The 144,179-nt window shown below is 48.1% G+C and overlaps 1 protein-coding gene across 1 annotated transcript; it reads right to left on the bottom strand.

Moving 5' to 3' along the window:
• Positions 1–33,607: 33,607 nt before the first annotated feature.
• IL1RAP (interleukin 1 receptor accessory protein) lies at positions 33,608–119,910 on the bottom strand. The gene is given in 13 exon segments (XM_033150930.1): positions 33,608–34,389; positions 59,776–59,919; positions 65,080–65,229; positions 65,870–66,018; positions 69,612–69,741; positions 71,159–71,230; positions 74,154–74,319; positions 79,702–79,894; positions 81,417–81,475; positions 81,477–81,703; positions 90,300–90,367; positions 117,318–117,453; positions 119,867–119,910. Coding segments are annotated over 11 exon segments (2,124 nt in total). The 5' UTR covers position 90,367; positions 117,318–117,453; positions 119,867–119,910; the 3' UTR covers positions 33,608–33,622.
• Positions 119,911–144,179: the final 24,269 nt, after the last annotated feature.

The raw sequence follows: 144,179 nt of genomic DNA, 5'->3' as shown, positions 1-144,179 counted from the left end.
GTTTTGGGATGATTGTTTTGTACCCACCATTCATCACATGCCCCAGGATGGATTAAACAGACTAAAACACAATTACAAAACAATCCATAATCAACAGACTGTAAAATAACTCCTGCAAAAGTATAAAGCATCTAACAACTAACAGGACAATTTTCAGGAGGGTGGGGGACAAAATTCATGCTGTACTTCCAAAGGCCAGAGGAAATATAATAGGTGCATCTTAAGTAGCCAAAATGCCACCAAGTTCAGATTAAAAGATTAATAATACTAAAAGTATTTTGCAGATTGTAGGAAGTTGTCTTATGCTGAGTCCATCTAAGGGTGCTTATCAAGTAGCTGAAATTTTTTATTGGCCTTGTGTTCGAATCCTGCTTCCTGGTTTCTCACAGGCATCTGTTAGCCACCATGAGAAGAGGATTCTGGAGTAGATCCTTTAGCCCGATCCACCAAGAACAAACTTAGTTGGTCTCTAAGGTGCTACTGGAAGGATTTTATTTATTTTTTATTTTATGTTGGATGGTCATCTGTGGTGGAAGCTTTAGTTACGATTCCTGCCTTGGAGGGGGTTGGACTGGGTGACCTTTGGTGAACCTTCCAACTGTGCAATTCCACGATTCTGTGTCCTTAAGCCAATTTGTTCCTGTCATATGTGACTTCATGATAATTGGGTTTGAGGCTGTGACTGAAGGAGAATTGCCAAATGACAACGAACTAATGGCACTTGGCTCCGGTGTGGGATGTAAACACAGAGCAGTCAAAACACAACATTGCTAGAGTGGACATGAAGGTAACTCAGTCCTCCAGGCATAACTTCCTGCTACCTGGACTGAGTTAACTTCCTCTGACCAGAAGTAGGTGTGGTCTCACCTGGGAACAAGATCCCAAGACCAGTCACCATTTTCTCCTCGTCTCTTCAAGGAGCAACAAGCATGTTCTCCTGGCTCTCAGCCAAGAGAACAAAGGAAACTACTTTTCCCTATGGAAGTAGCAACCACATGTAAATACTTTTACTAAGCATGCCTGCCTTCTGAGAAACGCTGTGTAACTCAGGAAGTAATGTGAGTAAACTCTTTTTATTCATTTAAGATACATTGTGTCGTGTGCAGTCTTTTAAGAGGGATATAGGGGAATTATACCGGGAATATATATATTATTTTAGGCTTTAGCAAGCCTGTGCAACCGTTTTCTGCTGTGTTTTAAAAGGGAATGAAACTCTGCTAAGTTTGGAGCTTGCTAACACAAGCTGGGATGAGATATATAAGTTAATATATCCTCATCCACACTCCTAAGCATTCCCACATCTGGGATCCAACAACTTTGCGGGTCTTGGCGAAGCTTCTTTCAGCAGATGTTGGGGGGGGGGAAAGGCTTTTTCTACCCAACTGCTCAGGTTTGGAAATATCGGTGGAGCGGGGAGAGATTTAGGCTTCTCCTCCATACTTTTGAGAGCTGCGTTGCAAAGTGCTGTCCTCATAAACTCAATTCTTGCACTGACTATTTCTTGTTCAGGAAGGTACGGCTGAGCCAGAGGGAGGAACAAGCCATGGATATCCAGTTATAAAACAGAGGGGGGGGCAGGAAAAGGTATCAGCCCTAAATTGAGATGCACACACTAGCAAAGTTGCAGCAAAGAACTGCCAAGGGAGTATTCGACTCCAGAAGGTTATTAGTAGCGGATGTCTCCTGAGAAATGTGTCACAACCATCTACCCAAGTCAGTAAAGTAGTGAAACATCTGGGAAGGGAAGGTTTTTTTTGGCGGGGGGGGGGGGGGCTGGGGACCACTCACATCCCTACTGTTTGAGCGAGAAGTTGGATCTGGCATTCATTTGGACCATGGCCAGCTCCAGGGACTGAGTTTTTGAGCAGGAGAGAGTTTGCCATCTGGATTTGACAACATTTGCATACCAATGAAAATGCTTCAAGAGGCGAACAGGAATATCAAGGCAGGTGCTGCTCATCCCAAAATAACTTGTGCAGTTGAAACCTTGCGCAGCTCTCAGAGAGCCAGGGTGGCCTGTTGGTTAGATAAAGAAGACCTGGGAGACCAGGGTTCAAATGCCCCACTTGGCCATAAACCTTATTGGGTGACCTTGGACCAGACGCTGCCTCCCAGCCTAGGGTTGTTGTTGCTGGAATTAAATTGAGGTCTGGAAACAATGCCTTATGAGGAACGGCTTAGGGAGCTGGGTATGTTTAGCCTGGAGAAGAGAAGGTTAAGGGGTGATATGATAGCCATGTTCAAATATATAAAAGGATGTCATCTAGAGGAGGGAGAAAGGTTGTTTCCTGCTGCTCCAGAGAAGCGGACCCGGGGCAATGGATTCAAACTACAAGAAAGAAGATTCCACCTAAACATTAGGAAGAACTTCCTGACAGTAAGAGCTGTTGGACAGTGGAATTTGCCACCAAGGAGCGTGGTGGAGTCTCCTTCTTTGGAGGTCTTTAAGCTGAGGCTTGAGAGCCATCTGTCAGGAATGCTTTGATGGTGTTTCCTGCTTGGCAGGGGGTTGGACTGGATGGCCCTTGTGGTCTCTTCCAACTCTAGGATTCTATGATTCTATGATTCTATGAGAGCGGGAGAAACAGGGGTGTAGCAACGTGGGTGCGGAGCACTCCCGGTGCCACGTCTCTGGGGGTGACAAGGCATGCGGTTTGCTGCCGCCGGTGCTCCAGCTCTGTATGGACAGTACTGGGATCCTCTGCTCACAGCTTCAGCCGCATGTAGAGGATCCTCCGTTCGCGCTACATAGCAACATCCCGCCCCCAGGCGCATGTCATGTTTGCCGCTCCGGGTGCCCGAGCGGCTTCCTACACCTCTGGGGAGAAGAACCACGGAGGCCCCATTGAGCCCCTTGGAGAAAAAGGTGGAACATAAAACAATAAATAAAATAATGACATATTCAAAAGTTTTCCAGAATACCTCTCACCTCCTCTTTGAAAGAGCAAAACCTTGGCAAGTACCGTATATACCCGAGCATAAGCCGACCCGAATATAAACCAAGGCACCTAATTTTCCAACAAAAAACCTGGGAAAGCTTATTGACTCAAGTATAAGCCGGTTCACCTTTGCTGCTGTGGAGGAGGAGGAGGAACGAGCAGCCCGAAAGCAGCCCTTTGGGCTGCTCCTTCCTCTTCCTCCTTTGCCAAGTTTGCATTTATGCGAGCAGTTCAGGAATGGAACAAGCGTACACCGTTCTTGTGCGCTTCTTAAGGAATGGTTGACAGGGGAGAGCGGGTGGCAGCACGAGCGGAGAGAAAGGGCTTCTTTCTCGCCTCCCCCACCGCCCGCCTCACTCGAGTATAAGCCGAGGGCAGCTTTTTCAGCACAAAAAATGTGCTGAAAAACTAGGCTTATACTCAAGTATATACGGTATGTATGACTCAAAGTTAGTGCTGTGCGATTATTATGGTGTGGTACTGGGGGCTTTCATGGGCCTTGAATGTCCACCAAAGTATAGCTGCCCCCTTCATGTTTTGTCCTGTTTTAGCAGCAGATTTAAAGCCATTTAAAAAAATAAAAATGCTTCCCCATTCTAGCCCATCAGGGAACACCGAACCAATGTGAGGACGTCATGAATTGTTTTTTTTTCTTGGTTTTAAAGCCTCATTCCCACCCCAGGGCTGATCATCCAGCTGCACATCCCATTGAAAGCAATACAGTGTGAATAGGCAGCATCTACACAACGTGTATATTGTCTCCCTGCTTATTTAACTTATATGCAAATTCATCATGCGAAAGGCTGGACTGGATGAATCCCAAGCCAGAATTAAGATTACCAGAAGAAATATCAACAGCCTCAGATATGCTGATGACACAACCTTGATGGCAGAAAGTGAGGAGGAATTAAAGAACCTTTTAATGAGGGTGAAAGAGGAGAGCACAAAATATGGTCTGAAGCTCAACATCAAAAAAACTAAGATCATGGCCACTGGTCCCATCACCTCCTGGCAAATAGAAGGGGAAGAAATGGAGGCAGGGAGAGATTTTACTTTCCTGGGCTCCATGATCGCTGCAGATGGTGACAGCAGTCACGAAATTAGAAGACGCCTGCTTCTTGGGAGAAAAGCAATGACAAACCTAGACAGCATCTTAAAAAGCAGAGACATCACCTTGCCGACAAAGGTCCGTATAGTTAAAGCGATGGTTTTCCCAGTAGTAATGTACGGAAGTGAGAGCTGGACCATCAAGAAGGCTGATCGCCGAAGAATTGATGCTTTTGAATTATGGTGCTGGAGGAGACTCTTGAGAGTCCCATGGACTGCAAGAAGATCAAACTTATCAATCCTTAAAGAAATCAGCCCTGAGTGCTCACTGGAGGGACTGATCCTGAAGCTGAGGCTCCAAGACTTTGGCCACCTCATGAGAAGAGAAGACTCCCTGGAAAAGACTCCACAAGGAGAAGGGGACGGCAAAGGACGAGATGGTTGGACAGTGTCATAGAAGCTACCAACATGAGTCTGACCAAACTGCGGGAGGCAGTGGAAGATAGGCGTGCCTGGCGTGCTCTGGTCCACGGGGTCACGAAGAGTCAGACACAACTGAACAACAACAACAACAACACAACCTGGGACCAGTTTCAGTATGAGATTGCCTATATGCCCACTTGACTGCTTCAGACTGTGGAACTGCCACTTTCCCAAGTGGCACGTAGCACATGTTTCACATTTGTAAGAACTTAAAACTTTTAATGGGGAAGCAGCTACACTTTGGAACTCCCTGACCATTGACATCAGGCCTTCACTGCACCTGCTAAAAACATTTTTGCTTTGAAAAGCCTTAGAAAACTTTTCATTTTAAAAGCTGATAAGAGTTTTGCTGAACTCGTTGGGCCATGGGCCCGATCTCTTTCTGCTTTGTTGCTGCTTGTTTAGACTTCATCAGAGTATGTTCATCACTGAAGCAGTCAAATACAACATTTCCTGTTTGCCCAGAGTGGACACCCAGGGGAATGTTGCTCCAGCCAGGAGGACTTCCTGTCACACCTGGTCTGGAGCATCCTCCCCCACCGTGTGACTAGGTAGATGGGCGTGACCCTAGCAGACCATATAAAAGGGCCATTCACTCAGCCATCTTCCTCTTGCAGTGGCGTCGCAAGGGGGGGAGGTGCGCCCCATGTGCCATGTCTGGAGGGGTGACAAGAAGGCACCCCGTGGGGTGCTCGCCCCACCACCTCTGGCTGCTGTGGCGTGAGCAGCCGCATGTGGAGGAGCCCACCACAATCTGTACAGCGCTTGGGCGGCACCGGTGGCAAACCGCTACATACAACGCATGCATGGTGTTACACGCATGTGCTGTATGTAGCAACGCCGCACATGTGCCCTACGTAGCTATGCCACGTATGTGCTGTATGTAGCAGCGCAACACATGTGCAGCTGGCGGTTTGCCCCGCCCTGGGTGTCGGTTAGCCTTCATTCGCCCCTGTCCTCTTGATGCTCTCTTGATTCCCTTCTCTCAATTTTGCCTTTTGCTGTCTGCTGGCTCTCAGCCAGCAGCACATGGCTCATCCCTACGCTTCATATCTCTGTAGATGTAACTGCAACTATAAGCTAAAGCCTGCCTTCAGGAAACTACTGTGAACTGAATGTGTGTAAACTTTACTGTTAGCTTTAATGAAGACTGTTGTATTATTATTATTATTATTAAGAGGGAAACATAAGGGGAAACTTACCAGGAACAATCCAGAGTGGACAAGCCAGACAGGATTGCTTAACTCAAAGGATTCGCACGAATCCATCAACTTACTTCCAACAATGAGCAAGGGAATGTGCTCTGGTACTAGCTCACCAGCGTGAGTGAAGAAGGATAATATTTAATCAATATATCCTCTCCTACTATCCACAACATTCCCACAGTTCAAAACAGCAAATTGTGGGTTTCCCCCCCCCCATCCCTAATATGCATAATTGTAGTTACAGGTAGGTAGCTGTGTTGGTCTGCCACAGTCAAAACAAAACAAAATAAAAAATTCCTTCCAGTAGCACCTTAGAGACCAACTAAGTTTGTTCTTGGTATGAGCTTTCGTGTGCATGCATCTGAAGAAGTGTGCATGCACACGAAAGCTCATACCAAGAACAAACTTAGTTGGTCTCTAAGGTGCTACTGGAAGGAATTATGCATAACTTTACTTTGAGGGGCATTTTGGACCCTTTTGGAGCTCTTTGGAATCATGTGTGGTTTTCCACCATCCCAAGTGGTTCAGTGTTTTTTTGGGGGGCCACTTCACTGCCCACCTTTGTCTCCAGATCATTTATGAATAAATTACCCAGCTTTATTCCTCCAACTCCAAGTACTTGGGGGAACTCGGCCTTTTCTCCTTATCACTGTTAGATCTGCAATGGGCTCATACTCTCTGCTTCCATTGTTCGCCTACTTACCAGTCTGTAAAGGTACCCATCCCTTTCACCAATGACTGCTATGTTTACGAAGCCTTTGTTAAGCACTTTTTGGAAGCCTAAGAATAGAAATGTCTCGGACAATATAATCCACATGCTTGATAAATATACAGGTGAAGCTCAAAAAATTAGAATATTGTGGAAAAGTCCATTTATGTAAGCAATTGTTTTCATTAGCTACTGGAATATAATATATTAGATAGACTCATGACATGCAAAGTGAGATATGTCAAGCCTTTGCTTATTATAATAGTGATGATTATGGCGTACAGCTGATGAAAACCCCAAAGTTGAAATTGTTAATTTGGGGTTCTCATCAGCTGTATGCCATAATCATCACAATTATAACAAATAAAGGCTTGACATATCTCGCTTTGCATGTCACGAGTCTATTTCATATATTAGTTTCACCTTTTAAGTTGAATTACTGAAAGAAATGAACCTTTCCACAATATTCTAATTTTTCGAATTTCACCTGTATATTCAAAGGTTCACGGAGCAAGACTCCATTTTGCAGGAACCATCATTAGAGCTATGCTGAGCCCCCAGGAATTGGTGCTTATAAGTGCAAATCCATGAGCGGATCTTAATCTCTATTTAGCCAAACGTAAAGAAGGGCGTCTTAGATCTCCCGTGCCGGTGACAGGCAGCTTGCAAATCTCTGCTTCCCTTCGTGAGCTGTTCTCTTCTCGCAGGATGACTCATTAGGTCTCATTCTCGGAGGGGAGCTGACATTCAATTAACTAGCTGACTTCTGCCGGTGACCCCCACAAATCTAACAAGGGTCTGTTTACAAACACAGGCTGTTGGGCCCATAAGGGAGGGCAGGTTAGGTCAGCCTCCCACTGGGGCAGTTTGTTCGGATGCATCAGAAGATGTTAAACAAGGCCTTTGTGAATGAAAGATCAAGCATATTGCTTCCAGTGGGGAGGCCAGCCGGTCTAATGGCAGGCCTCACATTTGGCGGGAAAGAACAGGCAAGCGAGTCAGTGGCTCTGCAGAATGAAGGGAAGGGGCGTCCCTGGTTGATATACCTGCTCCTTCCCCGCCTCCCCTTCTTTGAATCTGTGATTTTTTCAAACGAGTGGAATGATATCCGTTGAAGCTTGCACATGAGCCAAATCCAGACAAGTGGGTCCCAACTAATGTCATTTCAAATCGGAGAGTTCTTTTCTTGTTCCAGAAAAGAACACCAGACACTGTTCATTTGCAAAGATAAGTTGCATGGAGTCTGGTATGCGTGTGGGTCAGTGATCGTAAATGAGGGTAAATGGCACATTGCATGTTGCATGTGAAAGAGTACATTTGATGTCCATGCCAGTTTTATTTGTAAATCATGATGAAGTGGCAAATCTTTTGAAATGAAAACACACACCACACAAATAAAACAGTCAAAGGCAATGACCACAGCAAGAACAGATGTCTCTTACTTAGACCAAGGTCTGATGGGTTAGAGCAGTGGTTTTCAGCCGGTATGCCGTGGTATACCCAGGGAAATAAACAACTACCTGACATTCAGAAAAAACCTGAAGGCAGCCCTTTTTAGGGAAGTTTTTAATGTTTGATATTGTTGTATTTGGTTTCTGTTGGAAGCCGCCCAGAGTGGCTGGGGAAATCCAGCCAGATGGGCGGGGTACAAATAATAAATATTATTATTATTATTATTGAATGATAGTCAGGGGTGCCGTGGGCAACACTGGCCTCTGTCCCTCTTTCCTTGCCTCTGATGCCCCCTCGTGTCTCTGCCTCTCAAAGGCTTGCACAGCTGTTTGTTGCAGCAGCCCTGGCTACAAGCTCTGCAGGCGAATGGTACCTCTGGGGCTGGCTAGGGGGTGCTTCCCAGGCCCCCGTGGGGCAGTGTGAGGAGGCACCTTTCTTTGGTGCATGGGGGGGCAGCTCAGAGACCAGGGGTGGCAGCAGCGGCTGCCCAGAGGACTCCAAAGGAGAGGAGAGGAGAGGAGGCTGCAGGAACACTCCGCAAGGGAGAGTGTTTGAAAAAGCGTGAGAGGCTGCCCACTCTGCAGGCAAGGGGTGAGCCCCACGGGGTGCCACAGAGAGAGAGTAGATGGTCAAGGGAGCCGTGGACTCAAAAATGTCGAAGACCTCTGGGTTCGAGTATAACAAATAAGAGCCCTGTAGCTGGATCAGGCCAAAGGCCTTCACAATGACCAACCAGATGCCTTTGGGAAGCCCACAAGTTGGACATGAGCACAGCAGCACTTCCTCCACTTCTTATTTCTCAGAAGCCGTTGTTCAGAGGTATACTGTCTTCAAAACTGCAGGTAGAACATAGCCATTGTGGCCAGCAGCCATTTATAGTCCTCTTCTCCATGGTCTGTTACACTGCCTCCTTCAGCAGAACCTGGGAGTTCACCAAAGTCCAGTTCCTGACATCTGTCCAGGGTCATATTACACCAAAACCTGGTGATGCCATTTACATGATGTGCTCAATAGATGTGGATTGGCCTTTCATCTTTCAAAAACTTGCTCGGCTCCCAACACCTTCTTAGTCTTCTGCTCCTTGTGAAGCCTTTAGAGGAGGTGTTGCCTGGTCAACCAGGTGGAGAATGTCCCCACTCCAAGAAGCTGTGAAATGCAAAGGAAGGGGAGCCAGGAGATGACAGCAAAGCATCAGGACCATGGACAGATCACAGGGAGCTCTCAGCAAAAGTTGTTTCAGATGTTGCTCCAGTGCTTGTTCCTGAGTTGGGGAAGATGAAAAAATGATGTAGAAGGAAAGTTTTGGGGGCTAGACTCTCCTCCCTGGAGAAGACCAGATTTCCACTTTGGATGGGGATCACTTGATCTGATGACATGGTAGCATGTCCCCACCACTGCCTCTGCGAATGGTAAGATGCAAGAACTCAAGGGAGCTCCAATGTCTAGCCCCCTTGAGGGCTATTGCTCAAGGAAGATTAGATCCTGAAGACAAAACAAAATAAAATAAAAAATTCCTTCCAGTAGCACCTTAGAAACCAACTGAGTTTGTTCTTGGTATGAGCTTTCATGTGCATGCACACTTCTTCAGAAAGCTCATACCAAGAACAAACTTAGTTGGTCTCTAAGGTGCTACTGGAAGGAATTTTTTATTTTATTTTGTTTTGACTATGGCAGACCAACACGGCTACCTACCTGTAACTGGATCCTGAAGAGTTGGGCTTCTTCCTCATTGTCTGTAGAAATCTCCATAGAGGAGGGAGGCCCAGTGACTGCTTCCTGGAATACTCCAGTGGGAAAGTTTCCACCAATTCTGGGGCTCTGAGCATTTCTTAAGGTCCAGTTAGCCATGACACCAGGTAGGTGGTTTTCTTACCTTAGAGACTGAAAATGCTTTTCAATGAAAAGGGGACAAGTTGCATGTCACCCAGTGATGAGATCCTGGGTCTTTATGCCCGAACTGGCCTTTTGGTAGTTCTTTCGGACTTCTCACCTGCCTTTCATAAGAGTTCAGGGAAAAATTCAATAGAATTCCTCATCTATGAAAAGTCAGAGAGGAGATTTGGACTTCTGGAGAGCCTGATGGCTGGATCTGAGGATACGAGGCCCATCTAGTCCAGCATTCTGTCCTCAAAGTGGCCAATCAGATGCCCCAAAGTGAAGCTGGGAAATGGGGCAAAAGGGCAACATCACTGTCCCACTCATGATCCCCTGCCACTGAAATTCAGAAGCATGCTATCTCCAGCACACGAGAGATGCTGTTAGGAGTAGTAGCCATTGAAAGCTGCATCTCCCATGAACAAAATAGAGCCTTCTTCTACTCTGAAGGTGATAGAAGGGTCCTTTGAGATTTTCAGAATTGCTGTGCTTCTAATCTCAGGGAAATGCTCCTGCATGGATTCTGTTCACTTCAGTTTGACTCCTTCAGGAAAATGTCCTGGTGTAGCTGGCCCTGTTTCTCAGGAGACCTGCCTGCTTCCCACCTGGTCAAGAACCTAAGAACATAAGAAGCGTCGGTTGGATCAGGCCATTGGCCCATGCAGTCCAGCATCATGTTATCACAGTGGCCAACCAGATGTTTGTGGGATGCCTACAAGCAGGATTTGGGCAACTCTCCACTCCCGCAGTTACCAGCCTGTAGTATTCATTGCTGCCTCCAACTGTGGAAGCAGAGCAGAGCCATCCTGGCCAGTTGTCATTCATAGCCCTCCATCATGGACTGACTGGATGCCAAGAAGTGGTGAGAGGCACCAGCTGGGGAACCCCCAAGGGAATCCCCAGGGGAAGAAGGGTCAGAGCTGGGGGGCTGGTGGTGGAACGACAATGTGTGGTCAGAGGGAGAAGAGGGAGCAGACTTGGAGAAGGACATGTTGAAAGCTGAAGGGGCAACAGGGTTTAGTGAGCAGGAAGAGGTCCTGGCAGAGATCAGTCGAGAATCAGAGGCAAAAGCAGAGGCTGGAGAGGAGGGGGACAAAGAGTCAGAGTGAAGGCATGCTGCTGAAGAAGCCAGGGGGTCTTCCACTCCTGCTGTGACCAGCTTCCCTCCCCTATGGTTGCCAAAAACATAAAGAGGGGTGAAAAGGGTGGAGCAAAGAGAGACAAGACGAAGGAGTCTCAGGTTGCTGGGGAAGGACCTGGAGTCTTAGAGCGTGGTGAGAAGGCAGGGACCGTCAGCCCTCACAACTGCCTCATTGGGGCAAGACCTACTGGAAAGAGTTACTGAGACCACTAGGCCTGAGCTGTTGGGGTTTCTTTGAATAAAGTCTTAACTTCACTAACACCAGCTCCTAACAGCCTCTCCTTCATGATGGGTTTATCTTCCAAGGCATAAGAAGATCCTGCAAGATCAGGCCAATGGCTTATCCAGTCGAGCATCCTTTCTCACAAGGACCAGCAAGATGCATGTGAGAAATCTGCAAGCAGGATTCCAGCACAATACTTCTCTCCCTCTTCTGGTTTCCAGCGCTGAGTAGTCGGTTGCCTCACTTTACCCCATGATCAGGGCCACCTCATCTGTGGTCCAAGGCCAGCTGGCTTTGTGTAAGGATATTGTGTCATAGGAGGGTGACCAAGATGTTCAGGGGTCTGGAAACCAAGCCTGATGAGGAATGGTTGAAGGATCTGGGTATATTTATCTTCCAGAAGAGGGGACTGACGGGGGATATGATAGCCATCTTCAAAAAATTTAAGGGCTGTGACACAGAAGATGGAGCAAGCTTGTTGTCTCTTATTCCAGGCGGAACCCGAACCAGTGGATTAAATCAACCAGAAAGGAGATTCTAACTAAACATTAGCAAGAACTTTCTGGTGGTAAGAGCTGTTCGACAGTGGAATGAACTCACTCCGAACGTGGTGGATTCTCCATCACTGAGGGTCAATAGGCAGATGTTGGCTGGCCATCTGTCAGGGATGCTTTAGTTGTGATTCCTGACTTGCAGGAGAGTGGATGGATGATCCTTGGGGTTCCTTCCAACCCTACAAATCTATGATTTCAAACCTCACCCCTTCTCATTAACTGCTCCCCGAACCCTCAGACCCCCCCCGCTCAGTCTACCACGTTCCTCTTGCCCCCACCCCACGGCGAGCCCGGAGACATCTGTGCCGCAGCTTGCGGGGTGCAATTTCAGGTGGGCCATGTGTTCTCCTCGGAGCCCCCCGTCTCATTTCGGTCCCCGCTGTTGGCGAGGCCAATTAGAGGAGGGGAAGCGGGCTGTGGGCTCGCGTGCCGCCTGTAACCGCAAGGACTTAGCGGCCTCAAATCTCTGTTATTACCAAGCTGTTCCTGCCAGCGGCACGCCGCCGCCAAACAAAAAGGAGTAGATTAGCATCACTCGGTCCTCCCCGAAAGCCTGCCGCTGGGGCTTTCAGGCACACCCTCCCGACCAAAACTTTCCCCCTCCACGTCCGCCTGAACACCTAGAGCCCACTCCTAGCTAACAAGGTGGCTGCTGAGTCAGCTTCAGCCCAGAACCATATGCTCTCAATTAAGTTAACTTCCCACTTTTGTCGCCAGAGGCTGCCCCTGCCAGAGCAGCGACAGCCCCCGAGGGTATTTGGGGTGGGGGTGGGCTGATCCAATTGACGCCACCAGCCAGCCAGCCAGCCCTGAGCCCTTCCCTCCACCCAGACAGGGCATATTCCATTCCAGCTGCGGCATTGTCGGGCGAATTACCTTGATCCTCAATTTAAAAAGCCAGCGTGAAATCGAAAGGGGCTGAAGGAGGGGAGAATAAAGGACGTGAACAGGAGGAGGAGGAGGAGGAGGAGGAGAGGCAGCGTGTGGGGAAAGCACTGGCGGGCCAATGCAGAGGGAGAGTCTGGCGTGTGAAACTCAGCTGGGCCTACGTGGCTCCGGCGAGGCTTCAGAGATTGACAGCCAAGCCTCGCTCAGCCTTTCATTACTCACTTCTCCTGTTACTCAGCAAGGTGGGGATGGGTGGCATGATTGTTTGGCGCGCGGGGGGGGGGCTTGTCGAGCCTGTATTCAGGGAGCCTTTTGGTTGCCAGGCACTGAGATGTCCTCAGTACCAGGGGCAACAGAGGGCAGAGGTGGGCTGCCCTGCTCTGTTCTGCCTTGGTATGTCCCCATTTGGAATATTGCGTCCAGTTCTGGGCACCACAGTCTAAGACGGATGTTGACAAGCTGGAAATTGTGCGGCTGAGGTTATCAAGGGTCTGGAAACCAAGCCTGATGAGGAACAGTTGAAGGAGCTGGTTATGTGTAGCCTGAAGAAGAGGAGCCTGGGAAGGGATATGAGAACCGTCTTCAAATATCTGCAGGGCTGTCCCCGGGAAGAGAGAGCAAGCGGGTTGCCTGCTGCTTCGGAGGGCAGGCCCCGAACCAATGGATTCAAATTTCATCAAGTATTGCTGAGCGGTGATTCCTGGAGGTTAGGCTAGATGGCCCTTGGGAACCCTTCCAACCCTCCCATTCTGTGAGACATTCTAAACACACAAATCCAGAGGGTTCTATATACACACATCTGTCCATCTAGGCAGGCAAGTGTGGGAATGTTCAGGGATGCAGGAGAGGATATATTGTGTTATTTTATCCTATTCCAACTTGTGTTAACAAGTTCAATAATATCAGCAGAGTTTACATTCCCCTTTTAAAAACACAGCGGATAGCTTGCTCAGGTACGCTAGAACCTCTATAACAATACTGTCCTGGTATTTTCCCCTTCTAATTCCCTCCTTAAATAAGACACGACACAGTCTTCTATAAAAGTATAAAGACTTTACTTACAAGTATCATCTGTTCACAGGTGGATCCCAGAAGGCAGACTTTTAGCTAGAAAATATAATATACATTAGGAGACTATTCCATAAGGGCGATAGCTCCTTCTCCTCTCTTGGCTGGAGGTCAAGAGAGCATCTTGCCTAAGCACATGTTGCTCCATTGAAAGCGAGTTGAAAAGAGAGAGAGATGGCGGCTAGCCTGTGCTTTTGTTTTACCTGCACAGGTGATGCCACAGCCACCTCCTGTCACATGCAGAGGAAGTCTGTCCCAGCTCAGGAGAAACAGACACCCCCTTTCTATCTCCACTCTAGGGATGTTGTATTTGACTGTTCCTGTGTTTCACATCCCACAGCAAGAGGCTTTATCGTCTGCTGAGGACACATTTTGCTTGGGTCAATGCACTCATGGAACAGGGTCGCCAGGTGGCAGCAGGTAGCCTGAAGAAAGTCCTGAGGCCCAGATACAGAGGTCCGGGGACCACATTCAGGCCCCTGGCCTGAGGTTCCCCACCTCTGATAAAGTACAGGTGAAAGATTTGACTTGTTTACTCAGCACAGAGTTAAACTGTGAAACTCCCTTCCACAGGAGGCCCTCAGATGGCTCTAAAAGATGAGACAAATTCATGGAGGAGGAGAAAACTATCAGTGGCTACAAACCAGGATGGCCCTGCTCTGCCTCCACAGTTGGAGACAGCGATGCTTCTGAATCCCAGTTGCTGGAAGTCACAGGAGGGAAGAGTGTTGCTCTTGTGTTCGAATTCTGCTTGTGAGCTTCCCAGAAGAGACATCTGGTTGACCACTATGACAAGAGGTTCCTGCATTAGTTGGGCTGCTGGCCTGATCTATCAAGCTCTTCTGGTGCTCTTTCATTCTGCCTAAGAGAAGCAGTTCTGTTTAATGTGTCCCTATGAACACCACGTCAGGGGAAATATTAAGCCATCAGCAGATTATAGCAATATATTGTATGCTGGGTGAGGAGAAGCAAAAAAAAAAAAAAAAAAGTTTCCTTGTGATGATTAAATCTTCATGGCAGGATTAGGAAGTTTTAAGGCAGATTTAATTAAATGGTGCAGGGTGCTGAGGTTCATTTCAAACCCCACTGGTGGGGAAGGGCTCTTTGGGTAACAGGTTTCTAGTGTTAAAAGGGGAATAGATTCTCTTCCGTAAGAATATAGGCAGGCCCTGCACACTGATGGGGAGGCAGCAAAGCTCCCCCACCCCTCAGCCGCTCAGCCTGACAGCCCCCATCTGCAAACAAATGATTGGTAACCTGATCAAGGGGCTCCGAGAGCCAGCTCATTCTTTCGGCCCCATTCAGGGGTCCGGAGGCCCGTCCGAGAGATGCCTGCTCAACGAGGCATCAGTCGAGGCAGCCACTGAAGCAGGAGGCAGCCTGAGCCCTGAGCAGGTCGGGCTCTTCCTGCTCAACTTTGGCAGAGGATGTCCTCTTCTGCCTCCTGCTTCTGGCAAACCCCATTCCTGCCACTGACGTCTGACAGAGAGAAAGGCCTGGTGCCTGGAGTTAGCACAAGCAGACTGTGCCACCTTCCGGCCTCTTGAATTGCTGCAAAGTCTTGTCAATTTTTACAATAAGCTTCAGGGCTGACACAGGGGTGTGGGGAGGAACATCTGTTAGGAAGCAGGGCTGATGCTCCCTTTGGGGGGCAGCATGGGCCGCAAGCTTCAGCTGACTGGGGTTTCTGTTTTCCACCAAATTCATAAATGCATAAAGGTGAGACTTCAGGAAATGGCTATGTTGTGCTGTGGGTTGTTCTTTTCATTACAGCAGAGATCAATCCATGTATGGTGTGAAGAAGAAGAAGAAGAAGAGGAAGAAGAAGAAGAGGAGGAGGAGTTTGGATTTGATATCCCGCTTTTCACTACCCGAAGGAGTCTCAAAGCGGCTAACATTCTCCTTTCCCTTCCTCCCCCACAACAAACACTCTGTGAGGTGAGTGGGGCTGAGAGACTTCAGAGAAGTGTGACTAGCCCAAGGTCACCCAGCAGCTGCATGTGGAGGAGCGGAGACACGAACCCGGTTCACCAGATTATGAGTCTACCGCTCTTAACCACTACACCACAGTGGCTCTGGATATACTGGTGTATCTCTCTCTCTCTCTCTCTCTCTCTCTCTCTCTCTCTCTCTCTCTCTCTCTCTCTCTCTCTCTCTCTCTCTCTCTCTCATAATCCTGGTACCCAGTGAGGGTCAACCAATGGAACTAAACCGTGTGTAATTCGGGACAGACAAAGTATGATAACCATCTTCAAATATCTCAAGGGCTGTGACATGGAAGAGGGGACAAGTTCGTTTTCTCCTGCTCTGGAGGGGAGGACCTGGACCAATGGCATCAAGTTACAAGAAAGGAGATTCCAACTAAACACATGGAATAACTTTCTGACAATATGAGCTGTTCAACCATGGAGCGGTCTCCCTCTAGACGTGGTGGACTCTCCTTCCTTGGAAGCTATTAGCAGACATTGAATGGCCATCTGCCATGGATGCTTTAGCTGAGGTTCCTGCACTGCAGGGGGGTTGGACTAGATGAATCTTGGGCTCCCTCCTCCAATTCTATGATTCTATGATTCTACTTGTCCACACGGCACATAAACCATGGAATTGGCTCCCACCAGGAGTGTTGGCCACCAATTCGAAGAAGAAGTTTGGATTTGATAACCCGCTTTATCACTACCTGAAGAAGTCTCAAAGTGACTCACATTCTCCTTTCCCTTCCTCCCCCCCAACAAACACTCTGTGAGGTGAGTGGGGCTGAGAGACTTCAGAGAAGTGTGACTAGCCCAAGGTCACCCAGCAGCTGCATGTGGAGGAGTGGGGATGCGAACCCGGTTCACCAGATTACAAGTCTACCGCTCTTAAAGGAGATTCAATCATTTCATGGAAGATTGTTGTTGTTGTTCAGTCGTTCAGTCGTGTCCGACTCTTCGTGACCCCATGGACCAGAGCACGCCAGGCACGCCTACCCTCCACTGCCTCTCGCAGTTTGGCCAAACTCATACCAGTCGCTTCAAGAACACTGTCCAACCATCTCGTCCTCTGTCGTCCCCTTCTCCTTGTGCCCTCCATCTTTCCCAACATCAGGGTCTTTTCTAGGGAGCCTTCTCTTCTCATGAGGTGGCCAAAGTACTGGAGCCTCAGCTTCAGGATCTGTCCTTCCAGTGAGCACTCAGGGCTGATTTCCTTAAGGATGGATAAGTTGGATCTTTTTGCAGTCCATGGGTCTCTCAAGAGTCTCCTCCAGCACCATAATTCAAAAGCATCAATTCTTCGGCGATCAGCCTTCTTGATGGTCCAGCTCTCACTTCCGTACATTACTACTGGGAAAACCATAGCTTTAACTATACGGACCTTTGTCGGCAAGGTGATGTCTTTGCCTTTTAAGATGCTGTCTAGGTTTGTCATTGCTTTCCTCCCAAGAAGCAGGCGTCTTCTAATTTCGTGACTGCTGTCACCATCTGCAGTGATCATGGAACCCAAGAAAGTGAAATCTCTCACTGCCATGGAAGATAAGGCGATCAATAGTTTCCAGCCCAGGCAGGGATGTTTTACCTCCACTGTGACAGGTAACATGCCCCTGAATGCCAGTTGCTAGGAATCACCATTAAGGAAAGCCCACTTAGGCTCAGATTCTGTTTGCAGGAATCCCACTCTGGTTTCTATTTGGCCACTGTGAGAACAGGAGAACCTTGTGATATCCACGTTGGGGGGCAATAAGGCTGCCCTGCTGCTGAACACAATTTGCCAGAAACCACAGGAAGGGAGAAGGCTCTGGTGTGCAGGTCCTGCTTGCAGGATTCCCAAATTGGGGCATCTGGTCAGCCACCTTTCGAAGAGGATGCTGGGACCAGATGGGTCCCTGTCGTGATCCAGCGGGTTCTTCTCATGTTCTTATGTACTCTAGGTCCCTGTCCTTGGTGCAAGTTTTCCCCATCATGGATTCACTTGCATCACCCACAATTCTCCCTCTAAAATCCTTGGCCCTTCTCTAGAGAACTATAGTTCCCAGGACCCGCTGGGGGAGAGAGGAGAATAGCAGCACCTCTGGCATGGACCGACGCCTCGAGAGGCATTGGCCAAGGAGACCCCCTTCAGAATTAATTGCATCGCAGCATGTGCAATCTGCAACGGCCCGTTCCTTTACAAGTCTCGCCCAGCTCAATTTGAGCCAGAATTTTGATCCACGTCCAGTTCCCCAATCTGGGGCTTTCACTTCACCCTAAGCAGAGACCCCGCAACAGAGGGTGGTGGTTTTGTTTCAGCAGTTTCTGGATGAAGACGAATCAGGATGGAAGGAATGTGCCGCTTTTGAAACGACTCTCCTGGCTTCTGGCACTAACACTGCTTTGCCCCTCTTTCTCTCCATTTTAAACACAACACCGGGACCCCTATTTGAGGGGTGGCTCCCAGCCGTGGACCAGATGCACCCTGCTTACTTCCCGGAGTCCTTATCTCCGGCAGCTGAATGGGACAGCTAAGGTGTTGGCAAACACCAGCTATCCTCCCAATTATCATTAGCAAATTGTCGAAAACAGAGCAGCCCTACCAGGCGGTTAGGGGGCCATGAGCCATGAAAACATATTAGAAAGGGCTGTTTTTGTGTGCGCCGGGCAAATTTGTTTGGTTTCAAGAATGCAAACGGCCCCAGCCAGCTTGGCAATCGCTGCAATGCAGCCTTGGATAAATATGACGGATAAAAGGTTGCTCAGGACCTCTCCCCCCGCCCCACAGGGAGCTACGGACTGGAATCTGCCAACCTGGAGGGAGCCCATCCCATCACCCAAGACAAAGCTCAGAGCCTCAGCCTCTCGTCTCTCTCCAAAACCTGCCCAGGGGTAACCTGGTGCCCTTGGACTCAAGGCCTGGCTTCTGCAGGGGGGTGTGTGTGAGAGAATCAGGTCAATTCACACAACCCCCGAGCATTTTTGTCTGCGGTTGCTGAGGTGTATAGAAAGAAAACATATTCGTCGGAGGTTTTCAAGGAGAGGTCGGATGCCCATCTGCCAGGGATTATTTAGTTGTGGTTCTGGGTTTCAGGGGGTTGAGCTAGATGACCCGAGGACCCCCCTTCCATTTCCATGATTCTATGAAAGGAGATGATAATAATGATAACAATGATAATGATTTATAATAATAATTTATTATTTGTACCCCACCCATCTGGCTGGGTTTCCCCAGACACTCTGGGCGGCTTCCAACAAAAGATTAAAATTACATTAAAACATCAGTCAGTAAAAACTTCCCTAAACAGGGCTGCCTTCAGATGTCTTCTAAAAGTCTGGTAGTTGTTGTTCTCTTCGACATCTGGTGGGAGGGCGTTCCACAGGGCGGGTGCCACCACTGAGAAAGCCCTCTGCCTGGTTCCCTTTAACTTCACTTCTCACAGGGAGGGAACCACCAGAAGGCCCTCGGAGCTGGACCTCAGTGTCCGGGCTGAACAATGGGGGTGGAGACGCTACTTCAGGTATACTGGGCTGAGACCACTTAGGGCTTTCAAGGTCAGCACCAACACTCTGAATTGTGCTCGGAAACGTACTGGGAGCCAATGTAGGTCTTTCAGGACCGGTGTTATGTGGTCCCGGCGGCCACTCCCAGTCACCAGTCTAGCTGCCGCTTTCTGGATTAATTGCAGTTTCCGGGTCACCTTCAAAGGTAGCCCCACTTAGAGCGCATTGCAGTAGTCCAAGCGGGAGATAACCAGAGCATGCACCACTCTGGCGAGACAGTCTGCGGGCAGGGAGGGTCTCAGCCTGTGTACCAGATGGAGCTGGTAGACAGCTGTCCTGGACACAGAACTGACCTGCGCCTCCATGGACAGCTGTGAGTCAAACTAAGATACCAACTAAACATTAGGAAGAACTTTCTGACCATCACAGAAGTTCGACAGTGGACTGCACTCCCTTGGAAGATGGTGGATTCTCCTTCCTTGGGGGTTTCTAAGCACAGGTTGGGTGGCCATCTGTCATTGATGCTTTAGCTGAGATTCCCGCATTGCAGGGGGTTGGACTAGATGCCCCCAGGGTCCCTTTAACTACAATTCTATGTTTCTAAGAATCACAAGAACCCACCTACCCTTTGGCCCAGTTATGCCAATCTAGGGAAACTGAGTTCCTGGAAGTAGGCTCTCAATTTTATTTTCATTACATAAAATGTATACACTTTGTGATTGGTTTTTTGAGGGGGTTTTTACCCTGACCTCAAAGCTGTTTATAATGCAATATAATTTTCATTAAAACAGCTCTTTGAAACATTCAAAAGATGAAATCAGCAACCAGCAGATTAAAACCTACATCCACATTCGACACACCTGAGAAGGCTTGCCTAAAGCAAAATGTTTCGGGCAGGTGCTGAAAAGAGAACAACGAAGACTGCTGCCTGGTGTGAAAAGGCAGGGAGTTCCAAAGCGTAGGTGCTGTCTCACTAAAAGACTGAATTCTTACAAACGTAGAAAAAGTATTACATGACATCTGTAACAGAGCCAGTTATGCAGACTGAAGCGGCTAAGTGGCAATTTATAAGTCAAGAGTGTTGCAAAACCTGTGGCAGTTTTTGTGCATTGTGCTAAGAGATGGGTGCATATGTCAATTTCAGTTTCTCTCAATTTCTCCTTTTTTTCTATTTTAAGGCCAGTTCTGCAGATTTTTGGATCATTGTGTGATTTTTTTTTTTCCTTGCAAAAATTCAGCAGCAGTTTGGCAAAGAGTTCCCATCATATATATAAATATATATTTGTATGCCCAATAGACACTTTTTCTTTTTGCAAAAGAGTTCCCCCAATCGAGTGCATTTTTGTGTGCCATTTCCACTAACCTATGCAGTACACTTCTGAGCACAATTCAAAGTTTTGGTGCTGACCTTTAAAGGCCTAAACAGCCTCAGCCCAGTAGACCTGAAGGAGCGTCTCCACCCCCATCATTCAGCCCGGACACTGAGGTCCAGCTCCGAGGGCCTTCTCAGTGGTTCCCTCCCTGCGAGAAGTGAGGTTAGAGGGAAACAGGCAGAGGGCCTTCTTGGTAGTGGCACCCGCCCTGTGGAACGCCCTCCCACCAGATGTCAAAGGAAATAAACAACTATCTGACTTTTAGAAGACATCTGAAGGCAGCCCTGTTTAGGGAAGTTTTTAATGCTTAATGCTGTATTGTGTTTTTAATATTCGATTGGGAGCTGCCCAGAGTGGCTGGGTATAAATATTTATTATTATTATTATTATTATTATTATTATTATTCACATTTCTTGGCTGGAAAAGTACATTGCAAAATTCAGAGAAGTACAAATTTCGAAGGTTTTCTGTGTTTCAGGAAGAACCTCCTGATGGCAAGAACCATTTGGTGGTGGAACAGGCTCCCTTGGAAGACGGTGGATTCCTCTTCCATGGAAGATTTTGAGCAGAGGTTGCATAGACACCTGTCAGGGATTATTTAGCTATAATTCCTGCATTGCAGAGGGTTGGACTAGATGGCCCCTGGGAGACCCTTTCCATTCTACAGTTCTATGATTCTATGATTCCCTGGCCTCATCAGTCTCCCACCTCTGTTCCTGGACCCCCAGTGTGGGTTCTGGGTCTCCCTTCCCCAACTTTCCCATGCCCAATATGTCCTCCAAACGCATCATATCACATTTCCCACAGCTAGGAAGGGAAAATCCTGCCCCACAACCCCAAGGAAGTCTCCACCTGACACACGTGAATGCACCAATCCTGCCCGCTTATTTTTTCAAACAACGGTGAGGTATTTCAGCCAACGATCTCCGCCGGGCCGGCAGCGGGCTGTTTATTTGCCCAGGTCTGGCAAGGCTTGGCGAATTCTCCCACGAAGGCCTCTCTTTAAAGGCACCACAAGACGCGTTTTGTCCTGCTTCCCTTTCAGGCTGGCTCTTAATTGCTCCGCTAATAAACAGTTTGGTATGAATGTGGAAATGCAAGTGATAGTCTGGGCCTGGGATCTGCATGAGCCGGGTCTCCTTCCCTCCGCTGCGGCTTCACACACACACACACACACACACCCTTTTCCCTCAGGCTTTGCTGCAAGCCCAGCTGGGCCTCTTTTGGAGGGATTCGTCTCCGAGGCTTCGGGGCTTCAGATGCTACACGTGAGGTGGCTACGGAGAGCCAGGATTTGGCAACGACAGCTTAACCGAATTGCAAAGGTCTGGGAAACAGGCTGCTCTTTCACCACGGGGTTTTGGCTCCTGCCAGTCAAGGAGGGCACGAAAGGAGGACCCCTGAAGACCCTTTCGCTGCCCCTCAGAAGCTCTAAATGGCACCTGAGATCTAATGCCAGGCAAGCAGACGGGACAGGCTCTGGTGTGCATCCATCATGAACTCTCTCTCCAGGGTTCAAGGGAAGATGAAATTCTCTCTCTCTCTCTCTATATATATATATATGTTGTTGTTGTTTAGTCATGTCCAACTCTTTGTGACCCCATGGACCAGAGCATGCCAGGAACTCCAGTCTTCCACTGCCTCCCGCAGTTTGGTCAGACTCACGTTGGTAGCTTTGAGAACACTGTCCAACCATCTTGTCCTCTGTCATCCCCTTCTCCTTGCGCTCTCAATCTTTCCCAGCATCAGGGTCTTTTCCAGGGAGTCTTTTCTTCTCATGAGGTGGCCAAAGTCTTGGAGCCTCAGCTTCAGGATCTGTCCTTCCAGTGAGCACTCAGAGCTGATTTCCTTCAGAATGGAGAGGTTTGATCTTCTTGCAGTCCATGGGACTCTCAAGAGCAGAGTCGTCTCATCCATTGGGGCTGGTGGCGCGGCGCACCAGGGCGCAATGGCCTGGAGGGCGCCTCCGCCCTCCAGCCCCGCTGGCAGCGCCTTCCGGCAGCGCCCTCTGACTCCCGGCAAGGGAGCTGGCCGGCCACGCCACGCCCTCTGGCTGCCCAGCAGAGCACAGGAGCTCTGCGCGCCCTTCCAGCGCTTCCGGGACGGGAGGCGAGGGCAGCCGGCTCGCGCTCCCGCACGCAGCCGGCCGCCCGCCCGATGCAGCGCGAGCTGCCCAGCCACGCCGCGCCGTCCGGCTGCGCGCGGGAGCGGGAGCCGGCCGCCCTCGCCTCCCATCCCGGAAGCGCTGGAAGGGCGCACAGAGCCCCGCGCCGCTCCAGCGCCACGCCCCTCATCCCCCGCTCGCCCACCCCCCTCCCAAGGGGCGGCAAGCGCGGGAGGGAGGCGGCGGAGAGGCGGCATGGCGGGGGCGCCGGAGGGATAGCCGCGCCAGGGCGGCAGATCCCCTTAAGACGGCTCTGCTCAAGAGTCTCCCCCAGCACCAGAATTCAAAAGCATCCATTCTACTTCTATATATATAGTTTTCATTAAGTCTCCAAAGATATTTCAAATACCTGAAATATTTTGAAAGCTGAAATCCTCAGCACACCGAGGTGGTCACTGCATGCCTCGCCAAGGTTTGACCCAATGAAGGAGAAAAGAGATTCCTTGCCATCATTAGGACGAACTAGTAGCCACTGACAGCCCTCTCCCTCCTTCTTTCTGAGTTTGCCTCATCTTCTTTTAAAGCATACCCTCTGACATTTTTCCTGTAGAAAATAGGGACGTCCTATTCGGGTGGCACTGTGGTCTAAACCACTGAGCCTCTTGGGCTTGCCAATCAGAAGGTTGGCGGTTTGAATCCCCGCGACAGGGTGAGCTCCCGTTGCTCGGTCCCAGCTCCTGCCAACGTAGCAGTTCGAAAGCATGTCAAGTGCAAGTAGATAAATAGGTACCACTCCGGGGGGAAAGTAAACGGCATTTCCGTGCGCTGCTCTGGTTCGCCAGAAGCGGCTTAGTCATGCTGGCCACATGACCCGGAAGCTGTACGCCGGCTCCCTCGGCCAGTAAAGCGAGATGAGCGCTGCAACCCCAGAGTCGTCTGCGACTGGACCTAACGGTCAGGGGTCCCTTTACCTTTACATGAAAAAGTAACACCATTGGGGCAAAGGTATGTGGGTTCATACACATGCTTCCCCCCCCCCCCGGTGCAAGAGGTATATTTTCAACCCTCAAGGGCAGGAAACAGCATTGTAGCATCTCTTTTCTCTCACCCGCATCCACGCAGACATGCATGCCCACACATTTTGGCGCCTCCCTGGCAGTGCTCCAGGCGGGGCCCGAAGTGAGTCCTTGTACTCGATTAGTTTAATCCCCCCTCGGAGGCTCCGATGGGGCGGGAGGAGGCGATGCTGCGCCAAGGTTTATTTTGTCCACAAGTTCGCTCTGAATAGTCAAGAGAGCAGAAGAAAATGGGGAATGGAGAGTGGGGGGGGGTGCTGGAAGCGAATCTCGGCCGGGATATTTCCTTCCCTGAGTTCATCGTGCTGGAGGTGGTCCAAGCCCCGGGGGCGTCTCTCGCCTGAGAAGGGAAGGCGAGAGAGAGGAATGATGATGAGGAATCTCCAGTGAAAGGGGCTCGGAAGGAGGGGGGGGAACCACCGGGATATGGATGGATATGGCAAGGGAGAAAAGGACATGGCCGGCTCCATTGTGGAACAGGCATTCATCCCTGGACAGGCCTCGGACAGGCTGCCAAGACGAAGGGGCAGTCAGGACAGGCCTCCCGTCACCTCTGGAGCCTTGCCTCGGTGCAGGGGGCAAAACCGTCTCCTTGAAAGGCGCGTCCCCCCTCTGGGGGCCTCCTCTCGGGTGACCCTTTTCTCCCCAGCTGCTACCGGGGTCCCTCGTGCCATTCACTGCGCCTGGTTCACAGATGCTCTTCTGTTAACCGTGCCATCCCTCACCCTCTCTCTGGTTCTCCTCCGCCTCCCCAAGCACCCTCCTTGCGAGGGCTTGAGCAGCTGAGCATGCCTCTCTCTTGAGCCCCCGGGCTGCGGTTTACGCAGCTTCTCCTTGCTCTCCAACAACTCGGGGCGAAGGGGCACAAGGCCCTTCTCCGGCAATGGTCACGGGGCACCGCAGAGGAGCAGCCACAGTCGCCTTCCGGCCAAGGCGGGTTTCCATCTCCCTTATTAGACTTATTAGCTGCTTGTCACCCAAAGGTCCCCAAGTGACTTGCAGCAAAAAAGAACTATATAAAATACATTGATATTTCATATAAAATAACATCTATGGTGGGGGGAAACATGTGTGCACAACATTAACAATACCCAAGTAACAAACAAAGCAATACTCTAACCCACTAATGAACAAATACAGTAGTTCCTTGGTTCTCAAACTTAAACCATTTATCCTTTGGTGTAGGGTTTGGCCTGTTTCTCCAATATAGAGAGCTGAAGGGCACTGTTGGCATTTGGTGGCATACACAATGTTAGAAGATGAGCAATTAAATAGTCCTGAGATGAAACAAAATAAAATAAAAAATTCTTTCCAGTAGCACCTTAGAGACCAACTCAGTTTGTTCTTGGTATGAGCTTTCGTGTGCATGCACACTTCTTCTTCCTGAGATGGTATGTTTGATGCTGTTGGGTCCAGTGATGGTGTTGTCTGGTGAAACTCGAAAAATTAGAATATGGTGGAAAGGTTCATTTCTTTCAGTAATTCAACTTAAAAGTTACAGGTAGGTAGCTGTGTGGTCTGCCATAGTCAAAACTCATACCAAGCTCATACCAAGAACAAACTTAGTTGGTCTCTAAGATGCTACTGGAATGAATTTTTTATTTTATTTTGTTTCATCTCAGGACTATTTAATTGCTCATCTTCTAACATTGTGTATGCCACCAAATGCCAACAGTGCCCTTCAGCTCTCTATATTGGAGAAACATATATTTGAGTTTCAACTTAAAAGGTAAACTAATATATGAGATAGACTCATGACATGCAAAGCGATATACGTCAAGCCTATATTTGTTATAATTGTGATGATTATGGCGTACAGCTGATGAGAACCCCAAATTAACAATTTCAAGTTTGGGGTTTTCATCAGTTGTACGCCATAATCATCTGAATTACAGTGGTACCTCGACTTACGAATTTAATCCGTTCCGAATGCACATGCGTAGGTCAAAAAATTCGTAAGTCGAAAAAAGCGATTTCCCCATAGGAATGCATTGGAAACGTAAAATTCGTAAGTTGAGTAAACCGCATCTAAAATTCGTAAGTCGAGTAAACCCCATCTAAAACCGCCACAGATGTCCGTTCGTAAGTCAAAAAATTTGTATGTCGAGTAGTCGTAAGTCGAGGTACTACTGTATAACAAATAAAGGCTTGACATATCTCGCTTTGCATGTCACGAGTCTATCTCATATATTACACTCCAGTAGCTAATGAAAACAATTGCTTACATAAATGGACTTTCCCACGATATTCTAATTTTTTGAGTTTCACCTGTATGTGGCAGCAAAGTTGGCATCTGGGTTTATTGCAGGCTCTGGTACCAGTGTCCATGTTAAGTCTGCTTGCTGTATATTGTGGGTGAGGAGTTTAGGATTGGTTGGCTGTCTGTAGGCGATGGAAGGTCTTCCTCTCTTGTTTAAGATCCATTTTTAACCTGCACCCTCTTGAATTGGTGCTGCAGGAGCACCATCTTGTGGAAAAGAAGAAGAAAACCCTTCTTGTTTGAAACATAAATAAGTTTTGGGTTGACTCAGCAGCTGAGGCGCTCGGGAGACTAACACATGCTCCATCCTGGCTTTGAATGTTCTTGGGGTGTCTGTGTTCTAGAAAACCCCAGTCTGTTACATTTGGAGTCCATCAAATGAGAGAAACCTTTCCCTCTGTGGAAAGCTATTGTCCGTCCTGGTGTCAAATAAAAGTTCTGATCTAACTTGCAGCAAAGCTGGATCTAGGGGACTGTGCAGCAATTCTGGGGTGCTGCAGGAGATGCTGCAAACCATGACTTTCAATGGAAGGTGAGAGCTGGGGGGGCACTGAAATTTTGGGGAGCCAAGTTCCGCCTCCTGCTTGCAGGGTTGGTGTTATAGGTTTGATCTTTTTGCAGTCCATGGGACTCTCAAGCATCTCCTCCAGCACCAGAATTCAAAAGCATCAATTCTTTGGCGATCAGCCTTCTGTATGGTCCAGCTCTCACTTCCATACATCACTACTGGGAAAACCATAGCTTTAACTATACGGACCTTTGTCGGCAAGGTGGCGTCTCTGCTTTTGAAGATGCTGTCAAGGTTTGTCATTGCTTTCCTCCCAAGAAGCAAGCGTCCTTTAATTTTGTGACTGCTGTCTCCATCTGCAGTGATCATGGAGCCCAAGAAAGTGAAATCTCTCACTGCCTCCATTTCTTCCCCTTCTATTTTTTTTTGTTATGCTGAGCTTCAGACCATATTTTCATCCTCTATGGATCACTGCCTTGTCGTGGCGAAGGGGCTTGAATAACTCAGGGAAGCTATGAGCTATGCCATGCAGGGCCACCCAAGAAGGACAGGTCATAGCGGAGAGTTTAGACTAAATGTGATCCACTGGAGAAGCAACTGGCAAGCCACTCCCAGTATCGCTGCCAAGAAAACTCCATGGACAAAGACAACAGGCAAATAAGATCAATACATTCTTATTTGGTAGGGAGGGAGCTGAGCTCAATAGCGATCCATGAGTCCCTCCCATCCTCAGTGTGGAGGTGGTTATGCAGGGCCCACAATCAAACGCTTCTGCCCCATAGTCCAGTCCCGATATCTCTATAGTACCCTGCTACATCTTTTACTTACCTCCCAAACTTTTTTTTGGGGGGGGGGAATTGTGAGGTATTTAAAGATGATTTCTGCCTTGAAGTATGTTTTGTTTCCTTGCAAAAATAATGACTCTAGCAAGCAGTTTTTTGGGCAAAGCAGAATCATGCTCTGATTTGAGTTCTGTTGTTGTTGTTGTTGTTGTTCAGTCGTTCAGTCGTGTCCGACTCTTTGTGACCCCATGGACCAGAGCACGCCAGGCACTCCTGTCTTCCACTGTCTTCCGCAGTTTGGCCAAACTCATGCTAGTCGCTTCGAGAACACTGTCCAACCATCTCATCCTCTGTCGTCCCCTTCTCCTTGTGCCCTCCATCTTTCCCAACATCAGGGTCTTTTCTAGGGAGTCTTCTCTTCTCATGAGGTGGCCAAAGTACTGGAGCCTCAACTTCAGGATCTGTCCTTCTAGTGAGCACTCAGGGCCGATTTCCTTGAGAATGGATAGGTTTGATCTTCTTGCAGTCCATGGGACTCTCAAGAGTCTCCTCCAGCACCACTGTCTTCCGCAGTTTGGCCAAACTCATGCTAGTCACTTCGAGAATACTGTCCAACCATCTCATCCTCTGTCGTCCCCTTCTCCTGTGCCCTCCATCTTTCCCAACATCAGGGTCTTTTCTAGGGAGTCTTCTCTTCTCAGGAGGTGGCCAAAGTACTGGAGCCTCAGCTTCAGGATCTGTCCTTCTAGTGAGCACTCAGGGCCGATTTCCTTGAGAATGGATAGGTTTGATCTTCTTGCAGTCCATGGGACTCTCAAGAGTCTCCTCCAGCACCACTGTCTTCCGCAGTTTGGCCAAACTCATGCTAGTCGCTTCGAGAACACTGTCCAACCATCTCATCCTCTGTCGTCCCCTTCTCCTTGTGCCCTCCATCTTTCCCAACATCAGGGTCTTTTCTAGGGAGTCTTCTCTTCTCAGGAGGTGGCCAAAGTACTGGAGCCTCAGCTTCAGGATCTGCCCATAAATCTCTCCCTGCCTCCATTTCTTCCCCTTCTATTTGCCAGGAGGTGATGGGACCAGTGGCCATGATCTTAGTTTTTTGGGATTCATCCAGCCCAGCCTTTCGCATGATGAATTCTGCATATAAGTTAAATAAGCAGGGAGATTTGATTTCTAGCCACCCCCAAATATTTCTTTCTTTCTTTTTAAAGTCGTTCTGATTTCTGTTGCTACAGAAGGAAGTGCCTTTTCTTGGGCCTCCCTTGGTTGCCCTCTAGTGGCCATTAAAAGAAAACACACCCACACAAAGCAGCCTTGAACATGAGAAGAGCTATACTAGATCAGTGTAGAATTATAGAGTCCTAGAATTGTATAATTGGAAGGGACCCCAAGGGTCATCTAGTCCAACCCCCTGCAATGCAGGAATCTCAGCTAAAGCATCAATTACAGATGGTCATCCAACCTCTGTTTAAAAACCTCCAAGGAAGGAGAGTCCGCAACCTCCCGAGGGAGACTGCTCCACTGTTGAACGGCTCTTATAATCAAAAAGTTATTCCTGATGTTTAGCTGGAATTTCCTTTCCTGTAACTTGATGTCACGGGTTCGAGTCCTTCCCTCCAGAGCAGGAGAAAACAAGCTGGCTCCCTCTTCCATGTGACAGCTCTTGAGATATTTGAAGAGGGCTCTCATATCTCATCTCAGCCTCTTTTTCCAGGCTAAACATACCCAGCTCCTTCAACCACTCTTCATCAGACTTGGTTTCCAGAACCTTGGTAATCTTGGTTGCTGAATTAGTTCTTCCCAGTGCTTTTTTTTCCCTTAAAAAAAAAAGTGTAGGGGTACTCTCATTTTGAGTCAAGAAAATCACCATTGTATAGCTCAAATCGGGAAAAATAAATACAGTAAATGGACAAAAGTATAAAGATTAACAAAATGTTTAGGGGTATTCGTTCTCCTGCATCCCTCCCCCTGAAAAAAGCACTGGTTTTTCCTAATGTTTAGTTGGAATCTCCTTTCTTAATTACGGTTTCTTTCATTTCTAGTGCAGGGAGCTCAGAAGATGGTCATTGCAAGAGGAGTCTAGTGCATTGGGGTAAATGGGGCGTGGCCCCACCAACCTCATCCAGCCCTCACCTGCCTACCTTATTTATTCCCAGGCCAGTGAGTGGCCCTGCCTTCCGGCTTTCTCCTCCTCAGCCTCAGCGCTGCTCTTGCAGAACTCAGCCGGGAAGAGGAGCATGGGAACAAAATGAGTTGGCTCAACTTCTCATTGGCTCTGGCGCCACCTACTGGTCACCTCCCCGCCTCCCGCCCAACCAGTCCCAATGGAGACCGAAATGTTGGCTCGCAGCTCAGTTCTGCCAGCTTCTCTGCAAAAGCAACAATCCCAAAAGGACAAGCACTGAAACCGGAGCTGAGGGAGAGAAGTCAGGACTAAGCTGGTGCTGCATAGAGCATTTGTCTCATGTCTACAAAGAAATCATACCCTGAAACTCACAACTCCTGGCTTTACCTAAACAAGTTGTGACCTGGCTATAGTGACCCGGTTGGGGACTCCTGGAGAGGGCACTCTGCATGCGCTCAGAGGCATCTTTAAGATGGCCAAGCCAAAGGGCATCACATGCTTTAGTGGTTTCTAATTCAAAAGAGACGCGGGTGGCGCTGTGGTCTAAACCACTGAGCCCAGGGCTTGCCGATCAGAAGGTCGGCGGTTCGAATCCCCACGACGGGGTGAGCTCCCATTGCTCACTCAGTCCCTGCTCCTGCCAACCTAGCAGTTCGAAAGCACGTCAAAGTGCAAGTAGATAAATAGGTACCACTCTGACGGGAAGGTAAACGGCGTTTCCGTGCGCTGCTCTGGTTCGCCAGAAGCGGCTTAGTAATGCTGGCCACATGACCCGGAAGCTGTACACTGGCTCCCTCAGCCAATAAAGCAAAATGAGAGCCGCAATCCCAGAGTCGTCCACGACTGGAGCTAACTGTCAGGGGTCCCTTTACCTTTACCTAATTCGAAAGAGAAGCTTCAGCAACAAATCTCTGCAAAGGCATGCCATTCCTTTCTTCCATCCGACTTGAATCCGCCAACATTCATCTCCACGGGATGCCCACAAGTTCTGGTTTGTTCTGCCCTGGCTGCACCAACAAGCTGGCATGATTCACGTCTGAGATATTTGGGGCCACATTCCATAGGCCTGAGACCCAGAGGTTTGCTGACCTTTTGCAGAGAAAATCTTGGAGGGGGCACGATCTGGGGAGGGGAGCAGCCAGCGGAGGAATAGCAGCTGCAACTCTGAAAAGGGCTTTAAAAAAAAAAAAAAGATGGAGAAGGATGCACTTAATGGATGCAATGTCTAAATCTTCCCCGGGGGCCAGAAGCAGGAGCTATTTCAAGCTCATACATATGTCAGGACTGTGAAAATACTGTTTGTGGGGAGAGTAAGGGATGAAGAATGGTGTGTGTGTGGGGGGGGGGGGGTAAATATAGCCCTGCCACATTCCTGTCCAAAAATACAGCACTGGGGGAACTTTCAGAATCCATTGTCGATTCACTGGGAGACTAGCTCAGTCGGGAGGAAATCGTCCATCATGCTCTGAGCACGGAAAAAGAGATGGACTGAGCTCTCTAATAAACAGGCTTTCCTCCCCCCCCCCCCACAAATGGGAATTGAGAGAGAGGAGTGGAGCCACAGATGTGAAGGTCACCCCAGAGGCATCCCAGCAGGCGGGAAAGTGCGGCTGTTTCGCACACAGCTCTTTCCGAAGGGACACTTCCCTCACCGCCCCCCACTGTCCCATTTTTAAACACATTCAGATCTTAATCATTTTCTCCACCCCGCCTCGCCCCCTTTCCAGTTTTAAGCTGTCTCTTCCTGGTCCTCCCAGATAGCCTTAATTTTACGCTTTGGCGATGCTCATTTTCTAAGACTTTTAAAATTATTTTTTTGTCTAGTCCAAAGTTATTAGGAAGAGAGAGGGGGAAAAAACTCCCGAAATCATAGCCTGTGGGGAAGGGGGGGGGGGTCTGTTCCTACAAACCATTTAACAAAATCCTATGTGTTTATGGTTTCCTGCAATTTCTTTATTCTTTAATAATTAAAAAAAAACAAACAAACATCCCTCTGGAAAAATAGTCCTGAGTAACTTCATTGAGGGTTGATTTGGAACGGGGCAGTGTCAGTTTAATTCAGTATTAGATTTATATCCTCCCTTCCCCCCCCCCCAAAGAGCTCAATGTTGCATACACACCTCTCCCTTATCCTCACAACAACCCTGTGAGGCTGGGCAAGACCGAGAGACATACACTGGTGAAAGTCACCCAGTGGGCTCCAGGACTGAGCAGGGATTCGAACCCAGGTCTCCCAGGTCCTAGTCCAGCGCTCTAAACACTGCACCACACTGACTCACAATTGATATCTGGAAAGGAGAAAAAAACAGTCCTCCTATGACACCTGTAAGGCAAACAGCAGTTTGGGGGGTGCAATTCAGATCAGGAAACATGCATGGTGTGAGCGCCTGTCCTGGAAAGTGAAGAAGAAGAAGAAGAAGAAGAAGAAGAAGAAGAAGAAGAAGAAGAAGAAGAAGAATTTTTAAGAATAAAATAAAAGAAGAAGAGAGAAACAAGGGGGGGGGATCACCCAGGAAATAATAGCAGCTCTTCAGCTTCTATTTTTCAATCGTTTGCAGAAATGAACTCCTAATTTCCAACAACGGCCTTTTCAGCATCCTGCCTTCAGAAACCCATCCAAGTCTTCTTCTTCTTCTTCTTCTTCTTCTTCTTCTTCTTCTTCTTCTTCTTCTTCTTCTTTTCTCTTCTTCTTCTTCTCCTTTTTAAGGATGTTTTAAAAAATATTATCTATAAAGTGTTTATAGAGCAACAGTGCCGGAGCAAAGAATCTGAAAGTTCTCACCAAACAAACAGCACAACTCTCCCCAAAAGCCATACAGCATGCCTTAAAAAAAAAAAATTAAGATCCTGAAAAGGTAGGTTAAAAAAAACACACCCCAAACATTTGTCACCAAAATAATCCTCTTTTTTTTTTGCATTTCTGACCAAGCTCTTGCCTAATTTGAGATGACTCACTCCAGATCTAAATTATAAGCAGCGTGCACCCACAAGAAATGAAGAATGGGTGTGTGGGTTTGCCGTGGTTGGGCTCCACAGGGAAAACCACACATCAGCGGCTCTCCACTACCCTTTGGGATGCCAGCATTGCAGCTAGAGTTAAAGAATGGTAGAGCTGGAAGGGGTCCTGAGGGTCATCTAGTCCAACCCCCACCTGCAATGCAGGAATTTCAGCTAAAGCACCCAACCACTGCTTCAAATCTTCCAAAAAGGGAGAGCTCACCACCTTCTTGGGGTGCCCGTTCCAACTGCTCTTACCACCAGAAAGTTCTTCCTAATGTTCAGTTGGAATTGCCTTCCTCCTCACTGAATCTGTGGGTTCTGGTTCTACCTTCTGAAGCAGCAGAAAACAAGCTTGCTCCATCTCCCATGTGATATCTGAAGTTGGCTCTGGTATCATAGAATTGTAGTCTCGGAAGGGACCCCGAGGGCCATCTAGTCCAACCCCCTGCAATGCAGGAATCTCAGCTGAAGCATCCATGGCAGATGGCCATCTTTTGCATCTCAGTCTCCTCTTGCTCAGGCTAAACGCACACAACTCCCTCAACCATTCCTTCCAGACCCTTGATCATCTTGGTCGCCCTCCTGTGCACACCTTCCATCTTGTCAATGTCCTTCTTAAACTGGGCTGCCCAGAACGGGGCGCATGACTCCATTGGTTTGGGTCGTCCCCTCTGGAGCAGCAGCCTCTGCCCATTTACAATGCTCCTGGCCATCCAAGACATGCTCCTTGTGGACCTAAGGTAAAGGGACCCCTGACCGTTAGGTCCAGTCGCGGACGACTCTGGGGTTGCGGTGCTCATCTCGCTTTACTGGCCGAGGGAGCTGGCGTACAGCTTCCGGGTCATGTGGACAGCATGACTAAGCCGCTTCTGGCGAACCAGAGCAGTGCATGGAAACGTTGTTTACCTTCCCGCCAGACTGGTACCTATTTAGCTACTTGCACTTTGACGTGCTTTCGAACTGCTAGGTTGGCAGGAGCAGGGACTGAGCAACGGAAGCTCACCCCGTTGCGGGGATTTGAACTGCCAACCTTCTGATCAGCAAGCCCTAGGCTCTGTAGTTTAACCCACAGCGCCACCCGCGTCCCCCTTGTAGACCTAGACACCTCCTCAAAGGAATACTCAAGAACCTTCGACCACCTCTGGCCAGATGACCTTCTCCAGTGTCAGGGAATGTACCTAATTTCAAGACACCTGAGCTGCCTGCTCTGTGTGTGCATTTTGGGGGACTCTTGCCCTGTGGAACGGGCACCCTTGCCTCCTAACACGGCCCCAAACTCATCCTGCAGGGCATTGCACCCTTGTGCTGGCTCCCTCACCCCAACGGCATGGACCTTCAACCCACAGGAGACCTCCTCTCCCCTCATCCCAATGCCCAGGGGGCGAGAGGGACACCTAGAGCACATAAAAAGTCATTGTTGTTTGACAAGTCCGCGTAGTGGCGAAGGCTCAGTGCCACCGCTGGCGGCTGCTGCGGCGGCAGCTTCTCGTTCTTCTGCAGCCTCCGCCCCTTAGGCTCTCCCGCGGGCGTCCGGTGGCACTGCGGCCCCAGTTTGGGCTTGGCCACGCCTTGCCCGTGGCCCCCGAGTTTGTGGTTCTCGTTGCAGTACGCCACGCAGCAGCGGCAGGCCAGGAAGGGCTTGGCGTGGTCTTTGGCCTTCGACCTGGGCAGCGGGGCCAGGCCCCTTTGGACGGGGAGGCCTTTTGGCCGGGAGCCGGGCGCTTCGGCCGGACCTTTCAAGCGGCCCTTCTTCTTCTGGACGTGGTCCAGGCTGATGTCCGAGTGGGAAGAGCAGCTCTCGTTCCAGGAGCAGCTGCCGGCGGCGCTGAGGCTCCTCAGGGGCAGCGCCAGGCGCAGGGCTTTCCAGAACTTGGACCCGGGGCGCTTGGACCTCTCGCCCTTCCAGGCCACGAAGGCCACCGATTCCCTCAGCTGCTGGATGTTGGGGTGGGCGCGGAGCAGGCGGCGATATTCCACCACCACCAGCTTGGTGGCGATGTTGTTCTGGCACAGGAGACCCAGCTTGAACTCCAGCATGCTGATGCTCTTCTCCAGGAGGTAGTCGGGACTCAGCACCACAAGCATCTTCCGGCTCCTCTGGATGAAGTCGAAAATGGCTTCCGTGATATCTGAGGGGGAGAGGAAAGGATGGCAGTCAGGTCTCAGCCTGGATCTCTCACCTGGTTAGGTCTCAGCCTGGATAGCTCACCTGGTGCTGATAATGCCAGGTTCTTCCTCTCCCCACCCCCCAATTTTATAAATAACTTTCATTTTCATTTTAAACAGAATGAAATTCATACATTACAGTGGCACCTTGGTTCTCAGACTTAATCCGTTCCGGAAGTCCGTTTCCAAAACCAAAGCGTTCCAAAACCAAGGCACACTGCTTTCCCAAAGAAAAGTAATGCAAAACAGATTAATCCGTTCCAGACTTTTTTTAAAAAAACAACCCTAAATTTAACATGAGTTTTACTATCTGACGAGACCACTGATCCATAAAACGAAAGCAATAAACAATGTACTGCAGTCTCACAATCAATCAATCAATCAGTGGCGTAGGAAGGGTGGGGCATAGGGGGAGCTCCGCCCTGGGTTCCAGAGGAGAGGGGTGACACTCCCCGGCCCCTCCTCCGCTGCCCGGCACACTGTCCATTCTTCTTTACGGATGGGGCAGCCCCACAACCTGCCTCTCGCTCACTGCCTCGCAGAAGCACCGGCCGGATGCATCTGACGGGTGCTGCTGCTCACGTGGCAAGCTGGTGAGTGGGTGGCAGGCCGTGGGGCTCCCAACCTGCCGCTCAATTGCGGCCTCAAAGCAGTGCCGGCCGGATCCACTATGCATGCCCGGAAATTCCGGGCATGCGCAGTGCATCCGATGCGTCGTGGCATCGTGACAACGCATGCAACGGAACGCCCCGCCCCCAGGGGGGTGCCTCCACGCTGCCGCCCCGGGCAGCGCGGAGGCTCCCTCCGCCACTGCACACAGTCACCAAAACAAAACAAAAAAAGCTGCAATAACAAAAATGCAAAATAAATATAAAAACCAGGCAGACCTCAAATCAGAAGTGTAACACTCAAAACGGAACACGTTCGGCTTCCGAAAAAGGTTTGCAAACTGGAACACTTATTTCTGGGATGGCAGGGTTTGGGTTCCAAGTTGTTTGAGTACCAAGGCGTTTGAGAACCAAGGGACCAGTGTAGTGGGATTCCCAGAATCCAACGACTCCCCCCTGCCCCCCCTTTGGCTTCTAACATCGATCTTTTTATTTTCAGCCTTAAAGCATCTAATTATACTTATCCACACTTATTTAAACCCACATTTAACCTTATCAAATTATATTACAAGTGTTAAATCAATCCTGCTAGCGTCTTTAGATATTTACAGTGATCTTACTCAATAATTCCCCCCCCCCATTCCTTATTGAATTTCTTGTCATCTTGGTTTCTGGTCCTCCCCGTCATTTTTGCCATTTTGGCATAGTCCATCCTCTTGACTCTCCGTTCTTCTTTGGTTGGAGTTTTCTCTTCTTTCCGCCCTGGGCAAAAAGCATTCTTGAAGCTGTCAGCAAGTTTGCAGGTTCGATCCCCGTATGGGACAGCTGCGGATTCCTGCACTGCAGGGGGTTGGACTGGATGATCCTTGGGGTCCCTTCCGGCTCTACAATTATATATATATAGGCAATTTCTCCAGCATTTGGAGTAGTGGGTTCTAGCCAGAGAATCATAGCATGCTCTCCAAGTTCCCTGATTTTCCAGGGAATTACACAAGCCATCCCGGTTTCTGATTTGATCCCAGAATGTTCCGATTTTCCTTTTTCTTCCCCTCCACCTCTCAGAAAACAATTAAAAGCTGTGTATGTGTGTATGTGTCTGTAGGTGGAAAAAACGGAGCCCTTTTTATACTGTCAATAAAATCCCTGCACCAAATGAAGGAAATTGTGATGCTGGCATACGAATATAATATTGATGGAAAATGTCACCAATCCACTTTAAATTCTTACATTGCAATGCTTCTGCAACCAGCTATTTCTTAGGGAACATGGGGAGTATTGCTTGACACCGTCTACTTAGAAGTTAAGTCCCACTGTATTAAATGCAGCTTACTCCCAGGTAACTGGGTCAAGACTGGGCAGTCTGACACTGCAAACTTCAGCATATTTACTCAGAAGTAAGGATTCACCCTTTGGTATGTTCCTGATCATTCTCATTCTATTATTATTATTATTATTATTATTATTATTATTATTATTATTATTATTATTATTAATTTCCAACCCTTTTCCCTGACAAGGACTCACGGCAGGTTACAGCCCTTCCCTCACAATTTCCCCCCTCCCTTTACAACAATCCTGCAAGGTGGGTGGGGTGGAGAGGTTGTGATTGGATGAAGGTGACAGGTGAAGATGTTTATAGGACATCTATGTGTGCGGGAGATTAAACACGGAAGAAGCTTCTTGGTGTCCCTATTTTCAACAGAGAAATGTTTGTCCCAAAGCTGAATCTCCGCAAGCAACCCCAAGCGCGATCTCTAAAGTGAAAAGTCTCAAAACGTTCCTCCAAGGGGAGTCCCTCCATCTGCCTGATAATTTTGGTTCCCCTTTGCTGAACAGCATCCTTTTTGAGGCAACCGGCTCTCCGGGATCCCGACAACAGGTGAAGGGTCAGAACCCCTTCTTGTGGGATGTAATCCATTGGTGCAATCAAATGCAACATTCCTTATATCCCTAGCATGGGCACAAGCAGGGGGGGGGGAACACATCCAGTCAGGTTAACTAAAACTGTCTATCAAAAACTTCACTCTTGTCGTTTATCACCACAACAGCTACTCAAGTTGGGTTTTAGTAAAGCAAACAGTCTAATTTGTCAGCGCCTAAATGATATCGAGCGTCAAAACGGGGGGAGGAGGCAGTTGGAGGATGGATGGCGCGTAACAGATTGAGGTTGAATCCTGACAAGACAGAAGTACCGTTTTGGGGGGACAGGAGGCGGGCAGGTGTGGAGGACTCCCTGGTCCTGAATGGGGTAACTGTGCCCCTGAAGGACCAGGTGCGCAGCCTGGGAGTCATTTTGGACTCACAGCTGTCCATGGAGGCGCAGGTCCATTCTGTGTCCAGGGCAGCTCCATCTGGTACACAGGTGAGACCTTCCTTGCCCACAGACTGTCTCGCCAGAGTGGTGCATGCTCTGGTTATCTCTCGCTTGGATTACTGCAATGCGCTCTGAGTGGGGCTACCTTTGTAGGTGACCCAGAAACTACAACTAATCCAGAATGCGGCAGCTAGACTGGTGACTGGGAGCGGCCACCAAGACCATATAACACCGGTCTTGAAAGACCTACATTGGCTCCCAGGACGTTTCCGAGCACAATTCAAAGTGTTGGTGCTGACCTTTAAAGCCCTAAACGGCCTCGGTCCTGTATACCTGAAGGAGCGTCTCCACCCCCATCGTTCTGCCCGGACACTGAGGTCCAGCGCCGAGGGCCTTCTGGCTGTTCCCTCCCTGCGAGAAGCAAAGCTACAGGGAACCAGGCAGAGGGCCTTCTCGGTGGTGGCACCCGCCCTGTGGAACGCCCTCCCAACAGATGTCAAAGAGAAAACCAACTACCAGACTTTTAGGAGACATCTGAAAGCAGCCCTGCTTAGGGAAGCTTTTAATGTTTAATAGATTATTGTATTTTAACATTCTGTTGGAAGCTGCCCAGAGTGGCTGGGGAAACCCAGCCAGATGGGCGGGGTATAAATAATAAATTATTATTATATTATTATTATAAAACAACTTGGCCACAATAAGGAAATTTTGCCCGTGGTATGACTATTTTCCACCTTCCCATTTTGACTCTCTGGCACTCTATCTGCATAACCTAGCAATTCTAAAATATAGACACGCTTTTACTCTCGCAAGATTGAACGTATTGCCCTCGGCTGTACTTGAGGGACGATGCCAATAGATTCCACACAAAAACTGCCCTGTGGAGATGGCAGCCCCAAATCGGTGGCACCTGCCCTTCTGGCTTGCACTCTTTATAAGGACTTGAGGAATGAGATTACCAAACCTCTTTTATAGTCCGTTCCGGGTCGCCCAGCCACTGCCCCAGTCTCCTTTCTCTTGGCAGATCAAGATAAGCAGGTGACAGCAAAGGTTGCAAGGTTTTTAGCTGGGGCAATCAGAATAAGGTTCACTATTTGGCTGCTGATTCAAAACCCTAAAATGTATTTTATATACCGTATTTTTCGCTCCATAGGGCGCACCGGACCATAGGGTGCACCTCGTTTTTAGAGGAGGAAATCCAGGATTTTTTTTTTTGAGGATCAGCTAAAAGTTTTGCAGCTTTTTTTTGCAAAGGGAAAAACCCTGTTTTTTTGAGGATCAGCTAAAAGTTTTGCAGCTTTTTTTGCAAAGGGGGAAAAGCAAAGAGGAAAAGCCCCATTTTTATGGGGTTCAACTCACATTTCTGCAGCTTCTGAAGGAAAGGGAGCCTTTTCTACAATTTCCAGACAGATAATGTAATCAGCCAATCACATGTCGCTGGGGAAACAAACAACCTCCCTCTGCAGCACATTCAACAAAGGAGGGCGGGGCTGAAAGGGATACGGGACTCTTATCTCTCTCCTGATCTCTTGCTGATCAGCTGCTGAGGTGTCCTTTCAACACCTCCCTTTTCTCTTTGTAAAGTAAAAAGCATGATCCTCTTTTGGCCCCTGGGCAATTCAGCTCCAGGGACCACCATTCGCTCCATAAGACGCACAGATATTTCCCCTTACTTTTTAGGAGGAAAAAAGTGTTTCTTATGGAGTGAAAAATATGGTAATTGACTTTTTATTTCTATTCTTTGGATATCGTACTGTTGTTTTATTGCTATGGCCGATGGCTGACGCAAATAAAAATAAATTCATTCATTCATTCATTCATTCATTCAGTGTAACTTCCTATTCCACTGGCTGGGAATATCTCCCCCTGCATGTGACCTGGGAGATGAGCATGGCTCTGGCTGACTCCATCAAAGAGCCGAGTCACGCAGCCGTTTTCTCGGTCTCTTTTGTCCTTCTATTGTCTTGCTCCTTTATGGCTGCCATGCTGCTTTCCTGTAGCCATTTTGTTGTATTAATGCAATTTTTCTGTCTGCTGGCTCTCAGCCAGCAGCACACGAATTCAGTCTCCATATGAGATCAACTCACAGTTTCTTTGTGTAACTATTAAGTCAAGTCTGCCTTTCAGGGATCAAATCGTGAGCTGGAAGGTGAGTAAACTTTTTGTTACTTTACTCAGAAAGACTCTCGTGTCTTTATTCTTTTAAGAGGGATCAAAGGGGACACCAGGAAATAATCTTAACCAGGAGATTCAAACTAGTCTGCAAGCTGGCTTCCAGCTATATTGAGGGGAATTGGTTCTGCTACATCACTCTCTAGCATGAGAGAAGGAAGGATAATACAAATACTTATTCATTGTGACCGGACTCCTGCAAAGGAACTAATGGCAGACCCCTCTCTTGAAGGCCAAATGGGGAAAAGAAACTGGGGTTGTGGAGGAGGAAAGAGCAGACATACACACAGGAGACATGGAGAATGAACTGAAGCACAATAAGGAAAACTATCAAAATAAGCGTTTTATTTCAATGCAAACTGAACACAACAAAATTAAAACAAGGTCACTTTTCGAAGCAGATGATATAAGGAAAGGGAGGTGGGGAACTGGCACCGTGTTAACAAAAATGGCAACAAAAGAAGATGAATGGATGAATTCTTGACTGAAACCTCTGTATTGGCCTTTGCCAACCTTATTTCGCCCTCCAGCTGCTTTCCGCTAGGTATGCATTGCAGCGGGTTGGACTAAATGACCATTGGGGGTCCCTTCCAACTCCATGAGTACTATCAAAGTTCTTTATTGGGCAGAGCGGAGGGCAGGGCTTCTCTGCTCCGACAGCCGAAAGGAAGAGGGCTTGGGAGGACTCTGCCCCATCTCTGCCAGCCCACTTGCTCGCCTGTGTGGAAGCCCTAGTCGCCCGTGGTGAGCAGGCAAGTGCTTAACTGCAAGGGTGCTTGGAAGGGCAGATTCGTTCATTATAACAGCCACATCAGAAGATGCGTGGTCCAGGACAGGTGCATGTAATGGGTTCAGACTCTGTGCACCAAGTTTAAATCTTTGCTCCATCGTGAAGTTTAAGAACACGTATCCCAAAAACAACAGCCCAGAGGTCAAATGCCATTTGGGTGTTTCAGGCACAATCTGATCAAGCTATATTTTATCATGCACATGCTATAAATGGTTTTGCTCTAGGACAGGCATAGGCAAACTCGGCCCTCCAGATGTTTTTGGGACTACAACTCCCATCATCCCTAGCTAGCAGGACCAGTGGTCAGGGATGATGGGAGTTGTAGTCCCAGAACATCTGGAGGGCTGAGTTTGGAGATGCCTGCTCTAGGATGTTCTGCGTCCACCACAGAAGCTTGCAAGCACCTGCTGTTGGTCACAGATCCTGAGATGCGAGAAAGGAATCAGGAACCCTGAGATGTTCCTCTGTGTCTCTGCGGTTAAGGATCACACATGGTCGTTCTTTGGCTTGCTGATGTCAGCTGCCAAACATGAAATCTGTGGTCGGAGCGAGATCAGGGATGGAGATCTGGGAGCTGTGCAAACGGGCTTTGGAATCCTACAGCCAGTTGCAGCGTGGTTTCTCTCTCTCTCTCTCTCTCTCTGTGTGTGTGTGTGTGTGTGTGTGTTTGTGTGTGAATTACCAGTAAGTCGAGAGATGGGAAACTGCTTCCATCAAATCTGAGAACAAAAAGAAAACCCCACCCTGTGTTTGCTGTTCTCCCAGGCTCACCAGCAAGAACTATATGTAAACTTGCCCGTTTGACTCTCCCGGCAGATTAGAGGCAGGTGGCATGAGAAATAATACTGAACATGGGAGTTAAAACTAAAAAAAATAAAGGTAAAATTCCAAACATGGCTTTCCATTCCAGAGGAGATGGGAACAAAAGGAGACTGATGGGAAATGGGGGAAGGAAAAGGAAACACACAGACTCTCCTAGGATGCAGGAAAGAGAATGGGGCTTTGGACCTGAAGCTCCCCCCCCACATCCTTGCATTGCAGGGGGTTGGACTAGATGACCCTTGGGTCCCAGTTCCATAGTTCTCTGTTTCTACGTTGCCTGCTTCAACATGAGGGCGGGTAGGTGAGGAAATGCACCCTCCTGCCTTCACAGGGCAAGAAACCTCCTACCTGCTCTGCATTCTGGGTTAAGGGGGGGGGGCCTTTCAACCAACCCTAGCAGAGTTTAAAAATATCACAGTGGTCTCTAGGCCAGGGGATCAGTTGCAAGGTAGGGAGAATGGCCTTCAGAGGCCCTTGAGATCTCTTGCACCGAACTGACGGTGGTGGTGGGCAGTAAGACCTCATTGCTTTCACACCTCCCTCTTTCCTGGAAGGACACTGACTCGCTCCTGGATAAAAGCAATTTGGCTTTTGTGGGTGGGCTCACCAACGAGCAGGAGAAAACGGCTGGCGTCCAAAGGGAAACAGAGGCGGGCTCGGCGGGCTCAAGTCAGGCGCTGGAGCGGAGAGGCAGCCGGGCCCTTGGAATTTGGGAGAGGGCACCCTCCATCCCCAGAAACCCTCGCTCTCCCACTATGCCTCTCCTCCACCCCAGCGATGGCTGCTCCAGCTCCCCTCGTCCTCAGACATTTCCCAGAGGAGGCTGCGCAAAGTCCTGCTCCTGCCTGGAGCTCTTGGTCCGGCCGCTCTTGACGGGCATCTCCACCAGCAGCTGCTTCCAGAACCTTCCCCGAGGGTAGCTGGACTTCTCCCCCTTCCACTTGATGACTGTGAGGGCGGCCTTCGCCCGCCTCAGCTCCTTCACCTTGCTCTTCTTGATGGCCTGATATTGGACAAGGATCACCTTGATGGACCCCCTGGCCGCCATGTTCTCCAGGCCCGCTTTCAGCTCCAGCAGAGCTTGCGTCCCCTGGAGGACATAGTTGGGGCTGAGCACCACCAGCAGCCGGCGGCTCCTCTGGATGAAGCTCAGGGTCTCATCCGTGACAACTGGCAGAGGGCAAGGAGGGAAGAAAACACACCGAGTGGGTTAGGGAAGGTTGGGGGATGCAGCTCCCTCCGGCAGCTGAGCCCAGGAACCTGTGCACTCTCAACTTTCTCCTTTCTCCAGATGTTGGGGACTGTCATCTCTGTGGCTGATGGGAGCTGTACTTCAAAACATCTGGGTCTTTTACCGTAATTACTAAACCATCTGCAAATGCTTTCAATTTAAATTCCTTGTTGCCTACCTTTACTCCTCTGATATTTTCATCTGCTCTTGTATTACGCATCAGGACTTCTAACACTAATATAAATAATAGTGGAGAAGGAGGACAGCCCTGCCTTGTTCCTTTCATAATGTTGCATTCTTTAGTAATGGTATTATTAATAATCAACCTCGTTTTTTGCCTAGAGTAAATAGTTTCTATTTCTCTTATAAATGTCGTTCCAAAGTTCATCTCCTCTAGGACCTTCAGTATGAAGGCCCATGAGACATTATCAAAGGCTTTTTCAGCATCAACAGCACAACACCCCGCCCCGAGGGATGCCGGGCGGCAGCTTCGGGAGTCTCTGCAGGCTGCAGAGACTCCCGAAGCCGCCACCTGGCATCCCTGGGGGCGGGGTGTTGTGCTGTGCGCGTGTGTCATGACGCCATGACGCACGCACACGCCGCGATTCCCCGTCCCCAGGGGTGCCTCTTGGCTTCCCACCCTGGGCAGCCAAGGCGCTAGAAACGCCCCTGCACTGGGCCAGTCCTACTATTCCCTGTCACTTCTGGGATTGCTCAACTGGTAGAGCACAAAGCTCTTCTAGGGTCGTGGGTTTGAGTCCCACCTTGGGCCACAAGATTCCTGCCTCACAGGGGGTTGGACTAAATGGCCTTCGTGGTCCCTTCCAGCTCTACAATTCCATGATCATATTCTTTGATTGTACCCCCTATTCTCTTCCCAAAGAGACAGGTACCAGAACTCCTTAACCACCTTGCAAGAGACAAGGACCCTCTAGTCGCTGGGGCATCCCACTGTCTCATTTTGGTGCTTTTAAACCTAGTCATTTCAACTTTGTCATTTCTTATCCTGCTGTCTGTGCACTCTGCGGAGGCTTTGAAACATTTATGGCCCTTAATTTTCTGCATTCATTTCTATTTTAAACTGTCAACAGTTCCTTGCCATCCACCCGACACACCTCTAGCTGAAGCTTCAGGGAACTAGCAGCAAAGATCAACTGTTGGCCTCAGATGCAAACCCTCCTTTGGATCAAAAGATGCACCCCCCCCCAAAAAAAATCAGTAGGGCTCAGGTGGGCATGCAGGTATCTCTATGATGCATAGGGCTCTCTATGATGCAGTGGGGACTATACAGTACTTCAGGGGTATGTGGGCCCATAGGTCCCCACACAAATCATTTTTCTGTTCTGTGTCCAGTTCTGGGTGCCACCATCTAAGGAGGAGCTGGAAAACGTGCAGGTATGTCCAGGGGTCTGGAAAACAAGCCTTGTGAGGAGCAAGTGAGGGAGCTGGGTATGTTTAGCCTGGGGAAGAGAAGACTGAAAGGTTGATATAACAGCCACCTTCAAATACCTAAAGGGTTGCCCCATGGAAGAGGGAGCAAGGATCCAAACCAGGGGTCAGCAAACATTTTCAGCAGGGGGCCGGTCCACTGTCCCTCAGACCATGTGGTGGGGTGCACTATATTTTGGAAAAAAAATATGAACAAATTCCTATGCCCCATAAATAACCCAGAGATGCATTTTAAATAAAAGGACACATTCTACTCATGTAAAAACCCGCTGATTCCTGGACCGTCCGTGGGGCAGATTGAGAAGGTGAGTGGGTCGCATCCGGCCCACGGGCCTTAGGTTGCCTACCCCTGATCCAAACCAATGGATTCAAGTTACAAGAAAGGAGATTCCGACTCAACATCAGGAATAACCTTCTGACAGTAAGAGCTGATTGTGATTGGAATGGGCTTCCTCAAAAGGTGGTGGACTCTCCTTCCTTGGAGGTCAGATGGCCCTCTGTCAGGGGCTATTTCGCTATGATTCCTGCATTGCAGGGGGTTGGGCTAGATGACCCTATGGGGTCCCTTCTAACTCTACAATTCTCTGATTCTTAAGCTATCATCTACGATCTTTCTTTTCCCTACACAGTAGCTATACCAGAGGTGGAGATCTGGGTCCCATCTGAGGGTCCTCCCACCCCCAGCATTGGCCAAGTTTAAGAGGTGGGTGGAGCTCCGCACCTGTCAATCATCTGGCACCACAAAGGAGGCGGGCGACCTGTTTTTGCCTGTGCAGTTTGAAATGAAACTGTGGAGACAAAAGTACAGTGCTCTGGCAGCTCCGAAGGCCAGCAAAGCTTTGCGCTTTGAAAGCCCCGCATCTGATGTCACCTACTGCGTCACCCATATACGTAATTCCAGCTTCTTCCTATTTTTCTTTTCCTCTGGCGGAAAAGTGCCGTGACGACTGTCGAGTCAATTAATATTACGCACAAAGGCGCATCCATAATTCACATGCGTTCTCCAAAGATATTCATTTCACTTTTAATTAAATCCCTTCTCCTCGTAAAAAAAAAAAAATGTTTCCTCTCCAATTAGATGGTGTGCAATTGATTATGCACCAGGATCCGAAATGACATGAGATGAGGGAGGCAATGCATTGCAAAACGGAGGCAAAGCAAGGTATGAATGCTACAGTTATGCTCTAAGACATGGGTTGGCAACCTAAGGCCCGGGGGCCAGATCCAGCCCAATCGCCTTCTAAATCCGGCCTGCGGACAGTCTGGGAATCAGTGTGTTTTTTACATGAGTAGAATGTGTCCTTTTATTTAAAATGCATCTCTGGGTTATTTGTGGGGCATAGGAATTGGTTCATTATTTTCCCCAAAAATAGAGTCCGGCCCCCCACAAGGTTAGAGGGACAGTGGACCGGCCCTCTGCTGAAAAAGTTTGCTGACCCCTGCTTTAAGATCATTCTGAGGAACAGATGAAGCTGATCTGTCCGGCTCAAGATTGCCTGCACTGAGTGGCAGCATCTCTCCAGAATTACAGGCAGGGTGGGGGGGGGTGACCCTTCCCTGGAGATTTTCAAGCAGAGGTTGGGTGCTCGCCTCTCAGAGATTCTTTAGCACTGACTGGACTTTAGCTCTGCGTGGGGTTGAACTAAATGACCTCCAGGGATCCCTTCCCACTCTATGATTCTACAAATCTTTCCCAGCCCTACCTGGAGATGCTCCCAGGGGTTAAACTTGGGACTTTCTGAGTGCAAAGGTGGCCCTCTGCCCCACTGAGCTATGGGACTTCCTCATTCTTGCGGCTTTCAGGACTCGGAAAAGATGACTAATAACTGCTAAAAACGAACGAGTGGATGAATGAATTCTTTCAATGTTCATAAGCTTCCTTCCTTCCTTCCCCCTTTCCCCCCAGTAGCTGGGCTAAGAAATCCAGTTGAAGAAACATCTGGACTGGGGAGCAAATTATGCAATGCCAAAAAACTTTCCCCTTATTTGCACAAATCCCTAATGTGAAATTTAAGTCGCCTGGAGGAGATCTGGGGGTGTCTAGCTCTGAGACCTGCCCCCCCCCCCGCCCAGTCACTTTCGAAGTGGGAAAAGGGTGCATAGGAACCTGATTGAAGCTTTCCTGCCCCCAGTCGCTGATCCCTAAGGAGCTTAGTTGCAAACTCCAGCCTGCAAGGGAGAAGATAGAGGAACACTGAGCTCTGTTACGTGTTGACGTACGGGTGTCTCCCGGGTAACGCACAGTGGAGAACATAAAAAATAAAAGAACAGGGAGAGGGCTGCAGGATCAGACCCAAGGCTGATCTAACAGAGGACATGAAGGGAACAGCCCTCTACTGCTCTTGATCTCCAGCAACAGGTACTAAGAGACAGGGCCGGCGCGTCCATTAAGGCGAACTAGGCAATTGCCTAGGGCGCCAAAATGGAGGGGGCGCTGGCCAGGCTTGGGCGGGATGGGCTAGCAGCAGCTTCTCCTCTGTAGCGGAGAGGTGCTGCTTGCCCCCTACACCACCACCCGGCTCCCGCTAAAGCAGGCTTTGGCAGGGGCGGGGCGGGGCGGGGCGGGTGAGCAGCAGCTTCTCCACTACAGCAGAGAAACTGCTGCTTGCCTCTCCACCCCCCGGCTCCCGCTAAAGCAGGCTTTGGCGGGGGATGTGGGGGGTGCCAGAAGGTGGTTCACCTAGGGCGCAAGAAGCCCTAGCACTGGTCCTGCTAAGAGACAAACTGCCCCCAAATTGGAGCTACTATTAATGTCACACAGCAAACACCTTCTGTTTTAACTTTCAGGCACCTGCAGATTTCCTCCCTATTCCACATTCAGGCAATTGCTTCCACAATGGTTCATTGACTTCTGCTTTCAAGTGTTTAAATATATGTTTTGACTGTATTGCTCTATGTATTTTTGATTTCTTTCTTTTTCTTATGAAATAGCGGAGAAGAAGAAAAGGGGGGCATCATTGGCTCAGCATTTCCCTGCCTTCCACTCCCGTGTTATTGGCCCAGCAGCCGGCCCTCAGAGTGGCTGACCAGATGCCTACTGGAAACTAGCAAACAGGATCCGAGCACATGAGCAACTCTCCCCTCCTGTGGTTTCCAGCAACTGGCATTCAGGAGCATCGCTGCCTCCGGCTGTGGAGCCAAGGAGATTCCACCCTGCACAGAACTGAGAACACAGTTGTCATTTCCCTGTGGAGAGGGGCTGTCAGACCAGCTGTCTTTGGCTTGCTGCAAATGCAGTTTCTTATTTTCTGCTGCTAATTTTAAAGTTTCCAGGATTCATTGCAGACGCAGTGCTTAAACATGAAGCTAGTGTGGCAGCACCTGCACTTTGGAACTCCCCGCCTCATGATACCAAGCAGGCACCTTCGCTAAATTCTTTTCGGAGCCCGCCCAGACGCATAGAAACGCTGGTGCGAATTTCAATCTATTTTTGTATTTTAAGTTGGTGTACGTTTCAATGCTCTGCAATCTGTCTCCTGGTGTTATGGTTTTATCTTTCCGTAAGCTGCTTTGAGGGTGCCCCCCCGGCCCCCCGCAATCAAGCAGAGAATAAATTTTATGAAATAAAAAAATAAAAATAAATGAACACGAGAAAGGAAGCGCCTTCTGGATCAGGCCAAAGTGGAGGGGGGATCTAGCCCAGCACCCTGTTGTCACAGGGGCCGACCAGATGCACCAAAGGGGAACCCACAAGCAGGATTCGAACACAAGAGCAACTCTCTCCCCTCCTGTGGTTTCCAGCAACTGGGATTCAGAAGTATTTCAGTCTCTAACTGTGGAGACAGAGCAATAGCCAACCTGGCTAGGAGCCATCAAGAGTAGCCATAATCAGTCCTAAATCTCAGTTGCCAAACAAGCACATTGCATCACATTTAAAACAAAGCTTTTGTGCTGCACTAAGGATGTCTCTCCCATTGGCATGATTACATAGATGGGATGATGCATTTTGGGGGGTGGTGGTGGGGTGGTGGGATGTCCTAAGACAGTTCCTCCCTGGTAGTCTCTTCCAGAATCTCATTTGGGACACAGCACCAGCTGTAGTGTGTGTTTGTGTGTGAATAAAGTCGAGAGATGGGAAGCTGCTTCCATCAAATCTGAGAACGGGAAAAAAAATCCCACCCTGTGTTTGCTGTTCTCCCAGGCTCACCAGCAAGAACTATATGTAAACTTGTCCGTTTGACTCTCCCGGCAGATTAGAGGCAGATGACATGAGAAATAATACTGAACATGGGAGTTAAAACTGAAAAAAGGTAAAATTCCAAACATGGCTTTCCTTTCTAGAGGAGATGGGAACAAAGGGAGACTCATGGGAAATGGGGGAAGGAAAAGGAAACACACAGACTCTCCTAGGATGGAGGAAAGAGAATTGGGGCTTTTGACCTGAAGGAACCCCCCCCCCCCAGTCCTTGCATTGCAGGGGGTTGGACTAGATGACCCTTGGGTCCCAGTTCCGCAGTTCTATTTTTCTACGTTGCCTGCTTCAACAGGAGGGCGGGTAGGTGAGGAAATGCACCCCCCTGCCTTCACAGGGCAATAAACCTCCTACCTGCTCTGCATTCTGGGTTCGGGGGGTGGGGTGGGGCTTTCAACCAACCCTGGCAGAGTTTAAAAATATCATACTGGGTCTCTAGGCCAGGGGATCGGCTGCAAGGTAGGGAGAATGGCCTTCAGAGGCCCAGTCCTATTAGCCAGGACTTGGGGATGAATTTTGTGCCGAACTGCACATGGGTTGCCCTGAAAAATAAAAAATAAAAAATTGTCCAGTAGCACCTTAAAGACCAACTAAGATTGTTCTGGGTATAAGCTTTCATGTGCATGCACACTTCTTCAGATGCATGCACGTGAAAGCTTATACCCAGAACAAACTTAGTTGGTCTCTAAGGTGCTACTGGACAATTAATTTTTTTTTATTTCAACTGTGTCAGACCAACACGGCTACCTACCTGAATCTAGAACCATGTGTTGCCCTGGTCAATTTAGAGGAAAGAGAGGACTCAGCTCACACAGACAAAGGAACATGCCTGTGGATCAGCTTCCCCTATCAAAATGAGGGGGTGGGATGGGACATCCTGCCCGGGAGCTGGGAAACTCTGTGCGCTCATACCAGAGCCCTGCAAGCAAGGGCTAGCATGGGGGGTGGGGGCGATGCCCTGCAAAGTGTCAAACACAAGCAGGTGGCAGGACTTATCCCTTTGCAGGCGTGAAATTCTGCCAGGCTGCTTTTAGATAATGAATGCAAAGTCGGTGTGAAAGTGTCACTTCTAGACAGCAGGGGAAGGGAGGGGGGATCCCACCACAGCTGGGGGGGGGAGCTCATGGCTAACTGGAAGACACCCCAAACCTGGTGTTGCTGGGCGAGGGCTTAGGGGGACAGCCCTTTTGTTAGGAGGGGTAGAGCCTCAGTTAGCTATGTATTTTTATTTTATTTTTTTGGGGGGGGGACTGCCCCTCCCTGCCCCTCTTGGCCACATCCATGCTGTTGAGTGGGTGTCCTTTGGGGTGCTCCTACCCCAAGGGAATGCCTGGACAGGGTCAAATGTCTAATTCATAGACACATAAAATTATAGAGTTGGGAGGGACCCCCAAGAATCATCTAGTCCAACCCCCTGCAATGCAGGAATCTCAACTGAAGCACCCATGACAGATGACCATCCAACCTCTGCTTAAAAGCCTCCATGGAAGGAGAGTCCATAACCTCCCAACCTTCCACTGTCAATCAGCTCTCACTGTCAACAAGTTTTTCTTGATGTTTAGTAGGAATTTCCTTTCTGTAACTTGAAGCCATGGGTTCGAGTCCTACCCTCCAGAGCAGGAGCAAACAAGCTTGCTCCATCTTCCATTTGACAGCCCTTGAGATATGTGATTATGGCTCTCCTATCTCCTCTCAGCCTCCTATTTTCCAGGCTAAACATACCCAGCTCCTTCAACCGCTCCTCATAAGGCTTAGTTTCCAGACCCTTGGTCAGCTTGGTCGCCCTCCTTGGTTGCACACGTTCCAGCTTGTCAACATCCTTCTTAAACTGTGGTGCCCAGAACTGGACACAGTATTTAAAGAATAGAGTGGGACTATGACTTCCCTTGATCTGGAGCCCAGACTTCTGCAGATGCATTACCTTCCCTTGTTGCTGTGACTCCAAAGGAGTCCTGGGATAATTCCCTCCCTGCCACTTCCTCAAGAGGATGGAGTAATCCTCTACCTACAAGAGAGACAAAGAGCGCAGGATGCTCTCTAAGAAGCCAGAGATGAGCTGACAGCAATTTCATGCGTTGCCAGGCTCCCTTAAGAATCAGATCCCCACTTAGGCTTCAAAGTGAAAAGGCAGAGTTCGGCCGCTTTGAAGTAAGAGGGGATGACAGAACACAAGCAGGAAAAACAACTTTGCCACCCAGCTGCGCACAGCAGGAGAGAAGATGCTCAAGGGCCACAGGACCCTTCTGCAAAGAGGCTTGGAAAGGGGTGAGGAGGAGGAGGAGGAGGGGCACAAGGCTGCACACACTGAGGAACTCAAAGTGCCAAAATATCTGCAGTCCAGTCCTTTGCATCTCATCATCCTATCATATATTTTATCGTATTTTTAATATTTTGTTGGAAGCCGCCCAGACTGGCTGAGGAAACCCAGCCAGATGGGCAGGGTATAAATAATAAATTACGCTTGTGAAACATGGACCACTTCTAAACGCCATCTCCAACTCCTCGAAAGATTCCATCAACGGGGTCTCCGAAAATTTTACACATCACTTGGGAAGACAGGCGAACTGATACCAGTGTCCTGGAAGAAGCAAAGATCACCAGTGTCGAAGCAAAGATTCTTCAACATCAATTTCGTTAGTCTGGTCATGTTGTGTGGATGCCTGATGATTGTCTTCCAAAGCAGCTACTCTATTCCCAACTTAAAAATGGAAAGCGTAATGCTGGTGGTCAACAAAAGAGGTTTAAAGATCTCAAGGCAAAGCTAAAGAAATGTAGTATGAACACCAACAATTGGGAAACACTTGTCTGTGAGCGCTCCAGTTGGAGAACAGCCTTGACCAAAGGTGTCATGGACTTTGAAGACACTTGAACTCAGAACGCAAGGGAGAAACGTGCTAAGAGGAAGGCACACTTGGCAAATCCACACCATGATCAACTCCCGCCCAGAAGGATACTGACAAGTTGGAATGTATCCAGAGGAGGGCCACCAAAATGGTCAAAGGCCTGGAAACGATGCCTTATGAGGAACGGCTTAGGCAGCTAGGTATGTTTAGCCTGGAGAAGAGAAGGTTGAGGGGTGATAGGATAGCCATGTTCAAATATATAAAAGGACGTCATATAGAGGAGGGTGAAAGGTTGTTTTCTGCTGCTCCAGAGAAGCGGACACGGGGCAATGGATTCAAACTACAAGAAAGAAGATTCCACCTAAACATTAGGAAGAACTTCCTGACAGTGAGAGCTGTTGGACAGTGGAATTTGCTGCCAAGTAGTGTGGTGGAGTCTCCTTCTTTGGAGGTCTTTAAGCAGAGGCTTGACAGCCATCTGTCAGGAATGCTTGGATGGTGTTTCCTGCTTGGCAGGGGGTTGGACTGGATGGCCCTTGGGGTCTCTTCCAAGTCTAGGATTCTATGATTCTATAACTCATGTCCCCACTGTGGAAGGACGTGTGGATCCAGAATTGGCCTCCACAGTAACTTACGGACTCACTGTTAAAACTGTGTTTATGGAAGATAATCTTACTCGGCTACGAGGGATTGCCAAAGAAGGAGGAGGAGGAGGAGAAGAAGAAGAAGAAGAAGAAGAAGAAGAAGAAGAAGAAGAAGAAGAAGAAGAAGAAGAAGAAGAAGAAATCATCAATAGGATCTGCTGCCAAGAAAGCTGTGTCTGGGACTGCCTCTTAGGCATTTCTGTTTGGACGCAACATGGATCTGACTCTAAGATAAATGTATATACTGTGCATCGGGAACGGTTGAGGGAGCTGGGGAGATACGAGAGCCACCTTCAGATATTGAAAGGGCTGCCCCATGGATGATGCAATGTCTTCCCTTGCTTTTGGAGGCTCCGGCCCCACTGGGCACTGGGGCACAGTCCCCCACCCTCAGAAGTAGCAACCAGAGAATGCAGGCCTCAATCTGCTTTGCGCACCTGCTGTAAGTTGCCATTAATTAATCAACGGATGAAAACAAACATAAACTGAGAGATAAAAAAAAAACCCTCAAGAACAATTAAAGGAGAAGCAGAGTCTGCCTAACAATGAGCTAGCGGGTGAATGAGGGATAAATACATCTGTCAAATGTGTTGTAGTCTGGGAGAAACGCAGTGCACCTGCAGAGAGGCAATGGGGGTATATTGGTTAGAGTGTCAGACTAGAGACCAGAGTTCGAATCCTCGCCACGGGCTGATCTTGTGCTGGTTACCATCTCTCAGCCTAACCTACCTCACAGGGTTGTTGTGGGGATTAAATGTGGAGGAGGGGGAGAACCGTGTAGCCCACCTTGAGGAAAAGGCAGGGTAGACTTGCAATGGATCAGTATTGTTAAAGCGTACATCTGCACCAGTGCCGGATTTACGTATAAGCCAAACAAGCTCTAGCTTAGGGACCCACTCTCTTGGGGGCCCAAAAATTTTTTAAAGGAGAAAAACATCTGGATGTACATTTCCAAAATATAAGATAAACAACAAATAAAATAAAACCTACATACAGCAAACGTGTTTTGTATTGTGTAGGCTCCTGTGATGTAAGTAATGGGCCCCACCTGCTAGCCTGCTCTCTAATATATCCCTGGTTTGCTCCTTTCTATATATAGGGTGCCGACATTCTGCATGGACTGGTTGCAGGGCAATATGTGCAAATGGCTTGAGATACCTGTTAGGTCCATAAATTACCATATAGCACATATTCAACACAAAAACAGCGACAATTTGTTGTTGACAAAGGACAGCTGGACATATAAAGGGCCCCATTACCTTCAGTAGCTGAGGGCCTCTGACCTGCACCCACTCTGACCTGCACCCACTCTGAGAGTATGAAAGGGAAATCTGTGAGAGGGAAAGAGAGCCTGCAGCTACAGCTCCCATCTGCTCTAGCAAACAGGGCCAGTGGCCATGGGAGATTAGGAGCTGCAGTTCAGGAACATCTGAGGGCCAAAGGTTTCCCCACATCGGCCCCTAGTGAGTGGTGGAGGGAACAATTTGGAAATCACTGACTTGGAAGGGACTGCAAAAGTCATTGAGTCCAGCCCCTGACAATTTGGAGAGCATAGCCAGAGAGGATCCCCAAAGATCTAGTCTAGGATCAGGTTGTTTGAAGGACTGCCCAACTCTGTATGAAGCCCACCAATAATATTTAAAAGATTGGTGGGCAATAGAGTCATGGCCTTTCTGGTGTTGGCCCCTCAGTCTTGGAAGTCCCTCCCAAGTGATATCAAATGCACCTATTTTTTATGTTATTTATTTTACATCGGATAATTTAGAAAATCGTTTAAATCAAATAATTCCTGTGCAGCATACATTAAAACCATTATCGCTCTATAAATAAAAGCAGGAACATTTTAAAACAGGCGTACCTAATTGCTTTTTGCATCTGGGTTAAGCTTGCTGAAACAGATTTTTTAAATTAAAAAAAGCGCAGGTATCTAAAGCTGCCAAACTTTAATAGGCAGGTTGCTCTTGGGGTTGCTGTGCTGAAAGCTCAACTCTGCAAAGGCACAGAGCAAAAAACTGTTTGGCCCTCGTGTGCAAGTCCTGCAGACCAAACTGGTAAAATAGGAACATGGGGGAAGGCTTTCAAAAAGGCCATGGAGACCTTTCTGCTTCCATCTCTTTTTTTGAACTAATATGCTTGACCGGCTTTCTTTAAAAGGGTTATTTAAGATTCTGTGGCATTCCTTTTTTAGCTTATTTCGTTCGAGATGCTGGGTTGGGCCTCAGAGAGTTTTTAGATTGTTGGTTTTGCAACTTTAATGAAGTTTTAAAAAAGTATTTCAGTACAACTGAAACTAATATTACTGCTTCATAGGAACAAAGGAAGCTTGCATGGAGTCAGAGCCTTGGTCGACCCAGCTCAGCATTTCCACACTGACTGACCATCTTGGCTGGGAGTCTTGGAAGACTTGCTCCCCGACTGGAGTCCTCTTCCACTTGGCCTGGGAAGGCAAAGCCCAGTGTGATGGATGGATGGATGGATGGATGGATGGATGGACTCCAGCTACAAAGGCTGAGACTCTCTTGGCTGTGAGTCCTGCAAGACTGCTCCCTGCCTTGCAGGCTTTGAGGGCAGGGGCCAGACTGACTCCAGCTACAAAAGCAGAAGCTGCTGAACAGTCTCTTGGGCCAGGGTGATTTTAAGGGGTTCATGTGGTGTGTGCATTGCTGTTGTTGATATTAATTTTTTCATATATATTTTGTATCTTCTTTGTTCAGGCAGGTAGCCGTGTTGGTCTGATGCAGACAAAATGAATATTTTATTTTTAAAAAAAAAATTGTCCAGTAGCACCTTAGAGACCAAAAAAGTTTGTTCTGGGTATAAGCTTTCGTATGCATACACACTTCATGTGTATCTGAAGAAGTGTGCATGCACACAAAAGCTTAAACCCAGGAGAAACGTAGTTGGTCTCTAAGGTGCTACTGGACAATTTTTTAAATTGTTTCTTCTTTGTTCAATGTGGACATTTTGATGTTTTACTTATAGCTGCTTTCATTACGTTTGCAATTATTTAATCTTTACATGTTGCCAGCCTCCTTGAGCATGGTTTTAACTCTGGAAAGGCAGCACTCAAATAAAATGATATTGATTGATTGATTGATTGATTCGCAGCATTGGCTCTCCAGGTTTCAAGTCAGGGAGCTTTTCCCTAGCCCTACCTGGGGATACTGCCAGTGATTGAACCTGGAATGCATGCAGAGGAGCAGGGCCGTCCAGTGGCGGAGGAAGGCTCCGCGCTACCCGGGGCGGCGAAAGGAACCGCCCCAGGGGCGGGGCGTCATGACGTCACAGTGCGCTGCTGCTCCCAGGGCGACGGAGCGAGCGGCGGTGTGTGGGGGTGACAAGCGGTGGCCCCTCCCGCCACTCTCCATGCGCCGCTGCTTGCTCCGTTGCCCTGGGAGCAGCAGCGCTGCACAGACAGGGTACCGGGCGGCGGGGCTCCCCTTGGGGTGTGGTGGTGGGAGGGGCCGACGCTTCTCACCCCCCTCCCCTGGCACCCGGGGCATACCGCCCCCACTGCAACGCCCCTGGGGCCGTCTTACCCCTAGGCGCTAGGGGTGCGAGGCACCCTGGCGCTGGGCTCTCAGGGGTGCCAGACTGAGAGTCTGGGGCCCGAGAGTTGAGTCTGGGGAAGAGCCCGCCAGTTGGTCAGAGTGCTGCAGTAGTCTCTTCTGCTGCAGGCGGCTCTTTGCCACGAGTTCGGGGGCGACCGAGCCAGCGAGACGCTAAGGCAGCTGGCTGGCTCCGCCCTCCTGCACGCCTGGGACTGGGCAACCGGCGGGGGGTGCCGGGAGGATCTTTGCACCCTGGCACCGCACATGCTTAAGACAGCCTTGCAGAGGAGATGCTCTACCACTCAGCTCCTGCCCTCGCTAGTTGTGCCAATTGATCCATCTCGTTCAATGGCTAGCTACTAGCCACAATGGCTATGCTCTGTCTCTGTGGCTGGAGGAAGCAGCACTTCCGAATATCAGTTGCTGGAAACCACAGGAGGGGAGAGGGGCTCTTGTGCTCAGATCCTGCTTGTGAGTTTCCTAAAAGAGGCACCTGCCCATCCACTGCGAGGAGAGGATGCTGAGCTAAATGGGTCATGGGCCTGATCCAGCAGGGCTCTTCTTATGTTCTAGTTCAAAACTGCCCACGCTGACTGGCAGCCGCTGCTCCGGGCTCCAGGCAGGGAGTTTCCCCCCAGCCTAGTTGGAGATGTCCTTGGAGGTTGAATCTGGGAACCTGAGACCTTCTGAATGGAAGGCAGAGAGCCGGTGTGGTATAGTGGTTAAGAGCGGTGAGCTCGTAATCTGGTGAACCGGGTTCAATTCCCCGCTCCTCCACATGCAGCTGCTGGGTGACCTTGGGCTAGTCACATTTCTCTGAAGTCTCTCAGCCCCACTCACCTCACAGAGTGTTTGTTGTGGGGGAGGAAGGGAAAGGAGAATGTTAGCCGCTTGGAGACTCCTTCGGGTAGTGAAAAGCGGGATATCAAATCCAAACTCTTCTTCTTCTCTCCCCCCCCCCAACCCCCAGGACTTTGCCTCGAAAGGCAGCTTATCACGAAATACTGGAAATTAAAAAGTACATCTTGAGACCCAAGGAGTGATCATCTCCATAACCGAAACTGGGGAGAGGAAGGAGGTGAGGCTCTTCCAAGCTAGGAAGGAAGGAAGGAATGGTGGCAGCCTGGGATCTGTAGGAGCCCAACAAGGATGTGGGGGGAGGACACAGAGAATGGCAGCCTTCCCATCTCGTCTAAAATAGCAGGGGAACAGAAGGAGCAGAGCAAAAGCTTGAGGGCGTGGGGGGCGGATCCCATCTGTCAGAAGACATCTGTGACTAAGACCGGGAGGAAAGGAGAGATCGTTGACGGCAGCCAACGGGCTCCGTTCCATGAATCCCATGCCCTCCTTCCCTCAGCCTCCCCATGTGTGCTCTGTTTTACGGAGGTCATGAAATGGCCACCTGTCAGCAATGCCTTAGCTGTGATTCCTGCATTGCGGGGGGTTGGACTGGATGACCTTTGGAGTCCCTTCCCAACTCTACAATTCTATGGTTCATAGGACAGTGATGGATGCAACAGGTAGCTCTTTCCAAAGGCCTTTTGGAACCCCAAGCTCATCCCGCCGGGATACTGTGGAGTTGGGAAAGGATCAGCCAAGAGCAACCAAAATGATCAAGGGGATACACATATGAAGAATGGTTGCTGCTTTGAGGAACAAGAAGTAAGAGGTGACATGATAGAAAGTGGATAGAGAAAAAGTTTTTCTCCCTTTCTCAGAACAATAGCACTAGCGAACATCACATGAAGCTGAATGTTGGAAGATTCAGCACTGATAAAAGACAGAACTTATTCATGCAGTGCACAGTTAAACTATGGAACTCCCTGCCACTGGAGGGAGGCACCAACTTGGATGGATTCAAGAAATTCAGGGAGGAGAGAGGGCTATTGATGGCTACTAGCCAGGATGGCAATGCTCTGTCAAGACCAACCTTAATTGGTCTTAGAGTATGCAAGTTTTCCAGTTTCACAGAACTCGACAGCCACGGCTTGATGAAGGGTGCTGTGGAACCAAAAAGCTTGCTGACGCTGTCATCAAACTTAGGCCAGTGTAATTAAAATAGATCTCTTTTTTTGCAGCAGACGACAAAGGCTATTGCTGCTGCAGAAGAGAGAAGAGAAAGTTGCATTCCTTCTGCCAGAATCGGGCCAGGTCTCTGCAAAAGGACGAGCGAGGGAGGGAGGAAGTTAAAATTGGATGCTCACGTCAGTTGCTCTGGCTCTGGATGCACGAGGCAGGGAGCCCTGCAGGGCAAACAGATGCTGTTTTTAACCACCGTTGCTCCTGGGCCCAAAAGCCGTATATGTGCACTTCTAGAGCATCTCAGGCCTGGAGGGGGTTTCCAAACAAGAATTAAAACACAGGGAGCTTTTAAGGAGATGGAAACCCGAGCCCAGAAAGGGAATGGGAAGCAGGACCAGGTCTTATCTGAAATTACATGCAAGGACCAAGGTGGCCCTGCTCCAATGCTCGGTTTGCACATGCGGAGAGGGCGAGATGCAAAGGTGGTCCCTAGGCAGAAATCAGATCCTTGAGGTTTCTGCCTGAAGACAAGCACCAGGTCACAGTGGGGCGATGAGGACCCTTGCCACCCCCACAGGAACCTCTGAACCACAGGGAGGGCTCCGTCAGGATGGGAGGGGGCTGTCCACCAGGCCCTTCCTGGTTTCCTTGTGCTGACCAAGATGAAAGGAGGAGGAAGGAACCAGGCAGAGCAGCTTGCTTGCCCAAAACTGGACAGAAGACCCCAGGCTGGCCAGCCCTCAAGCCTTGACCTGGGAAGAATGGGAGCTTGCCCCCCCCACATCTCTTGAGCAGCCCCCCATCCTCTGGGCTAGGCTGCTACAGGGAGGGCACAAAGCTACGTTAGCCAGCTCCTTAACGAAAGATTTGGATCATGCTCCAAAATACCACCCGAAAGCAGGGGAGCAACATGGGTAGGAACACCACAAGGCTAAGAGAGCACCTTGCGTAGCAAAGAGGTTGAGCTGCGAATCAGGAGGCCCCCAATTCGAATGCTGCCTCTTGCATGAAATCACTAGGCAGCCTAAGGCAAGCTCATCTCCACCTCTCAGAACCACCTGCAATATGACCCACCTCACAGGGGGCTGGGCTAGATGTCCCTTGGGTGTCCCTTCCAACATGTACAATTCTGTTTTTCCATGATTGCAGCTGGGATAGCTCAGTCAGTACAGCAAGAGACTCTTAATCTCAAGGTGATGGGTTGGGCAAAAGATTCCTGCATTGCAGGGGGTTGGTCTAGATGACCCTCAGGGTCCCTTCCAACTCTACAATCCTATGAATCCAAGTACAGAAAGCTCAGCAGTCTCGCATTGCCCCTGGCTCCCCATCCCGCCCTCCTCTCGTCAGGTACCCAAACTGCCCTTTCCCACCCTCCGACTGTCCTCAGTGCCACTGGGCTACTTTCAGCTAACACACCAGCAAGATATGCAGAAAAATGCCAACCACAGAATAAAACAGGCAATCCTTCATGGAACAGGCCCACCGCTTCGCATTCATTCTCATCATTTACCCTGCAGAATTTGATCTTCCCCTTGGCAGGAACCGCGAAGGAACAAGGGCAGCTTTCTCTAAAAGGCCAGCGACTGCCCTCCTGACTTTGACTGTCGAGTCAGGGAGTTTGGGAGACAAGCAGAAACCGGAGTTCACTTCCCCAGATTCAGGAGCGGTTACCATTACTTGACAGACACAGACGTCTGCAAAGAAGACGATGTCAAAGATGGGTGCCATCTCCATAACTTTTGGTCCCAACTGCTTGTAAACCGCCCCCCCCCCAGCAACCAGGGATAATTTTTCATTTCATTTCCAGCTTCTCAATATCCTTCTTAAAAGGATCTTGACGAGAAGCGCATTGGCAAGCAGGAAGGTGTGCAGAGGAGGGCAACCAAGAAGATCAAGGGGGTCTGGAAACCACTGCCTTATGAGGAGTGGCTGAAGGATCTGGGTAGGTTTAGCCTAGGCTTCCTCAACCTCCAGATGATTTTGGCCTACAACTCCCATGATCCTTAGCTAGCAGGACCAGTGGCCAGGGGTGATGTGAATTGTAGCCTCAAAACATCTGGAGGGCTGAGGTTCAGGAATCCTGGTTTAGCCTCAAAAAGAGGAGACCGAGAGAAGATATGAGAGCCATCTTCAAGGGCTGTCACGCAAAAGATGGAGCAGGCTTGTTTTCTCCTGCTCTGGAGGGTAGGACTCGAACCCAAGGCTACAAGTTACAAGAAAGGAGATTCGGACTAAACATCAGGAAGAACATCAGTAAGAGCTGTTTTGACAGCAAAAATGACTCTCTTGGAAGGTGGTGGACTCTCCTTCCTTGGAGGTTTTTAAGCAGAGGTTGTCATGGATGAGAATCCTGCATTGAAGGGGGTTGGACTAGATGACCGTTGGGGGTCCCTTCCAACTCTACAATTCCACTCTGCATGGATCTTCCTCCTAGTGGCCTGAAGGTTCTGGGAATGGGTGCAAAATGCTGCCACTCCCCACCCCCCCTTAAAGAGGAAGGCAAAAATTAACAGCGGGGACTTTCTTTAAGAAACCTGCGGCAAGCTGCTTTCAAACTCAGCATTAACCACAAAAGGCTGCCAGAGCTGTGGCGGTTTGCTCTCTTTGCAGAGGGGTTGTGTGTGTGTGTGTTCTGTCTGTGGGTGTGCGGTTTGTGCGAAAGCAGAAAGCCTGCTGCTCTCGGCTGCTCCGAACGCTCCAGAGATACTCACTTCCCCCGGGGAGGCTGTCTCTGTCAAAAATGCACAGCTTGTAGCCAAACTCGTTCTCCAGAACCCCTCTCAGCGTCAGCAGCACAAACTCTTCCTCCTCGGCGTTCCTCGCGTAGGACACATAAATGTCATATTCTTTTCCGTCTGACGGCCCCAGCCGGAGAGGGAAGCGAGCAGACAAGAAAAGGGATGGGGGGGGAGAAGGGGGGGGAAAGAGAGAATAGGCTTCGGTTAGTTCGGAGTAGCTGCGGGTACATCGGCTTCTCGCTCCTCTGCCCCCGTGCCAGGAGGAGAGCGAAGGCCGTGCCAGGGGGGGTGGTTGGGCAGAGAAGTCAGGAAAGAGGGGGGGCTAACTCTTGCTCCCTTCCAATGCAGAGCCTGAAAAGGAACCCGGCCTGCAACTCATCAAAAGGAACCTCATAAGAAGAGCCTGCTGGATGATCAGGCCAAAGGGGCCGCACGTAAACCAGCATCCTGTTCCCACAGGGCCCAAATGCCCCGAAGAACCTCGGAATCCTGATAGACTGCCTCTGGAGCTGGAGGTTCCACAGCAACATCAGAAGAGCCTGGCTGCTGGAACAGGCCCAACGGGGCCCTTCTAGCCCACAATCCTGTTCTCAAAACCAGATGTCCCGAAAGGAAACCCACAAGGAGGAGCTGAGAATAAGAAACCCTCGTCCCTCCCGGTGGTTCCCAGCAACTGGGATTCAGAAGCATCGCTGCCTCCAACTATAGAGGCAGAGCAGAGTCATTGCGGCTAGGAGCCATCAGTTGCCCTCTCCTCCCTCCATGAATTCATCATCCACGTTGGTCCTTTTCGAGCTCAATCTCATTTTGCTCTAACGGCCCTGAGAATTTAGTGTCATCGGCAAACCTCACGGCTCAATGCTAATTCCAGGTTGCTTATTCTTCGTCTGTCTGTTGGCTTATTGCATTTATTATAGCCCAGTTTTTTCTCCAAGGAGTGTGAGCTGGTGATTCGAACCCTGGTCCCGCAGGTCCAAGCCGGACACTCTAACCACTACACAACGTTGCCTCTCTTGTTTATGAACCAGTTAAAAACAACAGGCCCCAATCCTGATCCTTGGGGGACTCTGCTTTCTATGTCTCTCCATTTGGAGAACTGTCCATTTATTCCTGCTCTCTGCAGCTGTACTTGGTTACTTATTATTATTATTATTATTATTATTATTATTATTATTATTCCCGATCTGCAAGAGGAGATCTCCAAAATGGGACTGAGGCTTTCAGCCCGCCAAAGGGGGAAGGCTGGCTAGGTCTATGTGGTTGCTAGAGGCAACCCTGTGGCCTTTAATTCAAAAGTTCTAGCCCGGAGGAAAGCCTTCGGGTCTTGCAAGAGATTTGGGGGGGGGGGGAATGCAGAGAGGCGGAAGGCGAAGGAGCTATTAGACTTTCTGCACTCTGACATTATCATAATCCACCACATTCAGCCGTGACTCTTAAGGGGAGCTTAAAATGTATTTATTTATTTAATCATACACATATTTAATGTGCTTGTATGGCTCTACACAGATTGAAGGCTTTAAATGCTACAGTTCCATGTCGCCGTCTCAGTCGCCACTGGGGAAAAATTACTGCGATTAGTGAAATGCTTCACCAAGTCCACCAAGAGGCACAAAATAATGCTACAAAACAATGTAATGAAAATAACAATTCAGTATCCAATAAGCTGGGATGTGGGTGGCGCTGTGGGTTAAACCACAGAGCCTAGGGCTTGCCGATCAGAAGGTTAGCAGTTCGAATCCCCGCAATGACGGGGTGAGCTCCCGTTGCTCGGTCCCTGCTCCTGCCAACCTAGCAGTTCGAAAGTACGTCAGAGTGCAAGTAGATAAATAGGTACCGCTCCAGCGGGAAGGTAAACGGCATTTCCGTGCCCTGCTCTGGTTTGCCAGAAGTGGCTTAGTCCTGCTGGCCTCATGACCCGGAAGCTGTACACCGGCTCCCTCGGCCAGTAAAGCGAGATGAGCGCCACAACCCCAGAGTCGTCCGCAACTGGACCTAATGGTCAGGGGTCCCTTTACCCTTTACCCATGTACTATCTGAAACCAAGGGGGTGCATTGGTTGCCAGAGGTCCCCTCCCCCAGCTCTCCAACCCCACTAGTGTTTCCACAGATGGAGGCAGCAATGTTTCCAAATGCCAGAGAAGTTTTTAATGACTGATGTTTTAATGTATTTTCAATCTCTTGTTGGAAGCTGCCCAGAGTGGCTGGGGAAACCCAGCTGGATGGGTGGAGTACAAATAAAGTAGTAGTAGTTGTTGTTGTTGTTGTTGTTGTTGTTGTTGTTGTTGTTGTTGTTGTAGTAGTAGTTGTTGTTGTTGTTGTTGTTGCTGCTGCTGCTGCTGCAGCATAATAATAATAATAATAATAATAATAATAATAATAATAATAATAGGAGGAAGAAGAAGAAGAAGAAGAAGAAGAAGAAGAAGCAATGTTTAACCATTAAAAGACTTAGAAAATAAGACTCGGCATCTATGAAGCACTTCTGGAGTTCAGAGTTCAGAGTTGTCAGGGACAGCGCTGAGGAGGAATTGTGGGAGTCTCCCCCTCCCCCTGACAACAACAACAACAACAACAACAACAACAACAACAACAACAACAATTTATTACTTATACCCCGCCCACCTGGCTGGGTTTCCCCAACCCCTCTGGGCGGCTTCCAACAAGAGATTGAAAATACATTAAAACATCAGTCATTAAAAACTTCCCTAAACAGGACCCCAAATCTTCCCAGGAGCAGTGGGACAGTATAGATTTGGAACAGCGGTTCGCAGAGGGACATACTGTATATTCCGGCATATAAGACTACTTTTTAATCCAGGAAAATCTTCTCAAAAGTCGGGGGTCGTCTTATACGCTGGGTGGAGAATCTGCGGTCGAGTATATCTCAAACTCTATATTTTAAGTGGAAAAGTTGGGGGTTGTCTTATACGCCCAGTCATGTTATACGCCGGAAAATACGGTAGTTCAGAAGATATAAATTGGGAAGAACTGGATGGGGAACAGCTGGGAGAAGCAGCGCTGGGAGAGAGAGAGTTAACTGACTGTCTCTCACTGGTGGAGAGCCCAGTTCAAGGTGAAGGAGACAAGGTAAGGTGGCAGCCCTGAAAGCAAAGTGGGTGTGAGATCAGGTTGCAAGGCGAAGACGTGAGGAGGGTGACTTGGGGGGGAGGTGGGTGTTAAACTTAATTGGGGACACCTTTACTTTGAGAATGGACTCTTTGTTCTTTCGCTGTGATCATTAAAATCTCTTTAAATGGTAAGGGACTATTTTTGCTTTGTTCTAAACAAGCTCTAGCTCAGGGCTCCACTCTCTTGGCCCCCCCAAAAGAAAGATTTAAAGGGGGGGGGGAAACCCTGGATGTACATTTCCAAATTGTAAGATAAAAAACAAATAAAATAAAACCTACATACAGCAATGCTGTTTTGTGTTGCGTAGGCTCCTAGGATGTAAGTCATGGGCCCCGCCTGCTAGCCTGCTCCCTAAAATATCACTGGTTTGCTCCTTTCTATATATAGGGTGCCTCCATTCTGCATGGACTGGTTGCATTGCAACATGTGCAAATGGCTTTAGGTACCTATGAGGTCCATCAATTACCATATAGCATATATTTAAAGTATAAAACAGTGGCAATTTGTTGTTGACAAAGGACAGCTGGACATATAAAGGGCCCCATTACCTTCAGGAGCTGAGGGCCGCATCAAACCTCAATCCGGCCCTGGGTCTGCTTATCCAAAGGCAAAGGGAGGGAGGAAGCCGCCCCCACGAAGCCTGACAAGAGTAGCCTGTATACAGCTGCTGCATCAGGCCAACAGCCCATGGAGTCCAGCATCCTGCTCTCACAGTGGGCAACCGGACGCCCCAACGGGAAACCTTCAAGAAGCAGGATTCGAACACAAGAGCCCTCTCCCCTCCTGTGCTTTCCAGCAACCGGCACTCAGGCTGTGGAGGCAGAGCGTAGCCGTCGCGGCCACCAGCCATCAATAGCCCTCTCTTCCTCTGTGAATTTGCCCACCATCTAAGCGGGTCGCCATCGCACAGGTAGAGCAGAAGGCAGAACGGAACCCAGGTGTGGGAGAATCGTGAGACCAAACTGGAGCCATTTGTTCCTCCCTAAAGGAAATGTATTGGGGGTGATGGTTTTTTCCTGGTGCGTCCGGAGTGGGCAATAAATGGTGCAAGGAATAATAATAATAATAATAATAATAATAATAATAATAAAATTTATTTATACCCCGCCCTCCCCAGCCAGGGCTAGGCTCAGGGCAGCTAACACCAAATATAAATTACAATAAAACGTAACGGGGGGGGGGATGCAACTGGTTAAAAACAAACACCTGGAAAGTGGATTTAAAATTTACTGATTGTATAACTCTGAAAGAGAATTATTTGAAAAAGATGCATCGATGGTATATGACTCCTGTTAAACTTGCAAGATTGTACAGAACAAGTTCTAATACGTGCTGGAAGTGTAAAGAGAAAGAAGGTACGTTCTATCATATGTGGAATTGTAATGTAATCAAAAACTATTGGGAAATGATAGACAATGAATTGAAAAAGATGTTTAAAAAAACTTTTGTTTAAAAAAACACAGAAGCTTTTTAGTTAGGTATTATAGGGGAGGAATTGGCAAAAGACCGGAGGGAGTTATTCATGTATGATACAATAATAATAATAATAATAATAATAATAATAATAATAATAATAAATTATTTATACCCTGCCCATCTGACTGGGTTTCCAACAGCGGCTACTAGCCCCAAAATGGAAAAAAAAACAGTAAGATACCAACGAAAGAAGAATGTCAAGTCAAACTCATGGAATACGCAGAAATGGCGAAACTCACCGGAAGACTCAGAGACAAAGACAATATAGACTTATAAAAAGACTGGGAATTGTCTATGCTGTATTTACAGAAATACTGTAAGGAAATGGACTCGCTAGCAGGGTTTGAGTGAAACACTTACAATTAAGAAAACAAAAGGTTAAGAAACAACAATATGGAAATTAATTAAATGTAGGATGTAATCTGAAGAAAATTTGGTATAAAAATGATAAGAATATAAAAGATGGACAATAAGACAAAATTAAGCAAGAAGTAGAAAATAGTTAAAGAACCAAAAAAGGGAAGTTGAGGGAAGTCATGGGGTGGGGGGAATTTTTGTCTTATTGTTATTTTCTTTCACATGATAAATGTGTCGGATGTTAAACTGTAAAATGCAAGAAAAAATTATTTAAAAAAACAACAACAGCTGCAGACCTTCAGCAACGCCCCTTACCTAAGATGGTTTCATCCGTCCCAAAATGAGCCCGGTAGAAGAGAACCATTTCCAGCCAGTAGAAGTGGTAGATAAGGGTGAGGAGGACCACCAGGACGATGGTGGCCCCCAAGCCGCAGACCAGCTCCACCGTGTACCTGGGCACAGGGACTGTGAGGGTCAAGGGAAGAAGAAGGGGGGTGGGCATTCGCTGTGGATTATCATCACCAACATTATTAATTACCATTAGATTTACTTCTAGCCAGCCCTTTCCCCAGACTGCAACTCAAGGAGGCTTACTTAAAACAAAGGTAAAGGTAAAGGGACCCCTGACCATTAGGTCAAGTCGTGTCCGACTCTGGGGTTGCGGCGCTCATCTCGTGTTACTGACCGAGGGAATGGGCGTACAGTTTCCGGGTCATGTGTCCAGCATGACTAAGCCGCTTCTGGCGAACCAGAGCAGCGCACGGAAACGCCGTTTACCTTCCCACCGGAGCGGTACCTATTTATCTACTTGCACTTTGACGTGCTTTCGAACTGCTAGGTGGGCAGGAGCTGGGACCGAGCAACGGGAGCTCACCCCGTCGCGGGGATTCGAACGGCTGACCTTCTGATCGGCAAGCCCTAGGCTCTGTGGTTTAACCCACAGCGCCACCCGTGTCCCTACATAAAACAAAGTGACAGAATACATACAAAAAGGGGCGGGGGTGGGGACAGACCATTGGTAAAAAGTATCCTAGACTCTAAGGGAATTCCTCCCTCTAGGGAGGGAGCGCCAACATCTGGGAGAAGCCACCAAGAAGGCCCTTACCTTTCATCTTCACCATGGCCTCCTGGTGAACAGTCCCCTTCAGGTTGTGCGCATAGCAGCTGTAGTTTCGCTTCAGGTCCCTCTCCGTGACCTTGGGCACAACCAGAGTCTTCACAATGGTCACCTCGCCAAGGCTGGAGGGGATCTCCCTGGGAAAGGCCGAGGGGGGAAGAAGAAGAAGAGAGGTCTGAGCTCAGAAGCTCTCTCAGATGCCAAGGGAAGAACCTCAGAAGAGCCTGTCGGATGAGGTCCAAGGGGTGTCAGCAATTTCACTCCTCCGGTGCTGCATTTGTGAATTGGTGCAAATCACATGCCTGTCTGAGAAGAGTGTGGGAAACGGAAGGAAGTCTTATCTCTTCCGCTGTGTGTACTTTGTAGAGTCATACCTCAGGTTGTGTTTCTTCAAGTTAAGAACCCAGCAAACCCAGAAGTGTTTATTTTTTTAAATAATATATTTATTAAATTTTATAAAAACATTACAAACACACTAATACAAAACAATACAACTATAATAAACAAAAAAGCAGAACTACAATAAAAACAAAAAACTTACACTACCCTTAACATCTATCCTTAACATTGTCTCCTGACTTCCTCCTGTCTCCACTTCCTGCGTTCCTTGCGAATCATCTTTAGTAATTCCTTACCATCTTAAAATATCTTATTTTACTATAAAAAATCATTAAACTTATTCAATATCTCGACTCATACCTTCACAATTTCCACATCATAACCAAACTCTAAATCTTCAGTCTAGCTTTTCTTCCAAATTATATCTAATTTTCTATCATACAATGGTCATTAAAATATAATTTAAATTTCTTCCACTCTTCTTCCACTGCGTCGTCCCTTCGGTCACGAAGTCTCCTGGTCATCTCAGCGAGCTCCATATAGTCCATCATTTTCATCTGCCATTCTTCAAAAACGCAGAAGTGTTTAATTCCGGGTTTTGCTGTGCGCGCATGCCCAGAAGCGCTCGATTGCGCCGCACACATGCTCAGAAGAGGCACTCTAGTTGTGGACTTTTCGGGGTGCGAATGGTGCCCTGAAATAGATTAAGTCCGCAACTAGAGGTACCACTGTAATGTACTTTCACTTTCACTTGTGCCTGTTTGTTCTCTCGGAGCTGGAGAGAATGGACACCAATATGCTTTTGTCTGTACATAGTGTGTAAATAAATAGTAGATTAGCTGTACGATGTCTCACACTTCTTGCTATGTTCTGCCAGAAGCTTAGTGTGCATATATCATTATGACGTATGTTGCTAGAAGCGCACCGGAAGAGAAGGGAGATGCCTTTTCCAGAGCTGCGCTTACCGGAGGACGCTCAGAGTTCTGGGGGCTTGCAGGCAACCCCAGGGCGTTCTCCAACAAGGGGGACCATCTGCTCCAGTATCCTGTTCCCATGGGGGCCAAGAAGATGCCCCAGTGGGAAGCTGTAAGCATGGAACCCGGCACAAGAACCCTTTCCAGAGAAATGCCAGCCCTTCTCCGTGTGGTACATGGTTAATCTGTGGAACTCCCTCCCACAGGAGGAATGGTGGCTGCCAGTTTGGATGGCTTTAAAAGAGGATTAGACAAATTCATGGAGGATGAGAGGATTCACAGAATTCATCATGCGAAAGGCCGGACTGGATGAATCCCAAACCGGAATTAAGATTGCCGGAAGAAATATCAACAACCTCAGATATGCTGATGATACTACCTTGATGGCAGAAAGTGAGGAGGAATTAAAGAACCTTTTAATGAGGGTGAAAGAGGAGAGCGCAAAATATGGTCTGAAGCTCAACATCAAAAAAACTAAGATCATGGCCACTGGTCCCATCACCTCCTGGCAAATAGAAGGGGAAGAAATGGAGGCAGTGAGAGATTTTACTTTCTTGGGCTCCATGATCACAGCAGATGGTGACAGCAGTCGCGAAATTAAAAGACGCCTGCTTCTCGGGAGAAAAGCAATGACAAATCTAGACAGCATCTTAAAAAGCAGAGACATCACCTTGCCAACAAAGGTCCGTATAGTTAAAGCTATGGTTTTCCCAGTAGTAATGTACGGAAGTGAGAGCTGGACCATAAAGAAGACTGATCGCTGAAGAATTGATGCTTTTGAATTATGGTGCTGGAGGAGACTCTTGAGAGTCCCATGGACTGCAAGAAGATCAAACCTATCCATCCTTAAAGAAATCAGCCCTGAGTGCTCACTGGAAGGACAGATCCTGAAGTTGAGGCTCCGGTACTTTGGCCACCTCATGAGAAGAGAAGACTCCTTGGGAAAGTCCCTGATGTTGGGAAAGATGGAGGGCACAAGGAGAAGGGGACGGAAGAGGACGAGATGGTTGAACAGTGTTCTCGAAGCTACTAACATGAGTTTGGCCAAACTGTGAGAGGCAGTGGAAGAGAGGAGTGCCTGGCGTGCTCTGGTCCAGGGGGTCACGAAGAGGCGGACATGACTAAACGACTCAACAACAACAACAACAACAACAACATTAAGCCAAGATGGCTCTGCTCTGCCTTTACAGTCGCAAGCAGCAACCCAGTTTCCGGAAAACGCAGGAGGGGAGACAACTCTGGGGCCCAAATCCTGCTGGGGGGGTTCCCATTGGGGGTGTCTATTCAGACACAGCAAGACCGGGACTTGATGGGCCATGGGCCTGATCCAGCAGGACTCTCCTTATGTTCTCATGCTTGTTGCGTTCTTGGCAACCGCCGTAATTGTGATTTCCTGAGAATTTCTCTCCGCCTTTTGAAATGAGCAAGAGCAGGAAAAGGCACAGGCTAAAATTAACCTGCAACTCTAAATGGGGATTCGCCAGATGTGAGGATCACACATGTGGGTTTTTCACTGCACGTATAGGAATCTATTTTCATTCCTCTTTTTCCAATCTTAGATTCCGTTCCTCACATCTTCACGTTGGCTTGCAATTATTTTGCTTTTTTTTAAAAAAGACCACACTAAAGTTTGACGCATTTTAGTGTACATTGCTCTAAACATCATCATCATCATCATCATCATCATCATCATTATTGGCATTATTATTGGCATGGTGCATTCGCTTACCTGTACATTTTTATACACACATGCTTTCCCTCCTAACAAACACATTTGTAGATCTATTTCTGGTTGGCGCACTGCATCACAAAATTCAGAGTAGTGTGAATTTTGAAGAAGAATTGTGGGGTGGGGGCCAAGAAAAGGGTGGGATATAAATGAAACAAACAGACATATGGACCTGTGATCAGACTCTGTCTACGGGAACTTCATATTTATCCTTGGGGATTTTTACCCCACCCTGCAATCCATTTCTTAGGATTTTCTCAAATGGGAACAGAAAGGGGGTCATTGGGTTATAGCTGCTTTTATTTTGATAATGGTTTTATATTCTGATTTTATCCTGTGAACTGCCTTGAGACCTGCAGGTATAGGGCAGTATATAAATTCTAGTAGTAGTAGTAGTAGTAGTAATAATAATAATAATAATAATAATAACAACAACAACAATTAAAAAGCAACACACACACAAGCACTGAAAGGAGTGAGGTCTTTAAGATGCAGCTGAGCCCCTCTTTTATAACAAGTCACGAATATTTGCCCTAGCCCCCCCCCCCTGCTGCACCCGCCGGGATGCTGTGGTACAGACATCTCCATTGTGCTCCCTCTAGCCCCTGCTAAGGATTTCCATCTCCCCCTTCGCCCTGGACTAAACCGTCTCCCCGTTTCAGACAACAGAGAAATCCTTTGCGCTCACGTCAGTGTGATGTTGAACTTCAGGTCAGCGACGTCCTCTGGGCTCTTCCCGTCCACCATCCACCAGACCTCTTGCGGAGAGTCCTTCAGGAACGTGAACTGGACCTCGCAACGGATCTCGAGCGCTTCTCCTGGCACGCAAAAGGTTAAGAACAACCATGTTCAATGCAATAATATGAAAGAGCATTCAATAGAAGCCCTTAGGGCTGTGGTTACAGGTAGGTACCGTGTTGGTCTGCCATAGTCAAAACAAAATAAAAAATAAAAAAATCCTTCCAGTAGCACCTTAGAGACCAACTAAGTTTGTTCTTGGTATGAGCTTTCGTGCGCATGCACACTTCTTCAGATATACTTTGTGCATCCTTTCTGGACAAACCCCAGGTCCCAGACTGGACTGGGCCAATGATCTGGGCAGATCTGGGCGGATTTTTCTGCCGCAGGGTAGAGGCAGACCTGGGTTGCCCTAGATCAGGGGTCAGCAACCTTTTCCAGCAGGGGGCCGGTCCACTGTCCCTCAGACCATGTGGTGGGCCGCATTTTGGGGGGGGGGGAATGAACAAATTCCTATGCCCCACAAATAACTCAGAGATGCATTTTAAATAAAAGCACACATTCTACTCATGTAAAAACATGCTAATTCCTGGACAGTCCACAGGCAGGATTGAGAAGGCGATTGGGCTGCATCCGTGCGCAGATTCGGCACTTCAGGTTGTGGATGGGGCTCCGGAACAGATCCCGTTCGCAACCAGAGGTACCACTGTATCTGATGTTTCCTCCCTTTATGGTCCTGATTTATGGGCTACTACTAAAATGAGGCTGTATTTTAAGCCGTATTTTAATTAACTGTAACTCCTTTTTTTCTTTTTTCTATATCGTTTTATTGTAATTTATATTTGGTGTTAGCTGCCCTGAGCCTGGCCCTGGCTGGGGAGGGCGGGGTATAAATAAAAACATATTATTATTATTATTATTATTATTATTATTATTATTATTATTATTTCCTGTTTGCGTGTAGCCAGGTAGGTGGGCGTGACCCTTCCAGACCACACAAAAGGGCCAGTCACGCTGCCACTTCCCTTCTCTTTTTGCTTCCTGCTTCACCTGGACTGCACTGCTGGCTCTCTGACAGCAGCACATGGGTTGTCTCCCATATGGGGTAAACCTATTTGTACATATTTGTAACTTTTTAAGCCTAAAGGCTGCCTTCAGGGACCACACTGTGCTCTGCCTGATCATGAGTAAAACTACTTTTTAAAAAAACTTATGTATAAGACTGTTGTGTCTTTATTCTTTTAGGAGGGATCAAAGGGGTCTTACCAAGAATAATAGAACATATCTCAAGCCAGATTGAATTGCTTATTATTTTAAGACACTCACACGAGTCTGCAACCAGCTTATGGTCTTAAGAGACTCACACGAGTCTGCAACCAGCTTATGGTCTTAAGAGACTCACACGAGTCTGCAACCAGTTTATGGTCTTAAGAGAGACACACATTTCAATTGGCAGATTTCGAACTGAGAGGACGGCCAGCTGTTTGCAGACCTTACCTGGGGTGAGTTCGTAACCGACTTGCTTATTTGGAGAGATGATCGTCGGAACCTTTGCCTTGTCTGGAGGCCCTGCCGACAGAATAAGATCACGATTATTTACCTGCCCTTCACCCTAGGGCAGGGGTCAGCAACCTTCGGCTCTCCAGATGTTTCGGACTACAATTCCCATCATCCCTGACCACTGGTCCTGTTAGCTAGGGATCATGGGAGTTGTAGGCCAAAACATCTGGAGAGCCGAAGGTTGCCTATGCCTGCCCTAGGGAATTGAAACGGCACCAAAACACAATATTAAAAATAAATAAACCAAGCAAAAAGTGGGTCCTGAAAACATACACCTCCCATGTCAGAAGTCAGGTCTTCAGAATCTTCTGGAAGCCATGCAATGAAGGAGCCTCTGTGGAGAGGAAGTCCCACAGCTTTGGGGCCACCACAGAGAAAGCCCTCACCTCGGGGTCACCTTCACCCCAAATCTCTGCAGGCAGAGGAGCTACCAAGAGGAACCCTTCCATCGATCTCAGCACCCAAGAGGGTCCGTAGGGAAGGACGCAGCCTCTCAAGTGTCTGGGGCCTGAGTCGTAGAACAGGATGGAACGAAGGGGAAAGTTTGGCATGGGTTTCTTCGCGGAAAAATGAAAATGTACTTCTTGAGTTTCTGCAGACCTTGAAGAAGCAGCTCGGAGCAAAGGCTGGATTCTGTGCCCCAGGGGAACAATCGCTAGGCCCTCCAGCCTCAGTGCTGTCTCTGAGATACACTCAGGCATCAGCCCACCACGAATAACTCTGGCAGGCAGCAACTCAGAAAACACGTGTGCCTTTAAGAAGTGCCTGAGGCAGGCTCACGTCTCTCCCAGCATCCTGCAACCTCTGAATGAAGTTTCTGAGGGCAAGAACTGATCCACAGTGGAACGCACTCCATTGGAAGGTGGTGGACTCTCCTTCCATGGAAGTTGTTGAGCAGAGGTTGGATTCTTCAGCTGCGATTCCTGCACTGCAGGGGGTTGAACTAGGTGTCCCTTGGCAGGGGCATAGGAAGAGGGGTGGTGGGGGCGGTTCGTCCCATGTGGCATCCATGAGGGGGATGTCAAAATCCCCCTTGGGCGCTGACCACTGCGCCGATCACCCCCCAGATGCCGATCGCCATGCCAATCCCACCCAATAGGCACCAGTCGCCACGCCAATCGCCCCCCTGGGTGCACGCCATGTGCACTGCCCTGGCTGCCCGAGCGGCTAGCTCCACCGCTGTCCCTTGGGCTCCTTCCAACTCTACAATTCTATGAATTGGTACCCAACTATCTCATCAGCACAAGAATTTGTGGTTGTGCATAGGAACTTTCCCTCCTCTCCCCACCATTTACACCCCCAAAATCTCTTCTGGGGGTTCCCTGAACCCTCCAGAACAGATCTGGGAAGCAGGAGGAAAGTGCTTGAATCCTTGCAGCGGTGAAACAAGTTAGTGCCGCACCGGATATAGCCCATAATGCTTTTCTTCCACTATCATGGCAGTTTTCGAGCCTGGCCTAGCTCACTCTCCAAAAATTGCAACCTCTGCGAATTACAGGTGTTTTTAAGCATCCTGTCAAGCTTCAGGGCTTGGATGAAGGAGACATTTGTAATGACATGGTTTTGACAAGGCCGCTCTCCTCGTGACAGACAGGCAGCTGCGCAGAGGAAAGTGCTCTTGATCTTAGGGGGCAGGTGAGGAGGCAGAAGGTGGTTCCAAGAGAGGACACCAGGACACAAATCCCACCCCGGCAGCTCAAAATGTGGGTTTTTTTCTTAGGAAACTTTTTTTTTTTAAGTGATGCTTTCTGCTTTTGTGTTGTTTTTCCAAAAGCCATTTTTGCAGTGCCCAGAAAGAACCTCCCGTGGCTCTTACGAGAAATCTCAGGACAACCACAACTTATTTGTTCTTGCTATTGATAGATAGTGGTATCACTGGGTCTGTTGCTTTAGAATCATAGAATTGTAGAGCTGAGAGGGACCCCAAGTGTCATCTAGACCAACCCCCTGCAATGCAGGAATCACAACAAAAGAGTCCCTGACACATGGCTATCCCACCTCTGCTTAAAAACCTCCAAGAAGGAGAGCCCACAACCTCCCAAGGGAGTTTGTTCCATTGCCAACCAGCTCTTACCACCAGAAAGTTCTTCCCGATGTTTAGCTGGACTGTCCTTTCTTGTAACCTGAAGCCATGGGTTCGAGGCCTCCCCTCAAGAGCAGGAGAAAAGAAGCTTGCTCCATCCTCCATGGGACAGTCCTTTAGCTATATCTCCTGTGTGTCTCCTCTTCTCCAGGTGAAACATACCCAGCTCCTTCAACCATTCCTCATCAGGCTTGGTTTCCAGACCCTTAACCATTTGCACGCGTTCCAGCTTGTCAACATCCTTCTTACATTGTGGCACCCAGAACTGGACACTGGACTCTAGGTGTGGTCTGACCAAGGCAGAACAGAGTGGTACGTCAAAAGTGCAAGTAGATCACGTCAAAGTGCAAGTAGATCAATAGGTACCGCTCTGGCGGGAAGGTAAACGGCATTTCCGTGCGCTGCTCTGGTTTCGCCAAAAGCAGCTTAGTCCTGGAAGCTGTATGCCAGCTCCCTTGGCCAATAAAGCGAGATGAGCGCTGCAACCCCAGAGTCGTCCACGACTGGACCTAATGGTCAGGGGTCCCTTTACCTTTTTATGACTTCCCTTGATCTGGGGGGTCCCTGCCCCGAGGAATTTACAATCTAGGTTTAGCTATGGGATGGGTAGATGACAAAATGAGTCCCTTCCCAAAGGCCTGTCAGAAGGGAGGACAGCAAGGAGGGAACCAACTTAACTTCCCTAGGCAGGGAGTTCCAAAGTTGCCTGGGAGCAGCTACCACCAAGAGCCACCTCTCATCATGTCAGGCAGGTTCATATGGGGAAATGTCCAGGGCTTTATGAGCCAGAAACCAGAGGCATATCAATAACACCTCCCCTGCCTCCCCTTGCCCCTCGATTCTCCTTACCTACCACCTTGACCCTCAAAGTGCGTGTGAGGTTGAAATCCCGGCCGTTCTCCTTGTAGCTCACAACACAGGTGTAGTCGGCCTGGTACGCCTCACGGACGAAGCCAAAGGTCAGGTTGATGCCGCTGGGGTATCGTTCAAGGAAATGATCCATGAGGTTGCAGTTCTGCAGGAAACGGGGATAGGACACAACATACAATTTGAGGATGGGGGAAAATTGTGGAAGGTACAGGTGAAACTCGAAAAATTAGAATATCGTGGAAAAGTCCATTTATGTAAGCAATTGTTTTCATTAGCTACTGGAGTTTAATATATGAGATAGACTCATGACATGCAAAGCGAGATATGTCAAGCCTTTGCTTGTTATAATTGTGATGGTTATGGTGTGCAGCTGATGAAAACCCCAAAGTTGAGATTGTGCATTTGGTGTTCTCATCAGCTGTACGCCATAATCATCACAATTATAACAAATAAAGGCTTGACATATCTCGCTTTGCATGACATGAGTCTATCTCATATATTAGTTTCACCTTTTAAGTTGAATTACTGAAAGAAATGAACCTTTCCACGATATTCTAATTTTTCGAGTTTCACCTGCAGATTTGAAATTTACAGACTGTTCTCTTCTGAAGAAGGCAATTGGGCAAGTAGCATAATGCCTTTTGGCAGTAAGTAAGTTTTATTTACGGCCATTGGCCCAACACATAAAAATACAATTGCAAATCAACCTATAATATTTAAAACCTTCGCCAGAGGCTGAAACCCTCTGCTCGTTACTAAATAAAAGCACAGACTGTCCGACTATCTATTTTCACATTTTGGCTCCTGGATTAGCGGGGTTCTCCTGATCATATCAGTGCCCTTTTTTCTTCTTTAGAGCTAAGACTCTGTTTAAGTATTTGGCAACAGTGCGTGATCTAGATGGATCTTCGTCGTTCAATAGACATCTCAGTTTGGTTTCTTTGGCATCACCTATGCATCCCATTAAATATGGAGCAAGAAACTTGCTCCTGAGTGAGGAATAATGAGGACAGCTAAGGAGTATGTGGTGCAGCGACTCAGGTGATCCACAGTTACAATCACATAAAAGAGATATCTGTCCATTAGAGATTCTATTTTCCATTACATTGGAAGGGAAGACGTTGAATCTTGCCTTTATAAAGGCATATCTGTGGGCTGCTACTGAAAGAGAATCCAAGTATTGGGGGAGTTTTTGCAAGGGTAATAAGCCAAGGTTTAATGCCTTTTGGCATACATGCACTTCCATATAATTTTGCATACACACACTCCCCCCCCCCAAAAAAAACATTTTAAAATGTATTTCTGGTTGCAAAATTCAGAGAACTGTGAAGAACTGTGGAGGCAGAGCAAAGCCACCAGGACCAGTTGGCTTCAATAACCTTAGACTCATCCACAAATTTGTCAAATCTGCTTTCAAAGCCATTTATGTTGGTCATCAACACTGCGTCCTGCAGGAAGGAGTTCCACAGTTTAACGACAGCATTTTCTTTCATCCGCCCTGAGTCTTCTGAGCTTCAGCTTCATTGAATGTCCAGGAGTTCTAGCGTTAGAGGCTAGAGAAGAGAAAGCCTCAATTGTCAAGGTGCCCAACATATTCTCAGATGGCACGACGGCAGGGAGGCAGACACAGAGTTGCTGTGCGGTAAAAAAATATATCCGAGGCTTCTGTGTTTGGCAGCTGAGCCATGCGTCACTTCCTTTGTGTGCCATAACTCTTTTTGTGGTTCCTTTGAAGGGGGTCAAGAAAGGAGGAAGGGAAAGGCTCAGGTGAACCATCTTCCCAATCACAGAAAGTTGGCAACCCACAGTTTTGCAGCGATTATTCCTCTGTGGCCCCATTCCAGGCCACGTCCACCTCCACATGGCAAGGGGAGACAGTGGCAATATACCATTTCTGACGAAGTTTTATTAGCGGGGACGAGCAATCTACCATCTGCAAAATATATATATATTTCCAGAGAGGGTTCGGTTTCATTTTGCTAATTGACGGTCGGGATCTGAATTTTAATGGACCGTCTCCTGCAGCCAAATGAAGCCGATTCCTCTTAGCCCAGAAGAAAAGGGGTATTGATCAAAGGGACAGGAGTCTTCCAGCTCCGCTGCTGGAGCCATGAATTGCATTTCCACAGAGAGGGCATCTGAGTGTGAAGAGTATTTGGTCTCAGGGAGGCGGCGGGGGAAGAATGGCCTCCCCTCGGAAGCTGACCCACAGAGTGAAGGATGAGCAAAGCTGTCAATTCGCCGGGATTCAAAACTGTATCTAACAAAATTCCACATGCGGAATTCTGAAACATGATCCTCATTTAAGGGGAAAAAAACTCCTCTTTTTTCATGCTTTAATCCACTTCTGCTACTTGATGAGCTACAGGCAAGGGCCGTTTTGGAATAGATAAGGGAACTGCAGGATTGCGTGCAGTTTTTTTTTTTTTTTTTGAAACAAAAACAAATTCTTTATAGTGTCAAATACAATTCTCAGCTTGCAGGTACAAAAGTGTATGTGGAACATAAAAATCACGAATTGTGTCCCCCCCCCCCAAGTGCTTATTATTCAGATGTCATTATAAGGAAAATGGGGAGCAGGCACGATCAGAAGTTAGCACAAAATGTTACAATGAAGTCTGAAAAACCACAAATTTAAGGCACAAAGTTTTTCACTCTCCCCAAAAGGCAAGTCTCTTAAGCTCAATTTGTTTTTAATTTTGCTTCCTATAGTATTCAAGTCAAAGTGACTTAAAATGAGGTGGTTATAATTCAAAAAATTGCGTGCAGTTTTGAACCCTTCCCAAACTCCAGAGTGGGTTGCAAAACCCGGGATGTATTTTGTGATCCACAAAGGTCATTAGAGAGCCCCTACAATTGGATATGAAGTAGCAGGGGGAGAAAAGCACATTGCCTGCTTCTTGCCTCGCAGAAGCGCTGGGGGGGGGGGCGCAAAGGGGGGGTGGCCCCTTCCAAATCAAATGCACAAATGGCTTACTTGCAATGACCAGGCTAGAGCCTGGAGCAAACCACATTCCTCGCTTTGCATTTGAAGTTTTGCTGCTCTTGTCACTTTCAAATCAATTTCCTTGGGTCACACATGTTTGTATGCATGATTCCGAGTTGTCACAAGATATCCAATTACTGGTAAACGCCTGAGATCACAGGATCAAGTCCCTTAATTCTGTTCACTCAATTAGATGAAATAGTTTTAACTGGATTTTGAACAAACGTGCAATTAATTGTTACTGCTTTTTGTTGGGTTACTGTCTTCCTTAGTGGGTCGGGAAAACCACTATTCTGAAAAATGCTCAATCCTTAGAGCATGAGACTCAGTCTCAGGGTTGTGGGTTCGAGTCCCACATTGGGCAAAAAGATTCCTGCAATGCAGGGAGTTGAACTAGATGACTCTTGTGGTCCCTGCAAACTCTTTAAGAATTCTGTGATTCTTATAGGGTCAGGGGCTCCGGGAATGAGTTTATGTAACCAAGGGGGCAGCGGCCCATAATGGTTTGGGAACCACTGATGAAGAGCAAAACTGAAACAGGGCTTTTAGCAGTACTGTGAACAGCCCGGCAACTTCACAAGTAACTTGAGCACGGCTTCAATTGCCTGTGATTGTGAGTCGGCATCTGTCTGTCTTGAGAGACAGTGAAGAAGTTAAACCGTTGGAAGATTGCAGCGTCTGCTGTGGCTGTAGAGACTGATATGGGAGAGGCATGTTTTGTTGCAGCTGGGGCAAAGGAAGGCATTCACTTATGCTGGTGCAGATGAAGTTTCTTCTCTATGTGCTCCTCCCAATAGACATTCCTCCTCTGGTTACTGCTGTGGAGGCAAAACCCGACTGTCTGTCTCCATGCGCTGTGATTGTGTGCAAGAGAATTCCCACCTGGCAGGTTGATGCTTCCAACCATGTTTGTGGGCATGTTTCGTCTGCCAATGGGTCTCATAGAGAAGGATCTTGCCATCTTCCATTCTGTGGACGTGACCAAGTCAGCATAGACGTCGCTGTGTAGGGACGTGGGTGGCGCTGTGGTATAAACCACTGAGCTTCTTGGGCTTGCCAATCAGAAGGTCAGTGGTTCGAATCCTCACGACGGAGTGAGCTCCTGTTGCTCTGTCCCAGCTCCTGCCAACCTAGCAGTTCGAAAGCACACCAGTGCAAGTAGATAAATGGGTACTGCTATGGTGGGAAGGCAGATGGCATTTCGGTGCACTCTGGTTTCTGTCAAGGTGTTCCGTTGCGCCAGAAGCAGTTTAGTACGTTTCCAAGCACAATTCAAAGTGTTGGTGCTGACCTTTAAAGCCCTTAAATGGCCTCGGTCCAGTATACCTGAAGGAGCGTCTCCACCCGCATCGTTCTGCCCGGACACTGAGGTTCAGCTCCAAGGGCCTTCTGGCGGTTCCCTCCCTGTAAGAAGCAAACCTACAGGGAACCAGGAAGAGGGCCTTCTCGGTAGTGGCGCCTGTCCTGTGGAACGCCCTCCCATCTGAGGTCAAAGAGATAAACAACTACCTGACATTTAGAAAATACCTGAAGGCAGCCCTGTTTAGGGAAGTTTTTAATCTGTGATATTTTAATGTATTTTAATATTTGTTGGAAGCTGCCTAGAGTGGGGTAAAAATAAATTATTATTATTATTATTATTATTATTATTAGTCCTGCTGGCCACATGACCCAGAAAGCTGTCTGTGAACAAACGGCGGCTCCCTAGGCCTGAAAGCAAGATGAGCACTACACCCCAGAGTGGCTGGGGAAACTCAGCTAGATGGGCGGGGTACAAATAAATTATTATTATTATTATTAGGTATCAGGTATCAGGTATCTGAAGAAGTGTGCATGCACTTGAAAGCTCTTACCATGAACAAACTTAGTTGATCTCTAAGGTGCTACTGTAAGGATTCTTTTTATTTTGTTTTGACTATGGCAGACCAACAAGGCTACCTACCTGTAATGGGTATTGGATGTCAGCATCACATTCTCCCAGACCCAGGGCCCCTGGGGTGCCCCTGCGAGCCCGCTGGTATACCGTGCGCCCCCTCCCCCAACCCGCCCCTGCCCCCACGGGTGGATGGGCGCTCGTGAGCCGCCGGTGCAGCCGCTGCTGCCCATGCCGCTCCTGGGCGGGCTGCGAGCTGGCCGCCCTCGCCTCCCATCCCGCGCGGGGAGCACTGGAAGGGTACGCAGAGTCCCGCGCCGCTCCAGTGCCACGCCCCTCATCCCCCGCTCGCCCACCCCCCTTCCTGAGGAGCGGCCAGCGCGGGAGGGAGGTGGCCCGAGAGGCGGAGAGGCGGCACATCGGGGGTGCCGGAGGGATTGCCGCGCCATGGCGGCCGATCTGCCTAAGACGGCCCTGCCCAGACCCTTTGCTGTAGCTGCCTTGCCGATACGCTTGTCCAGAGGTTCATAAACTTCCTGCTTGGCAGGGGGTTGGACTGGATGGCCCTTGTGGTCTCTTCCAACTCTAGGATTCTATGAAACTTGCAAATGCATACAATTACAACCCTCTGCAAAATAAAGCCTCCAGCCCTGGGTTTCAGAGCTTACCATATACCACCAGACCTTTGGCTTGGTCCCGGCTGGATAAAACCCTTCCACATCCGGGCAGGTGAGGTTCTTGTTCGTGTAGTCCAGGTACATGAGGACTTCTTCTGGCCTGGTGGCCTGGCTGACGCACGAACCGGGGTCTTTATCAACGACTTCTAGCGGGAAAGCGACTTTGCTGCAATAGGTGGTGTTTCTGGATGGAAAGAGGGAAAAAAGGAGATTTCAAGGTTTTGACCCCAAGGTTAAGAGGGAAGGTTCACACTCAAAATACAAAAGCCCTCACTGGTCACCCGCATATCTTTCTTGCATGTGACTGTTGGCTGTTGAACATTTTAGTCAAAACAAAATAAAAAAATAATCTACCATGTGACAGCCTTTTAGATATTTTAAGATGGCTATCAAATCTCCTCTTGGACTTCTCTTCTCCATGCTAAACATACCCAGTTCCAGTTACAGGTAGGTAGCCGTGTTGGTCTGCCATAGTCAAAACGAAATAAAAAATAAAAAAATCCCTTCCAGTAGCACCTTAGAGACCAACTAAGTTTGTTCTTGGTATGAGCTTTCGTGTGCATGCACAACAAACTTAGTTGGTCTCTAAGGTGCTACTGGAAGGGATTTTTTTATTTTTTATTTTGTTTTGACTATGGCAGACCAACACGGCTACCTACCTGTAACTGGAACATTTTAGTGTTCAGTGAGAACTGAGAGAATGCAGTAATGAGATAGAACTTTTTTTTTTTTTTTTTAAAGCATTGGAAGGGACCCAAAGGGTCATCTAGTCCAACCCGTGGGATGTGGTGGGTGCAAAGAGAGAAGGTGGTTGAAAGAATGATTCCCCAATTCCCAATTTGTCTCATGAGAGCTTTCTTTCTTTTGGCAATTTTCTTTTTAGACCTATATTATAATTATATTTTATCCTGGCATTCTACTTGACGTACATTTCCCTTGCATGCAATTGGCTTCCGCTTATTTTATGCATGTTGTTTTCAGAGATTTATCACTGTAATTAAGTTGCTAAAAATGTATAGTTATGATTATTCGCAGCGGCGGCTGTACTGAATGTGAAATTTGTACTTTTTATCAGATGCAGTATGTGTGTGTGTATATCTTCTATATCTGTATCTATATATCTTTGTTGAGATACGTAAGCAGCGTAGAGATTCTTTGAAACACAAAGTAATGTGCAAGCTAAACAAAGCAATAAATATTTGTTTGTTCCTCCCAAGCAGAACACAAAGCGGTTGTAACAATTTTCAAAACAATCGTGGCAAAGGGCAAGAAAGAGGAAAGTTTCTGGAAGAAACTGAGGCTTAGGTGTGCATTTAAAATTGGAAATAACTAGAAATTAGATAGTAAAGTTAGATAAGGATAGCGAAAGAATGTAAATTAAGAGGATTAGAAATAAGAATGTTTAAAATGAGTTGGAAGACTGCTAAAGATGTATTATAATGAAATCAGCAAGGAGGGATTAGAGGAAGTCATGAAACAAAGTGAGAAAGGATAAGAAAGTTTTAATATATGTTTTTAGCAATGAGATATATTTCTTCTTGTTATAGGAAATAAGTTTTAATTGTTTCAATATGTGAAAATCAATAAAAAAGTTATTGGGGGGCGGGGAGAGAAAGAAAGAGGATCAGATGACCCAAACACCTTCGTCCTTGCAACCTTAAAACCGGGTTCAAGCATGGCTCCCTCTCCATCATCGGCTTCCTTACCTGAGCATGCAGGTGTAGTTCCCGGTGTCATTGAGCAGAGCAGGGCGGAACCAGAGGGTTGTCCTTCTCCTTGGTGATGTGGTTGTCGGGGAGGCGGAAATTGATGGGCTCCTCGATGTCCTGGCCTCGCCCAATCCAGTACCAGATCAGGGTGAGGCCCGCGGAGTGGGCAGTGCTGTAGTTGTACTTCAGGAAGGCTTCAAAGAGAGGGCACTTGATTTTGGCAGGCTCCCCATTGTAGACCGGCTTGTGCTTCATGGTGTCCACGCCCCAGTCGTCGCAGCGCTCTGGGGGGGGGGCAGGGAGAGGAATTAGCAGTCAGCGGCACTTGGCCCAACCTACCTCGCAGGGTTGTTGTGAAGGCAAATGGAGAAAAAACGCTGCTTGCCAAATTGCTGGGGTAAAAATGTATTTTTTTATTGTGCAATATTCAGGAGCATTCCATGAAGATGGCTGGGTGCGGGGGCCAAGAGGAGGTTCTTTTTCACACCTTTACATGCTTAGAAAGCATAGATATAGAAGAGGTATGGAAGGGACCATGAGGGTCATCTAGTCCAACCCCCTGCAATGCAGGAATCTTTTGTCCAACGTGGGGCTCATAGCTGTCAACTTTTCCCTTTTCTTGCGAGGAATCCTATTCGGAATAAGGGAATTTCCCTTTAAAAAAGGGAAAAGTTGACAGCTATGGTGGGGCTCGAACCCACGACCCTGAGATTAAGAGTCTCACACTCTACCAACTAATGTATTTTGGTATTTCAACTTCAGGATGTTTTAAAATACTGTTGTAATTCTTTTCCTAGATCTTATTGTTTTTGCTTACTGTAAAGCGCTTTGACAGTTTTTTTAAAAAAAAACGAAAACACAATCCAGCAGCGTGTAAATTTTACGGAACAAATTAATTTTTAAAAATGCATTTAATTTATGAACTATGTAAGTGCAGGAACGGCACTGAGGCAGAGGGCTCAAACTGCATCCGACTGTTAGCTGAAAATCCTTACCCGTTACAAAATCAAAATGGTTTAAGCCAAGGGGTACAGAGAATGGCCACTTAACTGAGGGGTATAAAACAGGCATATGTCCAGGGGGGGGGGGGGAGAGGAGGCAACAAAATGGTCGAAAAAGATGTATGTGAAAAAATATTCTGCACACTTTCCTGGGCAGAAACCTTGCTGAATGCTGCTTTGAATCCAATTCCTCCTTCCTTCCATTCTGAAAACAGCCCCATCCTCAGATTTGCACTGCTGAACTGATTTTCCAATCTGCAAAAATAACCTAGCACCCCCAGATTGCTATATTCATGCAAGAACCTTTTGGTGAAGGACTTTGTCCAAACATCTCCTAGAAATCGGCATAAGGACAGATTGCGGGCTTGGACCCTGTGGAACGGCAGGAATTGTTCCGAGATCCGGCAAGATTGCAGTCACTGGCAACTGGAGCATGTGTATATTTAATTCCACATCTAATTTACCGTGGCCGAATGTTGTCTGTCACACTCGGGGAGCATATTTATGCATTCGTCTGGCCTGTCTCTCCCTCCGGGATTCTCAATTTACATGTTAATAAGTTTTATCTCGCAGAGGTATGGATCTGGGGCACAATGCCATTCACAGAGCTCCCAATTCAGAATAGCGCAGGGTCTAATCTTGTTACCAAATGGGAGAGCTGAAGCAGGATTCAGAGAAGCATAGAATCATGCCCATTATGGAAAATAAAAGTCCGTGCAGTTCTTTACTCTGTCCTGAATCTCCCAACTGTTGGGTGTTTCGTTGTGGATGCCCACAAACTCTACAGTTATAGGTGGGGGGCATTTTTCTGCCGGCTTTCTCCACACCATGTATAATCCTACATTTTTCTATTTTCATTCAGATCTAGATGTGATGGGCCCTTGGCAGTTCAATCCTGGCATACTCAAGTCACAAAATAGAGATATGGTCAGCCTACAGCAACTTCTGCGTCAGAATTTTACTTATTTCTAAGAATAAAATGCCACAAAGAGGGATAAGCTCAGTCAGTAGAGCACGAGACGCTTAACCTCAGAGTCATGGGTTCAAGCCATGGGGCAAAGATTCCTGCGTTGCAGCGGGTTGGACTAGATGACCCTCGTGGCCCCCTCCAGCTTTTATGATACGGTGGAACGTTTCTGTCTGTCAAGTTACAGTCTTAACTTTTTCCGACTGAGAGGTGATCATAGATTTGTGGAGTTCGAAAGAACCCCCAAGGGGAATCTAGTCCAACCCCCTGCAATCTCAACTAAAGCATCCATGACAGAAGGCCAGCCAACCTCTGCTTAAAGCCCTCCAAGGAAGGAGAGTCCAACACTTTCTGAGAAAGCTCCTTGCTCCATCTACAGGGATTTTAAGATGGCTACCATATCAGAGCACACCTGGAACACTGCGGCCAGTTCTGGGCACCACAATTTAAGAAGGATATTGACAAGCTGGAAGCTGTGCAGAGTGTGTGTCTACGAAAAATTGTACACATGATCGTGGGATGTGAAACACAGGAGCAGTCAAACACAACATTGCTAGCGTGGACATAGAAGGGGAACTCTAGGCCAGCCAGTCGGAACTTGCTGTTTCTCCTGGGCTGGGATGGTGTGTGGTCTCACTGGGCAGGTAAACACAAAACCACAGGGACCAGACTCCATCTTCCTCTATTTTTGTACCACGCTCTCAAAGAAGCGAGATTGCTAGGATGCTCTCACAAAGGGACTGTTTTTCCCTTATGGAACACTCTCCTGAATAAATGTAGCTTTTACTAAGTTTAGGTCTGCCGTCTGGGATCCCAATTGTGAACAGATGGTTTTTCATGAGTAAACGCTTTTATACTTTTATAGAAGACTGTGTAATGTCTTATTTTTGAGAGGGATTAATGGGGAAATACCAGGACATTTATTACAGAGGTTTTAACGAACCTGAGCAAGCTTTCTGCTGTGTGTGTGTGTTTAAAGGGGAATGAGAACTCTTGCTAATTTCTGGGACTTGTAACACACAAGTTGGAATAGGATATCTTAAAACAATATATCCTCTCCTGCATCCCAAAACATTCCCACACAGAGGAGGGCCACCAAGATGACCAAGGGTCTAGAAACGGGCCTGATGAGGAACAGTTGAAGGATCTGCATATGGAAAAGAGGAGACTGGGGGGGAGCTATGAGAGCCATCTTCAAATATCTCAAGGGATGTCACATGGAAGATGGGGAAGGCTTGCTTTCTCCTGCTCTGGAGGGTAGGACTGTCAGATTGATGCCCGAACTTGGCCATCTCATTTCAGCATCATCTGTTCTTGCTGAAAGCATCACTGGGGAATTAAGCATTTCAATGGCTGAGATGCCTCAGGTGGGCTCCTCTCTACTGCCCTTATTAATGTGAAATCTGCACAAGGTGGTGGTTTCTGTTAGCCAACTCGGACGTGCAAATGTTCTGTGGAAGGCGGGACAGCTAAAGCTACATCTGTCAGAATCAGTCGTCTCTTTGAGGGCTGTGCGTCACCTCGACTTCATGCATTGCTGAGTCATGAAGAGGAGCCATTTCTTCCTTCCTTCCTTCCTCCCTGGGCAGGCAGCCACAGTGGTTAAACACCCGCTCTGTGTTAACGGAAAACGGAGCCGGGTTTCTCCTTGGCGCTGGGCCAAGGCCAGCTCCAAGCCAACGGGCGCTTTCTTGCCTCTTTGCTCGAGATTAAAGAGGCTGCTAGATGCGGCCTCCTCACATCTGCAAGACTCCTTTCTTTTTAAATTGAGAGTGCTGGGATTCTTGTGAGGCTGAGCTGTAGGAATCTGGGGAAATTATAGCTTTACGTATGTTTTATTGGGCTGGGGTCCTTTGTGTAAGTGTCGTGATACTATACAAAAATCTATGTTGTTGTTCTTCTTCCTCTTTGGCAATCCCTCGTAGCCGAGTAAGAATGTCTTCCATGAACACGGTTTTAACAATGAGTCCGTTAAGTGACTGTGGAGGCCAATTCTGGATCCACACGTCTTTCCCACATTGGGGACATTGGATCCCAGGCGGGAGTTGATCATGGCGTGGATGTGCCTTCCTCTTAGCACGTTTCTCCCTTGCGTCCTGAGTTCGAGTGTCTTCAAAGCCCATTGTTGTTGTTCAGTCGTTCAGTCGTGTCCGACTCTTCGTGACCCCATGGACCAGAGCACGCCAGGCACGCCTATCCTTCACTGCCTCTCGCAGTTTGGCCAAACTCATGTTAGTAGCTTCGAGAACACTGTCCAACCATCTCATCCTCTGTCGTCCCCTTCTCCTTGTCCCCTCCATCTTTCCCAACATCAGGGTCTTTTCTAGGGAGTCTTCTCTTCTCATGAGGTGGCCAAAGTACTGGAGCCTCAACTTCAGGATCTGTCCTTCTAGTGAGCATTCAGGGCTGATTTCTTTGAGAATGGATAGGTTTGATCTTCTTGCAGTCCATGGGACTCTCAAGAGTCTCCTCCAGCACCATAATTCAAAAGCATCAATTCTTCGGCGATCAGCCTTCTTGATGGTCCAGCTCTCACTTCCGTACATTACTACTGGGAAAACCATAGCTTTAACTATACGGACCTTTGTCGGCAGGGTGATGTCTTTGCTTTTTAAGATGCTGTCTAGGTTTGTCATTGCTTTTTCTCCCAAGAAGCAGGCGTCTTCTAATTTCGTGACTGCTGTCACCATCTGCAGTGATCATGGAACCCAAGAAGTGAAATCTCTCACTGCCTCCATTTCTTCCCCTTCTATTTGCCAGGAGGTGATGGGACCAGTGGCCATGATCTTAGTTTTTTTGATGTTGAGCTTCAGACCATATCTTGCGCTTTCCTCTTTCACCCTCATTAAAAGGTTCTTTAATTCCTCCTCACTTTCTGCCATCAAGGTAGTATCATCAGCATATCTGAGGTTGTTGATATTTTTTCCGGCAATCTTAATTCCGGTTTGGGATTCATCCAGTCCAGCCTTTCGCATGATGAATTCTGCATATAAGTTAAATAAGCAGGGAGACAATATACAGCCTTGTCGTACTCCTTTCCCAATTTTGAACCAATCAGTTGTTCCATATCCAGTTCTAACTGTAGCTTCTTGTCCCACATACAGATTTCTCAGGAGACAAATGAGGTGATCCGGCACTCCCATTTCTTTAAGAACTTGTCAAAGCCCATTACACCTTTGATAAAGGCTGTTCTCCGACTGGAGCACTCGCAGGCCAGTATTTCCCAATTGTTGGTGTTTATACTACATTTTTAAAAGATTTTCCTTAAGACAGTCTTTCAACCTCTTTTGTTGACCACCAGCATTACACTTTCCCTTTTTGAGTTTGAAATAGAGTAGTTGCTTTGGATGTCGATAACAGAACAGACTGAGGAAATAAGAGAAGTTCTGAGGAAAGAAGGACAAGGACTAACTCACAGAACCACAGACCCCGAAGGAACATCTAGTCCAACCCTTGTGATGCAGAATTCGCAACCAAAGCATCCCTGACAGATGGCTATCCAGCCTCTGCTTAAAAAACTACCTTCTGGGGGAGACCGTCCCACTGTCAAACAGCTCAGAAGGTTCCTCCTGGTGCTTAGTTGGAATTTCTTCCTTGCAACTTGAATCCACACGTATTAAGGCAGGCATCTTGGAGTTGGAAGGGACCCAAGGGTCATCTAGTCCAACCCCCTGCAATGCAGGAATCACAGCTGAAGAATCCATGACAGATGGCCATCCAACCTCTGCTTAAAAGCAAAGGAGAGACCACCACCTTCCGAGGGAGTCCATTCCGCTGTCGAGCGGCTCTCGCTGTCAGAAAGTTCTTCCTAAGGTTCAGTTTGAATCTCCTTTGTTGTAACTTGAAGCCATGGGTTCGAGTCCTGCCTCCGGCAGCCGGAGCGGAGAAAACAAGCTTGCTCTCATCTTCCATGTGACAGCCTTTTAGATATTTTAAGATGGCTATCAAATCTCCTCTTGGACCTCTCTTCTCCAGGCTAAACATACCCAGTTCCAGTTACAGGTAGGTAGCCGTGTTGGTCTGCCATAGTCGGGGGGGAAAAAAAATTCCCTTCCAGTAGCACCTTAAAGAACAACTAAGTTTGTCTTGGTATGAGCTTTCGTGTGCATGCAGACTTCTTCAGATACACTGAAACAGAAGTCACCAGACCCTTATATATAGTGAGAGGGTGGGGGAGGGGTATGACTCAGAAGGGGGTGGGAGATTGGCTGATGGGTGTGGTAAACCTGTTGACAACTGTTAATGACTGCAATTGGCCTTGCAGGAAAAAGCAAGGGATGAGATGGCTAAAGATAGCTTTGTCATCTATAATGAGATAAGAATCCAATGTCTCTATTCAGACCAGGTCTCTCCATGGTTTTAAGTTTGGTGATCAAGTTGCAATTCAGCAACTTCTCTTTCTCAAACTTTCTCTTTCTCAAAGCTATTTTTAGCCATCTCACCCCTTGCTTTTTCCTGCAAGGCCAAGGAAGGAATTGTTCCCATAGGTAAAGGTAAAGGGACCCCTGACCATTAGGTCCAATCGTGGACGACTCTGGGGTTGCGGCACTCATCTCGCTTTACTGGCCGAGGGAGCCAGTGTACAGCTTCCGGGTCATGTGGGCCAGCATGACAAAGCCGTTCTGGCTTCCTGCTGGAGCGGTACTATTTATCTACTTGCCCTTTGACGTGCTTTCGGATTGCTAGGTGGGCAGCAGCTGGGACCGAGCAATGGGAGCTCACCCCGTCACAGGGATTCGAACCGCTGACCTCTGATCAGCAAGCCCTAGGCTCGTGGTTTAACCCCACAGCGCCACACGCGTCCTTATTGTTCACATAGTGCAGAGTTAAACTGCGGAACTCACTTCTGCAGGGGGCAGGGATGGCCACCCTCTTGGACAGCTTTAAAAGGGCCCTTAGGAAAATTCGTGGAAAAGGAGAGGGCTCTCAATGGCTACTAGCCTGGATGGCTCTGTTTCTGCCTCTGCAGCTGGAGGCAGCAATGCTTCTGAATCTCGGTTTCTGGAAACCGCAGGAGGAGAGAGTTGCTCTTTTCCTTGGAGATGCTTCGCAGAATGGGCATCTGGTTGGCCACTGTGAGAGCAGGATGCCGGACTAGATGAGCCATTGACCTACTCCGGTATGTTTTTCTTGTGTTTTCTTGTGGGCCCAAATATCTGTCATCCACTTCCCTGCCCCCAACACCATTTAAGTGGTCCATTATTAATCCTCAGCTCAGTGGCCAACAGGAAGAACAAGATAAGCAGAGGCGAGGACTCCTCACCCAGGAATCCCAACTCGGGATGGAGCAGAACTTTGATTCAGTACGCATTTGAATTTGCACTTTCTGAAACAACATGGGAACCAAAACACATACTGCCTTGCACTGCAGTCGAAATAAATAAATAGAATTAAAAAATTGACCGTAGCACCTTAGAGGCCAACTAAATTTCTTCTGAGTATAAGCTTTCGTGTGCATGCACACTTCTTCACGCACACGAAAGCCTTATACCCAGAACAAACTTTATTTATTTATTTTGACTGCATCAGACCAACACGGCTACCTAGCTGAATCTTGCAATTGCAGGGCACTGAACAAGACGACCCTTGGGGTCCCTTCTAACTCTACAGCTCTATGATGCTATCCTTAGAATTCCGCACTTACCTGAATTTTGCAATGCAGTTCCCTAAACAGCATTTTAATAATGCACATTTTTGGGGGGGGGAGTGTGCATAGAAATGAAGATGATCATAAAAAGAACATGCAGAAATTGCTTGCAAATACATTAGTCAAGACCATGTGCAAATATATGTTTAAATAAGAAAAATTCACACTAATATGCCAATGATTTTTATTTTATTTTTAAATGCAAATTGTTGCAAAATGTGGAGAATGAATGAATTTAGGACTAAAATGCCAATGATTTTTTATTTTAATTGCAATCGTTGCAAAATGTGGAGAATGAATGAATTTAGGACTAAAATGCCAATGATTTATTTATTTTAATTGCAAATTGTTGCAAAATGTGGAGAATGAATGACTTTAGGACTAAAATGCCAATGATTTTTTTATTTTAATTGCAAATTGTTGCAAATGTGGAGAATGAATGAATTTAGGACCGGAAAATGGTGAAAGAGAGAGAGAGCCCAAACTGACAGGACCTGCCATCCCTAATCCATGGTGCAGCAAAACTCTGCCACAGATGATCACACCACGAGGAGAGCAAAGAGAAGACAAGTCCACTTCTCTCGGACTCCCAGAGACCCACCAGTAGGAAGCTGGAATAACTCAGGGCCTGGGTAGCTTGGGAATCCCCAGAGTCGATTCCTCCTGACTGTGACAAATGGGCCTGTCAGCGGCTCTGGCTAATTGCATGCCAACGTGTTCATCTTGCTCTGCTCTGGCTCATCTGCTTCCCATCAAGGGAGCCCTTTGCCCAAACCACCGCCCCGCCTCTGCAAAAGAGGAGGGGGGAACCTCGCCTTGCGGGAAGGGGAGGGGGGGCTGCACCTCTCAGTTAGGCTGCACTCGGCTTCCGTCCTGGGCTCCGCGTTTGCACACTCGGCGCCCTCCCGGCCTTTAGCAATGGGGGGTGGGGATGCTTCTCTGCATCACGGTGGGACAGCCTGGGTCCTTTGCCTCTGTCCACGCTCAGAGGAGCATCTCTTTGGATCCCAGATGCCAGGCACCTCAACCATAGCTGCCAACTTTTCCCTTTTTGTGGAGCTTTTTTTTGGGGGGGGGGTTGGCAAAAGCTGTTGAGCTTCTTTGGGGGGGGGGGGTAGATCGACCAGGATCAGCCATGGACGCCACAAATCGGCAGATCACAAACGACCAGTTGGACATGCCTGCCAGATGTTTATTTTGCATTGTCCAGGGAAGCACCGCCTGTGTCTTCCTGCCCAAGGTCAAAGTGGGACGGGGTCACTCACCAGAGGGGCTGCCAAGGTCAACGGCGCAGAGCCAGAGAGCTACCAGCAGGAGGCAGCGGACTTTCATCCTGCAGGGACAGAATAATAATAATAATAATAATAATATTTATATTATTTGTACCCCCGCCCATCCTGGCTGGATTTCCCCAGCCACTCTGGGAGGCTTCCAACAAAAATCAAATACATTAAAATATCACACATTAAAAGCTTCCCTAAACAGGGCTGCCTTCAGATGTCCTCTAAATGTCTGGTAGTTGTCTATCTCTTGGACATCTTAAGGGAGTTCCACAGGGCGGGCACCACTACACGAGAAGGCCCTCTGCCTGGTTCCCTGTAACTTGGCTTCTCGCAGGGAGGGAACCGCCAGAAGGCCCTCGGAGCTGGACCACCGTGTCCGGGCTGAACGATGGGGGTGGATACGCTCCTTCAGGTATACTGGACCGAGGACGTTTAGGGCTTTCAAGGTCTCCACCAACACTTTTGAATTGTGCTTGGAAACGTACTGGGAGCCAATGTAGATCTCTCAGGACCAGTGTTATGTGGTCCCGGCGGCCACTCCCAGTCAACCAGTCTAGCGCCGCATTTCTGGATTAATTGCAGTTTCGGGTCACCTTCAAAGGCAGCCCCACGTAGAGGCCATTGCAGTAGTCCAAGTAGGAGATAACCAGAGCATGTACCACTCTGGTGAAACAATCTGTGGGCAGGCAGGGTCTCAGCCTGTGTACCAGATGGAGCTGGTGGACAGCTGCCCTGGACACAGAATTGACCTGCGTCTCCATGGACAGCTGTGAGTCCAAAATGACTCCCAGGCTGCGCACCTGGTCCTTCAGGAGCACAGTTACCCCATTCAGGACCAGGGAGTCCCCCACACCCACCCGCCCCCTGTCTCCCAAAAACAGTACTTCTGTCTTGTTAGCATTCAACCTCAATCTGTTAGCCGCCCATCCATCCTCCAACCGCCTCCAGACACTCACACAGGACCTTCACCACCTTCACTGGTTCTGATTTGTTTTTTTATATATAAGAATTTATTGGTTTTACAACAAACAACAAACAAATACAACACCCACATTAACCCAACACCAACTGAAAGTAAACAGATACACAAACACCAATAATTCTTCTTCTTATGCTGTACAAAAAAAAATTTCTTGTCGAATCTTGGTACAGACTTCCCCTGCCTTTTCGCCTTCGGTTCCAATACCAATTATTACTTTAATAACCTCTTATGCCATCATAATCTTTAAAAAATCAAAAATCTAAAAGTTAAAATCTAAAGCTTCTTTCTAACAAATCTGTTTCATAATAAACAATATTTTCCCATTCTTAACTTAACATAAATCAAATCATGTTATAGCTTCATGTGTAATTCCACACAAGATTCTAGTTCTATCCACTTATTTTCAACATAAATCGTAACAAGTATCTTTCGTTAACTATAACTGCTGTTCATGACATAAATTTAAAATACCTCTTTTCTTTCTCTAAAACTTAAAGTCTTGACACACCAGTTTCAGGTTACCATAATACATCCCTTTTCCTTTATACCTTAATACTGTTCACCCTATCCCCCCTTCTGTCCATTTTCTTTGGTCGTCCCTGCTCCCGAGCTGCTCCTCGAAGTGTCCTTTTTCTTTGCATGTCACAGCTCAGACTAAATCCACAGTAATCCTTGCATAGAACGTCAGGGTGCGTACCTTTACTCCAGCCCTCTCGGTTCATCATCACCATTCTTCTTTTATTTCTAAACATAAACGTAAAGTTCTCACCTTCACTCCCAAGCTCTCACCTCGGGAGTTAGATATAACAATTTTTCTCCGTCCTGGGTCGGCCACCCCCAAGGGACGATCCATTACTCCGGAGTCGCCATATCTTTTCATCCTGTTGTTCAATCAGTCCCTTCAGTTCAGTGCCGAGGTTCTCCTCCAATACAGCCATTTCCTGTACAGTCTCCTCTGTGGGGTATAACTTTTCTGACATATGACAGTTCAATATTTCCAATTTTCGGTTGAGCAGTTCCAGTCTCAGTAAAATAATCCTTTCTTCATGGGTCATTTCGCAGTTCGTAACCAAGCCAAAAACAAAGCCAAGCATGGCAGAAGCGGGCATAGGTGTCAAATTGCAGTTTCGGTTCTCAGACTTCTCCATCTTAATACCAGTAACTTTCCATTCAGTCAAAGTCCTTCACGGCCATTTTCCCTGAATCCAGGGCGCAAGACACTGGTTCTGATTTGAAAGAGAGGTAGAGCTGGGTATCATCCGCATACTGATGGACACCCAGCCCAAACCCCCTGATGATCTCCCAGCGGCTTCATATAGATATTAAAAAGCATGGGGGGAGGACAGAACCCTGAGGCACCCCACAAGTGAGAGCCCAGGGGTCTGAACACTCATCCCCCCCCACCACTTTCTGGACAGGGCCAAGGAGGAAGGAGCGGAACCACTGCATAACAGTGCCCCCAAAAACAACCACAGGGGACAGAATGGGTATTTTGGCTGTTTTGTTGCCCATGATGAAGATTTATTTATAGCCCACATTTCCCCCTGACAGGACTCAAGGCAGCTGACACATAAAAACAAGAACCACTAAAAACATAGAAAAACCGATCATTAAAATACAATTCAGCATTGATGGAGTTAAAACCTATATACCAGGCACCCCCCAGCTGTTTTGGGACTACAACTCCCATCATCCCTAGCTAACAGCACAAGTGATCGGGGATGATGGGAATTGTAGTCCCAAAACAGCCGGAGGGCCGAGTTTGGGGGATGAATGCTATATACCATCTCTTTTAAAACATAGCAATAATTATAAAAACAACACTACCACCCCCCATTGGTTTTTCTTTAAATAGTGTATTTGTAAAGCGGCATCAATGCACCTGGTGTCGTCTAAAGGCAAGGCAAGCAGGTGCCAACAATTTAAAAATCATGATTAAAAACAGTTAAAACAGAAAAATCCCTATCCAGGAATGGCCACAGCTGAGACACCAGACAAAGCTGATAAAAGGCACTTCTAGTCACAGTGGAGGCCACCTGAGCTTCAAGTGACAATGATGGCTGCATTAGAACGTCAGAAAAGCCTGCTGGATCAGGCCCATGGCCCATCTAGTTCACAATGGCCAACCAGATGCCTGTGAGAAACCAGCATGCAACAGCAACACTCTACTCTCCTGTGGTTTCCACAAACTTTCATTTTTTAAAAAAAAATTACTGTATTTAATTTATTGAATTTTAACCTTCTCTTCTCCAGGCTAAACATACCCAGCTCCCTAAGCCGTTCCTCATAAGGCATCGTTTCCAGGCCTTTGACCATTTTGGTTGCCCTCCTCTGGACACGTTCCAGCTTGTCAGTATCCTTCTTGCACTGTGGTGCCCAGAACTGGACACAGTATTCCAGGTGAGGTCTGACCAGAGCGGAATACAGTGGTACTATTACTTCCCTTGATCTAGATGCTATACTCCTATTGATGCAGCCCAGAATTGCATTGGCTTTTTAGCTGCTGCATCACACTGTTGACTCGTGTCAAGTTGATGGTCTACCAAGACTCCTAGATCCTTTTCACATGTACTGCTCTCAAGCCAGGCGTCACCCATCCTGTATTTGTGCCTTTCATTATTTTTTTTGCCCAAGTGTAGTACTTTACATTTCTCCCTGTTAAAATTCATCTTGTTTGCTTTTCATGCACCTTTTGCTTGCTATTCCCAGTTGGTGAGTCTCCTCCAGGAATAATTGCAGAGAGGGAGACTGAGGTCCCTTTTCTGCAACCCCTCCCTGACCCCCCAAAGGCTCAAGGGACAACCTCTCGACGTCCTGCACCTCCTTCCCAGAATAAGCAATTCTCTCGCGGTGGCTGCTGCTGGCTGGCCTGGCATGCCTTGAGATGTTTTCATGAGCCTGGGCTCTCCCTGGGGCCTCCAGATCATTAAGGAAGGAAAACAATTAGAGGAGCCAAGGCAAACTTCGTCAAGCGCCTCCGCTGCGGAACGCACCTCTGCCTCCAAAAGTGTTCAAAGGCAAAGCGAAGAAGCAAAACCCGGTGTGGCAATGCACACAGGTCGGCTGGCAGCTAGGAGGCCTAAAACCCCTTCATTAATTAGGACCCAACGACCCAAGACGTCAATCCTGCCCAGAGCCGCTTCTCAGTACCAAACCAGAAGCGATGGGTCCAGCCACATTTGTTTAAACATCACCAGGGCAGGGTGATGTTTAAGCAAAGACATCACCTTGCCGACAAAGGTCCGTATAGTTAAAGCTATGGTTTTCCCAGTAGTAATGTACGGAAGTGAGAGCTGGACCATAAAGAAGGCTGATCGCCGTAGAATTGATGCTTTTGAATTATGGTGCTTGGAGGAGACTCTTGAGAGTCCCATGGACTGCAAGAAGATCAAACCTATCCATTCTCAAAGAAATCAGCCCTGAGTACTCACTAGAAGGACAGATCCTGAAGTTGAGGCTCCAGTACTTTGGCCACCTCATGAGAAGAGAAGAATCCCTAGAAAAGACCCTGATGTTGGGAAAGATGGAGGGCACAAGGAGAAGGGGACGACAGAGGATGAGATGGTTGGACAGTGTTCTCGAAGCTACTAACATGAGTTTGGCCAAACTGCGGGAGGCAGTGAAGGATAGGCGTGCCTGGCGTGCTCTGGTCCATGGGGTCACAAAGAGTCGGACACGACTGAACGACTGAACAACAACAACAACAACAGGGCAGGGTGGATTTGATTTAAATCAAACTGATGTAACAGCAGTAGAATGTGGAATTATTTATGATAAGTATGGTTTGTTCAGTCGTTTTGTCGTTTCCGACTATTCGTGACCCCATGGACCAGAGCACGCCAGGCACGCCTATCCTTCACTGCTTCTCGCAGTTTGGCCAAACTCATGTTAGTAGCTTTGAGAACACTGTCCAAGATAAGTATGGTTACCGGTATTTAACAGATGGATAATGGGAAAAGATGCAGTAAATTCTTAAACATGGAACCCGTGGAGGGAGGGAAGGAGGTTCGAAGGTTTAAAAGAACCTTGTATTTTAATGTTTGAAATGGTTATGTTAAAATGTATAAAATTATTTAAAAAAACCAATAAAAATTGTATTTTAAAATAAATAAAATAAAGCATGTGCAGAAACCGCCTTCTTGACTGCTGGACCCATTCTTGGTCTCGTCTGCTCCATCTGCCAGAGCCTGTCTTTGCATGCCTGTACCTACCTCACCTCACTGAGGGTTTGAGGTATATCGGCTCCCCTCACCTGGCCTAGTTGGCCAGTTGAAGCCATTCCTGGGATACGGCCGCTGTCACCTGCTGACAGCTTCTAGGAGCCAAAGGTGAGAGCTGAGTGCAGGATGGGGACCAAAGGTAAACAAGCTACCCCAGAAGGAGCACAATGTGTCCTGTATCAGAGGTAACAACCCATACATCCAGGTAGGAAGCAAATGCATAAATCAATATATCTGTATCTGTATCTATATCTATGTTAAACATTCTGTGATGAAGCTATTGTCTTCATTTGCCCCTTCATTCGTTAAGATGAAGCTCCCTCAGCACGGCCACAGTCATACCACGGGTTGCACTCACTAAGGGATATGAACCCGGAAGTACCGGAATGGGTTACTTCCAGGTTTTGGCACTTCGCACATGCGCAAAAGCAGCAAATCGCAACCCACGCATGCGCAGACACAGCGCTGCGGGTTACGGACGCTGTGGGTTGCGAACGCGCCTCCAGCATGGATCGCATTCGCAACTCAAGCGTCCACTGTACTCACAACTAATGGGTTAGACTAAGCACCTTTGATAAAGACCATGTCAAGATCCTTAGTCACTCTCTGCTTCCATTTGCCAAGGATTTTTCTGTCACCTCTTTGGTAGTCCTTCCTGAAGTGTCACCACTGAGTTGTCCCCTGGGCAAGGCTGAACAGCAACCTGCCACTCAACCACTGTAGCCCTAGCAACGAGAGCCAAATGCCGTGGCAACCAGCCGTCACCCCAAATACAGATGATCTCTTTTCATTTTGCTTTAAGCACCTACGACTGACCTGAAGGCTCCGAAGCAAACTGCAAATGGCAGACTCAAGGACCCAACCGAACAGACCAAACCGTTTTGCGCCTTTGCTGTTATCAATTATTATACTTGTTTATCTCCTGCAATTTCCCCCACGCAAGGACTCAAGGTGGCTCAGACAAGTTAAGACAATGCAGATAAAATACGAAAAGCGAAAAACACATGTTTGATTTTATACCAATATTATGTATCTGATGTTAGCCACCCTGAGCCCGACTTTGGCCGGGGAGGGTGGGATATAAATAAAAATTTATTATTATTATTATATTACTTGTTATTATTCCTTTGTAAAAATATGAAATAACGTAAAACCATTTGGGGGGGGAATCAATGGGGGGTTGACCAGAAATTTTCTGCACCGGGTACCACCTGACCTTCCCATGCCTTGGGGGGGGGGACAATTTTTTTTTTTTTTTTTTTTTTGTCTGGCTCCTTTCTTTCTTTCTTTCTTTTTTTTTTTATAAGATTTTATTATTTTCTATTAAGACAAAGGGAAAACATAACATAAACAACAACATTCACAATATAAAAATACAAAATACAATACATAAACACAACACAAAAACATAATCGAACAATCACAATAAAAAGAAACATATACAAACCTTTAAACTAACATTTATCCTCTTACTTTCCTTGTTTCTATCTTCTCTATTTTGAGGGACTTCCCCCATTCCCTCCACTGTCTTCAAAATCATATATATCTTCAAGGTAGCTTTGTATCTTGTTCTATTCACATTAACTCAATTTTTAATACACTTTACTTTGCTTAATCATATCTTAACTTTAACACCAAATCTTAACAATTCCTAACAATTAAATTTTTCACAAAAATATCTTACCAACTTTTATCTAACATATATCTACTAAAGCCGCTATTCTATTTAATTCTGCTCAGATATTCAATTTACTGTTTTGACTAAATAATCCTTAAATTTCTTCCAATCCCTTGACACCTTCTCCTCCCTCTGGTCCCGGATTCTGGCGGTCAGTTCTGCGAGTTCCATATTCCATCATCTTCATCTGCCATTCTTCCACCGTTGGTATCTCTTCGCCTTTCCATGTTCTTGCCAATAAGATTCTAGCTGCTGTTGTGGCATACATAAAAAACACTCTATCCTGACTGGGTATCTCTTCATTGGTTATGCTCAGGAGAAATGCCTCTGGTTTCTTACAAAAGGTAACCTTCATTACCTTCTTGAGTTCGTTATAAATCTTATCCCTGCACAATTTTTTTTTGCACCTGGGTACCAATTTACCTTGCTACACCCCTGACAACAGGAGGGGAGAGATGTTCTCGATCTCAAATCTTGCCTGCAGGTTTCCCATTGGGGCATCCGGTTGGCCCCTGTGAGAACAGGAGGCTGGACTAGGTGGTTCCCCTTTGGCCTGATCCGGCAGGCTCTCCTTGCATTCTTATCTGATTCAAACACACTTGCAAGGGCCTTCTGGAGATGGGGAGATAAGAACTCTGCAACGTGAACTGACCTGTTATTGCGGTGCAGACTGGCCGCTTGGCTTTCTCTGGAGATTGCAGGCATGCCCACCTCACGATCCACCAAGGCAAGGGCGCCGACTTGCCCCCCCCCCCACATTGCGGGGGCTCATCACGTGATGTGTCATGCCACACGTCATGTGAGGCATGGCACCCCGGGCCAGGATGCAGGGGCACCCCGCCAGCGTGCTGGGTGGGGAATGGGGAGCATGGATCTGGGCTCCACAATCAGCACTGGTGGAAGATGGTGGGTGTGGGGGGCACATCGCCCCAGATGTCGTCCCTGGGGGGGGGTGACATTCGGCGTGCCGCCTGCCTGCGACTCGGACTCCCACACCTACCACAAGCAAAGTGGCAAAGGGGCGTGAGCCACCGGGGGAAGGGGGAGCTTCTGTGCCACTTTGCTCACGATAGACGTGGATGGGCGGGTCGCCGAATGCCACTCCCTTTAGGAAAAGAGATTAATAGACAAGATTAAAAAAAAACTGTTCCTATATGCAACAACAGCAGCAAGAATGTTATTGGCACAGAATTGGAAGCAAGAAGAATTACCGACAATGGAGGAATGGCAGACAAAATTAATGGACTGCAGAATTGGAAAAGATGACAGGAAGAGTTTGAAACCGGCGGGACCAGGAATTCCTGTAGGATTGGACTAAGTTTGAGAAATACTCGAAAGACAATTGTAAACAACTAATCACGCTAATAGGGTTACAAGAAGTTTTGCGAGGTTAAATTTAGGAAATATTATGGAAACGAACTTGGATGGTAACAATTAATTGTTGTAATAAAAAAGAATAGTGATGTTGGAAATACAATTAAGAAATTATAAAATTTGAAAATCCCGAGAAGCGGTTGAGGGAAGTCAAAATTTGCATAAGAGATGAATAAGAATGGATGTTTAAAAGAATGTATGTAAAATTCAATGAAAAATTATTAAAAAAAGAAAAGAATGCCAACCCCTTTGTGCCGGCGGCAAAGCAGCGCAGCAGCTCCCCCCATGCATGGGAGTCACAGGAGGGCACCCTCTGCGCCCTGTCCCCCTGGGGAGCGTGCCCCTCCCTTGGGAGCCCGCCCTGGGCAGCACGGGTATAAGCTCTGCCAATGGCACTCTGCGCTCAGCCCCTCCTCCCCGCACAATATCAGGCAGGGGGCTGAATACCCCTCACCAAGGCTAATGGAGAGGGCAAATGGTGCATTGCAACATGGTTCAATGCTGTCTACAAAGCCTTCGTTATCCTTGGGAGAGGGAGGCCTCCACCTGTGCTTGGAGTGCAGGTGTGATCAAGGAAAATGCATATAGTTGAGCACTTTTCTCTCTCCCAAAACCTCCTCCTCCTCTGCAGCCTCATCTACGTGGTTCAAGAGCACCTCTAATTATAGGTAAAGTCACACGCAAGACTCTGCGCACTGGGCTACAGGTCACACCAGGGGGCCTATTTTTGTTCTTGTTTTCTTGTGTATTTTGTATTTCCCTATATCAGGGGTCAAGGGACGCGGGTGGCGCTATGGGTTAAACCACAGGGCCTAGGGCTTGCCGATCGGAAGGTTGGCGGTTCAAATCCCCCACATGGGGTGGCTCCCGTTGCTTGGTCCCAGCTCCTGCCCACCTAGCAGTTCGAAAGCACGTCAAAGTACAAGTAGATAAACAGGTACTGCTCCGGTGGGAAGGTAAACGGCGTTTCCGTGCACTGTTCTGGTTCACCAGAAGCGGCTTAGTCATGCTGGCCACATGACCCGGAAGCTGTACTCCGGCTCCCTCGGCCAGTAAAGCGAGGACACGACTGGACCTAACGGTCAGGGGTCCCTTTACCTATATATCAGGGGTCAGCAAAGTTTTTCAGCAGGGGGCCAGTCCACTGTCCCTCAGACCATGTGGTGGGCCGGACTATATTTTGAAAAATAAATAAATGAACGAATTCCTATGCCCCATAAATAACCCACAGATGGTGCAAAGGAATTTAAATTAAAAGCCTTTGCAGATGATTTGGTCTTAACATGAGAAGATCCTCATTCCCAGGGGTGCAGTGAGCCGCTTTGCTGCCCAGGGTGGCAAAGCGGGGGCACCCCTGGGGGCAGGGCACCGCTCCCTAGTACGCGCACACACCGCACGGTTGGAAGGGGTGCCGGCCGCTCGCGCCCACATCTTGGGTTGGCGTGAGAGGCCGGCACCCCTTCCGACCGTGCGCCGGCGGCGGGGCAAGTTTTAAGGCTGCAGTGCAAGTCCACCAAAGATGGCGGGTGCGAGTGGGCGGCACCCTTTCCTTGTGGCATCACAGCAAGTTTTAAGGCTGCAGCGCGGAACAGCAGCACAGACGTGCGCCCCTTGCTCTGCCCCTGCTCATTCCAGTGTCCCTAAAGCACTGGAGGAAATTGAAGAATCTGGACAGTTGGCGGGGTTTAAACTGAATAAAATTAAGACGAAAATGTGGGTTAAAATTATGGTAAAAGATCAAATGGAAGAATTGCAACAAAGATGTGGAATTATGGTGGCCTTAGTTTGCCTACCCATGCCCTAGATTGTAATTTTAGGCTGCAACTGCCCCGAGATCTATGGCTGAAGGGTGGTATACAATTAATGATAATAAAATAACCAAATCCAAGGAACTGGGAGAGGGCAGGGTGGGAAAAATGAGGAAAGCACGGAAAGAGAAAACAATTTACTAAAACAGCTGACAAAAGGCAGGACAGTGAGAGGGAGGGAGGGAGGGAGGAGGTTCGGGATTTAACGGATACTGGAAAAGGTCCTTCAGACCCTCCAGGAAATGTTTTTGCTTTTTACTATCGGGAACTGCAGAAAATAAGGCGATGGGGGGGGGGTGCGGAAATTGGACAATGGAGAAAATTACTGTAGCAGAAGCCATCTGCGTCCATTGAGGGGGAATAGAAAATGTATTCCAGGCTGCCAGATTGCTCTTCCGGGAGCGATTGGTGCCTCTGAACATCAGTTGCCGTTTTATCAGTTTATCGGGACCAGATCAGTGGGACAGAGCCTGCCGTGAGCCCCAGCAAGCAAGGAACAACAAACTACAGCAAACAGACCTGACTGACAAGCAGACAAGCTCCCCGACATAATAGGGCATGGCCTTTCAAGGTCGTGGCGGGAAAATAACTCAGAAGTCCCAGAAATACAAAGTTGCTGCTTTTAACAGGATCTACTTCCTCCTTGCTTCTGTGCTATGCAAAACTTCCCAAGTAAATGGGAAGCGCTTCTGCAGGCCCCTGCAAAAGCTGTTGCAGCAATGGATTTGTTGTTCTTCTTGTTTAGTCGTTTAGTCGTGTCCGACTCTTGGTGATCCCATGGACCAGAGGATGCCAGGCACACCTGTCTTCCACTGCCTCCCGCAGTTTGGTCAGACTCATGCCAGTCGCTTCGAGAACACTGTCCAACCATCTCATCCTCTGTCGTCCCCTTCTCCTTGTGCCCTCCATCTTTCCCAACATCAGGGTCTTTTCCAGGGAGTCTTCTCTTCTCATGAGGTGGCCAAAGTACTGGAGCCTCAACTTCAGGATCTGCCCTTCCAGTGAGCACTCAGGGCTGATTTCTTTAATGATGGATAAGTTTGATCTTTTTGCAGTCCATGGGACTCTCCTCCAGCACCATAATTCAAAAGCATCAATTCTTCGGCAATCAGTCTTCTTTATGGTCCAGCTCTCACTTAAGTTTGTTCTCCAAATAAGTTTGTTCTTGGTATGAGCTTTCGTGTGCATGCACACTTCTTCAGATACGCATGCACACGGAAGCTCATACCAAGAACAAACTTAGTTGGTCTCTAAGGTGCTACTGGAAGGAATACTTTTATTTTTTATTTTGTTTTGACTACGGCAGACCAACACGGCTACCTACCTGAAACTAGTATATTTTATTTATGCAAGAGCACAGCCGGTTATGTCTCGCTGGCTCCAACAGGCAGGGCTCCTGAAAATCCACCTGCCCAGCCCCATGTTATGCAATTCTTTCCCCCACACCAGGAACAGGCCCAGTGCCATCTCCTTTTTGTGATGGATTGCACTTCTTATGAGTTACAGCCCTTCTCTAAACGGTCTATCTGAAAAGCCTTCTGTATGCAGAGCCTAGTGCCAATAAGGACACAGGAATGCTGGCGTGGATGTCCTTCATCAATATGTATTACCTGGAGGGAAGGAACACGCTACAATTGATCCTCCAAGGCCGAAGCTCTTGAGTTTGGTGCCGAACGGCAGAGAACACAGTGCAGAGAAAGCAGCGGGGGGGGGTGGAAACAGGGGGCCGCGATGCCTGGTACGGGCACAGCCGTCTGGGATCCTCTCAAGCTTTCCAGCGAGAGATTCCATTGCTTGGAACTAACTTGGCATACCACTGCCATTTTTCCATAGAATCGTAGAGTTGGGAGGGAGCCCAAAAGTCATCTAGCCCCACCCCCGGTAATGTAGAGAGCACAGCTAAGGGATCCCTGGCAGGTAACATGAAAGATGGAGCAGGTTTGTTTTCTTCCTGCTCTGGAGGGTCCCAAACCAATTGCTTCGAGTTACAAGAAAGGAGATTCTAAACATTAGGAAGACTTTTTTGACAGTACAGCGGTGCCTTGGTTCTCAGACTTAATCCATTCCGCAAGTCCGTTCCAAAACCAAAGCGTTCCAAAACTAAGTCGCACTGCTTTCCCATAGAAAGTAATGCAAAATGATTAATCCGTTCAAGACTTTTAAAAACAACCCCTAAAGCAGCAATTTAACATGAATTTTACTATCTAATGAGACCATTGATCCATAAATGAAAACAATCAACAATGTACTGCAGTCACACAATTAATCAGTAGCTGAACTGGGTTCCACACAGTCACAAAAGCAAAACGAGAAAGAGCCGCAAAAACACAAAATAAATAGCAAAAACAGACAGACTTCAGCGTAACACTCAAAGCGGAAGTGTGGCACTCAAAACGGAAGCATAACACTCAAAACAGCATGTTTGGCTTCCAAAAAAAGTTCACAAACCGGAACACACACTTCTGGGTTTGCAGTGTTTGTGAAATAACTTGGAGTCAAGTGTGGATTTCATGCTCTTTATTCAGCTCATTGTAGTGAGGAATGGAAGTTCTCCCAAAACATCTGCTTTATATACATTATTTACACAATGGGCCCCACGTGATTGGCTAATTCCGGGATTCTCCTGTAGGCCAATCAAGTTGCGGATTCACTTCCACCTGGAGCTGGATTGGGTGGCTCCAATCAGACTGCTGCATTCTGGATCCTATTGTTCTAGGACCAATCAGACTGGTGCATTTTGGATCCTATTCAACTCAGTACATAACAGTTTGGGTTCCAAGTTGTTTGAGTATCAAGGCGTTTGAAAACCAATGTACCACTGTAGAAGAAGTTTGACAGGGGAACGGTCTGCCTCGGGATGTGGTGGATTCTCCTTCTTTGGAGGTTTTTAAGAAGAGGCTGGGTGTCAGGGATGCTTGAGTTGAGATTCCTGCATTGCAGGAGGCTGGACTAGATGACTCTTGGGGACCCTTCCATTTCTACAGTTCTGGGATTCTATAATTCCCGGCTGATCTAGCGTAGCTCTTCCCGTGTCCTCATATGCAGAGGCATCTCTAGCCTGTGCTGATTCACTCTGCCGTGTGTCATCTCCACAGGGCATTCAGAGTTTCTGCATCTCCTAAGGTCAGATGTGATGGAACTGAGAGGTGTTCTCTTCCCACCAATTCACACCTGGCACAGAAGAAGAGCAAAGCCTCGCAAAAGCTTTCATTAACATTTAGAAAGTCCATGGGCAGGTCTCAGAGGTCTGGGAAAATGCTCAGGGAAAATGCTGCAGGGAGCACAGCCTTGTGACAGCCAACATTTCCCTGGTTCAACCATATCATTCAAGCTTCCTCTGGATGATTTCATTAACTGTGGTTCATTAAATTCCACGTGATGAATACCCTCCCTAATTCCTTGCAAGCCATGGGGACGGAGAAACGTCTGAGCGATCGCCCTTCTCTCGGAAAAAGACTCTCAAAGTAATAAATCAGAGCAGATTCTGGGCAGATTCCAAAGCTTTTCACTTAGGAGAAACTGCTAATTTCCTCAAGGAGAGCCGGCAAGGACATGGGGTAGCCTGGTCACATGGTAGCAGCGGCAGCCAATCAGAACCAATCTCCCCGATGCAATTGCATCTGCCATTTTGGCCGGGGCGTTTGGCCCTTTTCTGTGATGGTTGTCAGAAGGTGGGGGGGGGAGAGAGAGAGAGAGACCAAGCAAAGGTTGCCAACTGACCAGAAGCCAGTCTGGCTTGCCTCTTGACCTTCTAACTGGAGCTTGAACTTCAGAAAGCAGGGAGGTAGAAACACAGAATTACGGTGTTGGAAAGGGTACCCCGGGGGTCATCTAGCCCAACCCCCTGTAATGCAGGAGTAGCAGCTAAAGGATCATTGATGAATGGCCATCCAAGCTCTCTTTAAAAACTGCCAGTGCAGGAGAATCTACCACCTTCCAAGAGTCTGTTCTGCTGTCGAACAGTTCTTGCCATAAGAAAGCCCTTCTGAAAGTTTAGCCAGAATCCTGTCTTGGGAGCCAGTGTGGTGTAGTGGTTAAGAGCGGTAGACTCGTTATCTGGGGAACCGGGTTCGCGTCTCCACTCCTCCACATGCAGCTGCTGGGTGACCTTGGGCCAGTCACACTTCTCTGAAGTCTCTCAGCCCCACTCACCTCACAGAGTGTTTGTTGTGGGGGAGGAAGAGAAAGGAGAATGTTAGCCGCTTTGAGACTCCTTCGGGTAGTGAAAAGCGGGATATCAAATCCAAACTCTTCTTCTTCTTCTTCTTCGTCAGTTTAATCCATAGGTAGGCAAACTAAGGCCGGGGGGGGGGGGCGGATTCGGCCCAATCACCTTCTCAATCCGGCCCATGGACAGTCCAGGAATCAGCATGTTTTTAATTAGCAGAATATATGCTTTTATTTAAAATGCATCTCTGGGTAATTTGTGGGGCATAGGAATTCATTCGTTTCCCTCCAAAAATATAGTCCGGCCCCCCACAAGTTCTGAGGACAGTGGACCGGCCCCAGCTGAAAAAGTTTGCTGACCCCTGGTTTAATCCATTGGTCCTACCCTTTGAAGCAGCAGAAACAGGTTGGCTCCTTCCTTTGGCGGGAGAACTTCCCAGTGGATTAAGATTCCTTGGAAAGATCTGCTCAGCTCCTGCTCTCCAACCCTTAACATTGCCTCCCCTCCATTGCCAAAGCAGCCATACTACCTTGCTTCATGACAGATCCGATCCTGGTTCTAAATTTGGCTGCGATTTCTGCATTGCAGGGGGTTAGAGTAGATGACCCTTGGGGGCGCGGTCCGTTCCAACTGTGCAATTCCAGGATTCTGTGAATTTCCACCAGAGCTGCCAAACTAATGGCACGAACCATTGCAAGGTCAATGTGCTCTTAAACTCTGCAATTTAAGCAGGTGTCTTTCAGAGTGGAGAACTCCTCTCTGTCCCCCTTGATGGAGAGGGTTGAAATCCCGGTTTGTTTTAAGGTAATTGATTTAGCAGCTACCGTAGGACAAGCAACCTCCGCTGCCAGCTAAAGGGGGGGGGCTTGGCACGAGACATTAATGCAGTTTATTGCTGTGCAGAAAATACAGTTGTGTTCAACCCCTGCCCTGTTTCTCTGTAGAAGACAGCATGGAGAAGGAACACGCTCCAAAATATTAAGTCAGCTATGACTGGTCTTTGCGGCGATTCTTCACACACACACACACACACACACACACACTTTCAATGGATTTGTAAATGATCAAACCCAGATTAAAAATTGCAGCAGGAAGAGCCTTAATCAAAGTCCAGGACTTCAGGGCCCCTGTCTGAGTCACGAGGCAATCATGCAAAATAATATTGCGGCCACTAGAGTGGATGGGATTCATTTCCTACCTTTCAGAAACGCAATGCCCTGTCCGATAATGGTCCCTCTAAGGATGCCATTCTAAATGGGAATACAGTGGGAAATTAATGGGATTTGTGGCACAAGCTTGTTGTATCACTGGTCCTGCAAAGGTTTACAGAAAGCCTGGACAAGTCCAGCCCTGAACAGTAACTTTTTACATGAGTAAAACCAAAGAATACTGGGTCTGCGCACATCGCTCTCGGTTCGACAGAAACTCAAAGGTTGGGTGCAAATTTCAACAGGATTTACTGACCCCCATTCCCAATGTATGTACCAGAACCCTCCTTGTATTTTGCATGGAGCTGTTTTCCACTGTAACGTTCAACTGTAAGGTTCCTCCTTAACTGGATCTTACCAGTTTTTCCAGTCCAGCCCCACTGATAATGTGTTTTTGCAGAAATTCCACGTCACTTCCCAATTCGAGGCCCAGGCTGTGGGAGCGCATATGTCTGCGCATGGCTCTGCTCTCTTGCTCACCCTTCGCATCTCCTCAATACAGTAACTAAGTGACCCTAGTGATGGAGGTGCATCATCATGGGGGGGGGGTTTCCAGGACCACAGGGAAACCATCAAACGCCCTTGCTATTTTTGCTATGCGTGCCGGGTGTCGCTTATGCAGTCCTGCTCTATTTAACATACAGAAATGTTGCTTTTTGCATGTTATCATGTTTGCTATTGTGCTGTTTTGCTGCGTTGTTAAGAAATTGCTTTTGCAACGCTAGGTTCTGAAGTGCACTCCTCCTTTTTCAAAACAATAATAATAACATTTTATTAAAGATTTCTTAGTTTACAAAAATACGTACATTGTCTCTTTTTTCAAGTTGCAATTCCTACAGATCAGTTTCATTTGTTGTGAGACATTAGTGTTACATTAGGAAGAAAAGGGGGAAAGAGGTGGAGGGGGGGAATGGTGGGTGGGGTGGGGTCGGGGGGGAATGCTTCTATTCTTCTACTTAGTGCATGTGTGGGGTTTTGTGTCAGTGTCACTTGGGCGGGTTCTCTTACTATTCGCTTGTTGTGTTTCCTTGGTGGTAAGAGAGGTTGGGGTTGGTCTAGGGGGTGGCAGCAGGACCGTCTTAGGCAGATCGGCCGCCGTGGTGCGGCGATCCCTCCAGCGCCCCCAGCGTGCCACCTCTCCGCCTCTGGGGCCAGCTCCCTCCCACGCTGGCCGCCCCTCGGGAGGGGGGTGGGCGAGCGGGGGATGAGGGGTATGGTGCTGGAGTGGCGCGGGGCTCTGCGCGCCCTTCCAGCGCTCCAGCTGGGGCTCCCCATGCGGGATGGGAGGCGAGGGCGGCCAGCTCGCAGCCCGGGAGCGGCATGGGCGGCAGCAGCTGTGCCGGCGGTGCGCAGAGGGGGAGGGGGCGCAGGGTATGCCGGCGGGCTCGTGGGGGCACCCCTGGGGGGCCAGCGCCCTGGCGCGCTGCGCCACTAGCCCCTATGGATAAGACGGGGCTGGGTGGCTGGTTGTCTTTGGGTGGCTGTAGTGAGATTTGTTTTCGTGTGTGAGTGGGTTTTGTGTGTGTGTTTCTGAATCAGGTTAGCCAGATTGATTTGCATGCTGTCGGCGGATTCTGGTTGTTGTCTTCTTGGGCTGTGTATGTGATAAAGGGGAACCATATCGGGATGAAGGCGTCTTCTTCTATTTGTCCGCGTGTCAGTTTTAGTTTGTTGGTTAGTTTTTCTAATAAGGCCTGCTTTCTTTGTTGTAAGAAGCTTTAAGCTGGATTTTTGCATGTGTGGAAAAGAGGACTTCAAATAAATGGAAGGAAGGAAGGAAGGAAGGAAGGAAGGAAGGAAGGAAGGAAGCCTTGGTAAGCTCTCAGGTATTCTCCTTCTTCTTCTTTTTTGATGATCACTTGTAGCCGAGTAAGATAGTCTTCCATAAACAGGGTTTTAACAGGTACACTTGTGAAACATGGACCACTTATAAACGTTATCTCCAACTCCTCAAAAGATTACATCAATGTGTCTCTGAAAAATTGTACACATGATCGTGGGATGTGAAACATGGGAGCAGACAAAGACAACATTGCTAGAGTGGAAATAGAAGGGGAACTCTGGGCCAGCCAGTTGGAACTTGCTGTTTATTCTGGGCTGGGATGGGCTTCCTCTGGGTAACTGGAGATGGGTGTGGCCTCACCTGGGCAGGTAAACAAAAGCACCAGGCTGGCCACCATCTTTCTCTGTTTTAGACGACGCTCTCAAAGATGCGACATCACAAGGATGCTCTCTTGGCTTCCAGCCAAAAGAGGACAAAGGGGCTTTTCCCCATATGGAGATAGTCTCCAATGTATACTATTTAATAAGCTAAAGTCTGCCTTCTGGGATCCTTTTGTGAACAGAATCTATGTAAGTAAACTTTTTTATGCTTTTATAGAAGACTTATTTTGAGAGGGATTAAAAGGGGAAAATACCAGGACGTTTATTAGAGGTTTTAGCGAACCTGAGCAAGCTATCCGCTGTGTGTGTTTAAAAGGGGAATGTTAACTCTGCTGATATTGTTGAACTTGTAAACACAAGTTGGAATAGGATATCATAAACAATATATCCTCTCCTGCATCCCTAAACATTCCCACAATTATTTGGGAAGGCAGGCGAACTAATGCCAGTGTACTGGAAGAAGCAAAGATTGCCAGTGTTGAAGCATCATTCTTCAACATCAGCATCGTTGGACTGGTCATGTTGTGCAGATGTCTGATGATCATCTTCCAAAGCAACTCCTCTATTCCGAACTTAAAAATGGAAAGCGTAATGCTGGTGGTCAACAAAGGCAAATCTTTAAAAATGTAGTATAAACAATGAGAACTGGGAAACACTTGTCTGCGAGCGCTCCAGTTGGAGAACAGCCTTTGCCAAGGTGTCGTGGGCTTTGAAGACACTCGAACTCAGGACGCAAGGGAGAAACGTGCTAAGAGGAAGGCACGCTTGGCAAATCCACACCGTGATCAACTCCTGCCCGGAAACCAATGTCCCCACTGTATATCAGTGGTCTGACTCAGTAGAAGAGAGCTTCCTGTCTTGCTAGGACTGCAGGTAGGCAGCTTGCAATGCACACCTACAATGAAACTTCTTCTCCTGGGCTCAGCGTTCAAGGCAGCCTCCCTGATGTCCTGCCTGACCTCCCTGCCTACTTGCCGTCTCCACAGGCCAGATGCGAAGCCGCAGCAAGACACAGGAGGGACGGTAGAGGACAGTCAAGTGGAAGAGGCATGAGCTCATATGTTGGATTCGGTTTGGGGCACAGGGGCCAAAAGAGACCGGCTGCACAAATCAGAGGATGGAGCGCAGGGGCTGTTCTCCCCGGGCAACAGATGGCAGAACCAGTACCTGGACACGAAGAGAGCCAAAAAATACACTTTGTACAAATGGGCACCCCCCGGTGTGGAAGACCACCGTCGGCCATCGCTTCTGGTCTGGCAAGCGCTCGGCAACCCCCCGTTTTCAGTCTCAGGTAATCAACCAAACCGGTGGGGTTAAGAAGCTCTAACCGCTCTCAATGTGGCCAAAAGGGGCTGAGTTTGGGCTAGTGGCCTAAGGTGACCTGTTGGAAGGTGACCGTCCAAGGACTGACACACACAAACTGCACTTTGCAACGGCTTCTTTTCTGGGACAAGACTCGATAATAAGCAAACTCTCCCGGGCTCTCAAAGATACGGCGCTATAAATGGGTGCGACAAAGACCTGCAGTTGCCTTCAGCAAGGATGATAGATAACAACAGCACTGAGCTTCGCAGGAAGACCTGGTTCAGGAACTAAATGGCACCTCCAGGCACAAGACAGCTTAACAGAAGCAGGTCTGAGATTTAAAAACAGCAGCAACACAAGAAGAATTCGGGTAAGAAAGAGAAGGGCATGAAAAGCAACGTCTGAAATCTCAGATCTATTAACAAAACAGAACTTTCGCAGGAAGGAAGAATATTTGAAGAAAGAACGCAATGAAAGGGAGATGCAGGAGGAAAATGAAGTATTCTCCACCCCCCCACTTCATAACTGTGGCAACTCCACTGAATTTATGGCCTCTTCCATGCCTGACTACCTCATCCCAAAGAAGTTATGCTCCAAAACTCCAACCGTATTTCTCTCCGCATGTTGGAGTTCATCAGTTGTCTCGGGGTTCCAGTAAACGTAGCTGGGAGAGAGAGGGAGGAAATGAAAGAGTGCTGTTCGGAGATGCGTCTGTCTCCACTCGTTAACATCAAAACATCTCTGCTCGGCATAATAATTGCGCATATAAGGGTTGCTTCAGAGTCAGGGTGCTCAGGCACACGTGAAGTTTTGGGCTGCAGAATTGCTGGAAAATGCAGGAAAAAACAACAACAACCACCCTCCACAAAAGTAAACCTCCACTTCTCCCCAAACAAATCAGAATGTGTGCAAGAGGCAGCAATGTTCAAATGTACTTGTTTAAGTAGTTTGTGATGGGATCAACCATTCCGAGATGAAAGTATCGGATCGCTTGTATTATACATTAGGCAATCTTTACATTCGCTTTTTTCAAACTGCAACATAAGGAAAAATGTGGCTATTTAAACCTCCCCACCCATATATTGTGAGAGCTGGACCATCAAGAAGGCTGATCGCCGAAGAATTGATGCTTTTGAATTCTGGTGCTGGCGGAAACTCTGGAGAGTCCCATGGACTGCAAGAAGATCAAAGAAGATCCATTCTTAAAGAAATCAGCCCTGAGTGCTTCCTGGAAGGACAGATCCTGAAGCTGAGGCTCTAATACTTTGGCCACCCCATGAGAAGAAGACTCCCTGGAAAAGACCCTGATGTTGGGAAAGATGGAGGGCACAAGGAGAAGGGGACGACAGAGGATGAGATGGTGGGACAGTGTTCTCGAAGCTACTAACATGAGTTTGGCCAAACTGCGAGAGGCAGTGAAGGATAGGCGTGCCTGGCGTGCTCTGGTCCATGGGGTCACGAAGAGTCGGACACGACTAAATGACTAAACACAACAACAACAAATCCATATACCGGTATCTGTATGCGTGTGCATCAATTATATTAACCTCAGCACATAAATCACATATCCACATTAAGCGACACATACCAGATAGGACAAAATGGCGAGGGAGACCCCATAAGAACTTAAGAAGGGCCTGCTATGTCAGACCAAAGGGGACACCACATAACCCAGCATCCTGTTCTCACGGTAGCCAAACAGATGCCGTTATGGGAAGCCCACAAGAGACCTCTCCCCTCCTGAGGTTTCCAGAAACTGGTGTTCAGAACCATGGCTGCCTCCAACTGTGGAGGCAGAGCCAAGCCATCCTGGCTAGGAGCCAGTGATGACCCTCTCCTCCATTAATTTGTCCTCTTTTAAAGCCCTCCAAAGTTGGTGGCCACCTCTGACTGCTGTGGCAGAGAGTTCCACAGTTTAACTCTGTGCTGCCAGAAGAAATTCGCTTCCTAGCGTATGGAAATGAAAAATAACTCTCGGTAAAGGTAAAGGTAAAGGACCCCTGAATGGTTATGTCCACTCAAAGGCGACTATGGGGTTGCGGTGCTCATCTTGCTTTCAGGCTGAGGGAGCCGGCGTTTGTCCACAGACAGCTTTCCGGGTCATGTGGCTAGCAGGACTAAACCGCTTTTGGCACAGCGGAACAGCGTGATGGAAACCAGAGCTCACGGAAACGCCGTTTACCTTCCTGCCGCAGTGGTACCTATTTATCTACTTGCGCTGGCGTGCTTTCGAACTGCTAGGTTGGCAGAAGCTGGGACAGAGCAACGGGAGCTCACCCTGTCACAGTGATTCGAACCGCCAACCTTCCAATCAGCAAGCCCAAGAGGCTCAGTGGTTGAGACCACAGTGCCACTCCAATACAACCCTGAACCCAACACAGAGGCAGAGACACGGCCAGGTCTGTTCAAAATGCAGCCCAGAATTTGCAGCTCATGGATTTGTACACCGACCGGCCCAACAGCAACAAACTCATCCTCCCGGGGTTTTTTATGTGCATTGTGGATGAGTTCATTTCTCTCCCTCTGCCCTCTTTCAAAGAAGCAGGTATATTGCTTAGTAACGACAGCGTTTCTGAATGGGCTGCCTTTGTCAGGCTGGGTTTATGCTCAATGAGAGCCTGGAGCTGCATCTCCTTCCGTACACAATCGCTTGTTACAGTGGCCTCCCTACTGCCTGACCCACGCTAAATTTAGAATGAATGCTTCTGGAGGATGGGACTTGCCTTTCGCCTAAACTGTGCCAGAGTCTTGTCTTCCTGCCTCCTCCATTTGGATTGCCCTCAGCCAGCGAAAATATCCCAGTGCGTTCTTTTTCCCCTGCATAAAACCTGCCGTTACATTCATTCTTTAGTAACAATGAATGGACGTCGACTGCAAAGAAATATTAGGCAAGCACAGCAGTTCTTTTGAAGCTTTTAACTGTGTATAAGTGGCTTTTCAATCAGAAGGTCGGCGGTTCGAATCCCCGCAACGGGGTGAGCTCCTGTTGCTCGGTCCCTGCTCCTGCCCACCTAGCAGTTCGAAAGCACGTCAAAGTGCAAGTAGATAAATAGGGACTGCTCCGGTGGGAAGGTAAACGGCGTTTCCGTGCACTGCTCTGGTTCGCCAGAAGTGGCTTAGTCATGCTGGCCACATGACCCGGAAGCTGTACGCCGGCTCCCTCGGCCAGTAAAACGAGATGAGCGCCGCAACCCCAGAGTCGTCAGTGACTGGACCTAACAGTCAGGGGTAAACGTACCTATTTATCTACTTGCACTTTGACGTGCTTTCGAACTGCTAGGTGGGCAGGAGCTGGGACTGAGCAACGGGAACTCACCCCATAACGGGGATTCGAACCACCGACCTTCTGATCGGCAAGCCCTAGGCTCTGTGGTTTAACCCACAGTACCACCCGCGTCCCACCCAATGGTCAAGGGTACCTTTACCTTTACTAACATAAGAACGTAAGGTGAACCCTAACAGATCAGGTCAGTGGCCTATCTAGCAGTGGCATAGCAAGGTCAGGTGGTACCCCATGAGGAAAATATCTTGTCAACCCCCTCACCCTCTGAAATCCAGTTGGACTCCCAAGAGACTGCGATCTACTCACAGTATAAAAATAATGACTGTGATCTACCCATTGTCATTGCCGGGAGTTGTTGAGCTTTTTTGGGGGGGGGTCCAGTGTTTGGGTCCTGAGTTGAGGGAGCTTTTGATTCTCTCCTTCCCTCCACCCTCCACTTCTTTCCCTGCCTGCCTCCTTCCCGTTCTCTCCCTGCCTGCCTGCCTGCCTGCCTGCCTACCTCCTCTAGCAGCCTGGGAGCGCGGGGATGTCGAAACGAAGGGAGAAGGGGGAGGGCCGACAGCAAGGCGGTGCAGCTCCCCCCTTTCCCCGATGGCTCAGGGTAGGCGGGAGACGCAGGTGGAGATGACACCTGCGGTGGACCGCACCCACCTTGCTCCGCCCCTGCTATCTGGTCCAGTATCCTGTTCTCACAGTGGCCAGTCAGGTGCCCATTGCAGGAAACTCAGAAGCAGGATCCGAGCAGAAGAGCATCTTCTCCCCTCCTGCTTTTTCCAGCAACTGGCATTCAGAAGCATCGCTGCCTCCAACTGCGGAAGCAGAGCAAAAGCCATCCTGGCTACTAGCCATCGATAGCCCTCTCACCCTTCACGAATCTGTCTTTTAAAGCCTTCTGGGTTGGTGGCCATCACTGCTTCCTGCTGGAGGGAGTTCCACAGTTCGACGAACTCTCCAGGTATGTATTGCTAGCTACAAATTCTTTAGAGGGTCTTAACCCAGCCACCTTCGCCTCAGTCCCCCAACTTGAAATGAGGAGGATAATACTGGCCCGCTTCACAGGGTTGTTGGAAAGGCTAATGAGATTATATGTGATCCAAGGGAAAAAGCATATTGAGGCACATTAAAGACAAACTTTAGTTCACTTTTGTAGGCCAGAGTCCTCTTCATCACATGGATCAAGTGGGAGACAGTACTGAACAGACAGCAAATATATACAGTGGTGCCTCGGGTTACAGACGCTTCAGGTTACAGACTCCGCTAACCCAGAAATAACGCTTCAGGTTAAGAACTTTGCTTCAGGATAAGAACAGAAATTGTGCTCTGGTGGCACAGCGGCAGCGGGAGGTCCCATTAGCTAAAGTGGTGCTTTAGGTTAAGAACAGTTTCAGGTTAAGAACGGACCTCCGGAACGAATTAAGTACGTAACCAGAGGTACCACTGTACCATACGTTTCTGTGTATAACATGCCCTCATGTATAAGACTCTTTTGGGGGGATTCAAATTTAAAATGGGGGGATGGCACAGAGTTGTTGAGCTTTTTTTGCAGAGGATTGCCCAGGGTTGTTTGAGCTTTTTTTGGGGGGGATTGCCAGAAATCGCTCAACTGCACACATCACTAAATCTGTGTCTCAGCTGTCCCCACATCAGGAGATGCTGCCAATTGCACACCCAATTTTGCCACAGCGTCAGCTAATCAACACCACCCATTGGCGCTGCAACCAATAACACGCACAATCTCTGCTAACAGCCAAGGCAACAACCAATCAAACGCCCACCCTATGCACCACCCATGTATAAGACGCCCATTTTTTAGCATGGCTTTTAACGGGGGAAAACCTAGTCTTATACACTGAAAAGTACGGTAGGTTGTGAATACCAAGATGGAAAATCTCACATGCAAAATGAGGAGGAGCAAAAGAGAGCCACGCCCCATTGGCAGAACTAATGCAAGACCCAGGCAAGTCCACACAAATGAAATCTGCTGGTAACCCATTGGGAGAGTAAATTGGAATCCACTAAGAAGGCGCAAGATTCGATTCTGGCTGTTTTCGCCCCAAACGAACCACCATCACTTTGGAATCTGGGGAGTTGTGTGCAGAGCACTTCAAGAACGCAAGCAGCACGGCAGAAATGCCAAAAATGCAGAACACTGTTATTAAGTCATGCAAAGGTACGCAGCCGCAGCAAGACCTGCTCATTCTCTCATTACCAGGGGCACAAAATCTCCTGTTGCAAAAGCTACCTGTTTCCGGGCACAATCTGAAGTGCTGGCTATTTATTTCATTCATTTGTTTCAAAGAAACATCTCAAAGCAGTTTACAAAAGGACAGAACAACAAAACCAAGGGGGGGGGAATCATACTTTAAAACATACAAATGTTAAAAAAGTAAACAGATTAAAATTACCTCCACTTTTTAATCGTTTAGGAAGGCTTGTCTAAACAAGCATGTTTTTAGGTAAAGGTAAAGGGACCTCTGAGTGTCCAACTCTGGGGAGGCGGCTCATCTCGCTCTATAGGCCGAGGAAGCCAGTGTACAGCTTCTGGGTCATGTGGCCAGCATGACTAAGCCGCTTCTGGCGAACCAGAGCAGCGCACGGAAACGGCATTTACCTTCCTGCTGGAGCGGTACCTATTTACTACTTGCACTTTGATGTGCTTTGGAACTGCTAGGTTGGCAGGAGCTGGGACCGAGCAACGGGAGCTCACCCCGTCACAGGGATTCAAACTGCCAGCCTTCCGATCGGCAAGCCCAAGAGATTCAAACCGCTGACCTTATGATTGGCAAGCCCTAGGCTCAGGGGTTTAGACCACAGCGCCACCCGCATCCCAAACAAGAATTTTAGCAGGTGCCAAAAGGAGCAGACAAAGGCGCCTGCTTGATATCAATAGGCAGGGAGTTCCAGAGAATAGGTAGGGGCTGCCAGACTAAAAGAACAAGTTCCTTACAGATATGGAACGGGTGTTATGTGGCAGCTGTGGCAGTGCTAATTCCACCCATCCAAGCAGTGCGGTGGACACATGTGGGATATTGGCTTTATACCCCAATAGCAACACCTTGAACTCGGCCCGGGAGCAATTCGGTGACCAGCGCAGGACTGTGAGCGCAGGTGTCATTTGCGGGCAAGGCCTCCCTCTTGTCAGCAATCGCGCTGCAGCATTCTGCACTAACTGCAAGCTCTGGATCAAGCACAAGGGATGCTCCACACAGAGCACATTGCAGTAGTCCAGTATTTTATCCCTGTTGCTTTAATTTGTGGAAGCTGCCTTGAGTTCCAGTCGGAGGTAAAGGCAGCATATAAATTTATAAAGTATTATAAACACTTGAGTCACATTCAGCAATGCCTAAACTCACCCTGAAAAGCCATAGGTACCCGATGCAGTGAAGATGGCCTCCCTTCCTTGTGCCACACACACATAATGGTCTGAGTTACTGGGCTTCTGAACCTCACAAGGCTAGTTTTTAAAAGAAGTGAGCTTCTGGGTTTTAGGAAGGTAAAGGACTTTGTTTCTGATTGGAGGGCTGATTAGGTTGGGAGATAGCAATCTGCCTCCCTATCACATTCACTCCTCTGCAAAAGATCCAAGTTCTGCACAATCCTAGCCAGGCATCATTTAATGTGTCTGAAATTGCTAGGTGTGAAAAATTAAAAGTCGGAACGGGCCTTGCCTGCGAGATGTACAAATGAAGGTCAATCAGGAAAAGCTAGGAGAGAAAGGTACAGTGGTGCCTCGCAAGACGAAATTAATTCATTCCACGAGTCGTTTCGTATTGCGAAAAATTCGTCTTGCGAAGCATGACCATAGGAATGCATAGGAATTTAATTCCCATAGGAATGCATTGAAATTTTCGTCTTGCGAAGCACAACCATAGAAAAATTCATCTTGCGAGTCACCTAAAAATCGCAAAACCCTTTCGTCTAGCGAATTTTTCGTTGTGCGAGGCATTCGTCTTGCGAGGTACCACTGTACGTAGGAATGGGGGGGTGGAGTCTGATTCCAGGGGACGGGACGTTATTTATTATTGTGCATTAAATTTCTATCCTACTATTCTTCCCAAACGAACCCAGGGCAACAATCATCAAACAATACAAAGTTTAAAACAACCCAGAAGCCTGTGCTTGCTCAGAAGGAAAGTACAAATTAATCCCAATATAGTCAGAAGCGACTCTACTCTCGATCAGTTCTTATGTTCACTGTTGATCTCAAGCCGCTGCCCTGCAGGTACTTGGAAGGCTCTCCACAGGCAGCTGGAAAAACGTCCACGTTTGTTTGTTTTCAAAACTTAGGAATCACCTTTGCAATGAACAAGGTACTCAAGGCAGTCTGCACGGGGATCGGCGAGACAGTGGAAACATTGCCAGAAAAGACCAAAAACACAGAACCTAAAAGATCTACGCCAAGGGGGGAAAAAACACACCGTGCAAAGACAACAGGCAACAGAGGCTGGTTCTTTAGAGACCAAGAAAAGCCAGCAAGGCTAAAAGGTGCGGAGAAGAGGGTTTATATTTGGGGCTATCCTTTTAGTCCCAAGCCAGACAGCTAAATTCAAGGGATGATGAGAGTTGTGCTCCAGTAACACCTGGAGGACCACATGCTCCTCATTCTTGCAGAGTTTGCCATTTCGGTACTCAGAATCGGGAGTCCAGCGGCCGGTGGCACAGAGGCACAGCTAAGGAAGGGGCTGGAATTAAGGTCCTCCGGGCCAAATCTCTCTTGGGCAGCATCCTTAAGCAAGCCGCTGCCCTCTTGCCCCCAGAGCAACTGCCCCCCCACACACACCTGTAACAGTAAAATAATCACACTGGCCTACCTTGCAGTTGAAGATCCTGGTGGTCACAAACACAAAACCTTCCAAGCGCTTGAAAGCATGACATAAATGCTCCTCCACAGAGAGGGGGTCATCTGTAGCCTCGCTGCTGTTTCTGAACAGGCCTCCTGCTTCCACCCTGTAGCAAAGGCAAGCAACGGGCATTAGTCTTCTCCATGCGGCATTATTTGTGCGGCAAGAGCATTTGCCTGCCTTCAAAAGTGGAAACTCTGAAACTCGCTCCCGCAGAAGGCAGTGATGGAAGCTGCGCTAGCAGCTAGAGGATGAGAGACATATCCACGGGGGAGGAAGGGGCAGCTATCAATGTCTACCATCCCACCATGGTTCTGCTCTTCCTCCATGGTCAGAGGCAGGCCCAGTTGCTGGAAACACCAGAAGGGGAGAGTTGCTGGGGTGCTCAGATCCTGCTTGTCACAGGCATCTGGCTGAGAACAGGATGCTGGGCTAGATGGGCCTCTGGCCTCATCCTGCAAGCAATTAAAAAGGTAAAGGTAAAGGATCCCTGACCGTTAGGTCCAGTCGCGAACGACACTGGGGTGGCGGCGCTCATCTTGCTTTACAGGTCGAGGGAGCTGACGTGTGTCCGCAGACAGTTTTTCTGGGTCATGTGGCGAGCATGGCTAAGCCGCTTCTGGCGAACCAGAGCAGCGCATGGAAACGCTGTTTACCTTCCCTCCGAGCGGTACCTATTTATCTATTAGCCAGGATGGTTACGCTCTACCTCCACAGCAATAATGCAGAATCCCAAGTGCTGGGGATCATGAGGGGAGAGCTGTTCTTATGCTTAAAGGGAAAGGGACCCCTGACCATTGGGTCCAGTCGCGGACGACTCTGGGTTGCGCGCTCATCTCGCTCTATAGGCTGAGGGAGCCAGCGTACAGCTTCCGGGTCATGTGGCCAGCAGGACTAAGCCGCTTCTTGGCGAACCAGAGCAGCGCACGGAAACAGTGTTTACCTTCCCGCCGGAGTGGTATCTATTTTTCTACTTGCACTTTTGACGTGCTTTCAAACTGGGGTGGGCAGGAGCTGGGACTGAGCAACGGGAGCTCACCCCATTGCGGGATTTGAACTGCCGACCTTCTGATCAGCAAGCCCTAGGGCCTAGGCTCTGTTGTTTAACCCACAGTGCCACCTGCTGAGGATCATAGAATTCTAGACTTGGAGAGTTGGAAGGGACCCCAGGGGTCATCTAGTCAAACCCCCTGCAATGTAGGAATCTCAGCTGAAGAATCCCTGGTGGCCACCCAACCTCTGCTTAAAAACCTCCAATGATGGGAGAGTCCACCAGCTTCTCCTGTGACATGCTTTTGAACTACTAGGTTGGCAGGAGCAGGGACTGAGCAACGGGAGCTCACCCCGTCGTGGGGATTCGAACTGCCAGCCTTCCGATCGGCAAGCCCAAGAGGCTCAGTGGTTTAGACTACAGCACCACCCACGTCCCTAAGCGCCACCCACGTCCCTAAGTGCAAGCACTTAGGTTCTTACAAACATTGCACTGCCCCCAGGAAGCTGCTTGTCAGAATCACAGGCAAGATGACCCCCAGTTGCAGGAAATCAGAGCTGCTGTCCGGCTCGGGTCCGGCTTGGGGGTGGGGGGCATCTGGCTGTCCACTGTCAGACCAGGATACTGGAAGAGCCGGCCGTTATATTATTATTATATTATTATTATTATTATTATTATTATTATTATTATTATTATTATTTATACCCCACTCATGTGGCTGGGTTTTCCCGGCCACTCTGGGCGGCTTCCAACAAAATATTAAAAATACAATAAAACATCAGACATTACAAACTTCCCAAACAGGTCTGCCTTCAGATGTCTTCTAAAACTCTGATAGTTGTTTATTCCTTGACATCTGATGGGAGCGCCAGCGCCACTACCGAGAAGGCCCTCTGTGATCGGACCCTGCAGCCAGGCGTTCCTTCGGTTAACATTCATTCCCCTTCCTATCCTAGGCGATTTGGGAGAAGCGGTGTCCAAGTAGCAGGGATCGTCTGAGCGCAGCTGCCGACTCCATCCTCACATCCTCCGAGCGAGTGGCTGTTCCAGCGCGCGGCGCTCAAGCTCGGAGCCGCCGACCAGGGGAAGGCTCTCGGCAAGTTGGCGCAGCAGGAGCCAGGCGCTCCGTTCTGACTCCCCACCCGCCCCCAAACAGACAAAAACCCCGAAGTGCAGCTGAAAAGGGGGCCGGATCCTGATCTCGTGCGAGGGGGGAGGATAAGGGGCTAAAGCGTCCCCCGCGTTACCTTCTCCGGATCGGAGCCATTGCGCTCGCAATCTGGTTTTCTTGGAAAAAATTAACGTGTTCCGTAGGGCGCAAGGACGGAACTGGAGCCTGGCGCGATTTGGCGAGACGACAGACCGGAAAGGTAGGACGGGAGCCCGAAGCAGCGCATCTCTCTCCCCGAGCCGAACCACGGAACCACCACCCAGCCGTGCCTGAAGCCTCGGGGCGCCGCGCGACTGAAAGCCCTTCCCCGGCGGGGAACACTCGCCGTTTACACCGGCGAAGGAGCCATACACCGACCTTTGCTACGCCTTGCTCAGTAATGCCTGCACGGGCCGGCAGCGGCTTTCCGGCATTCCAGTCAGGGCGCCTCTCTCGCCGCCCTTCCGGAGACACAGGCGAGATTTGAACCCGGGACCTGCAAGGCAGGCGCTTTGCCACGGAGCTACGACCCGGGGACCCTGTCTCCCTCCGTGTGAACCGGGGGCTACCCGGGATTAACTCCTCCGGGGTACCGCACAAACGCGGTCTGGATTCCCTTTCGCCTTCCCGGACTCCGCGCCGTCGAGAGGCAGCAGCCGCGAGGGGGGAAGGCGCCCCGACAGCGTCCGAACTTAGCGCCCCGGCTTTGCCCCGCGCTACGCAACGCAAGCCCCCTGGCCCGGAGGCTAGCAAGGCTTCGTCGGCCAAGCGGGCGTCCGTCCCCCTCGCGCCCTTCCGGCCTCGCTCACCTCGCCCTCCGGGGGCGCCGTCACGGCTGCCGCGCTGCCGACAGAGGAAGGCTCCCTCGGCCGGTCCGCCTCGCTCGCTCGCTCGCTCCGCGGCGCCTCCTTCGGCCCCCCATTCTCCCCACGCCTCGCCCCGCCGGCGCGCTGGCGGTGACGTGGCGGTATGCAAAGCAGCGGGCGGCCGGAGGGGCGGAGCGGGGCGGAGCGGCGGCGCCGGGCCGGGATTGCGCTCCAGGCGGCCGGGGAGGCGGAGGCCGGGGCGGCGCCTTCCTCCATATGCGGGAAGGGAAGGGGAGGTGCGCGGCACGGCTCGCCTTTGCCCCCCGGACGGTGAGATCCTCCTTAGATGCGCCCAGCGCGGAGGCTCGGATTGCGCGACCTGCGCTAAGTGCATTTCTTTTTTTAAATGCAAACTTTATTGCAGTAAAAACAAACAAACAAACAAACAAACCAATTACAAAGTACAAAGTGTTGCCCGCTCCAATATTTGCCTTTTGCTGCTGTCAGCCGAGTAAGTATATGGGATCTGCTGCACGTCATCTGTCATTTAAACCCGACTCCTTGGCGTGCAGGAAACCAGAAACTTATTGTCGGTTAACTCTTGAGATTTGCTTTTTATTCATGTACTTAAGCTTAGCTTGACTCATGGGAGAAACGTGGGTCAGAATTTGGCCCAAAAGGCCGTTTCCCCCCCCAGCCGCGCCCACCTGCCCCACGCCAGAAGAGGCAGTTGCCATTAATGAATGCCGAACCAGGACCAGGAGCCTGGAGGTGGAGTTTCTACACTGAGGACAGCAGCAGAAAGAAACGTGTGGGCCCTAAAGTTAGGCATAGCAAGGAAAAAGTGCATAAAGAGAAGTTTTCCTCCCTCTCTAGAACTTGTGGACATGCAAGGACACTGAAAAGTGGAAGATTCAGGACAGCAAAAAAAGTACGTTGTCAAGGTTTAAAGACAGTCTCAAGGCAAATTTTTTAAAATGTAGTATAAACACTGACAATTGGGAAATGCTGGCCTGCAAGCGCTCCATCCAACTGGAGAACAGCCTCTACCAAAGGTGTCATGGGCTTTGAAGACACTCAAACTCAGAACACAAGGGAGAAACGTGGCAAGAGGAAGGCACACTTGGCAGATCCACACCGTGATCACCTCCTGCTTGGAAAACCTATGTCCCCACCGTGGAAGGACATGGGTCCAGAATTGGCCTCCACAATCACTTACGGACTCATTGTTAAAACCGTGTTTATGGAAGACAATCTTACTCGGCTATGAGGGATAGCCAAAGAAAGAAGAAGAAGACGTTAAACTATGGAACTCCTTCCTGCAGGAGGTAAAGGTAAAGGGACCCCTGACTGTTAGGTCCAGTCACGGACAACTCTGGGGTTACGGCACTCATCTCGCTTTACTGGCTGAGGGAGCCGGAGTACAGCTTCCGGGTCATGTGGACAGCATGACAAAGCCACTTCTGGCGAACCAGAGCAGCACACAGAAACGGCGTTTACCTTCCTGCCAGAGCGGTACCTATTTATCTACTTGCACTTGATGTACTTTCAAACTGCTAGGTGGGACCGAACAATTGGAGCTCACCCCGTCGCGGGGATTCGAACCGCCGACCTTCTGATCAGCAAGCCCTAGGTTCAGTGGTTTAACCCACACAGCCACTGCGTCCAGCAGGAGGTATTGATGGGCATTGCCAGGAATTTTGTTAGGGGGGCAGGCTTTTGTTGGCGGGGGGGGGACAGAACCTCAGATTTGTATTGATTTGTATTGATTTGTGGGGCTGCTATCCCCCCCTTGCCCCCTGGCTACGCCCATGGAGGCATTGATGGCCACCATCCTGGATGGCTTCAAAGAAGATTGGACAAATTCATGGAGGAGGAGAGGGCTATGAGTGGTTTCTAGCCAGGATGGCTCTGCTCCAATGTTTCTGAATACTAGTTGCTGGAAACCACTGATCAGATCCCCTTTGCAGGTTTCCCATTGGGGCATCTGGTTGGCCACTGTGAGAACAGGATGCGGGACTCAATGGACCACTGGCCTGACCCAGCAGGCTGTTCTAATGCTCATCTGGCTCTGCAGAGTTTCCAGTGGAGTTTTCTCCTAGCCAGTGGCGGAGGAAGGCTCCGCGCTACCCAGGGCGACGAAAGGAAATGCCCCGGGGGCATCACATTGTGACATGCAGGCGCACTCATCAAAGGGCCACCGCTGCTTCCGCAACCCCCTTTTAAACCCCCCCCTTTAAGCAGCCCCACGAGCCACCTTTCCACTCTGCGGATCAAAAGGGCCGCGGAAGCGGCGGTCCGACGTTGGAGTGCGCCTGTGCTGCTGCTCCGGGGTGACAGAGGGAGCGGCGGTGCGTGGGGGTGACAAGCGGCGGCCCCTCCCACCACTCTCCACGTGCCACCGCTAGCTCCGTCGCCCCGGGAGCAGTAGCGCTGCACAGACAGGGTGCTGGGCAGGGGGCTCCCCTTGGGGAGTGGGGGAGGGGCCACACGCTTGTCACCCCTCCTCCCCTGGCACCGGGGTGTACCATCCCCACTGCCGCCGCCCCCAGCAATGCCCCTGCTCCCAACCCCACTGGGAGATGGCGTTGAGGACTGAACTTGAGATGTTCTTCTACATGCAAAACATAGACTCTAGCTACTGGATCCAGAGGTGGGCAGATGTTTTTGCACACGCGCCCTCCCTGAAACAGCCAGAAGCAGCAGAGGCATCAATTAATCCCAGGCACCCGATAGTGAAATGCGGCACCATTAATGATCCGCTCACTCTTTCCCCCAAAGGACTGACAGCCGTTGCTTCACCGCACTTTCCTCTACGTATAATAATATGCAATGCTTTTGATCATTTTGCAAGACTGCCGTTCCCCATTTCCCTGTAATCTGGAACAGTGGCAGAGAAATAGTTTCTTGTGGCGTGTCATAACTACAGCTCAAATGAGACTCACAGGATTCCCCCCCCAAAAAAAACTTCTGCTAACTTTCCATTGGTAGGCAGGGGGAGGCGAGGAGGTTGCATTTGGAAATGCTTATTTGTTTTAGAAAGCAGGATGTGAAGTATCAAAGTTTGGCAAGCCGTTACTTCACATTGTTGCCTTTAGAAACCAACCCCCTTAACTCTCTACTTTTTCACAGTCAATACCCTATTTGGGCAATTGAATTCAGAGGAAGAGAAACACTTATTTTTCAATATCTATTTCATAACATTTACAAAGCATTTGATTGAAAACAACAACAACATGCCAAAGTGGTTTACAAAACAGATAATGAAATTGCTAGTAAGAAGAATTAAACACAGTAGTTCAAAACTTTCAACAAGTGAAGATAACAATATTCAACTTGAGTGAACTTTCTAAACACCTGAGTAGGCTTGTCAAAACAACTATCTTGTCATCGGGCACCAAAAAGAGTACAGTGAAGGCACCTGCCTGGTCTCAAGAGGCAGGGAGTTCCAAAGTTTCTGTGCTGCCACACTAGAAGTTATGCATGTATGGGTGAGGCGTTCTTGTAGGTAAAGTGATCCCAAATCGGAAACCGGTGCCATCTCTAAGCACAGGTGTATATGTTGACACAAAGCCTTGTTTTATTAAAATATTTGCATCTTGCTGTTGTTTGGAAAACGTTTCCTTCGGGATGCCCTGTTGATGGACAACCTTGCCTGCAGATCCACCCCTCGAGGCTCATGCACCAAAAAATTAGCTTTGTATCTGGGCCACCTCCATGTTTTCTGTTTTAGTTTTACCCCCCCCCCCGTTGAGAATATCTCTCCTCATTTCAATGAAATGAAGTAGAAGGCTGAAGTATAGAAAATAATCCTGTTGGTTATTTGCTTGCTTTCTCATTTCAGCTCCTTCTCTGGAGACAAAAACACACCCGAGGCCCCAAATTATTAAAAACAAACAGAACAGAACGGGGAGGAATTGTGAAGGCCTCCTATAACTTCCCAGCCCTGGTTGTGAAATCGTGGAGGAACATCGGAAATTTGCTATGTATTTCTGATTCATCCCCTCGTGAGTCACTCTAATGTGTGTGTGAGAGAGAGTTACGTACCTGTGCCCTCTTTGCAACCACACATAACTGCCCTCTTCTGAGACGTTAAGTCTTTGGGCCAAATCTCTTCCTGGGAAAGGTCCATAACTCATAAACTCATGGCACTTTTAACATACAGTATAAAATAATAAATCTCCAAACCTCATGAATTCCCTCCTTGGATTCAAAACCCTCTCCCAGTATACCTGAAGGAGCATCACAAGTCCCATCATTCAGCCTGGACACTGAGGTCCAGCTCCGAGGGCCTTCTGGCGGTTCCCTCCCTTCGAGAAGCAAAGGTTACAGGGATCCAGGCAGAGGGCCTTCTCGGTGGTGGCGCCCCGTCGGACGTTCTGCTTCCAAAAGAACGTCCGGAAGCTGAGACACTCATTTCCGGTTTTCGATCGTTCGGGAGCCGAAACGTCCGACTCCCAAGGCATTCGGGAGCCGTGGTATGAGTGTAAATAGAATAAACAATAATAAAAATTAGTAAAACTTCACAGGACGGTAAAGGCTCAGCGTAGAATGGAACTGCGCTGGGAGAACAGCAAAGATCAGGATCTGCGGCTGGAAATACTGAAGCCACAAAATGCAGTGAATGCCAGAATCCTGGTCACTTTGACACCTGATGTACTGTGCTGGATTTATGTATAGGCTAAACAAGCTATAGCTTAGGGCCCCACTCTCTTGGGGGCCCAAAAAACATTTAAAGGGGGAGAAACTGGATGTACATTTCCAAATATAAGATGAAAAGCAAATAAAAAAAACCTACCTACAGCAACAGTGTTTTGTGTTGTGGCGGCTCTTATTTGTTATGTGCAAATGGCTTGAGATACCTATTAGGTCCATCAATTACCATATAGCATACATTCAACACAAAAAAACCAGCAACTGTTGTTGACGAAGGACAGCTGGACATATAAAAGGCCCCATTACCTTCAGTAGCTTAAAGTAAGGGTAAAGGGACCCCTGACAGTTAAGTCCAGTCGTGAACGACTCTGGGGTTGCGGCACTCAACTCGCTTTACAGGCGAAGGAGTCAGCATTTGTCCGCTTCCGCAGACAGTTTTTCCAGGTCATGTGGCCAGCGTGACTACCTGCTTCTGGCAAAACCAGAGCAGCTCACGGAAATGCCATTTACCTTCCCTCCGGAGTGGTACTATTTATCTACTTGCACTTGACGTGTTCGAACTGCAAGGTTGGCAGGAGCAGGGACCGAGCAAGGGAGCTCACCCCGTCATGGGGATTTGAACCGCCAACCTTCCGATCGGCAAGCCAAGTGGCACAGGGTTTAAACCACAGCGCCACCCGCATCCCTCGCTTAGGGCCTCATCAAACCTAAACCGGCCCTGTGACATATAGCAGTGATTAGCTTTGAGAGATCCCTGTCTATTCACAGCCTCGAGATCCTTGACCCCTCTTGCTGCCGCTCTCTTAGGCATGATGAAGGATCACTGCCACAGGTGATACCACTGCCACAGGTGATACGAGAGTCCACTTCAGATACCTAAAGGGCTATTGCACGGAAGATGGAGCCGGCTTGCTCTCTGGTGCTTCGGTGGGCAGGAACCGAACCAAAGGATTCCAGTTAGAAGAAAGGAGATTCCGAATGAACACCAGAAAGAACTTTCTGACAGTAAGAGCAGTCCAGCAGTGGAGGGAGAGACTTACAGGAGAAGCTGGTGGACTCTCTCCATCACTGGAGGTTTTTAAGCAGAGGTTGGGTGGCCACCAGGGATTCTTCAGCTGGGATTCCTACATTGCAGGGGGTTTGACTAGATGACCCCTGGGGTCCCTTCCAACTCTCCAAGTCTAGAATTCTGTGATCCTAAGCAGGTGGCACTGTGGGTTAACCACAGAGCCTAGGCTTGCCCATCAGAAGGTTGGTGGGTTTAATCCCTGCAATGGGGTGAGCTCTCTCGTTGCGCAACTCCCTCCAACTGCTCTGTCCACCTTCGAAAGCACGTCAGGAAGGAAAGGTTTGTTCCAGTGCACCGTGGCTCTGGTTCGCCAGAAGCGGCTTTGTCATGCTGGCCGCTCCCTCGGCAGTAAAGCGAGATGAGCGCCGCAACCCCAGAGTCGTCCGCGACTGGACCTAATGGCCAGGGGTCCCTTTACCTTTACCTTTAAGCATAAGAACAGCTCTCCCCTCATCCCCAGCACTTCGGATTCTTCATTATTGCTGTGGAGGTAGAGCGTAACCATCCTGGCTAATAGCCACCGATAGCGCTCTCCTCCTCAATGAATTTGTCTTGCTCTCTTTTAAAGCCTTATGGGTTGGGGGTCATCGCTGCGTCCTGTGGGAGGGAGTTCCGCCGTTTATGTGCCGAGTGCATCTCTTTCCTTTTCTCAAAACTTCCACCATTTGGCTTCAAAGGAAGTCCACGAGGTCTAGTGCTTTGCGGGGGCGGGGGGGGGGAGAGAAACAAATTAATTTTTGAATCCCAAGTTTCTTTCAATTGCTGTCATTTTCTATTAGAATGCACGTTTTAAGGCATTACTGAAATAAATGTATGCTTAATTATTTAGAAGGAAGATTAAAAATTCTCTTCCCCCCTCCCTGAGTTTAAAGTGATCCTTTGAGTAAATTCCTCCCTCCCCTGTCAAAATTCCTTCTTAGAAAACCCAACCACGTCTTTGTGGTGGCATAGCTGCATTGCATAAAATGTCCCCCGGGTTCAGTTTTTGGCAAGATCTCCATGTAGAAACTCCCTCTTTGAAATGCTGCAGAGATGCTGTGCTTCAGTGGACCGGGAATGAGGTTGGACTCATGCTCTGACTCTGTATAGGTCATTTTCCCTTTTTCGCTGTTCCCCAAAAACCTTGCATCCACACAGCATACAGTTCACAGAGCTTTGAAACTACAGTATCCATGGTGCAGTGCGACTGTGATATCTATCTAAAATAAAATATTCCTTCCAGTAGCACCTTAGAGACCAACTAAGTTTGTTCTTGGTATGAGCTTTCGTGTGCATGCACACTTTTTCAGATACACTGAAACGGAAGTCACCAGATATCTATCTATCTATCTATCTATCTATCTATCTACTCATTGCTTTCTGGAGTGGGCACCCCAAGCTTTAAACCAGAAAGAAATTGTAAACGGATAAAAATTGTAAACAGCAGGATTCATGTAATAACCTGCAGTTTCATAAGAGTATATATTTACAGTAGATATATAAATGAGCAAGTTACCGGTAAGTGAATTTGGATATGCAGAAGACGTTAAAATAATAATTTAAGGAACCGTAGAAAGAGGGGGGGGGGGTGGAAATCAAAATCTTTGAAATGTTAAATTGATTGTGAGACTTATTAAATGTATAAAGCTGAAAAATATGAATAGCATTTAATGTTAAATAACATTGAAAAAATATTAAAAAGCATTGTACTCAGGTTAATACATTAGCAGGGTTTTAAGACTGCTTGTAATTTTGCTATGAATGGATAATAGGTAATTTAAATGGGCTCAAATTTAACAATGGACACGCGGTATGTTGATAAATAATGGAACCAAGGAAGGGTTTAGAAAGAAGTCATTTTGTATTGTTTTCGTATTGTTATTGTTTCTTATTTTTGTTATTTTTGGAAAACTAATAAATGTTATCAAAAAATAAAATAAAATAAAATAAATAAACTAGAGTATTGCCTGCAGCGTTGTCTGCCAGTGTAGGAAAGAGACTGAAGGATCAGGCCAATGGCCCATCTAGGGAATCATCCTGTTCTCCCAGGTTCTTCTGTTCACTTTGCACACAATCCATTTACACCGAAAGTTTCTTTTCACCCTGGAACCCTGGGGAAAAATTGTTGGGGGGGGGGCAAGACACAAATGGGTTACATTCTGGATGCAAATCCAATATTGCCCTCTGCTGTTCAGAGCTTGACTTGTTTCAATTGCTGTTCTATAAACTCTACACTAGGACTAAGTTTTTTTTAATCCTTGTAGAGATTGTGCTTCGTATACCACAGCTGCATCTCGCCCTTCTTCCAAGCAGCTCGGAGCAGTGTGCACAAGTATCCCATTTTATTGTGACAACACCCTTGTGTGGTAGATTAGGCCGAGAAAGGCTATGACTCTGGCTTGGGATCAGGGCCGGATTGAGGTTTGATGAGGCCCTCCGCTCCTGAAGGTAATGGGGCCCTTGATATGTCCAGCTGTCCTTTGTCTGCAACAAATTGTCACTGTTTTTGTGTTGAATATATGCTAGATGGTAATTGATGGTACTGTATTAGGTATCTCAAGCCATTTGCACATAACAAAATATGTATTTTATCACATTGGTTTTATTTTATTTGTTTTTTATCTATATTTTGGAAACATACATCCAGGTTTTTTTCTTTACATTTTTTGGAATTAAAAGATGCCTGCTTCCTGGGAGAAAAGCAATGACAAACCTAGACAGCATCTTAAAAAACAGAGACTTCACCTTGCCGACAAAGGTCCGTATAGTATACTACTACTACTACTACTACTACTACTACTACTAATAATAATAATAATAATAATAATTTTATTATTTGTACCCCGCCATCTGGCTAGGTCCAACAAATATTAAAATACATTAAAATCACAGATTAAAAACTTCCCTAAACAGGGCTGCCTTCAGGTACTTTCTGAATGTCAAGTAGTTGCTTATCTCTTTGAACTCTGATAGGAGGACGCTCCACAGGGCGGTTGCCACTACCGAGAAGTTAAAGCTATGGTTTTCCCAGTAGTGATGTATGGAAGTGAGAGCTGGAGAGCTGGACCATAAAGAAGGCTGATCACTGAATAATGGATGCTTTTGAATTCTGGTGCTGGAGTAGACTCTTGAGAATCCCATGGTCTGCAAGAAGATCAAACCTCTCCATCCTGAAGGAAATCAGCCCTGAGTGCTCACTGGAAGGACAGATCCTGAAGCTGAGGCTCCAAGACTTTGGCCACCTCATGAGAAGAGAAGACTCCCTGGAAAAGACCCTGATGTTGGGAAAGATGGAGGGCACAAGGAGAAGGGGACGACAGAGGATGAGATGGTTGGACAGTGTTCTCGAAGCGACTGGCATGAGTTTGGCCAAACTGCGGGAGGCAGTGGAAGACAGGAGGGCCTGGCGTGCTCTGGTCCAGGGGGTCACAAAGAGGCGGACACGACTGAACGATTCAACAACAACAAACAGAGGGGGCCCCTAAGCTATAGCTTGTTTAGCTTATACGTAAATACAGCACTGCTTGGGATCACCCAGTAGGCATCGTGTCTGAGGGAGGATTTGAATCCTGAACTCTGTGGTCCACATGCAGTATGTAGTCCACTTGGCTGGTGCGAGAGGCACAGTGCTGTCCTGGGTGTGGGAGATAGAATCATAGAATTGCATAGAATCATAGAAGGTTCCACCAGGGGTCATCTAGTCCAGCCCCTGCAATACAGGAAACACAGCTAAAGATGTGAGTTCAGATCCCACCTTCTCACATACAAAGCACCCTGGCTGGGCTTTTGCAAGCTCCTATGTGGTTGCATCCATCTCATTTGCATGTGGGTAGGTTCTCAGTGTTGAGAGGAAGGAAAGCACTCTGTACATGATCTGTGGTGCTTGTTCATTTTCTAAGGACTTCATATCTCCCAGGACTGAACCCTGGTTTTGAAAATAGCACACGCCCCCCCCCCTCCTGAATGGCAAACCTTTTTTGTGCCTCGCCCCAATGTGACAAAGGTCACTAGGAGGAACCCCATCTGGACGGGACCCATTTTTTTCATGCATAGGACAAATAGGAAAAGAACTGAGAACGGGGCGAGGAAATTGGGTGTTTTTGTGTTGCCCTTGGTTGGTGACCGAATACCCCTCCCATGTGATTTCAGCCCCGCAGAAAAATAATTGCAGGAAATGAAAGAGTCCTCACGCTGTGAGTTGATTTGCCTGTTTGTGGGTGTTGGGGCACCAAGTCACTTCTAAAGATCCTGCAAAGCGGGAAAGGGGGGAGATGCAAAGGGCTCCTTCCCCTTGAAATATCCCTGGTTCCATTTCAATTACCCGGGCCCATTTATTTTGGCAGTGGGATTTCATTCCCCACGGAGGCTGCCTCGTTAGCAGAGTTTTCATGTCGGGGGGGGGGAAAGGCCAGGGTGCTCGTGATTAAAAAAGAAGGCCCGCCTCAACTCTGGCTCCCCACATGATAAATGGCGCCGCGGATTAACATTCGTTAAGGCGACAAACAGAAACCTCCAAAATAGAACTCCGCAATTACCAAGGATGTGTTCTGTAATTACCTTTTCTGTTCCTCCCGAGCTGAAGGATGAAAGCAGCGCTCTGTGGAGCGGGTGCCGTTTGTGTCACACACCATTTCTTATTAAGGGAAATGGTTCTACCCCCCCCCCCAAGAAAAAGAATCTGGCAGCAGGATTGCTGGGAGCAAGTTGTGAAGGTCCCAGAACCTGCCTAAAATCAAGGTTGCGTTGATTCTATTCCTGCATTGCAGGAGCTTGGACTAATGACCCCCCGGGGTCCCATTCCAACTCCACAATTCCTAGGATTCTGTCATCACTGAGTGGACACATGTCCTCCCTGACATTGTGACACGGGGAGAAATTGCTTATTTCCCTCTTGTGCACTGTCTCCAAAGATGTGGGTGTCTGGTTGCAGATGCCTGAGTGTGTGAAGTCTGAGTCTGAGTGTGCTGATGTCCAATTGTCTGTGATTAGCCAAATATGGGCATGTTTGTGAATGTGTGGGTGGTCTGGGAGTGTTGGGAGGAAAGTTTTAAAACTATTTTCAAGCAAATTCTCCTATTCTGGAATTTCCTGTCCAAAATCATATTGAACTAGGTTGGGCATCTCCTGTCTTGGGAGCCAGTGGCGGAACTTCATTCTCTGGCACCAAGGGGCAGAGAGCAGCAGGGGTGTGTGGCGTGGCATGCGTTCCTGGGGCATGGTGCAGGGGGAGCTCGATGGCACCCCACTGGGATAGTGCTGCCGGGGGTGGTGCACTCCCCCACTCCTCTTCCTCCACCAGTGAGTGGAGGAGTGTGCCTTGGGGGTGAAGTCAGGCTGTTGGAGAGTTGCAGGGCTTGCTGTGATTGTAGAGAACAATTAGGGGAGAGACATGTTTGTTGCAGCTGGGGCAAAGGAAGGCGTTCCGGTTTGTGCTGCTGCAGATGCAACCAGGGCGTATCTTCTCTCTGTGCTCCTCCCAGCAGTCATACTCTTGGGCTTGCTGATTGGAAGGTTGGCAGTTCGAATCCACGCAGCGGGGGGTGAGCTCCCATTGCTCCGTCACAGGCTTCTGCCAACCTAGCAGTTTGAAAGCATACCAGCGTGAGCAGCAGGAAGGGTAAACGACGTTTCCGTGCACTTCTAGTTTCAGTCACAGTGTCCCGTTGCACCAGAAGCGGTTTAGTCATGCTGGCCACATGACCAGGAAAGCTGTCTGTGGACCAAACACCGGCTCCCTCAGCCTGAAGGTGAGATGAATGCCGCAACCTTTGACTGGACATAACCATCGAGGGATCCGCGTTTACCTTTTCCCTTACCTCCTCTGGTTACAGTTATGGGTGCACAACCTGTCTGTCTCCAGGAACTGTGGTCATCTGCAAGTGATTCCCATGTGGTTGATATTGCTTCATGTCACATTTGGCACACATCTTTTTAGCACAGAGTTGGTCTGCCAACAGGCCTGGTGCCAGAAAACCAGCTCCCCGTAGAGAAGGATTGCAGTTTTTGAGGATTCGGTTAAGCTCACTCTGGATCCCAGGATTGTTCCGCACTTCTGCACCATGGCTGTGTTTTCACAATTTATTAATGATTATGTTGGAAGGCACTTTTGAGACCACATTGTGGGCGAATTCCACATCTGGGACTGAGTTCCACTGCACATCTCTGCGCTGCGTGAAGAATTCCTTTCTTTCATCTCTCCCGAACCTCCAACCTTCAGCATCCTTGGATGTCCATGAGCTCTAATGTTCCCCCGAGAGGGGAAGAAAAGCTTCTCTCTTCCCACTTTCTTCATGCCACGGATCATTCTGCACACTTCTTGGGTTGCTCTTTAAACCTCGCACCCTGATTATCCTTGAGATTCATGCAAAGGAGCCTTCCTCTCATGCAGCCAACACCTTGCGCAACACTTTTTCTGAGTCAGCCGGGTCGGCCCCTTGCTGTTTCTCTCGCCCTGGTCCCCGATTACTCCTGTCACCTCATTGTTCTCCTGCAAAGTGGGATGCATCTCCAATGCTCTGATTATAATGTGTCGGGGAGGGGTGACCTCAGCTCAGGACTCTTCCAAATTAACATCTCTCTGCTTAAGCATCCCCGTTGCCTCTGATGCAGTTTTCTTGCTGCAGTTAGTTTGCAGGAGCCAAAGGAATGCTAAAAACCGTGCTGATAAATGGTGCTTTCGGAAAAGGGGGGGGGCATCCAGCCGAGATTAATTTTCCGTGCCCTTTATTGAGGCGGGTTTGCAAGATGCGCTCAGCATCAGGGATGCCAAGGCGGCTGCTACTTTTGAAAGGAAAGGGTTTCTTGCATCGAGAATGGCCAGCTTTCAGGCAGCCAAGATCAGGGCATTCAGACCTGCCAACTCCATCATTTTTTTAAGGGGTTGACAACTGTTTTAATGCTGACCGATCTCCTCTACCGCTTGGAAATGGGAGCAGGGCTGGCCCAGCTGCTCAAGCAACACAAGCTGCCCCCCCCCCTTAGCAATTCTTAGCAAGAGGTGCTGCCCCTTTCAAAGTCACAAGAGCAGGAGACTGGGGGGACAGAACTCAGACATATTGTGGGCGGCAGAGTTGGCGTGGTTGGGGACCTTCGTTGGAGGTTTTTTAAGCAGGAATTGGACGGCAGGGACTCTTGGACTCTTGTGCACAAATCCTGCTTGCACAGTTCCCATTGGAACATCTATCTGGGCATTGGGAGAAAAGGATGCTGGGCAGGAGGGGCCATGGCCTGATCCAGCAAACTCTTCTTATGTTCTTATTTGTAATTCACCACCGGGGCCGGATTGAGCTTTGATGCGGCCCTCAGCTCCTGAAGGTAATGGGGCCCTTTATATGTCCAGCTGTCCTTTGTCCACAACAAACTGTCACTGTTTTTTGTGTTGAATATATGCTACATGGTAACTCATCAGCCTCATAGGTATCTGAAGCCCTTTGCACATGTTGCCATGCACCAGTCCATGCAGAATGTAGGCACCCTATATATAGAAAGGAGCAAAACAGTGATATTTGAGGGAGCAGGCTAGCAGGTGGAGCCCATGTTGTTTAGTCGTTTAGTTGTGTCCTCCTCTTCGTGACCCCATGGACCAGAGCACGCCAGGCACGCCTATCCTCCACTGCCTCTCGCAGTTTGGCCAAACTCATGTTAGTAGCTTCGAGAACACTGTCCAACCATCTCATCCTCTGTCGTCCCCTTCTCCTTGTGCCCTCCATCTTTCCCAACATCAGGGTCTTTTCCAGGGAGTCTTCTCTTCTCATGAGGTGGCCAAAGTATTGGAGCCTCAACTTCAGGATCTGTCCTTCCAGTGAGCACTCAGGGCTGATTTCCTTCAGAATGGAGAGGTTTGATCTTCTTGCAGTCCACCTGGAGAAGGAACTGGCAAGCCACTCCAGTATCTCTGCCAAGAAAACTCCATGGACAAAGACAACAGGCATAGGAGCCTACACAACACAAAATACTGTTGCTGGATGTAGATTGTATTGTATTTGTTTTTTATCTTATATTTTGGAAATGTACATCAAGCTTTTTTTCCTTTAATTTTTTTGGGGCCCCCCAAGAGAGCGGGGCACTAAGCTAGAGCTTGTTTAGCTTATAAGTAAATCCGGCACTGTTCATCACCCTTGACAGTGATGGTAGGACCAAAAACAAACGAATCATTATGCTTTTCAATACATACATGCCTATTTTTTTTTGGGAAGCTGGTGCACAAAATTGTAGCTTCTGCTTTAATTGAAACCATAATAGCTAATATTTAAATAACAACCACCCCAGCGGGTTCATCTCTGCCTGTGTTCTTTTTCCCAGGACCTTGAGGCTTCCCGGCCACTGTCTGGCGAGGAGAGTCGTGAAACGGTGCTGAGGTTTACAGGCTTCTGTCCTCCCTCCAGGCCTCCTGTGGCTGCTGCTCATCACAGACAAGGTCCCTCTGACATGAGCAATTAATCTGCTGGTTACAACAGGCGGGGAAGGAAGTGTCGAGAATGCATAAAGACCCTCTGCTCTGGATCTGTCAGCAATTCCGGTTCGCTTTGACAGTGGCAGTTCAGATTGCTTCCTTGAGTGCTTTGGAACGGGGACGATTTCTATATTGCCCAAGGCAATATATTCGCTAAGCAAATTCAGATATCAATATTGTGAAAGTGAGATGGATAAGTGAGTGGGGTATACACACCTGGGACAGGTGTGGCCATGATGTTTAGTCATAGAATCCTAGAATCATAGAATCATAGAGTTGGAAGAGACCCCAAGGGCCATCCAGTCCAACCCCCTGCCAAGCAGGAAACACCATCAAAGCATTCCTGACAGATGGCTGTCAAGCCTCTGCTTAAAGACCTCCAAAGAAGGAGACTCCACCACACTCCTTGGCAGCAAATTCCACTGCCGAGCAGCTCTTACTGTCAGGAAGCTCTTCCTAATGTTTAGGTGGAATCTTCTTTCTTGTAGTTTGAATCCATTGCCCCGTGTCCGCTTCTCTGGAGCAGCAGAAAACAACCTTTCTCCCTCCTCTATATGACATCCTTTTATATATTTGAACATGGCTGTCATATCACCCCTTAACCTTCTCTTCTCCAGGGATTTTACAATTGGAAGGGATCCACAAGGGTCATCTAGTCCAACCCCCTTTAATGCAGGAACCACAACTAAAGAATATCTGACAGGTGGCCATCCAACCTCTGCTTATAAACCTCCCATGAAGGAGAGTTCACCACTATCTGAGGGACTCTGTTCCACTGTCGACCAGTTTTTGCCATCAGAAATTTCTTTGTTAGGTTTAGTCAGAGTTTCCTTTCTTGTAACTTGAATCCGTTAGTTGGGGCCTTCCCCTATGGAGCAGGCAAAACTTTCTTGCTCCATCTTCTGTGTAACAGCTTAAGGTTGGCTTCCAGACCATTGATTTTCTTGGTCACCCTCCTCTGCCCACCTTCCAGCTTGTCAATTCCCTTCTTACATTGTGTTGCCCAGAACTGGACACAAGACTCCAGGTGTGGTCTGACCAAGACAGAATAGAGTGGTACTATTACTTCCCCTGACCTGGTCACTAGACTTCTGCTGATGAAGACTAGAATTGCATTAGCTCTTTTTGCTACTACATCACACCGTGGACTCAGGTTATGTTTGTGGTCCAATAAGACCCCTGGGTCACTTCATGGTGGAATCTAGACACATATAAAAAAACATTGTGAAAAAGCTTGCTTTTTAAAAAGTGTTTTGAAAAATATATTGAATTTTCCAAAGCTCACTGTCGCCATCTAGTGTCACTTTTGTATAATGCACTTTGCAACTCAAAACATTTCATTTGAAGCTGTATAGCTGAGTCCCATGTCTTAGCAAGCGCAGGTGGATCACTCCTCCCATGAAGACCTTCCTGCCTACTGAAGCCATCCTCACGTCACAGTTCTGGAGGCACCCTACTGGTCCTCAGAGGTTAAGCAGTTGAGGACCAGAGAGGGGACCTTCTTCCTCTGGGTGCTCCATCTATGGGATACTCCTCCCCCTCCCAGCAAGACTTGGTGTCTTTTGCCTGTGATGCAACACTCCCTTACCCCCTCACCTAGGGTTTTAAACAATTGCTTAGTACACTGTTGAATTCCACCCCCCCAAAAAAACCTTGCTTTTCCATTTTAATCACTGTAAATTGCTTTTAAATTGTCTCAGAGAGAGTTTATTAATTGTTTGTGTGCTGGCAGAAGCCTATCTAGAAGCAGCAACACTGGAGGAAATAACCAGACAGGAAATGGCATTGTATGAATGAGTGCAATCATTTTTCCGTCCCCAATTGCCCTGTTAATGAAAACAGGGGGAAGGGTCTGACTCTGATTCAGGATATGAGAAGCTGAGCGCAAGGCTCTCCCTCTTCCATTTGATTTCGGCAGCAGCGAGAGCGTTACAAACACCATCACTCCCTAATCGCCGGCGGGTTGTGCGCTTTGCATTTTAAGTTTTGCGAAGCAAGGCCTCGCTTTTTCGGTGCTGGGATCAACCTCGCCAGGGCGGTTTGCAGAAGGGTGGGACGAGCCCGCTCCAAACTCCACCGCTGGTGCTTCCAACCTTCAGAAGCAGCTGGAGAAACCCCGGCCCCCCACCCCCTAGCACCTGCCATTTCAAGCTCAATTTGGGTGTGCATCCCACTCAACGCTTGTTTCCCGCAGGCTCCAAATTAGCTCAACTCATTAGAAGCCTAGAAGGCTTGATGTAAATAAGCAATTAGCACTTGAGAAGGAATAGGAAATGAAGAGGTGCTCCAGTGCCCCGGAGCAGCCTGATCTTGCTGCGACGAAATTCCTGTACCTTCTCGTCGATGGAAGATGCATCTGAACTCTGAAGTCACCTCTGCTTCCACTAGCTCTAGAATGGCGGATGCAAGAGCATTGATCCCTTGTGGGGTCAACTCAAGGTGGTCCATTAAGTCCAGCATCTTATTTCCCACAGTGGCCAACAGGGGGCGCTGCTAGGTCAGCAAAAGACTTGGGGTATTGGCTCACAACAAAATATGGCATGCATAGAATCACAGAATTGTAGACCCCAATAGCCGCCTAGTCCAAGCCCCTGCAAATGAATTTTCATATTGTCCCATCATATAATCAACACGCTTAAGTCTAATTAATGCAGGAAGGAGTTAATATGATAGAGCAAGCTGTTCTACCACCTTCTTTCTTCTTTGGCAATCCCTCGTAGCTGAGTAAGATTGTCTTCCATAAACACGGTTTTAACAGTGAGTCCGTAAGTGACTGTGGAGGCCAGTTCTGGATCCACACATCCTTCCACAGTGGGGACATTGGTTCCCGGGTGGGAGTTGATCATGGTGTGGATTTGCCAAGCGTGCCTTCCTCTTGGCACATTTCTCCCTTGCGTTCTGAGTCTGAGTGTCTTCAAAGCCCACGACACCATTGGTAAAGGCTGTTCTCCAATTGGAGCGCTCGCAGGCCAGTGTAAGACGTCTGTGCGTGAATTTGTTTTATGTGTGTAGATTAGAGCACACTGACCAACGCACAGTCTTTGCAGTAAGGCTCTGTTCCGATGGCACGAGTAGTCATGACGACGGGTAGATTTTTATCTGCTGCAGCCTTCATCTGCCTTCACAGCCATTGTAACATACCGTTTGTTATCACCCGCCTGTTCTGCCGTTGAGGACTTCTTGGATCATTCTTTGTCCAAATCCTTCCCTTTGACCTTACCGCCTTGGGTGACCCTGCTGGGAGTACGAGAATCCTGACGGCTTCGCTCACAAGGGCCATAGGAACATGCAAGCCCACTCACCACGGCAAGGTGATGATCCAGCGACTGAGTGTCCTACCAGGCTTAGCTAGTCCACCTCCCCTGACCTTGGGAGGAAACAGGTAATCAAGTCTATTGTTGTATTCAGTCTACCTGAGAAGCTCAGTGTGTGAAGAGTTTTGAGGTGGTGGCTCCAGCTCAGCTGTGTCGCTCTCTCAAGCCACTCTTGAATTCCTCTACCAATAATTTAAGAACTTTCACCACTTTGTAATCAAGCTAAAATTTTTTACTGCCTGTGCTACTTTTCAGACTGATGCATGGAAAAGCACATAAATCTGACCTTTGGAGAGTTTGTAAGTAAATCAATTTTTAACTTACCAAATGTCTGATCTTTTCCTATGCTGGGAAAGGGGGGAAATTTGGGCACTCTCTTGCAAGAGAATGCATTAAAGGTCCAACAGCCTTTATTTTCACACTTTATTTTATTTATTTATTTATTTGCTGCACATTGCGTGACTTTAAATATCTGCTTGGGTTCTCTCACAGCAATAGCCATCTCAATCACAATGCATTTGAATGGAAGGAGGAACTGGGAAGCGTATTTGTAGATGGCTGTCCTGTCACCTCCCAGACTTCTTATCAGTCTGCAACAAAATAAAATAAAAAAAACCCCTTCCAGTAGCACCTTAGAGACCAACGTATCTGAAGAAGTGTGCATGCACACGAAAGCTCATACCAAGAACAAACTTAGTTGGTCTCTAAGGTGCTACTGGAAGGAATTTTTTTTATTTTGTTTCGACTACGGCAGACCAACACGGCTACCTGTCAGTCTGCAGTTTGCATATAAGAACTTGTATAAATGAGTAGGAAGTTTAGGCTTGCTTTCAGCGGGAAAGCAGTCCTGTAAGTATTTTAAATGTATTGAAAAGAAAATGGAGGAGAGCAGGAGATCCACTGAACCACCCCATACAAGAGGGACCTGAGGGCAGCAGACCCTTTTATTTATTTATTTATTTATTTATTTATTTATTTATTTATTTATTATTATTAATTATTAAATCTACTTACCACCCTTCACCCAGAGATCTCAGGACGGGTCACAAGATAAAAATACAAGATAAGAGCACAAATAAATAGAACAAAATCAAAAGAAAACAAAAACTCCCTGTTGACTTTTTAAGAGAGAGACTCTCTGGTGGCAGGGAGTTCCGCAGAGTGTGAAGAAGGACTTTCTTTTCTCTGTCGTGAATCTTCCAAGAAATTGCAAGGACTGAGCCCTAATTTCTCAGCAAATATTTTTCTTACATTTTTTTTTAAAAAAACAACAACACCATTTTGAGCATTGGAAGGGGTTGGACTAGATGACCCTTGGGGGTTCCTTCCAACTCTACTGGAAGGGGTTAATTAGCTAACCTATATATTTACCTGAATGTATTGTTAGTCCAGTGAATGTATTAAGTATAAAAGTGCCCCTGTTAAGCTTTTCTGTATGAAACTGCTCTGTAAAGCTGTGAACTTTGATCTGCATTGTACTTCTCTCTGGCAAGCTTTGCCTTACTAAGTGTCTGGAGATAAGAACAGTAGACCTTACGCAGAGAGTACTGTAGCTGTCCTTCATTGAGAGGAACTGTTGTCTAGGTCAAGAGATAGGATGGCCTTGCTGGAGTGCGCATGAACCAACTCTGGCTAAATGTCATTTGCCTTATATGTACAACAGGAAATGTTCCTTATATGGACAAGAGGAAGTTTTCCGAAGGTGGGGGGAATGAGTTGGAAAACTGTATAAGAACTGCTGGTAAACTGACTAACTTTTGTACTTGCTTGGCTATCTAAACACCGAAGTACCTCTGCATGCAGAAATTAAATCTCTCTCTCTCTGAAGCCAGAAGCCTCAGGTTTTTTTACTTCCATGTTCTCTCACCGGGCGCAACAATGGGAACCCGTAGGGGCAAATAAGGCTCCATAACGTGGTGCATTGGCCGGGAACCCTTCGCTGTTCCCCGGGATTGAGAAAACAGGGAGTCCGAGGCGTCGCTGCACAGCAGAAAAGGCTCTCCTGGTCTGGCGTTTGCTGGCCCCAAGCGCGCTTCCTGCCTGTTTGTGGGAAGGGACTGGCTCACCCCAGGGGGAGAGCCAAACTGCACCGTGGCGACGGGAGAAAGAGAAAGCGGCCGCAGGGGGGAAGGGAAGTAAGATCTGCAGAGGACAGGTAAGCTCCACAGGGGGAGCAGCTTCCCAGGGAAGGGGAAGCGCAGGATGCGATCGATCCTGCAGCGGCAGTGTGCCGTAGAGGGCCGCCGCTAAAATCCGGTAGTGTGCAAGTGGATTTGCCACCGGAGCCTGGCCGTGAGCCATAGAGGGCCGCCAGGAGCCTGGCCGTGAGCCATAGAGGGCCGCCAGGAAGGAGCCAGCAGAGAGCAAAAGAGTGCCGTTGGCTGTGGGGAAAAGAAGGGGGGTGCCCTCTCTGAGGAGAGAGAAGGGGGTTAAGAATTTTTCAGAGAGAGAAGGGGGTTAAGAATTTTCCTGTGATTTTACTCTGTGTATGGGAATGGTGTATGGGGACGCTCCAGTGGATGTATTGAGTGAATGAGACGCAGGAACTCAGTGTCCCTAGCGAAGCGGAGAGTGTGTGCATGAGAAAAAGTCTGGTTAGGTGGAAGGAGTGTCCCAGGTCGAACCTGAGCTTGCTGAGATGGGGAATTGGAATTTTTGTTGCTGTGTAAAAATTTATGACTTGTAATAATTTTATGATTTTTCCTTCACTATGTGTGTGTTGTATGAGTTCTGTGTTTGCAGTGATTGTGCAGTGTGATTTTTGTGAGTTTGTCTGTATCTGTAGTGCCTGTGTGTGTGTGTGTGTGTTGGTCCCTGCTTGAGGCTTGCATTCATTCTGGAAAGGTGGGGCAGAAAGCAGCCCTAAAATGTGTGTTCCCAAACTCTGTGTTCCCAAAATTGTTTCATTTCTTGCTGCATTGCCAATGAAGTCTGGGAAGTCTGTTTTTTTCCGTGTATATGTGGCTGCACAATTTGTATTTGTTGTTTTGTTTTGTTGTCCCTTCAAGGAATCTGTTTGAACCCCAGGGTTTGGTGAGTGTGTTTTGGAAATTGTTTGTGTGCCAAGGTATGTCCCTTCAATAGAATGGGCTGTAAAAGTATTTCTCTGCAATGTTAAGGTGAATGTAAAAGTGTGTCTGAAGCATTGAAAGGAGGGCTGCTCTTGCAATCAGGAATGTTTGTTAGTTTGTTTTTAAAGCTGGTACAGTCTTATTTTGTTTCTTAATTGACCTTTGGTAAAGCAATGAGAGTGGGGAGATGGACAGAAATGGAGAGAAGCCTTAGTTTAAACAGCAAGGATTTTTCTCTTTGCAGCAGTGAATCTTGCAAAGGAAGGGAATTTGCCTCCCACAAGGGGGGGAAAGAAGATTATGTCTTCTGAGCAGTTTGATTGTTTCCAACAGAAGTTGATTAGAGGGAAAAAGTTTTATTTTATATCCCAGGTTTTAAGTTTTTCAGGGAAGGTTTTGAAACAGAAGAAATGGCTTCTTAGCAGAATGTATTTTGGAATGTAGATGTAGGTTTGTGGGATGTAGAATGAAGGAGAAGAGAATGTTGAAGTAGAATGGGAAGGGGCTCATGGTTAGCAACTGACAGTGTAGCCCTGACAGTGTAAGTTAGGATTTGGAGTAAGTTTGAACCTCAGGAGGAAAAGGGGGCAGAAATTTTTGGAATGATTGGAAGAAAAATTGATGATAAAGTGAAGATATACATATCATAGAATCATAGAGTTGGAAGGGACCCCTAAGGGTCATCAACCCCCTGCCCAGCAGGAAACAATATTGAAGGCAATACACCACCCTCCATGCCAAGGTTGCAGAGCACATCTAGGGGGGTGAATCCATTGTCCAAACCATGGAGAGGACCGCCAGGTTGTTGCCATGGAAGCATGAGACAATGAGAGAGGCCTGAAGATGGCTCTGCTTCAGAGGTGGTAGATATATAGTAAGCCCTTCAAAGATTGTTTTAAAAAGACAGGAGTTTTTCCTATTGCCCTGTCCATAATTCGTTGTTACCTAAAAGAAACCTGAAAATTGTCACTATTTGAATGAGCACATCAAGGGTTCAACTCCATTGTCCTAATGAAACACCGTTGTGAGGAGTTAGCAATTTTGCTAAGCTGGCCGCCATGTGTGAGATGATGAGAGTGACCTACCGATGGCTCTGAAGCGAGATAGGCCAAGTTCTATTCTGTCTGACAACCCAACTCTGTCAGAATTTGTTCCCTACTGCCCTGTTTCCACCTTAAGTCCTCCTGAGGGTCAAAAATAGGTTGTTGGTGGTGAGTTAATTCTTGGACACTAGGTCCTGATAGGCTTGGTGAGGTGGTAAGTAGAAAATTAGGTACTGAGGATCAATGGCTGGTGCTTGTTTGCAGGAAACAGAAGAGGAGGGAAAGTTAGTTTTTGATATGGCTGTTGGAACTGGTAATATAATTGGGATGGAGAAATGGAACATTAGAAGAGAGAAGAAGACAGTAAGGAGAAAATAGCTATACCCAAATACCCTAGATCATTTGTACAATGGAGAGGATTAGTTGCTATGTAAAAGTTTCTTAAAAGGAGAATGTTCTGAAGGATGTCAAGATAGTAAGAATTGCAATAGCTCTAGTAGTGTGTTTGAAAGTGATGTTGAAGAAATGGATCTTATTTGGGGGGAAATTGTATCTTTCTGTTCCCTGACATTAGCAGAGTTTATGCTAAATTGGTCTGAAATTGTGGTGATGCTAATGATGATATTGTGTATGATTGTATTGTGTATTTGTTTATATTTGTGTGTATTCTAAGTTTAGAGTGTTTGCATGGATTGGAAAAATGAACTAAATTATTATTCTGGGCCAAAGAAGTAGACCAAGCTATGGGATAATCATTGCGGAAGAATATTGTATTTCGAGGAGATAGTGATCCGGCATGGTCAGTAATATCTTGTGAGTGTATGGGAGGCTGTCCTTATTTGATTGGGTTATTCTAGCTTACCTCCAACAGGGAGGAGGACTGAGGTGTGTGTGATCAATATCGATACCTGTGAGGTTAATCTGTGAGGCAAAAGAAAGGCTGGAGGGGCCCAAGACACCACCCTCCAAGGGCAGATATAATCTCTGTAACTATCTCCTATTCTTTTAGCAGGTGCCCTAATGCCATGTAGCTTTGCTAAGCCAGTTTTATCCCTATGCAGCGATTCTGAAACCTAAGTGGCAAAGATCCTGCAGAGTCTTTTTGACAACACTGCCAGTGGTGAAAGTGGCTGGTGTCCGCCTCCTCATGTAGAGACAGAGCCTGCCACAGTGTGCTGAAACATCCCTTGAAGCTGAAGATCCAGGGAAGCAACAAAGGCCAAGAAGCAACAAGCCTGCTGCTGATGCACAGGGGAGGGGCCATTGGCCCTGTGCACGCCTATAGAAGAAAGGGAAGGAAAAGAACACTGAATGGGAGGACTGAGTGATCATATTGCCTTGATTTGTGTTGACCAGTTACCAGATAATGTGACCAGTTGAACAGTTTCTGTAATTAGTGTTAGGAATATTTGAAGTAAAAGATCCTTAGTTGTATTTGTTGTATCTGTTGATATTGTGTCCCCCATTGTTATTTTGCCTTTGTATTTTCTGTTTAATGCAATGCATGCATATAAAGTTGTGTCATGGATTCTTCAGCTCATTGCCCTTGCTAGAGAATATCAGTCATTTCCCAGGGACGCGCTGGAGAAAGAATTCCAGCGGTCCGAAGAAGAGGAGGGAATGGAAGGGGTTAATTAGCTAACCTATATATTTACCTGAATGTATTGTTAGTCCAGTGAATGTATTAAGTATAAAAGTGCCCCTGTTAAGCTTTTCTGTATGAAACTGCTCTGTAAAGCTGTGAACTTTGATCTGCATTGTACTTCTCTCTGGCAAGCTTTGCCTTACTAAGTGTCTGGAGATAAGAACAGTAGACCTTACGCAGAGAGTACTGTAGCTGTCCTTCATTGAGAGGAACTGTTGTCTAGGTCAAGAGATAGGATGGCCTTGCTGGAGTGCGCATGAACCAACTCTGGCTAAATGTCATTTGCCTTATATGTACAACAGGAAATGTTCCTTATATGGACAAGAGGAAGTTTTCCGAAGGTGGGGGGAATGAGTTGGAAAACTGTATAAGAACTGCTGGTAAACTGACTAACTTTTGTACTTGCTTGGCTATCTAAACACCGAAGTACCTCTGCATGCAGAAATTAAATCTCTCTCTCTCTGAAGCCAGAAGCCTCAGGTTTTTTTACTTCCATGTTCTCTCACCGGGCGCAACAATGGGAACCCGTAGGGGCAAATAAGGCTCCACTACAATTCTATGAATTCTATGAATTGCTGAAAATGGGTGGCCTCTTGATATTTCCCCTTCGTTCCATCAAACCTTTCATGGAAAACTTTTGTAGCATGTTGGATCAA

This window comes from Lacerta agilis, chromosome 5 (assembly GCF_009819535.1).
Source record: "Lacerta agilis isolate rLacAgi1 chromosome 5, rLacAgi1.pri, whole genome shotgun sequence".
Taxonomy (NCBI): Eukaryota; Metazoa; Chordata; class Lepidosauria; order Squamata; family Lacertidae; genus Lacerta; species Lacerta agilis.
This window is presented reverse-complemented; position numbering and strand designations above follow the sequence as displayed.